At 35.7% G+C, this 124,572-nt stretch overlaps 7 protein-coding genes and 1 non-coding gene across 10 annotated transcripts; 4 read left to right on the plus strand and 4 right to left on the minus strand.

Moving 5' to 3' along the window:
* Positions 1 to 579: 579 nt before the first annotated feature.
* On the plus strand, positions 580 to 1,872 carry LOC115950733 (membrane protein PM19L). The gene is made up of 3 exons (XM_031067968.1): positions 580 to 823; positions 938 to 1,115; positions 1,339 to 1,872. The coding sequence occupies exons 1-3, from the start codon at positions 694 to 696 to the stop codon at positions 1,577 to 1,579; spliced, it is 549 nt and encodes a 182-aa protein (XP_030923828.1). The 5' UTR covers positions 580 to 693; the 3' UTR covers positions 1,580 to 1,872.
* Positions 1,873 to 7,027: 5,155 nt separating this feature from the next.
* Positions 7,028 to 9,788, minus strand: LOC115950679 (ribosomal RNA-processing protein 14-C). 2 transcript variants are annotated; one of them, XM_031067903.1, is made up of 2 exons: positions 9,619 to 9,788; positions 7,028 to 8,348 (listed from the first exon to the last, which is right to left on the minus strand). In XM_031067903.1, exon 2 carries the CDS (start codon positions 8,341 to 8,343, stop codon positions 7,303 to 7,305), a length of 1,041 nt encoding a protein of 346 aa, XP_030923763.1. In that variant the 5' UTR covers positions 8,344 to 8,348; positions 9,619 to 9,788; the 3' UTR covers positions 7,028 to 7,302. The 2 variants fall into 2 exon arrangements, with proteins under 2 accessions (XP_030923763.1, XP_030923764.1); XM_031067904.1 differs by having other exon boundaries at positions 9,538 to 9,625.
* A 22,503-nt stretch (positions 9,789 to 32,291) lies between these two features.
* LOC115949977 lies at positions 32,292 to 33,344 on the plus strand. Its single transcript, XM_031067234.1, has 2 exons — positions 32,292 to 32,612; positions 32,754 to 33,344. The coding sequence occupies exons 1-2, from the start codon at positions 32,292 to 32,294 to the stop codon at positions 33,342 to 33,344; spliced, it is 912 nt and encodes a 303-aa protein (XP_030923094.1).
* A 9,573-nt stretch (positions 33,345 to 42,917) lies between these two features.
* Positions 42,918 to 44,434, plus strand: LOC115950809 (transcription factor MYB24). Its single transcript, XM_031068060.1, has 3 exons — positions 42,918 to 43,149; positions 43,552 to 43,681; positions 43,774 to 44,434. Exons 1-3 carry the CDS (start codon positions 42,993 to 42,995, stop codon positions 44,315 to 44,317), a joined length of 831 nt encoding a protein of 276 aa, XP_030923920.1. The 5' UTR covers positions 42,918 to 42,992; the 3' UTR covers positions 44,318 to 44,434.
* Positions 44,435 to 61,823: 17,389 nt separating this feature from the next.
* LOC115995235 (probable folate-biopterin transporter 8, chloroplastic) lies at positions 61,824 to 64,934 on the minus strand. Its single transcript, XM_031119721.1, has 2 exons — positions 64,430 to 64,934; positions 61,824 to 63,532 (listed from the first exon to the last, which is right to left on the minus strand). The coding sequence occupies exons 1-2, from the start codon at positions 64,932 to 64,934 to the stop codon at positions 62,397 to 62,399; spliced, it is 1,641 nt and encodes a 546-aa protein (XP_030975581.1). The 3' UTR covers positions 61,824 to 62,396.
* A 12,709-nt stretch (positions 64,935 to 77,643) lies between these two features.
* On the minus strand, positions 77,644 to 79,435 carry LOC115950890 (myotubularin-related protein DDB_G0290005). 2 transcript variants are annotated; one of them, XM_031068168.1, is made up of 3 exons: positions 78,689 to 79,435; positions 78,424 to 78,579; positions 77,644 to 78,103 (listed from the first exon to the last, which is right to left on the minus strand). In XM_031068168.1, exons 1-3 carry the CDS (start codon positions 79,280 to 79,282, stop codon positions 77,960 to 77,962), a joined length of 894 nt encoding a protein of 297 aa, XP_030924028.1. In that variant the 5' UTR covers positions 79,283 to 79,435; the 3' UTR covers positions 77,644 to 77,959. The 2 variants fall into 2 exon arrangements, with proteins under 2 accessions (XP_030924028.1, XP_030924027.1); XM_031068167.1 differs by having other exon boundaries at positions 78,424 to 78,582.
* A 198-nt stretch (positions 79,436 to 79,633) lies between these two features.
* Positions 79,634 to 79,706, plus strand: TRNAK-CUU. The gene has a single exon. It is a non-coding gene; the product is annotated as a tRNA-Lys (tRNA).
* Positions 79,707 to 87,310: 7,604 nt separating this feature from the next.
* On the minus strand, positions 87,311 to 94,806 carry LOC115994734 (haloacid dehalogenase-like hydrolase domain-containing protein At2g33255). The gene is made up of 5 exons (XM_031118968.1): positions 94,301 to 94,806; positions 92,677 to 92,719; positions 89,710 to 89,770; positions 88,412 to 88,546; positions 87,311 to 88,006 (listed from the first exon to the last, which is right to left on the minus strand). The coding sequence occupies exons 1-5, from the start codon at positions 94,788 to 94,790 to the stop codon at positions 87,842 to 87,844; spliced, it is 894 nt and encodes a 297-aa protein (XP_030974828.1). The 5' UTR covers positions 94,791 to 94,806; the 3' UTR covers positions 87,311 to 87,841.
* Between the last annotated feature and the right edge of the window lie 29,766 nt (positions 94,807 to 124,572).

Genomic DNA, 124,572 nt, shown 5'->3' on the forward strand with positions numbered 1-124,572 from the left:
CTTCAATGAGAAATGATATTATATTTGAAACACTAACCGTTAGGCACTTCTTTAAATCTATCTTCACTTTTAACAATATCTTATTCGAAATATCATGCTTGATACGTGACGAAAGTGATATTATTGACATTATAATTCACTACCTTCATAAACCATAAAAGAAATTGTATTTAGATTCTTGGAGAACCAAAATTTTATTTTCCTATTTTTAAGCTGAACAGAACTCATGTGCAGCTTAATTATAATGAAATTCTCATCACAAGGAGATATATCAAAAAAATTGAGCACCGCTGATTCAGTGGGCCCACAGGGGTGAAGACAGTGTAAACCGTGTAACTCAGAAGAACGCTATAGATATCTCTGGATAATTCACCGCTAGCTGGATTAAACTTTCGGCAAAGAAGAGTTTGCAAAAGATCTATTGCCATCATGCCATGGATAAGATCAAACTTGACAAGTGTCCCAACACCTGTAACCAAAAGTACACATGCAAAACCTGATTGGCTTACACGTATCCGTACTAATAACCTTTGCTCTTCTATATATATATATATATATATATAGTCTATACATTCACTTGGAAGCAGGAAAATGTAAAGGAATTTGCGAGTGTGTTATTTCTTTTAAGCTAGAAGCGGTTTGTTTGGTCTTTTCTGGGTTTGTTTTTGAAAGAGAAATTAAGCTAAGAAAGATATGGCTCAAACGGTGGGAAGGAACATAGCAGCTCCATTGTTGTTTTTAAACTTGATCATGTACCTTATTGTGTTGGGTTTTGCTAGTTGGTGTCTTAACAGGTACATCAACGGCCAAACCAACCATCCTAGTAAGTTCATGCTCTTTCTCTCTCTCTCCTACACACAATTTTGGAGGCTCCTACTCTAACTTCTTTTAATTTGTGCTAATAATAAATATTTTTCTTGGGAAAAAAAATGTACAGGTTTTGGAGGTAATGGTGCAACAATGTTCTTCTTGACTTTCGCTATGATGGCTGCTGTTCTTGGCGTGGTATCTAAGTTCCTGGGTGGAAGCCATATCAGAGCTTGGAGGAATGACAGTCTAGCTGCAGCAGCATCATCATCAGTAGTGGCATGGGCCCTGACTGCACTAGCAGCTGGGTAATTTAATTTAAATTTTACATATATACTAGCTTGTATTCTTCAACAGTTCTTCTAGGCACACACATTATATATATGACACACTTGGCTAATTTGTGATTAGATAATCCAATAATCACTTAACATATGTACTAGTTGTGGCAAGTGTGTTTTGTGTCTTCAGACATTTTGATTCTTCAATTGTGCTACGTACACTCTGTCATATTGCTTTAACATTTTGCAGCTTGGCTTGCAAAGAGATACACATAGGAGGGTACAGAGGGTGGAGACTGAAGATGATAGAGGCATTCATAATCATTCTAGCATTCACCGAACTGGTGTACGTTTTGTTGCTTCATGCTGGGATCTTCAGTAGCAAGTATGGCCCTGGTTACCGAGACACAGATTATGCCATGGGGGCAACAACTGGTGTTGATCCCGTTCATAAGGGTGGTGCTCCTGTTGCTGGGTCCAGGGTGGTTTAATAAATCAAAATGTAACACTTCATTGTTTCTTTAAATTGCTGTTTTAATTTGGGTTTCTTTTTCTTTTTCTTTTTTTGGGGCTGGGGGGTCTGCTTGTGGTTCTGTAATAACCTTTATGTTGTCTCTTGTGTTAGTTTCCAGCATCATGTACGTACAGTTTGTACTTACTTTGGCCTATTTAACGTAAGCATTTTCCGTCGTTATGATAGGCATATTTCATCAGAGTTTGCAATCAGCTTGGTTTTCCTGATATCTGGTTATACTTGACTTATTTATCAAAAACAAAAACTCTTTGTTAATTTGCTACAATAAGATTTCATTTGTAAATCCCCCCACTAAGCTCTATTCATTATCACCCAAGATGAAACATCGGTCACAGGCTCACAACTAGTGTTGGCCTAGACAAAATGGAAAAAAAAAAGGGAAAAAAAAGGCATCCCTTCTAGATATGTGTAGCACACAATGAATTGATGATGGCAGATTTAACATCAATGAAATAACAACATACTATGGGGCCCCTTAAATAACATATTACTTAATAAAGTAATGTTTAAATAACTCTCTTTTTTTTAAGAATGTTTAAGTAACTTCTTTTTTTTTTTGTGTAATTATATTTACCTTGAGGTTTTGAAGAACTCTCTCCCTATCAAAATTTAACTATTTTAAGTTTTTTTTTTTTTTTTTTTTAGATTTTCTTTACCAAATTTTAACTCTAATTAGTAAAAACACAGAACTAATAAATTTAGAATAATAATATAATCTTTACCAAGATTTGTAATGACAAATATCTTTACAACCTTTTTTTTTTATAAAGAAAATAGCACTCTCCCTAATCAAAATTTAACTATTTTTAGTTTTTTTTTTTTTAGATTTACTTTACCAAATTTTAACTTTAATTAGTAAAAATAGAACTAATAAATTTAGAATAATGATATAAAGTTTACCAAAATTTGTAACCACAAATCTCTTCAACTTTTTGGAAAAAAAAGTTCACACTAAATATTTTAAAATACATTTTAATTTTTTGGAAAAAAGAGTTCACACTAAATATTTTAAAATGCATTTTAATTAAATTAATAGTTTATACACTTTAATTAAAAATTAAAATTTTTAATCAATCCATTTTTGAAAGGAGGGATAATTTTTGATACCTAGTTACCCACCTAATAATTTAACAGAGTTTGGTTAAACGAATGTCAAGGCGGGGTTTGGAACAGTGTTATTTTCTCAATCTGATTTGGAACAGAGTCATTTTCTCAATCTTTCTCAATCAAGAGGGATAGGGAGTATAATTATTTATTTATTTTTATATATTATTTTTATTAATGACCCATCCTAAAATTGCTACAATCCTAGTATCATACCACGGTTGAGTACCTCATCATTGCTTTTCTAGGATCCTAACAATTTTAAGACATGTCGTTAATAAATAAATAAATAAAAGTTGTAGTAGTCAAGCTCAATGTTGATGTACATGTTGTCGCAAATACCTTCACTCCTCTGATAATAGTAGCTCGAAATGCTAGGGGGTGATGAGGTAAAAGGATACTGTGTGATCCTCTACAAGCCAAAGTTGCAGCGTTCCACTGGGCCTTACAAAACGAAAAACTTCAGAGGGTTATCGTAGATAGAGATTCCAAATTATATGTTGATATTTTAAATTTAGGTTTAATATTTGTTGAAGTGGTCTATATGATGTTATATAGCAGAGGTCTGATCCAATGTGTACTTAGCTGGGTTAAGATAGATGCTAATTGTGTTGCTAAATTTGTTTGTTTTTGTTCGTTGGCTTTTTAGATCCTGTAACAAGCACTCTTGTTGTTTCTTGAGCAATTGATGAAGGATATTTTATTATTAAAAAAAGAATAAAAAATAGAAACCTAAAGTTAAGTATACGTGTCAATTTCAGTTGAAATATGTGATAGTCCCTCACGTCCATAATTCCCCGACTAAGAAAGGAATCATTTTATGCTCGGACTATATAGTACACGTAATAAGTTGTAACAATGGACAACAATGATACTCAAAGAATCTTAGTAAATACGAAAGCAACACCACCAGTAAATGGGCCACCATAAATGGCAAATGTCTAGAAAAGCCTACTACATATAGTTGCTAACGATTGATTTTTTTATCGGTTACAAAGTGAAATAAGTGAGACTGTGTACCTGATGTAAGCTAAATGAAAGTTAAAACATTTTTTTTTCTCATTCATTCTTGTCTTCTTCTTCTTTTCTTTTCTTTTTTTAACTCAGTTTGTTAAAATTAAAACTTTTTTAAAAAAATTTTCTGTCTCGTCTTTTTTCTTTTTCTTTTTCACTCGTTTTTTTAGTGTACTCTGGCTGTGGAAAGGTCAAATTTCAAGCATGCATACGGTTGCCAGCACCTTGTGCGCCATATATGATGAAATCATTTTCCAGTCTCCAGCTAGAGCATAGTTTCCACAATTTTCAAGCATATATGCATTAACCCTTTTTGATTCGAGGACTTGGTGTTGCCGCTTGCCAATGCCAACAGTCAACTTGTTGTGGCTCCATATATAGCTCTATATATGGTTGAGAAGGGTATCTCGTGTATATATATATATATATATATATATATATATATATGGAATGCCGAATATTGCTATGGTTGGCACAAGTTTGATTGTGGTTCAGAGATTATTTCCAAATTGACACTAAAGTCTATCATGAACCATAGCTTCTGAAGTTAAACAGCGTCAAGAGTACTAATACACCACTGACCACACCCAGTTTAATAAAAAGCACGCAACCCCTCAGAGAGATATACAATGGTATCTTAGAAGGCTAGGTAAAGATTCCGACTAACTCAGCCTAAATTAATGCATCCTAGACTAACAAGGAAATTAAGAAAGCATTCTCTCTATATGCGGTAATATTATTAAAACCAGGTCTGTCCATTGATCACAATTGCAACGTCAATGACAAAACAGTCGGCTAAAATTTTTTTTTTTTTGGGTTTTCCAGTGTTTCCTCAAAGTTTTCAACTATAGACTAATCACTGTTCACAACGGATGGGCTTATAACGGGATAAATCGCTGGCCATGGGAGTTTTTTCAAAGTGTTGTCCAAACTTGAACTAGAAAGCTCCTAGTCAAATCCAAGACAGCCACTTTGAGACTAAGTACCCAACCACTCGGCCAACCCCTCTGCGTTACAGTCAGCTAAAATGCGATACCATTTAGAAGGAATTTAATTGCTTGGCTAAGCATTAGAAAACCAGGGGTAAAAATATTTCCCCATTAACGTGATAACACCACCACTCTGCTAAGCTAGGAACTCAAAAATTTTGATACAGGCTTGACTGCAGAAACGGGCCAACATGGCATAAGTACATGAAATTAATACAGCATGTTGAAAAACTTCAACTAAGCTCCACATACCAAATGAGCAAATGGATAAAAAAGTTCCAGATAGCAAAAAGGGATGAAAACACTTTATCAAACTCTCAAGAAATACTAGCATACGTTTAAAACCAAATAAATGAGTAGGCAATGGCACACCTGATTAAACTATTAATTATACGGTGCAGTAAAATGACCCAATATTAACAAGATATGGTGATCACTATCTACAATTGGATATTACAAATGCCCACTAAAATACACTCCAACTAATCCATTTTTTTATTAAATACATAAAACAATCACTGCTAGCCCACAACATAAAAAATGTTAACACAGTAAAGTTAGTAGTAGATGTTTTTCGATGACTACTTTCTTAACATGTTAGAACAACTGAAGTGGTGAAATGCATTGTTGAGATATATTATGATTGGGATTTCTTCCACATTGGAGGTGCCATTTGTACTCAACCCTTTTGCTCGTCTCTTAATGATTCTGAGACAAGAAACTGGCAACAATAATAGTCTATCATGATGATGTGCAAAATTTCTCATGCACTGCGATGAAGTTAATCATAAACAAGGACCATTCGTTCAATGAAATCTCTCAGAAAACAACCACGTGCTTGACGAAAAACAAGCACATGATAACATGAGGGCTTGAAAACTACCAACGAGCCAACTCATATGATATTAGTAGCAGAAATGTATTGATGACGTCCTAGTTCAAATAATTAGCCAACTGAAACTAAAAAGAAAATTGTTTCTCAAAAAGGAAACTAAAAGAAAATTAACTTTAAACTTCTAGTAGGGAAATCTGTTTATCATGTGCTTGGAGATCTAAGATTCAGAGTTGTAGTAGAGAAAAGGGTAAGGGGCTGAAATTGACTAAAATTTGACATGGTTAGATTACAGCAACCTCACTTTGAGTTTTTACAAAATGACATTCTTTTCCACGTATTTCATGAAATGACACTCCCCTTGAAGTTATTATAAATGTAAATAGTTAAAATGACATTCTTTTCCACGTATTTCATGAAATGACACTCCCCTTGAAGTTATTATAAATGTAAATAGTTAAGTTTTACTAACATAATATTCCATTTAATTTTTTTTAATGATATAAGGAATGTGTGTCTCAGTTTTTAACCAAATCCCTACATGAGACACCTAGGAAACCTTATGAAAAATTCATAATAATTTATTGAAGCAAACAAGTTGCTAGAAATTATAGACATTAAGTGGTTTGATAAGTTATTTTATGACTTTTTGGTAAGTAAAGTACACGAATTTTAAGGTTTTGATAGGGTAGGGGAAGTGCTTGATTTGAGATCATAGCAAAATGAGGAAAAGAAAGAAACGTACGGTGTTCATGAGCTATATGAACAGCACCCATGAATAGTATCACGGAAAAAAAAAAAAAAAAAAAAAAAAAAAAAAAAAAAACCAAAGAAATAAAAATAAAGTAGAAAAGAAGAATCCCACCAGGACTGTGATGCCTTTTACAATCAAATACTCGGTTCTTATTGTTCAACACTCCTATTATTTGTGGACTCTAGATCTTAGTATTTCATAAATAGTAAACAAACTCTACTTCAATAGGACAACCCCCCCCCCCCCTCCCCCCCAAAAAAAAAAAAAAACACATAAAAGCTAATAAACTAGCTCAAGACTTATCTATTAATAAATAGCCCTTGAACCTAGGAAAAAAATCAAATAAAACATAAAATAAACAACACCAATAACCTAATTAACTACCATGATCGCATATTCTTAGGCTTTACTTTAATTTTAGACTTCCAAAGAAGATTTTTTTTCTCTCTAACTCAAGGAAAAGTTTTCCTTGAGTTAGAGAGAAAAAATCTTCCTGGAAAACACATGGTACAATCTTCAAATATATATAAGAATTACCAAAATTTCTTCTGGTATGGTAATGGCAACCCTAAATACTTTGAAAATGCATCGACATTCTCTTTGAAATTGGGTTGACATTCTTCCATGATTGTGCTAGAATTGTTAGCATGGTATATTAAAGCATCAAGATTAATTATATCCGTTAGCATAGTTATCAAATAACACATAAAAGATGACATTCAGACCATTAAATATCAGCATTCGGCAACAAACATTTGCAGATATCAACTGAAGGACAATTCTTCAACAATATTCATCTACTAAGTAGTTAAAAGAGAGTATAAGAAGGGAAGGGGAAGGCAAAAGGTGGATCTATATAACATAATCCCTAAATTGAAACTTTACTATAATTTAATATGATGTTTATGCCAACTGATCTTAAAGCAAAGATTAAAAAAAAAAAAAAAAAAAAAATGCAATGTAAGAGGCAAAGAAACTCAAAACTTTTAAGATGAACCTTCGTTAATAAAACCCTCCTTTCGACCTTCAAATCCTGGACGCAATAGCTTTTTCTCTCTCTTTGCAATTCGCCGCATTTTCTTCTCGTGAATCCTCTGTCCTATATTTTCTGATCTCTTTTTCTGTTTCTCTGCTTTCATCTTCTCTGTGGTCTGTGCCCTCTCCTTCCATTTCTCAGCATTCTTCTGATGCCTCTTCTTCTCCTTGTGTATGCTCCTTTTCAACAGGCTTGAATCATCATGAACCTTCATCCCAGCTGCTCTACTTGTTGCTGATTTCCACGAATGCTTCTTTGAGATAACCTCACCTTTCTCAGGATCTTTCATTGCTTCCTCCAATTTCTTTGCCCTTTCAAGCTCCTTAAACTTCGAAAGTTTCCTCTTCTTCTTTCCATGCTCCTCCTCATTTCCAAGTTTGACATGACTAAATGCGAGTTCCTTCGAAGCCTCTGCTACATCCTTCTCCACTTTATCTACAGAACTACTAGTTGGTTTCTTTTCTTCAGAAACAGACTCTCTTTTGCGTTTTTTCTGCTGATTTCCTTTTTTGAGATATTTTGCATACTTCTGTTTTCTTTTCGAATCTTCAACATGACGACCTGCTCGGGACTGTTCAATTTTTTGATGCAGCCGTTGCCGAAGCTCCTCTAAAGTCACCTTCCGATCATTACCTTCATGACCAGACAACATTGGTTTAATCTCTATTTCCTCCTCATCACTCTCACTTGATTTTTCTTTCTCCAAGCTTTTCTTTAGCAAATCAAGGGTTGTTGTGGAAGCCTTTTCTGGATCCATACGATCTCTTCGAGCTTTCTTAATGTTCTCCCTTGATTCCTTCTTTGCTGAAGCTTTTTCGGCCTTACTAAGGCCCTGAAACCATGGCTTCTCCTCATCATTGTTTGGTAGATAGAACCTTGCAGGGATTAACTCAACTAACTTGTCAAAGAACAGAGAATGCTGATGAATGATAGACTTCAATTCGGTGTCCACTTTTGAATCAGTGATAGGCTTTTGCTTTTTGTTCTTCATCTGTACTGTAATTGAAAATGAAGCAACAATGAATGAGGATGAAATGCCCAAAATCCAAATAAAGCATAACAGTACAACAATAGAAATCTCAAAACAGAAAACAAAAATCATAAAAACATAAACACCATAAACAAAGTTTTAAGAGCTAAGACCACAAAACCACATAACAATATTGCAATTTCATATCTTCCAACAATAATGTGGCTGTTATGCCCTGATCCTAAACAACTTAATTGAGCAAAAGAAAGCCTCACATATAATTCAGAGTTGCCAATACTGTAGGCTAAAAAAGTCAAGTAAAAATGTTGAGGAAAACATGCCACTAATTTGAACCAAAATATGGACTTAATCACTCAAAACAGTAGGGGCTGACCCAAAACACAGTTGATGTCTACCTCCAGTTTTGCATTTTCAAACAGATGATATCTACTTTCATCATAGATTTCAGGCATCAAGTCTCCACATGTTTTTATATTTCTTAAATACGTAAACAGAAACTCCTCCAATAAGAAAGAGTGGAGGACAAGGTTGCAAATTCATAATCCACTGTGTGTGTAAACTTAAAAAGGTCATACTCCAATGCACAAAACTCTCACTATTGCAGGGTCTCGGACTCAAACCCACACCTGAAAGTTAAAGGCTCTGGCGAATACAGTAATGCGAACATGATTCTGGCCAGAAAATACAGGGTCGTTCAAGGAGGCAGGTCGAAAGAGAAGGGGTTAAGGACAAATTTTCTAAAATATAATTAGAAAATATTATGGTTTTAAAAACTAATAAGGCCAAAGAACCGGAAACGGGAACGGTTACTGGTTTTATGGTCCAACTGTGTCATACCAATGATGTCATAAATAATAATAATATATAACATATTTTAAAGAATTTATGTAAGTTTTGAGCATTTTACATCTACTATTTACAAAATAAAAATACCAAAATGTAACAAAGAGTAGTAAACATTAACATATTAGCATTACAAAATAACCATTCCACTCAACAATATCAGACTGGCAGCAACCATATTCATCAACTATGTCTATCAGTATCAACACAGCTTGTTACAAACATTTCAATGAATATAAATAATAAATTATAATGCTCTAAGAACTCAGCTTGTGACAAATATTTTAATGTATAATTACTAATTAGTGAAATAATAATTGAAGAAGATAGAGGTTAGTGAATGAAACTTACCAGTGGACCGAAAGATTGAAACAAGAATTCAAGAACCTTCAGCAAACCAAACCGTAAGAGAGAGAGAGAGAGAGGGTTTACCTTTAATAAGCCGTGAGAGCAAAGAGTGAAAGAGGCCGAGATACAGTTAGAGAAGAAGAGAGGCTGAGACGGTGAGAAAGAGAGAGAATCGGAGAACAGAGAGAGAGAGAGAGAGAGAGAGAGAGAAGAGAGGAAGCGTCGAGTTTCAGAGTGAGAGGCGTGTGAGGGAAAGAAAGAAAGAGACACGATTTGGGTTTGTTAGGGTTAGCTTGCCAAAACGACCTAGTTTTAGGTTGGGCCAAAAGGTCCAAAACGCCGTGTAATTTTGTGTTGCATACTAAAAAGCTTTTGAGTGATGGGTAGTCAAATACTCAATTCTATTAAGAAATGGGCTTTCCACTCTTTCGAAGGTCCAGACTAACCCCTAGCATATGGATCATCCAATTGTGTTACTATTTTCTTTTTCTTTTTCTTTTTCTTTTAATATTATGCTGGTGAGGCCATGAAAGTACGATGGTATCTTAAACTTGAGGATTTAAAAATTTCTACTTAGCCAAATAAGCTTTTAAAAATATATAAAATAAAAGGCTAACTTAAATATATCCATAGAGCATAATTCTCTAGGAAGCGATGAACTCAACAAACTCTCTCTCTCTCTCTCTCTCTCTCTCCTTTTTTTAATTTTTGTTAGCCACATTCCAAACTATGTTTAAATTTTATTATAAGCTAGCTCATTACTTATTTGATGCACTGTTTGTGGATCCTACACTACTTTTTGTCTCAGTTTTATATCAAATTAGTTTAGTTTCAACTTTTTGGAAATAAAATAGTTTTTAAGTTTTTGTCTCATATTATGCAAATAAACTGTTGAAAATAAGCAATTTCCAAACCAAGTAGTAGAAAATTATTGATTGTTTGGCAATTTCTCTTTGAATATTGATCTATCACTCAATTCCAATGTGATTTTAACCTGTGAATGTACAAGTAAAGGGGAATTTCATGATATTTAAGATAAGACTACATCTACTTCAATGGGATGATAGTTTTTATAGTCAAAATCTTATCAAATTGGGTCAAATCTTGTCAAACATAATCAAAGTTAGTGTTTGGCTATAAGTTCTTGAAAATTATTATTCCAAAATTAGATCCAAGTAAACAAGTTTTGTTAAACCTTGGTCAACCCTCGAGTAACCTCGGTCAACTTTGACAAAATTTCGACAAAGTCAATTAAGGCTAAGGTTTGTTCGGGACTTCATGAAGTTCATCATTTTGATGCTCCATTGATGTAATTGGACTAAATCAATATGATTTCCCATGCTTTGGTGATTTTATTTTTTATTTTGAAAAAAATAGGAAAGCCAAGATATGGTATCAATTAACAATCATAATCCAACATCTTAAAGTACATTTTGTATGTGCGTGTGTGTCGGTATATATATATATAATTACATATATCTTTTAATTATATGTTTGTAGTTACCGTATTTTATCATCTCTCTATTTGTGCGAAAAAATCCTAATTTGAGCAAAAATGTTAAAAATCACAATTTTAATTTTAGGATTAAGGGAATCCTAAAATTAACATAGTTTGTCCTAATCGGATGTCGAAATATCCACTTTTACGAGTCAAAAATAACTAAAATACTATTGGTTTACCAAATTTTGACCAAGTTGACTAATAGTTAGAGTTTAGTGAGACGAGGCACTGGAATTCAAGAGTTTAATGCGTTTTGTGAGACGGGGCGCTGGAATTCTCTGAAGCTCTTGAAGATTTGTGAAGAAAAGAGGAAAATGAGTTCCCTCAAGGCTTTATATAGAGGGAGAAGATGAGTGGGAATGCTCCCGCTCAAAATACTAGGAAAAATGTTAGCCATTGAATTGGCGTTTCATCATTGGATGCGGGGGACATAAAGCCGCTGGAGTAATTAATAACGCCTCGTGGACTACAAAGTGTCAGTGACAATTATGAGGCATGTAAAACCGTATTCTCACACATGTAAATCAAAAAATCAATTGATCTTATCTCTTAAAAATCAAAACTCCACTTTTTCTCCTCAAATGGGAGGGAAAAACCGGAGTTTTGAGGAGCTATTGTAAGGACAAGGGCCCAAAATAGTATATTGGGCCTTGAGTCTTATCCGAAGATGTTGATAGGTCCGAGGAGGAGCAAGTAGTTGTTAAATGTTCCCAATTAAAATCTCAAAAATGGGGAACAAGTGAGAAGTTGTCAGAGGAGGAATTCCTCCTCGGATATGATGAATGTAGTTTATAATATGTACTCCATCTGTTAGCGTAATCCTTCAAGAAGCTCCAATGATAGAGACATATTTCATGAACATATGAGAAAGAAGGAAACTTAAAAATATCTAAGAGAAAGCTACCACCATCCCATTAAATGCACTACAGCTACTTTTCTGACCGCATTTATGTGGAGAATACCTCTGAATAGTACTACCTTGGCTATCACAACGCATAAAAAACCAGAGGGGGTATCTGATGGGACAAGTACTCAAGTAAGGGCTCGGATGATCAACAGGTGTAGGGTGAAGATGGTCCAAAGGAGGATATATAAGGGAAAAGAATCTTCATGGAGAAGGCATCGGAAAAAGAGAGAAAGAACATTGTAGCAATCTAAATTGTCTCTGTATCCAACTGTGATCAATACGTACAATTATGGCCTCCTTGGATTGAAAGTCTATTAACATCAATACCTTTTATTTGTGCTTAATTGTCATTTAATTCCATATTAGCCGTTGTTCAACTCATTAGGACCTAGTTCTTTGACCCATTCTCTACAAATTTATTGTATTGGGCTCATTGGGCCGAGATCCCATATACTTTGGGTTTGGGACACAAATCGGGACTCTACAGCTAGCATCGTAAATCCATGATTCCACGATAAAAGCTTGATCTAATAGAATCTTTCAGTCTGATTTTCAAAATGATTTTCCAAATAAAACTTGATTTTTTAATTAATTTATCTAAGTACATTTCAATGGGAAAACCTTTTCAAGCTTGGCAAAACTAATGGGGTTTTTCATTTTAAAAATATTACTTTCATAGGAAAGCTTTTCCCAAAACCCATGGCACTTTTTTATAAAAATTGTTCAGTCTTTTCCAAGAAAAACCATGAGATCATTTTTCATAAAAATTACTAGTTGAAAAGATATTGAAAGTAACCCAAATCCTTCCTAAAAAAAGGTGAGACTTTTCACAATAATTCATTTTCTTAGGAATTTCTCTACAAAATCTATTGAAATTTTTATTAAAAACCTTTTAAAGAAAACTTTCTTTAAATACTGCTGAGATTTTCATTAGAAAACCTTTCTTGGGAAATTCTTTTTTTAAACTCAAGAGGTTTTTATTAATAATAAACCTTTCCTGGGAAATTTCTTCAAAAAATTATGATATTATCATTACAAAACCTTTATTGGGAATTTCTATTAAAAATTCTATAAGATTTTTATTATTAAAAAAAAAAAAAAAAAACTTTCCTAAGAAATTTACATCAAAAACTCATGAAATTTTCACTAAACCTTTCCCATGAAATTGATCTCTTTCCAAAAACTCGCGATATAACCATTAATCAAAATTTTATTTCCCTAAAATAAGTTGTTTTTCCAAAAGGACTCCAAAAATTTCTCTCTCCAAAAATTCTCAAAGCAGTTTCCTTTTCCAAGAATCACAAAATCGCTTTTTCCAAAGAATGGTTTTCAAAAGTGATGGTAGGCTAATAACTTAAATGAATTAAGCCCATGGACCTTAAAATCAAGTTAACAAAATCCCCTTCCCCAGAACCTCTGTTTTTGGTGTTTCTTTTGCACGTGAATTTGCATGGTAAACAAGTTAAAAAACATTTATTTTGCTTTTAAAGGAGTGAAGTAAACCATATTTAATTTGACATGAAATTTACTTTCCTAGTAAGTACTATGCAATCACATGTCAATGCTTTCAAACATGATTCCGAAGTAAATCTTTTTAAGTTCAAATGTCATAGTTACCTTTTAAATGATAAAAATATTATTAATTCAAAACATTTCTCTACGGCTCTACCCACTAAAAATTAGGAATAATTCAAAAAATTAGGTTGTGGGGTGCTTACTCCTTAATACCTTTCTCATATGTAACCGAATTTTTGAGTCCATGTCTTTGGTTCAAGGTATTTGCCTACCCATTTAGCTTAGAAATCCTCAAGGAATCCCTTAGTTAATTAGTTAATAAAATGAATTATACATAGATAATCAATCACACCTTAAAAAACTAATGGTTGGGGATAAGGGTGTGCAACAAACCCGTCAACTCACCAAAACCGATCTGACCCAATCCAACCCACCAGGTTGGGTCAATTTTTAAGGGTTGGTGAGTTGGGTTGGGTCATGTTTTTATTTTTTTTTATAGTGGCTCGGGTTAGGTTTGAGTCATAAGATTTACAAATCAGTCTAACCCAACACGACCTACTTATATTTAATATATTTTAAAATTTTAAAATGTATTATATAATTTTGTTATTTACTTTTTTGTCCCTCTTCCCAAATAAAACCCAAACCCTAAGTTTTTCTCATATAATTTGTGTTTGTTTGGTGTTATGCTCATGTTTATTTGGTTATGAATTTGCTCTTATTTGTGGTGATATTTTTCTAATGCTCAATTTAATAATAATAATAATAATAATAATAATTAAAAAAAAAATGTCCAACCCATGGGTCCAACTCGATCCACGTGGGTTGGGTTGGGTAAGATTTTTTTTAACCCACCATAGTGGGTTGAGTTGAAAAAACTCCTTAACCTAATTCAACACGACTCATGCACACCTATAGTTGGGGTGACTTAGATGTGGCAAAACGGGCGGGTTGGGTCAGGTCAATCGGGTTGCGGGTTGGGTCGTGTTGGCTTTACTCGTATATTTCAATACACGTTTTTTTTTTTTTTCAATTACAAAAATATATCAATGACAACCTGTTTAGAGAGAATGAATAAAATCAATTAAGCAAATGAATTGCACTTAATGCCACTTGTTAATATCCTTCCAATTCTGATAGTTTTAAGCATGACAAAAATTATTTATAGTCATAAATTCATGATGAAAAAAGTCTTCAATGTTAATAGTTCACTGTCAAAATGCATATAATTACAAATTTACATCTTCAAAAAGAGATAGATCTTAAAACAAACAAAATAAGTAAGCCAGCAAAGTAGCAAGTTATCGGTCTTCTTAAATGCACATATTCTTGTTGCATTTAAAATAATAGTAAAGTTAGATTACTTAAAAAGATAAACTAAACAAAAAAAGATTTAAAAATAAACATAACATATTAAGAAGAATAAGTAAATATTTTATAAGAATTACATCTCAATCTCAATCTACTCAATATTGGTAGTAGATTTAGCACTGTAAATATTCATACTTGCAAATTGTATTTAAGCTGAATGAGTTTTTTTTTTTTTTTAATGGTGGTCTGACTCTTGACAACCTTGCCTTGTGTAACGTGTGTGGTCTAATGGGGTAACGTGTGAAGGCTGAGGCTTGGCTTTTTTTTCTTTTTTTTTTAATGGAAAGCAATGCACTGAAGCTAGGCTAGCCAGCTTTTGACTTTTGATGAATCAAACAGTTATTTTTTATAATATATAATATATTGATTATAAGTTTTGGTACTTTGTGCTTTCTGCACTTAGTATCAAGACAAGACGTAATTTAAATATTTTTTTAGATAATTTTTTTTTAATGGGTCAGGTTATGGGTTATTCGGGTCAGGTCAAGTTGACCTGCAAAAAAATCGGGTCGGGTCACAAGTCAACCCGTTTTTACTTCGGGTCAAAAAATCAGGTTCGGGTCAAGTATTTTTCGGGTCGGGTTAGAAAATTCTAACCTATATTGCCATGTCTAGGGTGACTCCTAAAAAATAGAAATATAAAATAAAAGACTGATTTACACACATCATCCTAGTGTCCCACGAGCACTTTGCACTCAAAATGTCGCCAAAAACTCCTAAAAAGGATTGGGAGTTGATCGCCAAAGCCCTGCTAGTAATGATTGTTTTGACAATGTTTTTTTTATGACATACTTCAAATTGTTATCGATTGCTCAAGCGAAAAAAAAATGCCTCTAAAGGAGAGGGTCAGATAGAAAAATGAAAATGTGGATTACTTCAAATCTACAGAACTAACTCTCAAAAAAAAAAAAAAAAAACTCTCATTTCTCCAACTTGATATGGATTTCGATGGAAAGTAGTTCCTAGAGTCCACGAAAATGAAAGTCAATATATTAGGTTTCTGCATATCTAATCTATTTTTAATTGATCAGGCTTTTTTTTTTTTAAGAAATGATCAGGCATATTAATTGTGAACACCATGCTTAAAGGTGGTGAAAACGATATTTGTTAGATTCCTAGACCCAAGACTTTCAGATTTGAAGCCAATATGTTAGTTAGTGCGTGGTTCCACCAAACAATTAAAAGAGAGAAAGGGTAAGTAATTTTTCCTAAAAGGTATAGTTAGTGAGGCACAATTGAGTTATTTTAAGACCACAATCAATTTCACATTCATTTTCAGAACTATTTTATATGATAAATTGTAACTAGCTGCTTACCTATCACTTTTACATGGACTCATAAGGTTTTTTTTTTTTTTTTTGGTCACAGCTATAGCCACATCAGATAGGTATGAAAATAGGTGTGAAAATTGATTGTGGTCCTAAAATTTGGCACAATTTGATAAACTTCAGCTGGGGTTGTATTTGAGTATTTCTCCATCAGTTCTCAGCACAAAAGAGTGAGAGAGAGAGGAAGAGAAAGAGAGATCCACCATCTGTTTAGCTGCTTCTGAGAGAGATCTATACATGCAATTGTTTTTATCAGTTGAGGTGTGGCATGTATATCCATGCCAATTTTTCTATCACCACAATTTTTTGCTGTAATTTGATAAAATGGTCCACTCTGAATGGTAAAAATTCATTTTCATATAAACCCGTTATTCATGATCGATTATATCAAAACTGTGACAAAAGTTGTGTGCCAAGTCTTTCACATTTCTATGCACATCTTATCAAATACTTTCCCCACTTGGTTCATTAAATTAACAAAAAAAGGACCGACAGACTGTCCAAACATTTTTAATGGTTTGAATGGATCAGAATCAAAGTGCTTTTTAATGAGTAAATTTTGACGACTTTATGGTTTATGATTTTATGTGTCTAGTAGAACCGATTAAAAAAATTAGACAGTCACCACTGAGAAGAAGGATGATGATCTTATAGGTGAGTAATAAGTTAATCTTAGAAATTAGATTATTCATTTTAGAATGAACCTAGCTAAGATTAGCCTTAGCCAAAATAGGAAATATGTCCCTTAGTGGGATTGAATGACGAAGTAACTATATAACCTCAGTGCAAACGTTATGCAGATGGGGATCAGAAGAGAAATGAAGCCGAAATAAGTACATTAGAGGGAAATATTGCACCTATTTTTCTAGCTATTTCATCAAGTGTCCAAGACTATTACCTAGGCATTGTTGGCGTGATGTAGGAGAGTGACTTTCTTGTAAGTATTGTAACAACGAAATGACAAGGATAAAAGCTATAAAACAAACACAATCAAATGCATAAATGTGTCTCTTATGAACTTAAAAGTCTGAAATTTGATATTAGAACAATTATACAAATTTACCCTCTTCCCAAAAAGAACACTTAATTAGTAAAAAAAAAAAAAAAGAACTTGTAAGAAACATGTAATGGTGGATTATGGTGAGCATATTATAGTAATTTATCTACCAAAAAAGAGGATGATTGCAATGTGTGCCTACCCAAATGTGTTGCAAGCGTGCTCAAGAGAGAGGATAAACTTGCGGGTTGACTGCTTGACCAGAATTGGAGCACAATCCTTATACTCTGAGTCAAAAAGTTTGCTCAGAATGGCATTGATATGGATAGCTGGTCAAAGAAAATTTAAGGAAGTACTAGCTTGAAATCGGCTCTCAAATTGGTGCAATGTTAAGTGAGAAATTAGGATGAAAGAACATTAAATTATGCTATCTTCCTGGAGCTCTAACACTTTTTACTTAATTTAATCATATTATACTCTGTTGAACTCATACGAGACATTAGTTGGATTGGTCGGTAGTGCTCAACAGCCTAAGCATTGAAGATCTTTTGGACGACAAGAAGTTTGGTTAGCACTCTGTTTCTAAAGTTTTTGATGTAGATAGTGTACATATGATAAATGATAATCATCATTTTGTTTTGAAATTGGGAAAAAAAATTAGACTCGTATTTATTTAATAGAAACTTCTACTACAAATTGTTACTTTATATTTCACTGTATTTTTACTAAAAATCTTATAACTCAATGATATTATCTAATTCTTCCATTAAAAGAAACTTGGCTTGGAATTCCCTTTTTTCACCTGCTGAAAGCTAAAATCACTAATTTGATTTTCATATTTTGTATTAAAAAAAAAAAGATTCAATATCATTCAAAAACAACTATGTTTTCGATAGATAGACAGTGAGGTGGAGGAAAGTGAGATTCTAACAAAAAAAAACATTGAGCGTCATAAAAGTAATCATTATTGTTAAGCTTGAATTCCATATCAAAACAATTATAAATAGGAAAGGATTTATTGCATACTTCTGTAAATAGTATCATATCATCTAGACCCATTTTTTGTTGTACGTCACAAGATATAATTTTAAAATTACTTCTTCAATAATTTGCAAACTTTAATTTTCACAGGATATAACAAGTTGACAAAATATATTTCCATATTGAAAAAAAAAAGCTAAGAACGGTATTAGCAGAAGATAGACCTAACAAAATTAGATCCGAACCCATAGGTCAATCCATACCTGATCAATTGAAATTCCAGGTCATCTCGTACCTAACTCAACCCTACTTGTTTTTTTTTTTTTTTTTTTTTTTTTTTTTTTTTTTTTTTTTTTACAAAATAGAACTTTGAAATAAATAGAATTACAATCAGTTTTTTGAAATCTCTTTAGTGACAAGCAATCTATTAAGCATTCCTATAACCACAATGGCTTTTGAATCAAATTTTAGTATTAGTCTATGACATTTAGTATATATAGTGATGATATACACTGTAACTAAAAAATAATAATGGCTTTTTTCCTTCGTTTATGGTGATAATACTATTAGTAAACTACGGATTGTGCAAACTTAAGAATTGATGTATTATTTAAATTTTATTATTGGGCATTCAGTATTTGTTCTCTAATTTGTATTGAAAGAAAGATAAAGACAATATGATCATATTTATTATGATTATTTTATTATTTTTTTGTATGTGAAAAAATACAAATCAACCCATAACTTGATTAACCCGACTTGTAAACCAATTGACTTAATCTGCTCGCAACCCATTTAGGATAACATGTTTTTGATCCAAACTTGATCCGACTCGCAATCCAATTAACACAACTTATGTGAATTTTGCAAAATTAGGAAACTTTGCTAATTAATGTACTTGTTTATTGCTTCCAGCTTCTACTTCTTCTTCTTCTTCTTCTTTTTTAAATGCTTTTCTAATCATAATTTATCAATCAATGATCTTAGGTGATGTTCTTCAAGGAAAAAAAGATTACATTTTACCACAATTACTGCTTGATAAGTTGATATGTCATGGACTGAGCTTTCAGTTAAGAAAAGCTTGCACTTATTTTCTTGTCCAAGAAAAATTAGAATATGGTTTAAAAGGGGAAGTCAAAAACAACAAATCAAAACCATACACACAGACACTCACACGAAGGGGTTTGAAGAAGGTGAAGGTCCAAGTCTGTATATAGGTGAAGTTGGCTAAAGTAAACTCTAGTAGCTAGGGTAGGTTGCACAAAGGAATAAAAACAACAAATGCACATTGTCATTTGTTATTGCATTTGCATATGGAGATTGGAGATTGAATTTGTGGATTTGTCATAATGCATGTTTGAATTTTGGATTTGGAAATTTTGAAGACCACCGTCAACGCTTAAACTCCATCAATATATCCTCATGGTGTAGCAAAGAATCTTTGTAACAAAAAAATTAGGTCCCGATTAGTAGGCACCATTAACAATGGTTTTCTGTGGTCTTTTTGAACATATTTGACAGGTACAGTCAAAGAGAATCAAGTTGACACAAATTTTGATTGGGTACAGGAATCATGCATACTTATTTCAATTCTGATCTTAATATCATCTTAAATTATATAATTAACTTTTAACCGGCCTTGATAGCTACGGTCAACAAGAAGAGAGAAATTGATCAGTCAAAGTCGAAAATTCAAAAAAGGTGGAGGTGTTTTCTGCATTACAACCATGAGATCACTAATCCAAATCCAGCTGAACTGAGAAAGCTGACCGACCCTTAAAAATATCTATCTGCCTTTGCTTTGCTGCATTCATTGCCGTTCAAATAATAATATTGCTTGCAAGGTCTGTCGTATAACATAACACCTCATCATGATCTAATACAGAACAGTAATGTTGCCTTTTGGTTGATTTTTAATTTTTTATTAATAGGAAAGCTATTACTTTTTGAGGTGATGCACGGGCGTTTATATTCGTCATCCTGGTATGTCCTTCGTTCTTTTGTGGGACCATACTTTTTTTTTTTTCGGTGGAACCATACTTTTAGATGGTTTCAAAAAAAATTGTTTTTTTTATCCTATGTGATTATTAAAATAACTTATCAAAATGTAGTGGAAGAATTTCAAGTACAGAAATTAAACATATCAATAAATATATATATATAAACAGTGAGTTTTACTTAGCTAAGTAATGGGGTTATTTGTGTTTGTACTGGGCTCGATTAGGTGTGCTCCCTAGTTCGAGTCCTGTTACTTGTACTTTGAAAAAAAAATTTTGGGTCAGTGTTTTACCCCTTCGTGGGCCCACCCGGCATGAATAGTAATTAGTCTCTAGTTAAAAGCCTTGAAAAAACACGGTGGAAAACCAAAAAAAAAAAAAAAAAATAGAGTTATTTGTGGTCAAAACAGACCTAAGGTTCTAGTTAGCTTAATTGGTGTTTTGACTTGATGATAAAGAGTATTTATCATGGAAAGAATATCATAAGTTAAAATTCTATCGTATCTATAAATATATATCACTTATATATAAAACATAATATATATATCATCTTCTCATATATAACGAAAAAAAATTACATCAAGCTATTCTTTTACATAACTCAATAAACTATTTAGAGTTTTTTTATTATATAAAAATAATGTGATATCATTCTTTTTGAACGAATTAAACCAATGACAGAGCCAGAATTTTAATTTAGACAGGCAAAATTAAAAACAAAACTAATTAAAAAAATATTAGTCAATATTAATAACAAAATAAATAAATAATTATAAACTAATATAAATGTCAAACAAAATCTAATATAATGTAAATTGTAATATTTTGTCAATCTAAAAGGGTTAAGAATATATAAAATGCGTTCACTTTCCTTGATTGCTCTCAAAAAATATAGAACTCAGCTTTTTTTTTTTCCTACTCTTATGAGTATTTAAATTTTGGATTTATAACAAAATTCCAAAGTTTGGAATCGTAAAAAGCCAGGAGACGGAAGAGAAAAAAAAAAAAGAGTGGTGGTTTTAGTGCCTTACAATAGCATTAAGTATAATTTATTATTGTTATGTGTAAATTATGGGACCCACTAATTAAAATGACATAAAACATGAAAAAATTTGCAATAATTCTAGAGTCACAAAAATTAATTACAAAAAATTTCTAATTGCTAAAGTGAGAGGAGCCAACATTGCTCCTCCTAGAGTATTGAACAATATTTCACTGGCTAGGCTTACAAGTCACACATGAACGAAAAATCTTTCTCCATCACTTAAAATGCAAGCTTTTTCATAAGCTTGTCTATATGTATGCTAATAAGTAAAGTTGAGAGAAACTCAAATTAGAATTCCAAATTACAGTTCCAATTTTACGCCATGTGTCCTAAATTATTTATTCTTAAAGTGTTTTATTTCTTAAGTTTAGAATCAAATGTGGGACCACATCATAAATATTCATCCAAGTGAATTATTAAGTACAAAAACCAACCTTCTCAACAAAAAAAAAAAGTACAAAAACCAAAAGAATTTAGAATAAATGAATTGTAAAAAATAAAAAATAAATAAATAAAAGTGCTTCACAATGATTTTTTTTTTTAAATGGAAAATTTACATTTTATACCTAATAATATCATTTACAAAATATTTTAAAGAGTTAACAAAATATAAAAATGACTATCAATAGTATTTAAATTATATATATATATATATTATATTATGTATTTTATTGTATATCTTTAAGTGTATGGGTATATGCATGGAGTTATAAGCTAGTTTCTATAATGACATCTTCCTTACATTTTGTGGGGATCGTTCGACTAATAGGCCCATAGGATTCAGAACGGGTTCAGGATTGTTGGGCCAGTGGCCCATCGGAGGCCATATACCCGTCCGAGGACACCATGGTCCTCGGCAGAACTCGTCCGAGGACGATCGCGTCCGAGAACGATCAGGACGTGGCCTCGTTGCGATCAGATCTCATAATTCAGTCATCTCAAAGGGTAGAGTAGCCGATTAAAGATGAAAGAGATAAGGCAAACAAATATCTGAAGCTACAGCTACCTCCGCATTAATGACCTCTCAATCAACTCTCTGGCCGCATTAATGTGGAGGTGATACCTGAGCAGTGGGAAAGCAGCCTTACAGCTGCCTATAGGAAGTTCCAGGAGGTGCCAGATGGGACAGAAAGAAATCCTCCGAACCCAACCTACACGTGTGCGGCGAGGATGGAGCGCAAAGGGAGATATATAAACTAAAGGAAGAACATGAAAAAAGGGGATGGGAGAGAAAAAAAAAGAGAAAGAAGAACAAGAGACGGAAAGTAGAGAGAAAAAAGGGAGAAGAGAAAGAAGGATTGGTATTAGTCACTAAGGGGGAATATCCGGAATATCAACTGAAAAACCTTGAACGTTCATGAAATTGAGTCTTGGGAGGTTAGATTATAGTTAGCCTAGTTCTTTACACCCACGCTCTAAAAATTATATTGTCTGGGCCCTTCACGTACGAACCGGATACTGTCTTGGTTCGGTACTAGATCGTGCTCTTACACATTTTATTACTCATAAAATGTTAAAAATTTATTTTATATTTCCTATGCATAAGAGGCGTTATATATTGTAGATTTTTTTTTTTAGATCATTTTAACCTGTAACGTCCGTTCCTACGTGGGATCAATATATTTTAAAATTTATTAAAGCATTCTAACATGACAAGTCCTTTAAATCTTCACCTTCAATTTATGACAAAATGCTAAAATTATGTCACCTCATCATTCCACTAACATATTCATAAAATAATACTTACAAAACTCAAACTTGATGACTTTAATTCCTTCTAATTGTAAAAGGAATGTGAGGATTTAAAGAGCTCTACAACTCTAAAAATTCTAAAAGATTTTGATCCAAATGAGGGAGGAAATGTTAATAATCTCTTTCTAGTTTCTACTAGTAATTTTACCAAAAAGGCACGAACGTCCTCAAGAGAGCAATGCGTAATCCACACCTCAATTTCTATCACTTACCTTTTTACAACTATTCAACATTAAATTAATCATTATTTTATATTACTATATGAGGAATAATTTCTTATATTCTCCAACATATATACATACAATTTTTTTAGAAGACAAGGATATACAACTAACTAATACATCATAACATAGATAAACTTTTGAAAAAACAAATGTGAAAAAAATAATTATACTATAGAATATGCATCATAAGCTATATATGAAACAAAGTTGGCTCGTTATAAACTTATGAAATATTATGATAAAAAAATCACTAATATAAATGAAAAAGGATTTTAATTTCAAAGCTCTCATGATATATTAAAAAAAAATCAACTCATCTTAATTGAATTTTAAAGTTTGATTAACTTGTTAATACTTAATACAAGATAACCTAAGGCTTCATTTGGAAGTTCATAAGAGAATGGAATGTAATGATCACAAAGGAATGGAAATGAATGAAATGTATTAAAGCAAGGGAAATGAATGGAAAAGAAATGAATGAAATGGAATTAAGTAACCTTAATTGGATGTTTGGGAATAACATAGAGAGAATGGAATAGAATCATTTTATGACAATATTACTATTAGACCCTTATTTTAAAATAAATGGTTGAATATATAGGGGTATTTTGGAAGTTTTAGTAAAAAATTCATTAAATCTAATTTCATTCTCTCCCATTACTCCTAATTTTGTGGGGAATGAAAATTTGAGATTTTAAGAAAATAAAGAGGAATGAATGTTCCCTCCTACCCATTCTATTCCCTCTCATTTAAACTCCCAAATAAGGGAATGAACTTTTCATTCCCTCCATCAAAACTCCCAAACAAGGGAAAGGAAGAATTTTCTAAAATTATTCTTTTCATTCATTTCCATTCATTTCTATTCCCTCCTCCAAAAAGAGGGCTAAGAGTTGCCCTTTTTGATAAATTGTGACAGTGTTAAAAAATTTATAAATTTGACATAAATTTTCCCTTTTTCACTTTATAGTTTAAAGTGTATGAAAGATTATATATATATATATATATATATATATATAAAGTTGGTTTTAAATTACACTTGATATAACTTTAAATAATGTTATATTACTCAGTATATTTTTTATTAGATATAATACTTGAATTGGCACCTCCCCATGCATAAAGTGCTTAAGGGTTTAGGGGGAAAGGGCTCAAGTTACGGGGTTAGCAGCATACTGTAATTATTTCTCAAAAAAAAAAAAACTTTGCAAAGTCACTTTTAATTATATTTTCTTCTTATACCTTCTATACTTGCAAAACTTCAAGATGATCAGAGTTCAATGACTATGCTCTATCAAATATTTATATTTCAAGATTTTATATTTTAAAACTATGCATAAATTATGAGTTTTTGAATCGAATAGTAAATAGTATCTAATTTTAACTAAATTTGACATTCATGTAAAAAACATAAAATATATGTATTCCAAAGATGGAATTTTCAAAATTTTCATCAAACAAAAGTCATTACATGGTATAATCTATATATATATATATATATATATATATACATACACATGAGTTGGGTTCAAGTTACACCTAGTGTAACTCTAAGTAATGTTACACCACCCAATAATTTGTTATTGAATTAATATTTTAAAAATCCAACCGTTGAATTTTATATTTTATATGTTCTTAACATGCATGCCAATTCTCGTATCAATCGGATGTTATTTATTATTTGATCCATAAACTCATATTTTATGCATTATTTTAAACTACAAAAATTTAAATTTTAACAATTGATTGATGACATGGATATTAATTTTTTATCACCTTAAAATTTTGCAAGCATAAAGAATATACAAAGATAATATAATCTAACGGTGGATTTGTTAATATTCGCATCCAATTAAAAAATATTGAGTGATGTAACATTACTTAGAGTTATACCAGGTGTAACTTGAACCCAACCTTGATCTTAATAAATCTAATAAGGAAAAAGATAAACAAATGAGCACAATGATGGAGATGAATCCAGTCAACAGGCTATTCTTTCTGATAAAGGTATTCCTGATACTTTCATTAATCCTCAACTTGCTTTTGTTAATAAATTACTTCCTTCAAAATGGTTTACAAAAGTTAAAATTGTTGTTTCTCCTGATTATCATTTCACTGTTATTGCTATGATTGATTCTGGTGCAGATATGAACTGTATCCAAGAAGGATTAATTCCTTCAAAATATTTTGAAAAATCTACTAAAAGATTGGTTTCTGCTAATGGTTCTCAAATGAAAATTAAGTATGAATTGAATAATGCTCATGTGTGTCATGATAATGTTTGTTTCAAGGTTCCTTCTGTTCTTGTCAAAAATATGACTGATAAAGTGATTCTTGGTCTGCCATTTATTAATGCTTTGTATCCCTTTCTTGTTGAACATGATGGAATTACTACTAATCCATTTGGACAGAAAGTAAAATTCAAATTTGCTTCAAAGTTTGAAATTGATATTGATAATCTATCTTATAAGAAAGATTCTCCCATGAATGAACTTATTCAAGAACAAAATGTTCGAACCATAAGTCAGAAGACTTAAACATAGCCTTGCTTTCCAGAATACGAGATTGTATGTCTGTTGGCAAGTTGGCAATAGCACTTTTCAACAAAGATTGGGTCTTAAGACTCAATCTTGCGTAATCAGTGCCCATAATAGTCTTTTTATCCATTGAATGAATGTCCTCTTTGCCAAAGAGTTGACTAGTATCGGGTTCATCTGTGATGTTTATGGGGTTAACAGGATGGATTCCAAAAGCCTCATTTTTTGGAACAATGTTAGTTTTTGAAGCAAAGTTATTTTCTAAAACAAGATCATTTTCTGAAATAGGGTTAACTAGGTGGCTCACATAAGCTTCATTTTTAGCAATGAGGTTAACAAGATGGATTTCAAGGTTTCTGAGAGTTTTTTGGAAAAGATCATGGTGGTTTCTAATAAAAGCAAATTGAAGGCTATCAAGGATGAATTTAATAGAATTTGGTAATTCTGAACAGGTTCCATTGTGGAATTGTAAATTTCTTGACAAAACTTCTTGTAAAGCAGTTAACATATCACCATTGGAATATGTCACTGTTGCCGGGACATCTCCTTGAAGGGATGTTGATCCACTGGGTTTTACCCCAGAAGATGCGCCTTCATGCATTTTAAAAGGTTGTCCCGCTGGGAACCCTTTGTTTTGAGAATAGTCCTGTGCAGGAGCTTTTCCCTTATTTCTCTTTTCCATAATAATCCACTTACTAGTGGTATAAATATGAATATTATTATTATCCCACTTATTAGTGGTATTTATCCACGCATCATTGTCTGATTCCTGTAAAGAATCATTGATAATGTTAGGATAATGGATAGTATTTAACATTTTGGTACTATGAAAATTACCTTTAAAATCATCAGTGAAATATTGGTGAGAACTCATCACTAGTTCTTGAATAAGTTCATTCATTCGAACATTTCAAGATACTTGTTACAACTGTTATTCCTGATCCTGCTAATTCAGATGATGTTAGTGATATTCTTCAACAAGCTGATTGGAAAGAACACTTTGGGAGTAGTTTCAGAGTGTATGAAAAGAAACACCCGTTTCCGGGCCTTCTAGTCAATTATGATGATGGTTCAGATGATGTTAAGAGGAGTCCTAACTGGCTCTCCCAAATGTTTGAGTATGGCTTTATTAGGCTCATTAGACTAACAGGCCATGACCAAACCAGCCAGTTCCCACAAATCATTCAGACTGCTATTAAAAAATTTGAAAGTCCTTTTGTTTCGATCAAATGCTGGAGCACTTTGCCTCAATGGGAAAGAGATAACTGGATGAATGTCCAGCCTTCAAAATATCTCATTCTCATTAATGGATACACGCACCAAGGGCAATGGTATGAAGGAGACTCTTATTTATCCTTCAAAAATCCTTGGGCTCTCGCAGACTGCTGGAGTGATTATTTTAACAATCAAATTCGTGACGTTGCTCAAAATTTATGGAAGAATTATCACTTTATGGGGAATTCAGATAGAATTTCTGTTTTTGGTCCTAGACCTTATGCTAATGCCATTTCTCATTTGCGGATAGCAGATCACTGTAATCCAAGAAGTTTTCTCACTCTAGGAAAAACTCCAGAGTTTGAGCCACTTCTATACTGTGGATTTTGTAACCAATATGTTCTCTATCATGAGCATGAATGTAATGATGATCCTCCATGGGAACCTTATGATGACTACCCATCGGATGCTACTTCCACTGATTGATGAGTTTATTCCTGAGGTTACTACTATTGCAAGACTGATGCTACTTTATTTGTCTGGTTTGCACAAAAGCCAAAATGTTTTATTGTCCTTCACAAATATGTTGCGGAAAATCCAGAACTGATTCATGATACTTCGGATTCTGCGGAAGATTTTGATTCCCCTATTTGTCTAGCCTGCACAACGGCCAAAACTATTACAATATTCAAAATGAGTCTGAAAAGCTACAAGGTAGAGATGAGAAGATGCCCTGACAAAGGCTTCATTTATGCCAACAAAAAATGTCACCTTTGTTGGTTTCTTTCTTATTGGTTTCTTTTGCCTCTAAAGGACACCAATAACGAGGCCTTGTCCCTACACTTATAGGCCTATTGCTGATCTCTACGGAGGATTCTCATAATCTTGTGGATTCCCCACAATCTTGGGTCAAAAAAGAAGAGAAATTCTATTTTACTATTCAGTCATTATTCACCTATCACTATTCATCTGTTACTATTCACTATCACTGTTCATCCGTTACTGTTCATGACACTGTTCACTCCGAATTTTGCCTATTTAAAGGGTGTTGTCCCTTATGTTTAAGGGGCTTTTCAAGTCAAGTTTGAGTTCTGATTTCTCTTCCCTTAGAACTAGCCTTCTTAGAGAGAGAACCCACCTTGTTTCTACTACTACTACTACCTTGTTCATCCTTGTTCACTACAAACTTTGTAATCCTACAAACCTTGTAACTAGGACTAGTTCAAGCTTTGTAATTGTTAACCTGTAACTGTTGAGATCTTGTATTCACTACTACTACTGTAAGTATTTATCCTACTTTCAATAATAAGTATTTTCAGTTCTATGTTCATTACTCTACTTGTTGCTACCGCCACCTTAGACGGATTACCGCCATACCGGACGGTTCTAAATTGCTTTCATTTACTTTAAACTATTGTTCTTATTTACTTTAAATTATTTTGATATATACTGCTTGGCTGGTTCTACCGCCTTATTATTGTTTCTTAATTTCAAGTTATTTACTTTCAAGTTAAGTACATTATTTTCATTACAATATTACTGTGCTTCCATCTCTTCTCTTCAGCAGTGTGTCCCCTTCCCCCTTTATGGTAGAATAGTATAGATCAAGGTATTAACACCATCAGGAATACCACGACCAATACTTTCATCAAAAATAGGTAGACCTTCATCATTCTTTTTAACAGCATGTATATATATTTATATATATATAAAACCGAAACTTCTGAAACTCTCACAATTTTCCACGTCAACACAATATTTAAAAAATTAAAATTAAAAACTCTATTTCACTCAAAAACAAAACCAGATAAAAGCCAAGCATTCTAGGTTTTCTCTAACGCAACCCACTACAACCTTCCCTCTCTCAAATGTTTTTTTTTTTTTTGCTCCTCTCTCTTCCTTTTCTCTGCTCATCTCAGCCAAACCCTACAATAAACTCATACAAATATGATTCTTATTGCCTGGATAAGTAGTGCTCAACAAGAAAGAGCTAAATTTTAACCTTTGGAGACAGAAAAATATTGAAGAGGTAAGTGTAAGGAAACTTATTTGGTTTTTAGTTTATTAATTAATAATTAATTGGTTTTTAAGTATTGTCCCTCCTCAAACCCTAGACTTAAGACTTCCCTTCTCTTCCTTGCTCCATGATAGTCCCTACATTCCAACCAACACTCCCAAATCAATGCTTCTTGATTGCCCATCAGACTTGACGGGAGGCCTAGGACAAGTATCATGGTGCTAAAGGTGGTGTTTTTACAATTCTAAATCTACAACTAACAAACCCTAATCTTGGTATGTCCTTTTCATCTAAGTTTTTCTAATACTTCTGTTTTTGCTTAATGGTTTTTCTCTAGTATTTCTTTTTTTGTTATTATTATTATTATTTTATATTTGTACCCGATACAATTTTACAATCTCATATCAGATGAATTCCCAAGTCCTAGACTAACATTGAAATCCCATGACAGATAAAACACTTAGATAATGTCGATGTTTGTCTTCTCTATGTGAGGTTACAATCTGGCCGTGATATAGGAACAAGGGTAATCATAAACCTATTGAAGTTAGGACAAATAGGTAGTATATCTCCAATCTTCTTTTACAAAATAGGATAATAATAGAGCATGAGATACATTGAAGAATTGAGAACAAATAGTATAAATTGATTGAACACATCTTCATACGAAGAGAACACTTGACAGCTTTCATTAATTTATTTTAGGTTTCAAAAAACATACATTTTGGTAGTCCCACAATGTTAAACATCATTTTTTATATTAATTTATTTATTAAATCGATTACTACTCTTCACAATAAAGAGTTTTAAATCAACTATTACTCAACGACATAGAGTTTCAAACTGACTATTACTTAGTATCATGGAAAGTTTTAAACTAACTATTACTCAACAACATGGAGAATTTTAAACCAAATTAAAGAAGTTTGACTATTTTGGTTGTCCCACAATTTTACTCATTATTTTTTTATTAATTTATTAATTATTATGTCAAAATGAGAGTTTTAAATTGACCACTACTCAGCAAACTGAAGAGTTTTAAATCAACTACTACTCAATAACATGCAGAGTTTTAAACCAAACTAACCTACTACTATATATACAACACTACACTAAAACCTTCTATGCGGTTTACTCTCTCTACCATTTCTATCCTTTTGTTTTTACAAGACGCTAGAGTTTTTAAAGATGGAGTAAATGCTAAAAAGAAGCTAAGAGGTAATGGATGTCACTAAAATATTTTGATTTTTTATTCTCATGTACATCTTTGTTTTTTTGGATGAATACTTTGTGTTATAAAATATTTTTTATATTACTTTATTTGCGTTTTTTCCCTAAAAGCCTCTGTGAAACTTAGAAATTTCTTTTTGTCAATATTGTTGTTTTATTTTGTTGTTCCATATTTTATAAAACTTTAAATATGATAGAAATATAAATAGTGCACATTTGTTTCATCTTTTTATATATACATACATACATGCACACACACACATACAATTTGGGTTTTCTTTTTTTTTTTCCAAAATATGTGTATCTTTATTTCATATAATAAATATTTCTTTTTATTCATTTTTAACTAATATATGTATAAACTATACTTTCATAAGATTTTATCCCGTGCATTGCACGGGTTAGCGGTATTGCTTAAAGTTAACCTTTTATTTTTAAAATCTGCTTAAGTTAACTTTATAAAGAGTGACGTAGGTTCACATTTTTTCCTACCAAAGGAGAGAAAGGTCCATTTCTTTATCCAGATAGAAAGCTCCATTCCTTTATATTAATGTTTTGTTTAGCATCATCCTTCCCCTCTTTCCAAAAAAGATGTACTTTTATATGATATTTTCAATGTTACCCAGGCCCTTTCGTTTTATAAAATCTATTATTCTTTCAGAACTACTGGGATTTGGTTAAAGGTGACATCACAACCACTGTTTTGAATTATTTAAATTCTGGTTCATTGCCCTCAACTCTTAACCATACCTTTGTTACTTTGATCCCTAAAATTAAAAACCCAGAAAAAGTCATAGAGTTCAGACCTATTAGCCTTTGCAATGTGCTTTATAAGATATTCTCAAAAGTCCTTGCTAATAGATTGAAAAGAGTTCTACCTCTTATTATCTCTGAACATCAAAGTGCATTCCTCAAGGGTAGATTGATCACAGATAACATCTTGGTTGCATTTGAAACCTTACATTATATGAAAAATCATAACTCAAGATCCACAGGGTTCATGGCCCTTAAGCTTGATATGAGTAAAGCCTATGACCGGGTGGAATGGTCTTTCCTGAAAGATGTTATGAGGCAGATGGGTTTCAATGAAAAATGGGTTGCTCTTATTATGACTTGTATCACTTCTGTCTCCTATTCCTTGTTAATAAATGGTGAACCACAGGGACACATTGTACCTACCAGGGGTATCCGTCAAGGTGACCCCCTTTCCCCATACCTATTTCTACTGTGTTCAGAGGGCCTTCACAGGCTCATCCAGACTGCTGCCAATAATGGGGAAATAAAAGGGGTATCCATTTGTAGAAATGGCCCGAGACTAACGCACTTACTTTTTGCAGATGATAGCCTACTATTCTGCAGGGCTACTAGAAGTGAGTGTCAAAAGGTCCTTGAAATCTTATCAACCTATGAAAACCTTTCTGGCCAAAAGTTAAATAAGGAGAAGACAGCGCTCTTTTTTAGCAAGTCCACACCTTCAGGAGTGCAATCCGAGATTATGGCAAAATTTGGAGTAACCGAATTGAAGCAATATGAAGCCTATTTGGGATTACCGGCTTTGGTAGGGAGAAATAAGAGAGCAAGTTTTGACCAGTTAAAACAAAGAGTGTGGAAGAGGCTACAAGGCTGGGAAGGGAAGTTGTTATCTCAAGCAGGAAGGGAGGTCCTTATTAAATCAGTTATTCAGGCCATACCCACGTATGCTATGAGTTGTTTCAAGTTGCCGATCACCTTGTGCCATGAGATTGAAACCCTTGTCCGAAAGTTTTGGTGGGGGCAAAGGGGTGAGCAGAAGAAAGTTCATTGGGTGAAATGGGAGGAGATGTGTAAGCACAAAGATCGGGGGGGAATGGGTTTCAAAGATCTTACCATGTTCAATGATGCAATGTTGGCAAAACTCTCTTGGAGATTGCTACATGATGATAAATCTCTTTTCTTTAGAGTTTTTAAGGCAAGATTTTTTCCTAATGGCACAATATTGGATGCTAAAGATTCTACCTCGGCCTCGTATGCTTGGAAGAGCATTCTAAGAGGAAGAGAGTTGATTTTGAAGGGGGCTCTATAGAGAGTGGGAGATGGGAAACAAATTAGAATTTGGGGAGATAATTGGCTGCCAACAAGAAATCAGCCAAAAGTCACTTCTCCAATGATATTTGGTCAACAGAATTCAGCTGTGGAAGTCCTGATTAATCAGTCCACCCGAAGATGGAGAGAAGAAGTTATTGATCACTGTTTTAATAAAACTGAGGCAGAAGTCATAAAGAACATTCCTCTGAGCTCCTATCCCCAACGGGATACTCTGGTATGGCCTTTCACACCTAATGGACAGTACACTGTGAACTCAGGCTACAGGTTCCTCTTTGAAGAGAATAGCACAAGCCAACCCACTCAACAATCCTCATTGCACACCTCTGGTTGCTGGAAGAAGTTGTGGAAGATGAATATCCCAAACAAGATCAAAAATTTTGTATGGCGCTCCTGTAGAGAAGCACTCCCAACCAAAGCAAACCTACACCGGAGAAAAATCACAGCTGATGCAATGTGTGATCGGTGCAAGGCGCAAACGGAGGACTGTTCACATGCTTTATTTTTTTGTTCTGATGTGCAGGTTGTTTGGGTAGCAGATCAACAGTGGCAGTGGCTGTCAGCAATGCAAGGGAAGACGGCAATGGAGATTTTTAGTCACGCATTGGAGGAAGACAAAGACCCTTCATTGCTAGCCTACACGGCATGGACGCTCTGGAACTGCAGAAATAAGGCTCGTGTAAACGAGACTCAATGCCCACTGAACCAGGTTATGCAACTCGCAAGGGAACGAAGGAGGGAGTTCCAAACAGCACAGCCAATTTTTCCGAAGCAGCTACACCGGAAACACACCAGATGGAAGCCACCTGACGTCGGAAGCTTCAAAGTCAACTATGATGGAGCATTTTTCGAAGATCAAGGCAGAGCTGGAATCGGAGTGGTCATACGTAATTCTGAAGGAGTAGTGTTGGCCTCCCTTTCGCAGCAAATTCCTCTGCCAAACACAGTTGCACAGGTGGAAGCTTTGGCAGCACGAAGAGCAGCTGAATTCGCCTTGGAGATTGGCATTAATCAAGTCGTTATTGAGGGAGACTCCGAAGTCATTTACAAGGATCTAGTCAATCCAGGACCTTCTCTTGCTCTACACGGACACCTGATTTTTGATGTACTGTAGTTAGCAAATGTTTTTTCGCATGTTAGTTTTTCTCACATTTGTCGAACAGGAAATAATGTAGCCCATGGTTTGGCTAGAAGGGCTATTTCGACACCCGATATAAATATCTGGATGGAGGAAGTACCACCAGATATTCTCTAGTTTGTTCAAGCTGATTTAACAGCTTTGATTTAATTTAATTTGAAGTCTTCTTTCTCAAAAAAAAAATATTTTGACGGAACTAAATTAAAGCTTCCAGTTCAGCAAAAATAAATAAATAAATAAATAAAGCTTCCATTAAGAGGAAAAAAAAAAAAAAGATGTTATATCTACAACATTTTTACAATATTTTTACAACAAATCACAGATGATTAGTTGTTATTGGTTCAAATTTGAAACTAACACTAAGATTACTTTTTTGCCCTAATAATAACAACCAGTAACAACTTGCCACTTAGGATTTATTATAAAAATATTGTAAACATATCATTTCTTAAAAAAAATGGTAACTTCAACAACCCCTAACTTTATAAAAATGACCATCACCATCCTCAAATAGTAATACTAGAGTAAGATTGGCTGAAGGAGCCTAGATTATTAAAGGCCGGTTTGGAAAGCTATAGGCAACTAAATCAATGAGTACTGATAATTGGCTTCTAAGATTGCGAAAGTATTGGCTTAAAAAGCCAAATTCTTTTACTATTCAGTTTATTTTTTGTACTATTCATGGATTTCATTCTATTTTTTGGTACTATTCATTTATTTTAGCTACTTTTTAACTTTATTTACAGTACTTTCAGTAAAAAAATTTCAATTTCAACTAAATAAGTTGTTCTCAAACGGACTTTAAATCTTCAATTTTCAATTTCCTTTTTCTTTCCTTTTTCCTTTTGTTTTTGTTTAAGTATAACATTTCAACTATGATTTATGGTAACCTTGGTTATTATCTTAGGTAAAAAAATTAACCTCAATTAGAGAGAAATTATGAGAGAGTGATCTAACATAAGTTTAAATTCTAAATATAAGTATAAGTGTTTGTGGGGTGTAGGGGGTAAGGGTTAAAATTCAAGTCTCCAAAAGAGAGTTTTACACACATATACACTTAAATTAGGGTAGAGTAGAATTTTTATTTTGTATATAAAAAAAAAGTATTTTAATTGTTACAATGATAAATTCTTCATTAAAACTCTAAAATTCATAACAATTTTACCCAAAATAAAGGAAAAAGGAAATCTCTCTTTTCGACTTATTTTTCTTAATTAGATTGTCTATAAAACCAGTTGAAATGAGTTGTGCCCATGTGCAAGCCCCAAGCTACCCTAAGTTCTTTAAAAATATATATATATTGTAAGGACACGATTTTGTGACGAACCTAAACAGTATTGAGTTCTCACGTAAAAGGCCCAGACAATATGATTTGTGGAGCGTGGGTGTAAGAACTAGGTTAACTGTGGTATCTCCTCCAAAGATTTACTCTCAAGCACGTCCAAGGTTTAAAGTTGGTATATCGAATGTTTTCCTTTCGTGATTAGTGCAATTCTCTCTTTCTTCTCTTACTTTCTTCTTTCTTTCTTTTTATGTCTGTTCTTCTCTCCTCTTTTTTTCTCCAATCCCCTTCTTCATGTTCTTCTTTTAGTTTATATACCCCCCTTTGCGCTCCATCCTTGCCACACACGTGTAGGTTGTGTCCGGAGGATTTCTTTCTGTCCCATCTGGCACCTCCTGGAACTTCCTATGAGCAGCTGTAAGGCTGCTTCCCTACTGTTCAGGTATCACCTCCACATTAATGCGGCCAGAGAGTTGGTTGAGAGGTCATTAATGCGGAGGCAGCTGTAGTTTCAGATATTTGTTTGCCTTATCTCTTTCATCTTTAGTCGGCTACTCTATCCTTTGCGATGACCTAATTCTGAGATCTAATCGCAGTGAGACCACGTCCTGATCGTCCTCGGACGCGATCGTCCTCGGACGCGTACTGCCGAGGAGCATGGTGTCCTCGGACGGGTATACGGCCTCGGATGGGCCACGGGCCCAACAATTCTGAACCAATTCTGAACCCTATGGGCCCATTAATCGATCGATCCCCACATATATATATATATATATATATTTATAATTAATAGATTTTAATTGATTTTATTAATATTCCAAACTTGAAATTTCATAATTCCAAACTCAAAAGTTTTTATTGAAAATAATTTTTAAATCTCCTAATGCTGTTAAGAAAAAAAATTATTAACTTGATAAACTATAGCAACATCTCCTAACCAATGTGCTGAATTTTATATGTTGTTTTGTTAAATAAATGATATATATATACACACACAATGCTATATCCTTTTTAAGGACATATGCAACCAGTTAATCCTTTGATTAGAAATAAAATCTCAGATAAAAAAAAACATTGATACTTTTGAATTAATTTTCAATAAAAATATCATACAACATCTTTGAAAAATTAAGGTATAGATAAAAATATTTAAAAATTTTTGAGTATATGATCATATTTTTAACAGTTCTATGTTAATTTTTTTTTTCATTTTAATTTTATGTATTCAAATTTTTATTTGAAATATCTTATATTTGGATTAATCTTTTAATTTCATATATTAATGACTATTTATTGGTTATTTTTATTTATTTTATTTTTCTTATATGAAATATAAATTTTTAGTCAACTTAAATTATGTAGGCCATTTAGGCAATTGTCTAAGGTCATTAATGCAAAAAGGCTCATAATTTGGTGTTAATATAACACCATTCTTTGATAAAAATATATTCAATCATATATATACACACACATAATTAGTCATATTAATGCCTCTAATACATTATGTTATATTATTCTAGTGTTTAAAATTTATTTATTTTTAATCATATTAGAATTTTATATTGTAGATAGTTCTTTTAATTGTATTAATTTTTGAATTATGAATATGACTATAAACTTTGAATCTAAATATGAAAAAATTTAACCAAAAAGAAAAGGAATATAAAAATTAATTAAATCTTAAAAGAAATTTATTGATAAATTTGTTAGTAGTAAATAAAATAACAAAGAAATTTAAGTGAAAAAATATATATGTTTGTATTTACTTTTAAAACTAAGGTCTTAAAAGAAGTTTTGCAAATAAAATAAAATAATTTAATTGACAAACTAAATTATATAAAAATATTATTTTCAATCTTTAGATGAATCAATCATTACAAAATTTTAGAGATATTACCTATCCCAAGATTAAAATATATAATTGGAAAAGACATTTTTTAGATTGGAGGAATATATTATGGTGATTCTTTATTTTTCTACGGTGAATATCCAGAGCAAATGATTGTATACGTGTAAGTTTGGTTATATGAATTTGTGCGCGCCAACAGTGAGGTTTATGGGCCAATCCACCACTTGGGCTCACAATCTATTTATAATGTGGGCTTTGGATTTCCTACTGTTGGCAGTTCATGATTTGGAGACCCAACAACTCAACCTAATCTTACATACCTCTCTCCTTTCTCTCGTGTTGCTTTCCTTATATCTTCAGCTCTCTGTTTCCTCTCTCCCTTTCCACCCCCCCGCTCAAGATGAGGGGAGGGGTTATGATTACTCTAGGTTATTAGTGGGCAAGAGGGTCCAATTCCATTGCTTCTAAGTGGGTGTTTAGTTGGGAGTGGTAGTAGTGGCTTTGGAACTAGTTCCCACCTCAAGAGGGATTTCGGCAGCGATATTCCCCAGGACAATACCGGGCAGCTCAGATATAGTATCCCCGAGCAATCACGTTCTCGCCCGAGACGTAGTTGACCAGGCAAGCCCCGGATTATTAATCATGATGTGTACGGATCAAGATTACATGTCCAATGGGCCTTGGGTCAAGCATAGTGGCATGAGGCTCAAGCTTATGGGTTATACTGTAAGGTTGAAGTTCAAGGCTCAAGTGGGCCTGGGGACCCTATGCCGTACAAAATTATTTAATTATCATATGATTTGTTTAAATAAATTAGTAAATCATGTGATTAAATATTTATGGATAGACTATAGTATCATTAGGGCAATTTGGTACCTTCCTAAGTACTTAGTGCTTGGGATGGGTCGAAGGAAATTACTTTGAAATTAAAAGTGACATATTTTATTAAATTTGAGAGAGTTTGAGAAACAAGAATACAAATAAAAAATAAAGATTTTTTTTTTTTTTTTGGAGAGGAATTTAAAGATTTAAATGCTATAATGAAAACATTTTTACAAGAAAAGATAAAAATAAAAAAAAATAAAAAAGAAGCCAAGCAGCAATTATTGGGGGCCCATTTGGTAAGAAATTTCTAGTAACATTATTTAAGTATTATGAAAATACATGTGTTGTTTAAATAACGAAAACTATTACTCAAACAACATTACCAAATAGGACTTGGATGCCAGCACTTTTTTATTTTTTTGGGGGTGGGGGGAAGTATATGCGCACTTTGGTCTGTTGGAATTCCTGTTACGGTCTGCTCTTAAATTCACTCACTTAAAGCTTATCCTATTTTATTATGAAAAAAATTATAATAGCCAGGAAAAAAGGCCAAAAGGGTTTATGTCCTTAAATTTATGCAAAATCCAGGTTTGTTTGTTTGTTTATTTATTTAATTCAGCTTCAGCTTTTCTGCCTCTTACAACTCCAAGACAAAAAAAAGGAAAATTAATATGTTCCCACCAATCACACCAAAAGTTCTTCGATCGAAGTTTTAAGCCTAATCTACAATAGCAGATGGATTTTTTCTTTTTTTTAGCCTGCCGACGAACAAATGGCTCATTAATTAGATTAAATTTGCAATCAAATGAATCTTAGTATGATCAAGTATCAAGAATTAAAAGTAGAGCCAGCCAACTTTCCCAGATACAATATCTATGATTCTTGCTGTAAGGAACTTAGGATCAAATTCTCACCATTTTCCTTCAAAAACAGATCTTGTATGTAGATCTAATCCTTAAATTAAAGATCTTGCAATCATACTAATTGTAGCATAATTTCTATTTTCATCCCTTATAAACAACTAAAGGTAGAATCTCAACAATTGGTTCTACGCCCTAGTGACATTCTGACTCAACATAAATATCTAGGAAAAATTATTGTTTTCCAAGTGAGCTGACTCGGTTGAGTTAAAACTGAGTCCATAATTCTCAACTCAAATCATAGCAATCCACATGATTCAGTTTATGGACGTGGCTTGGGTATAATGTCTTGTGCGCTGAACTTAATACGATGCGGCTACGATGCGGCCACGTGTCCATCAGTTATGACATATTCCTATTGTATCGGGTTTAATGCACATGATGATGCACTTATCCAAGCTTTATCCCGAGTTTATACTACGAGTTTTAAAGTATGATTGAACAAAGAATGTTTCTAGAAATTGGTGGCATTCCACAGCATCACTTGCCCATGAATATAAAACGAAAAGAGAAATGAGTTATTTAATGCTCCTTATAACCCCACAAAGGCCACAACATCCCACAAACTCTATCCTAATCTATTTTGATAACACTATAAAACAAATTAAACAAAAGTATAGAATAAGGAACATGAAATCTTCTACCTTTTGTACCTTTAAGCACACATGCTTAGCTGTTAGACAAGCTTTTTCTAGTACACAAGTATTTTATGGTTTCACTTTTTTGGTTATCCGTACTAACACGGATTAGCGGTGTCTAGCAGCACTAATTAATTCTAGAAACTTTCAAAATGATACAATGACTATCGGAGTACAGATCTTCCGTGCAATGAGGTTTAATTTGATAACTACAAAAATATTAAGGACGTTACACGCACATTTGCAAGAAGATAAGGGCAAATGAATGGTCCAAAGTGGTCTCTTCTTCATTTTTATTTGGCAAACATGATCAAACCACTTAAAAGTATTTAAATTTCTAAGAGATTTCTCTATTTCAAGGGGGTCTTGTTCAGTCGATTCACTTATTCACTAATATACAGTGGCGGAGTTAGGAATTTATTTTTGGGGGGGGGGCCATATATAAATTTTTGTGTGTGTGTGAAATGTAAAATAGTAATATACAACACTTCATAACTCAATTTTTTCCCTTTTATTTGTTGAGATAATTTTTAAAATACTTATGTGTTCATTTTAAAGATGATGAATGTTTAATTATTGTAATTTGTTGACATATGTATTTATGGATTGTATTTTATTTAAATGAAAATTAAGTTTATTTTTAGACTTTCTTAAATACATATATGTATATTATCAGGTATGAGGAGCTAAAATGATAAGGTTATTTAAAAATTTACAAAATTTTAAGAATATTTTAAAAAAAATTATTATTTTCAAAAATTTTGGGGGGGCCCAGGCCCCCCTTGGTCATCAAGTGGCTCCGCCACTACTAATATAACCAGCTTAATTTAATGTAAAATAAAACGAAACAAAAATTAATTAAAGTTTTAGTGCTAATTAATGAGCTAATTATATCTTTTAGGAGATCTCCTCCTTCAAAATCAATTCAAAATTTTTTTTTTTTTTTTTTTTTGGAGATCAATTTTGTTGGTGATCAATTTTTATTTTAAACTACTTCAATATTTAGTTTTCAACCTTATCTGCTCTTATTTTCAATTTAACCTTTTATATTCCTTCTCCAATTATAGATAATCTTATTTTATATAATCTAGTGATATTTCTTCACTTTTTTCTTTTTTCTTTTTAAGCAGAGTATTTGGGATTCAACTAATCATGAATATGGGGATATGGGGTTTGGGGGTTAAGAAAAGGGGAAGTGTAATCTTCAAATGAAACTTTTTTGCTCAACAGAAAAACATAGTATCAAATGAAACTTGAAAACATGCATACTAGGACTTCCTTTTGTAAAAAGGAATATAATTTTAGAAAAAGAAAAAGCATTCAATTATTGAAAATACTTTTAGTTGATATCTATAATGTCTTTTTTTTTTTTTTTTTTTAGAGGAATTAGTTAGTTAAGTTAGCATTGAAATAAACGAAAATAATGTCTTGTAGTTGTTAATCCAAAAATAAACGAAAAGCGTGTGAAGCATTGTCCTAGCTCTTACCTAGCTTGGGAAATATAGAAACATTTTAATAATATTATAGTTTTTGGTTCAGTGAGTCAAAACTAAAAAGAAAAGGGTTTTTTCTTCTTCTTTTTTCTTCAAAAGAGAAGAGGATGTTCAAATCAATAATGGCAACTTTAAAAAATAAATAAAACACTATTTATGTCTTTTTCACTAGTAAATATTACTCTCTTTTTTTCCCTTACAGTAAGTAGAGGATAAGTAAAAGAGAGGGATTGGAATTTAGGTTTGCTTATTTATTTATTTATTTATTTATTGTTGTCTTGTTTTGGTTTTTTGTTTTTTGTTTTAATAGTTAGATAGTGGGGAGAAGGAGGTGGAGTTCAACCACATACATAAGGCTCTACAAAAAAATGTCAGGGGCTATTACTTGAACATACTTAATATTTTTATAATAATTTATCAAAAGAAAATTTTTAAAAAAAATGTTTAACTTTTTTGCTTAATCTTAACACATTCTTATTAAGTTTGATGGACACTTATGTACCAATTTTTTTTTTTTTTTTTTTTTCTAATAGACACTTTTTTTATTCATCTTCTGGTTTATCAAATACTTTATTTGCATTATGTTTCTAATTTTTTCTATACCATTATATATAACATAATATATAGTATTTTAGAGAAATTACACTTTACCATTCTAAACTATACTCCTTATTATACTTTGCACTATAAACTTTATAAATAGATTTTTTGCTCCCTAAACTATAACATTTGTTGCACTTTGTACCTAGACATCAAGTTTGCTGTTAACTTAGATGGAAATTCAAAATTTAAGGTACAAAGTGTAATTGAGAATATAATATTTAGGGTAATAAAGTATAATTTCTTCTTTATTTTTAAGGAATTGAAAAGATGGGCAATTGAGTCTTTTTACATGGTGCCATGTTTTTCAATCCAAGTTAACAGCAAACTTGACGTTGGGATGCAAAGTGTAACAAGATGTCATAAGTTTAGGGTGCAAAACATGCATTAGAAAAGTTTAAAGTACAAAGTATGCACTCAAAAAGTTAAAGGGAGCAAAGTGTTATTAGGATGATAGTTTTGACTTTTAGGTGATAAAGTGTAATTTTTACCATACTTTAACTTGACTCCCTTAAAACAAATAAATTCTCTGCTCTTTGATTTGTCATGACATAATTAAATGTGCAGCCCATAAACCATATGTCTTTTTATTTTATATTAACAAAATATCCCCCATGAACTCATCAACCACCAACTCACAATTTTTTTGAGTTAGATTTTATTTTGATCTCCAAATGCTGTGGCCCCTAATTAATTCGATCCCAAGCTTAAATAAAACAAGAATTTCCCAATTACGTAGTACTCCACTGTCACCATTAAAATAAAGAAAATATAAGTAGCTCCCCAGGCTCAAGCCTGTCCTAGTCCAATCCATTACCATTACTATTATAAACTAGTTTCTTCTGTCACAGCATGAGCATGTCCTGGCCAGTGGCCACTCAAGCTCCATAGCAACGAAATTTGATACATCCTTTGTCTGCAGAAACACTTTTTTTTTCCAGATATAGGACCCGCCAGAACCACCACGTGTCCTCTAGGTGACGTGCCAAGATCATCAATACCCTTAATATTTTAATACCGCAATACTCAAAATGGTATCCAACAAGTTCCATTTTATAAAGATTTACTGGAGATTGCATGTATCAATCTCCTTAAGAAGTAAGCTAATCCAACAGCTGCTGTAAGCCTATTGGTGTTCCAGTAATTTTCAAGTTTTAAAATTCCACCACCCACCTATATTTTATGTTTAATTTCCTAGATTATGCTTTATAGCTAATAATTTTTAAATTGTATAAATGCATAAGGCCTCCCATCAAAAAAAAAAAAAAAAAGCATAAGGCCTATTACACGTGTCCTATGGCCATCCGATTCCTATTTCTCTTTTGTCTCACTTTAACATCAACACATATAATCTATCTAATTGATTTGGATCCTTATTAGAGGATGTCACCCAATCCCTGAGCAGATCTTTGGATTCCTTAAATGACCTCCTATGTAACAAAATTATTGAAATTATTGTCATCAATGTCCCAAGTTCTTACTGCTTGATGTAAACATTATGGTTGCTTGATTGGCATGATAAATTTGGATTAGTAATAAATCATGGGGTTTCAATTACTCATGAACAATACTAGGGATTTGTGAATAGAACATTCTTTCTTTATTAAAGTGGTATGTTGTGACTAGAGTAATACAATCACTTAACATATATCCATTATTGACACAATTTTTATTATGTACTAATCACACTAGACTATCTTAATAGTTATGAGAAATATTATAATTCCACCCCCTACACCCCTCCCCCTCCTGAAAAAACAAAAAGTGGATAAGGGTATTTGGTCATTTTATAGGTGATGACGCCTTACTCTTTAAGATCACCAGTACCTTAACACAGTGGCTGAAAGGATTTGGATGATTTGAAAACGACTTCAAATTGACTGATGGAATGAAGCAGGGGCCTCGGGGCATATATAAATATGCCACAAGCACTAACCCCATGTGCCACAGAATTTGGAAGACATAGCATTAAGTTAAGCATCATACAAACAAAGCATTTGCTCTCTTCAAACATTACATGAACTGGGAGGTCATGGCAGGCCAATTGGGATGGGGTATGATGGAAGATGAGGGCTGGAGGAAGGGACCTTGGACCTCTGAGGAAGATAGATTGCTTATTGAGTATGTCAGGTTGCATGGTGAAGGAAGATGGAACTCTGTAGCTAGGCTTGCAGGTAACAACTCTGCTCTGTTAAACATCTTATTAAGCAACTTATTAATATTTCCCCATAATTCTGTCACTTTTGCATTTCTACCTAGCTACTACATATTATACGGGCTTGGAAAAAAGTGACAGGGTCTCAGCTTCATACCCCTGTCAATGATGTCAATTTTTTCTTTTTTAATTAAGTTCATGTGGTTAAACAAATATTAGACCCCTAAGTTGTAGCAACTTAAACTGTGAAAGGACTATTCTTTTCTACTATCACAGTGGATGCTGTTGTAAAGTTTCATTTCTGTTTGGTTTTTTGGTTTTTTCTTGTTATCTACTTACTGCTGTTGTAATCCCAATATCTAGGCCTATTTTCCTCTATTTTGGATTGATTGACAATATCTCTCTGTTTTTGCCTATGCAGGGTTGAAAAGGAATGGGAAGAGCTGTAGATTGAGGTGGGTGAATTATTTAAGGCCAGACCTCAAGAGGGGGCAGATAACACCTCATGAAGAGAGCATAATTCTAGAGCTACATGCTAGATGGGGGAACAGGTAAATTCTTACGCTAAGCTTTATGATCTTCAAATTTCTCAGCTTAATAACTTTTTTTTCTCATAGTTTGATTACTGAATCATGAAATTCAGGTGGTCAACAATTGCACGAAGCTTGCCAGGAAGAACTGACAATGAGATCAAGAACTACTGGAGGACTCACTTCAAGAAAAAGGCTAAAGTCACTTCCGAAGCCTCTGAAAAGGCGAAAAATCGCATTCTGAGGAGGCAACAATTTCATCATCATCAGCAGCAACAACAACAGCAGCAGCAGCACCAACAACTACAGCAGCAGCAGCATCAACAACAACAACAACAACAACAACAGCAACAATTTCAACTTAATCAAGTGGACTTGAAAAGGATCATGGCCTTTCTTGATGAAAATGACAATCGGGCCACGTGTGTACCTCAAGTGAGGCAAGAAATGATCACCATGTATCCCAACACCAATGAGGAGCAAGGATACTTTTATTCCTTGCTTAACACTAACAGCAGTGTGTCTGTGCCTGAGGCCGCAAACGAGGACATAATATGGGATGGATTGTGGAACTTGGATGATGTGCATGGCAATTTCAACGCAGCCAGTGTGACAAGCAGAGCTACTCTGCACAATCTAGTGGCTCCTTTTTGTTAAATTTTAACTTTGTTTCAATTTTGTTAGCAAACTAGTCTGCACAATCTAGTTTCCATCAAGATATGAAGGCTCTCAAGTCTCAACTAGGTTGTTCCAGTCGATGTACTTGTCCTGTACTCTTGGTTGCTAATAATGCAATCCAGGTAACATATTATCTATTTTGTCAATAAAGTGGTCCAATTTTTACACTTAAAAATGACGTGTGTATATTTAAATTGATTAAGGGTTTTTTTTTTTTTTAATTAGTTGTCTGATATTAGATGTGATTCTAAGAAAGTTCAAATGTCATGAATCAGCTAGTAGTACCGTGTTGAATTTGATCATGAACACTCTATGTTGATTTTCATATAAGTACAAGAAAAATTATTATTTTCTCAACTAGGTTGTTCCAGTCGATGTACTTGTCCTGTACTCTGGGTTGTTAATGTTGCAATCCAGGTAACCTATTATCTATTTTGTCAATAAAGTGGTCCAATTTTTACACTTAAAAATGACGTGTGTATATTTAAATTGATTAAGGGTTTTTTTTTAATTAGTTGTCTGATATTAGATGTGATTCTAAGAAAGTTCAAATGTCATGAATCAGCTAGTAGTACCGTGTTGAATTTGATCATGAACACTGTATGTTGATTTTCACATAAGTACAAGAAAAACTATTATTTTGCTTCTTTTTCTTTTTTCTTTTTTTTAAAAAGTTTATTTGCCAAAATAAAAAAATTAATTTTCTTAAGATTCAAAATTCATTGCTATTTTGCCTTTTTTTTGGGTCTGCTCTGCACGTACTCTTCCGGAATTACATGGAGGAAAAACATGAGTTAAAAGGGAGGAAATGTACAATATAAAGCACCAAAGGAACCAAGTAATCAGTGCAACTTTAGAATGAAAGTCATTGTTTAATCAAAGGATGTCATTAGAACATAAAAAACCATTTACGCATATGATTACTGCATCCTTTACACTAATATATAGCTCTCATTGGAACATAAAGAAAACATTTTAGAATAGACTTACTTCATAATTCTACATTCGTACAACTCATGTTTAACTTTTCATGATCCCTGTCGTTATATTCTTTATGCAGGCATGAGTACCATATAGACAAAAGCTATCTTATTTTATTAATTAATTGAATTGTTAATCTATGTTAAGATAAGAACTAGATTCTCTGCATTGGGCATATTTCATATTATCATTTGTGACTGCCTGATTTTTTTTTTTTAAAGAAAATTTTAATGTTATTTTTTGAGTCTTATTTTTTTCTTTTAGAATATTTTTTTTAATTAAGTTTCTCGTGCTCAAAACTTATTAACATAAATATCTGCGATTCAACATCCTAAGAGTATCTATACTAATGTAATTCTAAATTTCAAAAAAAAAAAAAAAGTTTCTAAATTATATTGAATCCTACTCATGCATATGCAACAAATGAGGGGCTATTTTATGTTATGCCTATTTGGGGAAATATTGCAGTGTTGATGGGTGAAACTAGAAAGCTTTCCAAAAAATAGGATGCTCTCCTTTTGAAATAGAAATATTTTATAGTTTAGATTAAATATAATAAACTTAATGGTCCAAATCATTTAGAATTTAAAAATAGCACCATGGGTGGGGAAAATGGGCCTTTGCCCTTATTTTGAAAAAAAATCTAGCATAATATCCCATTTTTGAAACTATTAAGCACTGTGATCCTGTTTTGAAACTTAATTTTTAAAAAATCGAGTTACAGGTAGAACTTGACATTACCAATGTCAAGTTCTATACATATTTTGCTACTTAATTTTTAAAAAAAATTTAAGTGAAAAAACTCGACTTTTTTTTTTTTTTTTGCTAAAGTCGAGTTTCAATTAAAAATTTACATATAACTCGATTTTGAGAATATCGAGTTTTATACAGAACTCAATTTTGTTAAAATCAAGTTTCAAAAACAGAAACATGGTGCTTAATAGTTTCAAAACCGAGACATTGTACTAGATTTTAAAAAAGAATAAGGGCAAAATCCCATTTTTCCCGCCATGGGTAGCAAACTTTTTCAATTTTGTTAAAATCAAGTTTCAGAAACAAAAACATGGTGCTTAATAGTTTCAAAATCGAGACATCGTACTAGATTTTAAAAAAGAATAAGGGCAAAATCCCATTTTCCCCGCCATGGGTAGCAAACTTCGTCAATTTTGTTAAAATCAAGTTTCAAAAATAGAAACATAGTGCTTAATAGTTTCAAAACCGAAACATTGTACTAGATTTTAAAAAAGAATAAAGGCAAAATCTCATTCTTCCCGCAATGGGTAGCAAACTTTGGACTTTTAGTTTAGTGATGTCATAGTGGGTCTTCGGCCCATTTTGTGTGGTGAAGTCTTGTTAAATGCAAGCCTTAAAATTCTTTCAAAACCGGGAGTGTTGGGTAAGGTCCAACTGTGTGGTGTAAAAATAATTCTTAGGAGCTCTTTTATATTTTATTCTTTTTCTTTTGCTGACTAGGCCGGTGTATTCCAATGAGGTTAAGCCATGTGGCATGTGAAAAGAAAATTCTCATCAACAAAGACAAAACCCATGCAGGCTTTAATTTTTCTCTTTCAACTCAGATTCACACGACTCTCAAAAAAAAAAAAAAAAAAAAAAAAAAAAAAAAACTCAGATTCACCCCAAAAGGGGAACACTTTCAACCGGGTAATCGTAATACACTGAAGCATTTTTGTCCAAGTTCATCTTATCTTATGTTACTAATTCCAATTTATTCTACGGTTTCAACTTGATTTTATTTATATTTTCCTCTCAATTAGTTTTTGACCACGAAAAAGGAAATTAGAGTCATTTCACGATAAAACATCAATTTATTCTTATGCTCTGTGAAATATTTGTTCATATGCTATTTTGTTTATATTGATTTTTGTGGTAATTGAGAAGGTGTACGAGTTTCAAAAATAATGGAGAGTTATTGTACGGCATATAAGTTATAACTCCAATCTTTAATTCTATAAACTCCTACCAATACAATAATAAGTATAATATTTATGAAAATAAATATGGTGATAATGCTCATTACTTGAGTTATTTTTATGAGTCTATATATACCTAATTGCACCATTCCTCAAAATACACATCTATATGTATAACAATATATATGTATGTAAGAAATGATTTACAATTATTCATATTTTGAGAATGGTTGGACAAAAAATGGTGTTCTTGTGGTATAGCTTTTTCCTATGAATTAGTGCAAATTCGTGGAGCTTACAACATATGTGACTAAGCTATTGTATCTTGGGAGCGTTGTGCTAGTGACTCTGTTACACCAGTTGAGATGTATTTTTGATATTCTTCCACAGTGATGCGAAACACCTTAAAAAGAGTGAATGTTGCGCTTCAACCGAGCTATGTACCACGGTGATATCTTCCTTATTATTCTTATTACTAAAAGTTTATTTGCACATTATATATGATTATTGATTTGAGTGATTAAAATATTAAGTGAAAGTTTATATAATTTGTTGTGAGCTTATTATATGATTGTAAATTATAAATTATTTTATTGTTTTTAAACCACGAAACCAACAGTTGGCCATGACTACAATTAAGAGTCAAGAGAATAACTTAAAGCTATTTGTTAAGAAAGGTGTGAAATAAGTGTCGGTCTGGAAATTGTTTATTTTTGATAACTTATTTGCATAGCATTTCTCAAAAAATATAGTTTTTGATGATTTTTACATTAAATGTGTTACAAAAAGTTAGTTTATTTCAAAAAAGCTAAAAGTTAAATTATTTGAAAAAAGCTGAAACAAAAAAAAAAAATAAATAAATAACAAAAAACAAAAAAATTCAACAATTCCCGAACACAAACTGAAGTGAAACGATTGGACTATATGCTAATATATAGTTTTTATTTTAGAAGTCGCAAACTGAAGCAAAAAGACAGCCCAAGGAATTGAAGCATATCTTTTGTTATTTCACTGCTTCAAGTGATTTGTTACCACCACAACACCATCACCTCTTTTGTGAAGATGTTTGGGATTACATTGGACTATATATATGCTTTATAGCTCCTATTTTAAGAATTCGAATCTATTTTTAAAATCACTAATATAGAAAAAAGCACATAAACGTGCTACCATAATTTTGATCAATGGTTTTTTTTTTTTTTTTTTGGATAGGTAAATTTTATTCCAAAAAACCAAGATATACAACAAGGCTCAAAACACGAATCGGGGGTTCCTTCGTAGTTCCTAGTACCACAAACACTCACTATACCTAGCATTATAAATTGATAAAAAAAAAGCACCCAACCTGAAACTAAACTCTCACATCCTGAGAGTGCAAGGAACAAGCTTTGACAAATTAAGAAAGTATTGGGATTCTTGACTCCCCCCAGCACAGCACACACTAACAATAAGAAAAGAAACGCCTCACATCTTTAGATGCTAAGGACATCAAAGCTTAACCTATATTACAAAATTCAGCAAAATAATAAAACTTTAGAAATGATTTTTCTATGAAGGTTAAGATTCCTTATTAGCGTTCACATCCTCCTTCACAAATTGGAGCTTCCCTCTTCCTCTGCCTCATGAAATTGAATCACATATTACAACTTTCTCTCTTGATTGCTTTAATTTCTAAAAATTCTCACAGGCTTTCCTCTTAATTAACTTCTTTGTTGATTCTCTTCCTGAAAACCAAAAAAAAAAAAACAACAACAACAACAGTTTTGGAAAATAATTTTTGTAAGTTCTATTACTAAATATAAACATTTGTAAGTTCTTTTCTGCTCTCTGAAAATATTTTTTTGGAAGACTGTTTTCATAATACACAACTAGGCAAATCCAAAGTCTCTTTTAAGATTGAGGGTTTATCTTCCTTTAACTCTACAGCATGTTTGCTGTTGGAAGTTTTATGCTAACATGTTGTCTAACAAACCTATTAGCCGTTTTGCATTCCTTTGGCAAATTGGTTCGCCCATTAGTGAGCACAACCCGTTAGCCAAACTGGCCTCATTAAGGCACGTTTAATGGCTGTTACAAAGGGAAAAAGGCAAACATTTATCTCTCTCTCTCTGTTTTTGAGCCATGGAAATAGTGTGCCTTGCTTTAGGAGCAAGCACCACCCTGAGCAATAACATAGAAATGTAGTTGCAATGTGAAACAACCACAAATTGATCCTAGAGGTATGTAACAATTTCTTTCATTGGTATCAAAGCCATAGGCCATTTATCATTATTTCCAAGCCAATAGAAGGCGTTAGGAGGCATGAACCCATTTTTTAAAAAGTTTTATCATTAATGGAGTTTATGTCCTTCGCTTTTGTTCGTGCACCATGACTTTCTAGCAACACCACCACCACCAGTAGACTCTCTTTGATCTTTCATGTCCATAGACAGTGGCGGCGCGACCTTATGGCCAGGTTGGTGACCACCCTGACCTAAAAGAAAAAATATATATATTTATATTTATTTACCTTAAAAAAAAATTTTGAGACCACCCTGAATTTTTTTATACCAATAAATTAAATTTTGGTCCATAATTTGAGCAACTTAATAATATATTGGGGTCTTTCAAGCAAAAAGGAAAAACTCAAAAAAGAAATTGAACTAAAATATTTTAAAAAAATATATCATAATAAAACTACTACAGGCTGGGCAGTGGCTTGATTCCTTCGACTAAGTACACTGCCCAATACAACACAATTTTCAATCTTTTATTATTTTTTATTACAGTATTATTTTTCCTCACCAAACATATATTACTTACTTCTCATTTTTAATTATTTTTTCTTGTTTATTCTTAACCACACACATTTTCTGTTTTCTTGATTTTGACACTTCATACTTTTAAATTTTATCACATCTTCATCTATACTTTTACATCTATGTTTTGCCTTCTTCCTTGTTCGTAACTTCTGTGTCTTCTACCAATATCTTTGTGGCAGTGCCTCTTCTCAAGTTTTGAATCTCAAATTTCTCAATACGGATTTTTTTTAGCTATACAGGTACCTTTGTTCATTTCTTTTCTTTTCATTTTTTTTTTTTTTCATTTTGAGGTTTTTTGGTTTACAGAATGCATATTTGTTTTGGTTTTAAGAACAATTTTTTTTTTTTTTTTTAAGCATAAACTTCATGCCGGCCAAATCTTGAATTTCGGCCAGTATTTATAGAAACACCCCGAAACACCAGAAATAGACCGAAAGGACCTAAAATTTTTTCTGAAGTGAAATAAGATGGTTACTGTTCTGGTTTGTTTACCAGCATGGTTTTTTCTGGCTGTTACAGCCGGAACGGAATGGAATTAATAACATTGAATCAAACCTAATTACCTAAAGGCTAAAAAGAAATAAGATTGTGTAATTTATACTTCTTAAGGAACACCCTAAACAAAATTCCTAGAGCCGCCACTACCATAGGAACAAACATGTAATTTGGATAAATGTGGAACGAGATCAATTTATTTTTATAGGAGTTACATGTTTGGAACATGACTTTTGTGGACTTGAATATCTCTTTAAATACTTGACCTTTTTTTTCAATGATTCTTGAGTCTAAAATTGTAGGACCTGAAGGGATTTGGGAATCCCATCCGTGTAACTCCCTGGAGTTACTCCTAAGCGTTGCCTTGGGCTGTAACTCCGCTCCTCTTAAACATAGAAATTAATGAGTTTATGACAATCTAAACCCCACTGTCGATACCCCAAAAATACATAACAAATTTAGCAATCTCACAAAGTGTTATAGAGTGTTGGTGAGACTCGTAGGCTATGGGTATAGTTTGCATCCCTTTAGAATTGTGTAACACCATCGGTAAACTGATTTGATCGTGTTTTACTCACGCCAAAATGAAGAACTAGTTTGAGTTGCTGGTTTGCATGGAGTCTAGCCCTAGATAACGTAGAACAACCTCGAAACTCCTATGAGACCATCGATTTAAGCCAAAAGAGGTATGCTGAAAAAAAAATATATATATATTCCACTACTTGATCTTTGTTTATAACATTTGCATTAGAGCAATATTAGATTGTTTTCGTGTCTTATGCACCTGAACTCTCTATTAGTAATGATGTGCAAAATGCAAAACATGATCTAGAGTTAAGTTACACATGGGTCTTCAATGGCATCTCACACAAATGAGCACCAAATTAGGGCCAGCTCTTACCTTAGGCAAGTTAGGTTACTACCTAAGACCCCCAAATTAAGGTAGGTCCCCAAATTTTAACCAATTATGTTAGTTATCCGATTCCCAAAAAAAATTATAATCAAAATTAACTTAAGAAAAATATAATTTCGTCATAATTTTTTAGTATTTAGTTTTTAATAGTATTGTACCTTTTAGTTGTATTGTATAAAAATGGTAGATTATTCTCCAAATGCATGTATAGCTTATAGAATTTTATTGAAAATATTTGTTACAGTTGCTTCTGCAAAAATAATTTTTTTCATAATTATATTGATAAAATAATATCTAAGATCAACAATACCTACAGGAAGAATTTTTTCAATAATTAAATTATGAAAGTTACTTAGTGTGAGTATGGTTGAGTTGTATTGTCTCTCATACATAATTTTGAATGAATAGATTAAAATCAAGTTTAATAATGCACACTAGTGGCACAAGTGATGATTAGGAAGTTTAGCAAAATCTCAAACTTGTAAGATGTGCTAATAATCTAAGTTATTTTAGATTGAACGTGGAATTTTTTTATTGAATGCATGTGTAATATCTCATTGTTAAAAATTTTGTAATGAAATAGTCTCAAAAGGTATTGTTGTTGACCTTAACAAGGGAGAAAAAGTGGATGGAGATAATTACGATATTTGGCATCACAAAATCCATTGCGTGTTAAATGAGCAAGAATTCTTGGAAACTTTAACTCATTCGTTGAGTCTACTTGAGTAAGGAAATACTGAGCAACATCGACGTATCCTTGTTGGCTATGAAAGTTGGGGCAAGAAAGATTGGTGTGTGCACATCACTATGTTGAGTAGCATGCACAACTATCTTATTGGTGAATTTGAGGAGTATCCAATTGCTCAAAATATGTAGAATGCACTTAAGCTGAGATATGGAGGAACATCAACCACTAGGCTACATGGGTTAACTATGAAGTTTGACTCTTATAAGATGCGCACTAACCATACAATAAAGCAACAACTTAGGGAAATGTCCTCCATGATTTAAGAGCTTGAACAACTAACAAAAATCTAACTGATAAATAATAGATCCAGACAATGATTTGTTAACTACCAAGTTCCTGGGAGATAATGAGCCAAAACATGCACATAGCATAATGAGAACATCAAAACCTTTAATGATGTGGTGTGTAATTTGGAACTTGAAGCTGAGCACCTAAAGGCAAGCAAGCCGAATATTTATGTGCACATGATTGATATCAGCTCTAATAAGATATCTAAGCCTAAATGCAAGTATCCTAATTAGGCTCCCGAACATATAGGACCTTTTGGACCACCGCCTGAAAGGGCTAAAGATTGTCAAGTGCTACATTAGAGGGATGCACTCAAAGAAGGAAAATTCTAAGTTAGCTTGCAATAACTATGGAAAAAAAAATGACACTTTACTTGTGAATGCACTGAGCTAAAGATTGTAACTTCTCTTTACCATGCAAAATTACTTTAGGTGTTTCCTTTTTTGGCTCAATGCATCCACGAGCAAAGTGTCATTTTTTTCACAATTATATCAAGTCAACTTAGACTTGTCTTTCTTTGTGCACCCCCCCTCTAATGTTGAGCTTGAAAATCTTAACCTTTTTAGGTGGTGGTCTAGAAGGTCCCACCTATTCAAGAGCATAATTAGGGTACTTGCATTTAGGCCTAGATACGTTATGCGAGCTGGTACCAGTCATATGCATAGAACTATTTGGTTTAGCTGCCTCCAAGCACTTAGAGTCAAGATCCAAATGACATGCTACATCATCGAAAATTATTATGTTCTCGTCATGTTTTGGCTCATTGTCTCCTAGGAACTAGGTAACAAACGAATCATTGCCTGGATCTATTGTTAGCTGCTTTGACCTCTCGAATCACGAAGGACATTGCGCAAAGATGCTACTTTATCATATGGTCAGAGCTCATCTTATAGGAGTCAAACTTCATAGCTAACCTACGCAACCTAATGGTTGATGTCCGTCCATATCTCAGCTCAGGTGCTTTTCACATGTCATAAGTAATTGAAAACCCCTCAAATTCACCAATAAGATCATTGTGCATGCTGCTCAACATAGTGAAGCACGGACACCGATCTTTCTTGCAACAACTTTCATAGCCAACAAGGACACTTTGGTGTTGCTCAATGTTTCCTTGCTCAACTAGACTCAACGAATGAGTCAAAGTCTCCAAAACTTCTTGCTTATTTAACACACAATGGTTTTTGTGATGCCAAATATTGTAATTATCACCATTCAGTTTTTCTCCCCTGTTAAGGTCAACAACAATACCTTTTGAGGTTATTTCATTACAAAAAATTTAACAATGGGATATTACACGCATTTAAAAAATATTCCACATTCAATCTAAATGAAGCTTAGATAATTAGCAAAGGTTGCGAGATCGAGAATTCACTAATATTTCTAACCATCTCTTGCACCACTAGTGTTCAATATTAAGCTTGATTTTAATCTATTCGTGCAAAATTATTTGTGGAAAACAATACAATTTACCCATACTCCCATTCTTCCATACTTCTTCCTTTTTTCTTTTTTCTTTTTGATAGGAAGATACAGGGTTATCAAGGGTACAAAATAGTTGGATCTTCCATACTTCTTAATTCTAAGCATATCTACAAGGAATATGCTTTTAAAATAATTTACCATTGTGTAAATTTCAACAATTAATTATTAAGCTAACTATGCTTCCAAAAATTAAACTCATGAGAACAATACCTATAGTCATGTTATTATTCACCAAGAAATAATTCTTGTTTTGTTGCGTATTTATCATTGTGTATATAAATTTCACTAAGAAATAATAATAGAATTATTAATTTAGAGTTTAAATTGATTCATATAATTAAAACATGCCTCGATATCTCTTGGTATTCATAAAAACATTTTTCATGCATTTTAGAACAACTAGGCTTTATATATATATATATATATATATATATGAAAAGAAATCACATAATATATTATGGCCTCATTTCCACTAATTAAAATGCACAAAATTCATTTTCATCAAATAAAATCTTCTCATACCTTCACATCTTCACCTAATAGGTAATTCCTGATCAAAAAGAAAATAAATTTCTTTCCTAACTCACGAGGTAAACACGTTGTAGTGGGCCTTTTTGGTTAAAATGGGTTGGGCTGCCTCCTGCAGTATGGGGCTTGAGTGTTCTGGGTATGGGAGTTGAGACCGGTTCAATTGGAACTTAACTTGGTCCGGCTTATGCACAAACTATGCCTCGTCCGCCAGGAAAGCGCTTACGGCGGGCAGAACTGTTTCAAGTGAGTTGCGGCAGGCATATATGATAATAATAATAAAATCAAATACTTTGAGATATTTATTAAGGTGAACAGATAAACCTCATTTAAGAAAAAGATAACTACAGTTTTAACAACAATCTTTTTATAAGAAAAGTGAGAGGGAACAAATGGGTGGTATGTGAACTTGCTGAGAGAGTAAATAAATTAGATTAAGTCTGATCCGCAGGACCGAAACCAGAAAGGGAAGAACACCTCTTCTCAAAGTGAATAATCTCAGGGAGATCCTGCCATAAAAATTAATCACTTTGAGGGAAGTGGACCTAAATGGTTGGCACTTAAGAACACTTTCTGTTTCCGGCAGAGGGCGGGATTTTGAGAGGGAGAGAGGGAATGAACCTATTAGTGCATGCCTGCCGTTCTCACTCTCTATCTTTTTCTCTCCTTCCTTTCTAATATTCCCTTTTTTCTTAATCCTTCTTTTCTATTTCCTAGTTTTCAAGCTTTTAAGTACCGTAGTGCTTACTGTTGTTGTTATGTTGTTTCCGTCTCCTTTCCTATACACGGAAAGGGCCTTTTTATAGTGCCTGTCGTGACTGGATTTTACTATTTTAGCCCTTAACTACCTTTATTTGGTCTGGGTGTACCTGTCGACCACCACTGGTCCAACTGTGAGCCACTCCCCATCGCCAGATAAAAGAAGGCTATTTTGTTTGTTTGTCTGTCGTAGCACCCTTTCCTGTTATGGTGTGGGTACCCTCTCTCTCCCTATCCCTATCCCTCATGGTATGCACCTAGTGGTTCTAACTCAGCTTTACCCGTTTGGGTGGTGTGTCATCCCAGCAGGACACTTCCCCCAAAAGAGCCCTAGCAAGAATCCCAAAATAGATTTTCCTCTCTCCCCACCACCAAACCATACCCCCTTACCTCTAACTCATGACCTCACCGTGTCTTGTATTGGTTGGGTATAGGCTGGTAGAGTCTAAGCCTTGCGCATGCCTCTCTTATATGTATATCCAAAATCTGTCTATCGTGGTTAGTCTGCACAATCTGTCATCCGTTCTTGACCATTTTCTAGTTTCCTTTTCCTTTATGGCTTGCCCTATTTGGGGCTGGGCCTTACTTGATGGTGGGCTTTGCTTTTTCCTCAGCCCACCCTTCTTCTTGCTACTATCTCCTTCCATATCATTCTATCAATCCTGTTGCGGAGTTTGTTTTGTTTCAATCTGTCGTTTATTCTTCCCCTAATGGCCCAGCAAGACCATTGGTTCTTGTGTTACACTACTAGTGGGCTCGTGTCCCATTTGTTTTCCCTTGGGCGTCCTAGGCTCATTTGCTTTCCTTGGGCGTCCTCGGCCCTTTTCCTAACTTCGCATTACCATGGGTTTTTACTGGATTCTTTGGACTTCCCCGGCCCAATTACGTTATTCCTCATCCTTGGGGTTCATGGGCTTGCCATCAACCCCTTACTTTCTTTGTTTTCATTACTTTGGGTCTGCCACGGCCCATTCTCACTTTTCCACATCATATACTGCCCATGGTTTGCTTGTTCTCTCTTTCCGGCCTCCTTTAAGTTCATTTACTTCTTCAAGACCCATTTGTTTATCTCATGGGCCTGTGATCCATTATTCTTGCCGCTTGAGCTTAATGGGTTTTCCATCCATTTGCCAACTCCTTTCTGTCCGTCTTGTTGGGCTTCTCCCTTCTACTTAGGCTTCCAAAATGGCCATCAACACATGTCACTAAACTATTTTATTTAAATAACCACCATATGCGCACACAATTTGACAATTTTACCCTCACTCATCAAAGAAAAAATTGCTTCACCACAGGATCGTTCTTCATCATTTAGTTGTTGCCGGCAAAATTTGCTAAATAGTACCATTTTTGAAAGAAAAAAAAATTGGTAAATAGCATGTGACTGAAATAATTAGTTAATTAGAATGTTTTTGAAACTCGAATTTGGGCTAGAACTCGAATTTGACAAATTCGAGTTCCAAGTAGTATGCACCAATACTGATTAGAACTTGAGTTTGTCAAACTCGAGTTTTAACCCAATCTCGAGTTTGACAAAATTGAATTTCAAAAACAGTCTACTTAACTAACTAACTTTGTCTATATGTTATTTTCCTAAATTATTTCTAAAAACATGCTATTCGGCAAATTTTGCTGGTTTTGCCCCTAAAAACATTGCTTTTATTTTTATTTTATTTTGCATCACGTGCGTGCTTTGCAAGCGCTCGTTCTGTGTTTCCAACAGCAACAACCACCGCCTGTTTTTTCTTTTCTCCTTTTTTACGGCGAGTGGTTTATGTGAAGGACGGACCTCCTTTGAGCCACTCACGTTCCACACTCTCTTCCAGCGAGAGTGGCCTTTGCTAGACCAAGTTGTCTTCAACCTCCAGCCCTCCAACTTTTTAGAAAAAAAACCTCAGTTTCTCAACCAAACTTTGCTTCCCAATAACTTGTTCATTTTGAATCCATTTTTAATTGCCATATATCAATTTAAAGCTTATGAATAGTAGGTTACAACCATATAAAAGTTTAAAAAAAAACAAACAAACAAACAATGAAGGTTTGATATTTCAAATGGCTCATGGCTGCTAAGGTTTCAGTTAGCTTGAACCACTTTCCTTATATCTCACAAACCATTCAATAGATTAACACGAAATTTTACCATAACCATACACCATATGAAAGCTATCACATATATAAATTTCATAGCATTTGGTGCTCATTTGTGTGAGATAATATTGAAGACTTGTGTGCTGTGTGTAATTTAACTCTAAAACATGTTTTGCATATATTGATGAAGTCAATTTCGTCCAGATGGAGTATGAGTCGTATGACCAAAAGAATCTGGCGTCCTGCACAAGAGCAAGGAGTTGTGTTTCTCTCGGAAAGATCACCGGCGTAGTGCCAGCAAATGAGCCTCCAACGATAAAGTCAAACACTGGGGAAGAGAATGATAATGAATTAGTGGAGCTATGAAAGATGTGTTCGTACCTTTGCTTGAGGTCTGATGTGGACCGTGGTTTATATAGGACTTCGTTTTTCTAGCCGTTGGAGGCTTTCAATGGAGGTTTAAATGCCTTCCTGTAACGCCTCTGGTATTTTAATTGGGTGATCTGAAGATCTCTCCAACGGTTATGTTATTGTGTTCGTCTGTGTGTAACGGCTCATGCACTAAATGCTCTTTTATGGTGCTTTGGTCGTCCAATGCCTTCTCTGAACAACGGGGGTTTTCTTGGTTCATCACATACTATCACTAACAGAGAGTTAAGGAGGCATTAGATTATTTGGACACATGAAAACAACTCTGATAACAATGTTATAAACAGAGATCAAGCAGCTCATTTTTTTTTTTTTTTTGATTTTTCGGCATACCTCTTTTGGCTTAAACTAATAGAAATCACAGAAGTTTCGACGTTGTTCTACATTGTCCAGAACTAGCCTTCATGTATACTGGCAACTCAATAGACGAATGCATGATATACCCACAGCCTAAGAGCCTCACTAACACTCTGTAAACACACTAAGAAAATGCTGAAATTGGATTGTTTTTGTGGGGGAATCACTGGTGGGATTTATATAGTCATAAACCCATTAATTTCTATAATTTAATTGGAGTGGAGCAACAGCCTAAGGCATTACTCCATTGAGGTAATGTTTGGATAGAGCGATGCGTTTGCTGCGTTCCGTTTCTGTGTTTACTCCTCTCTTTTTTTTTCTTTTTTTTTCACGCGTTTTCCCGCTCACAAGCGGCTACTGTTTATGTACTGTACATAAACAGTAGCCGCAACATTTGAACAGTTTTCTGTGAACAGTGCATCTGTATACTGTTCACGGACCCACAAATTTCATTTTTTTATCAATTTTTCATTAAAAATAGGTTCCACGGTACTATTTATACATTTAAAAATTATTTTACTACAGTATTTTCAATTTTCAATTTTCAGCTTTAACAAAATAAATACTATTCAAACAGACCCTGAGTAACACTTGGAAGTTAAACTCGGGTGTTACACGGAGGGGCATGCCCACTTTTGGTGCCCCTCTATTTCCCTTTCAGTTTCTAACAAAATCAACGTTTGACTTGATTTAAATACTTGATAATTGTATTCTACTGAAGACACTTTGGAGTTAATCAATGTACATCATGGCAGATATATTTATTTTTAATGATTATAATATCTGAATATTTCTAATCAGAATAAGACTAACTGAATCTGCTATCTCTTCCCTTTGTGTTTTACAATACGGATACGTGGGTTTGTAACATTAACCATATATTGCAAAATACCATATATAACCATATAGCTCAACTATCACATTTTAGTGTTAGTGTTTGTAACAAAGATATTTAAGATTCAAATTTTACTTTACTTGTAACAATCAAATTAAAAAAAAAAAAGTTTTAAAAAAATAAATAAATAACTTGCAATCTTTACCATACTATCCAAGATCAATGTCTAAATTTACATATTATTGGGCAACCACAACAACAACAACCAAGTTTTAATCTTATACATTTTTAGAATCGGTTGAGAATCCTCAACATACTAGTTAGGGTTGGCCACATGTATTCTTTTATACCATGTACTCCTTTGGAATTCATACTCTGTATTACTTTCTTAAATGACATGTCTTTTTTTACTACTATTAATGTTATTAATTTTCGGTCTTCTTCTACCTTCTTTTTTATTCTCACTGGGGCATAGTTGCTCTCCTTTAAACATGTCAAATCATCTCAAGTGACTCCCCCTCATCTTTTTGTCAATAAAGACAAAAGGTCTCCCCTACAAAATTTTATCATTTTGAATTACATCTTTTCTTGTATTTACATTTATCTATCTTAATATTCTCATTTCAATTTCTCTATAACTCAAGTAACTCTCCCTCATCTAATTTTTTCTTATTTCTCCTTATCAGACCACCAAGTCTCCTTAGTCGGTCTCTCATATCCTTCAGAATTTAGCCACTCTTTTAATACAATTAGCCATTACATTCCACATTTTATCAATATCTTTGCTTAAATCCCACTTGCCTTCATTGATTATTTTATCTTTAAACATGTTTATTCCTTTTCATCCCTTGAATTCTCTAGTTTCTTTGTCTAATATCTCTTATTTTCCATCTTTCTAATACAAATATTTAGTACCAGTGTACCATTAACCTATTTTGAGTGGTTACCCTCTCTATTGGTGACTATCTCATTTGTTTATGAGGGCATTTCCAATGTGCACATGAAGCTACAAAAATTCTATGATCAATACCCCAAACTGAGATCGAAATGTCTAAATTAGACACTAAATTGAAATGTGAGGTAGACATGCCGACTTTTTTTTTTTTTTTGAGAATAGACATGCCGACTTAATATCAGATTAAGATGTTTGCGTTAAAATTATGTAGTTTGGAATACACTTAGTAAAGTTTCATAATTTAAAATGATTGCTGCAATAAACTCAATTTTTTTTATAACAAGTTGGCAAACAAGTAGCCAATCTCTGCTATTTGAATTAAGATCTTTATATATGTTGCTTTCAATACAGTCACCGTGACAAAATGGTGGAGACATTGTTTCATTGTGGTCAGCATGTGCTAGGGCAAATAAGTGCTAGAGCAAGCTAAACAACGAAAACTCTTCATCAGCACGATCAAAGACAGCACTAGATAATTAATAGGATAGTTGTCAGTGTCATGAGAGGACATTTTAACTTGATTTTATTTATTTACTTTTTCCTTCAATTGCTTGACAATGTAATCTGTTTGTCTGCTATCATAGTTTTCAGGACTCGTATTAAAGTTTCTAGTTTCTACTATTTTGGTACACCGATCTAAGCATGCAACTCTAGCTCTTTATATCAGCTTGGCAGTGACAAACTTGGTACAATTTACCATCTTTGCGCTAGTAAAGGGGGTGGATGAGCGGATCAGATAATGGGTAAGGCACTTAATTGTTAGTACAATTTTTTGTTAGTTTATCTAGTTACAATGGGCCTGTTTGGTTTGAGAAAAAAATGGTGTATTTTGTATTCATTTTCAGTTTTTTATGGGACTCACCATTAAAAAATTTGTTTGACTTTATACTTTTATTCAGTTTTCATTTTTACTTTTTAGTATTCAAAAAAAAAAAAAAAAAAAAAAGGATTTGAATGCAAAAATTGAATACAACTTGGGCCCATTTGGTAAAGAAGTTTGAGTAATGTTGTTTGTAGTTTTTTGAAATACGTATGGGTGAAGAAGTATGTGGAAATGTGTGTAATGTTGTTTGAAAACTGAAAACAATAGTTTAAACTTGTTTACCAAATAGGCCAGTGTTTTCATTTTTTGAAAATGAATATAGTGGCATTTTCGTAAAAAAATCAAATCTATAAACCTGATTATGACTAACTTGTCACATCAAAGAACTCTCTCTCTCTCTCTCTCTCTATTTGTTGGTGGTTGTCACACAAAAAAAAAAAAAAAATGATGATGAAGGGAAGATCTGAATATGAAAAATAAGTACAGAAAATAGAAAATAAAAAATAAATACAACTTCAATACAAACCAAACAGCCCTATGTTTTTCTACGTGGGAAAAACTACCACAATGAAAGAAGATGCTACAGAATTGCGCCAACGTCATCTATAGCATCAAAATTGATGCTTCAAAATGTCATTTCCTCGCTAGCTATGGTTAGCTTATGGCATGTGAAATGAATAGTGGAGAACTTGAACATTTTTGGTTCAGCAGATAAATGTTTCATGGCACAATTTTGGACTGGAAGCTCACCAATATGTTCAGTTTCTCATAAAAGTGTCATCCATAATGTTACGAATTCCATTTCCATTCTTATTATGGCTTTCATTCTCTACTTTGGTTTTACCCTCATTTTTATCCATAAAAACCACCAGTGTCATGTGTACAAAGAGCATTTTGGATATTCATCCATGCACAACCTCACTAAATAGTTCGATTAATATGGCATGTGAGCACATTCATCTGTGTGCATGTATGCATCAAGGGGAACGCATTCAAAATGGAATTAAAGAGAATCCCCACCTTTTCCTGATGCACATCTTCCACATGAGAAACATTCTATTGTCAACTCCCAGGAAGGGTCATAGTTCGTCTTACACAAATGACGAAATTTTTGCCAGTGCCTCGTTTCATTAATAGCAATATATATATAAAAACAAAAAAAAAAAACAAAAAAAAACAAAATTTCAGAAGTTTCTACAAGACTATAACAGAGACCTAGACCAAAACAGATTTTAGAGCATAGATGATCAAAACCGGTCAGATCCTCAAGAAGCTTTTTTATACTGGCATGGAAAAGAGATGACTTCTTGTGTCCTTGAAAAGAGTACTAAATGAGAAACTTGTCAGGTTGGTGCTCAGATGTCAGAACTGATCGATCATATATACAATTCTGAAACAATGATTCTCATACTACAAAATGATTGCATTCTTCCTGGGTCCAAAACCATTCAACATGGCAAAAAACCCCTATCCCTGTGGCAGAAACAAGATTAGTCAATGACAAATGGAGCCTTGTCTATTTCATTGGTTCAAGAGAATCTACATGACAAATGGAACTTGAACAATCCTATGATTCCTCTCTTCTGTATTTTGTTCTCTAAAGAGAATGTGACTATATATCTAGCTTCTTGACCTCTGTCTCAGATTATCTCCCACGCCGGTAATCATAAACTGAACTAAAAGTCACTCTTCCAACCCTTCTATTTCTTCGAGTTCTTTTACTCGTGCCTTTTTTCCTTTCCTTCTCAGCAACCACTTGTGTCAGGGGTAAGTGATGAATCCATGCTAAAGGAACTAAAGCTGCAAGGAACTGTACCAGAATTCCCTCAGGCAGTCTTGAATAATCACCGGACGTAATTCTGAAAAGTGAAGCTAATCCAACACCGAAAAATCCACTTATTATTGATGATAAACACAGGGCTGATCCTAAGAAAGAAGTGAGAGATCCTTCACAACCACGAGGACATAAACTTGCTAATAGCACTGAAAAAGGGAGGAGCTTGAATTGTGCAAGAGTTTCTGCTAAACCCGAAAAGCATAGAGCAAATATCTCATTGGGAATTCCAAATTTAAGATTGATCTGTTTTACTAGAACAAAGTCAAGAAGAAGGGAAGAAGCATACAGAATCTGCACCCCACCAATCAGTTTCCTCATGGAAACCTTTTTCCAAAATCTATCATAAAGTACAGTTGTCGATAGAAGCACCAACTGGCTAATCACCCGAGACAACCCAATGATGGAAGGATCTAGATTTAGACACTGTGTTTGATAGCAAAACATAGAGCCCGAAAGAATCGGGACAATGGCAATAGAAGCTACAATCCAAGTAAGGGGGCAGGAGATGCTCTCCTCACTAATAGCTGATACAAGATCAGAGAACTTCTTTCTAATACTTTCAGGGATTGATTTGTTTGCAAGAAAATGAATTGATGGTTGTGGTAAACCGAGAGATTCCTCTCTTGTTGTCATTGATATTGCAAGCTGAATTGAAAGGAGAAATGCAAACACAAGAAACATTGTTCTAGGTGGTGCTTTCAGTAAGAAAAATCCTCCAATTAAATTGCCAAGAATTCCACCAGCTGCTAAAGCCATGAATACATATGACTGAAGGCCATTTATTTTGTGTCTTTGGCCATACTCTGCAACAAGAGCATCTTTTGCGACTTCTGTAATGGATGCTCCAAAATTACTGAGAAGAACACAAGCCACAAGGGTTGGAAGAGACTCACCGGCAAATGGGATTAGTGCCAGTGGCCCCCAAGACAGAACCTGCAAAAGAACTGAAAATTTGCATTCTATCAGTGTCTTTTAGCTGATTGACAATTAACTGGCTCTAATGGAACCATGACTTTTACATAATCTTTATGTGCAATTTGAGGCTTAGCCTTAGTTTGACAGAAAGATATATTTACCCATTAGAATACCTGTCAACCTTTTCTAAGTTCAAAGTTCTAACGACAAGGGTCAATTTTCAATTCTAGTAGAATTTTCAGATTGATTCACAATAATTATTATCATCTAACAAGAACATAGCATTCAAAGTCTAGCATACATAAGAAACTCAGAAATTGAGACAAGTAATATGATTTTTGCTTCTATTGTCTCATCCAAATTTATTTTTCCAGTTTCTCGACTGATACATTATATATACCATTACGGACATTTTTACAAGGTTCCACTTGAAATAGCCTTTTTAAGGTTAAACTAGCCTTTTACAACTGAAATGTATACAGTCAACTCCACCCGAACAAATTTTTAATCATAAGTATTCTGAAATTTTGGCACTCAATTTTACTTTCGATTCTCTGTTGAAAGAACTTTTGAACAAAGAAGCAGACAAAACGAATCAAGGGAAAAATTGAATTGGAAGAAAGATCAAGAAAGCAAAACCAAACAAAGAAAAGAATAAAAGAGCTATATAATAAAAACCAGAATCTTGAAGCTAGAAGAACTTGTCAAAACAACAAATGAAGTGTTTTGCATCATTAACATGAATAAACAATAAGAAGACACCTCAAAATTAAAACAGTCAATGAGATAACAAATTCAGGAATAGAATACAAAAATTAAAATTGAAAGAAGAAGAGCAAATGAACATGAAAGTTCTTAGAAATACAGGTCTAAATAGAACTGAAAATGAACATGATGGAGACAAAGCAAAACAGATTCTAACTAACCTCCAATGGAAACATAAGGTATTCTATGAGCACCACCAATATAGAAAGCATCAGATAATAATCCATAAAGAGGCTTAGCCACCATGGGGAAGTTACCAGCATTCTGAACCAGCTGCAATGTTGAAGGGTGCAAGTTAAGACTGTGTGCCATGTGAACGTTGACAGCCAGCCATGGGAAACACCTAAAACCCTGCACCCAATACCCAAACCCGCATAAAAACAACATATGTTGGCTACCCACTTGGGAAAAACCTCTACTCTCCTCATATCCACTCTGTTTCTGGCTTTTCTTGTAATAGACTTGACTTGGGCTCACTGTGATTGGGTTTCTCAAACGGGTACTGGGTTTAGTGAATATGTCAATGGTGTTTTTGGGGCCTTGATGGTGGAAACAAAAGATGGACTTGGAGTTTGAGAGAAAAGACTTTGGTGGTAGGGGCTCATTGAATTTTGGAACTTTGACTGTTGTAAATGGGTTTTGAGAAGAAATTGATGGGTAACTCATGGTTTTGTTGGTATTGGGATTTAGACTGAAATTAAGACCTTAAAACCTGTAATCAAGAAAATAAACTTCTGGAACTCAGGTACTATCTGTTTCCCAGAATGTTTATGCAAAATAGAGAGTTTGACCTTGAGAAGAACGAGAAAACAAAGACTTTTATGTATTGGAGACACAGAGTATAATGTAAGATGGAAAACCCACTTTTGTGAATTGCTCAAAAGAGAAGAAAGAATATGATATTATGGGTAAGAGAGGAGAGTGAGATCTAGAAGAGTGTGGGTTTTGTAAATTGAAATTGAATAAGCTTAAAAAAAAATATGGGTTCCAGGCTGATGATACCTTGTTTTTCCTAGGTTGTTTGTTGTTTTACCCATAGTGGGATCTGAATGGGCCCACCAAGATCACACGCGCCTTCACGCGCACCCTGTTTCCGAGTAGAGTGTTCGATTGAGGTAAGGGGAGGAGTCACATGTGGATTTCTATTTTTCGATAAAAAAATTTCAGACCCTGATCATCAAGAAAACGATGTTTTGTTGTTTACTTTACTATGCATGGAAATGGAAGAGTCTATTTGGCTCTCTCAACGGTTCTCCTTGAACTTGTAGTAAAAGATATAGTTTAATTTAAAATTTTTTAAGTGCATAAGCAATCATAGACTCCTTTTTACTACTAATATCATGTGGTTGATTGTTGTTTTAGTGTTATCTCTGTTTGTTATGAGAATTCAAAAAGTTAATTATGATTTTCTATGCATGAAAATGGAAGAGTCTATTCGGTTCTCTCAACGGTTCCCCTTGAATTTGCAGCAAAAGATACAGTTTAATTTAAAATTTTCTAAGAGCATAAGCAATCATAGACTCCTTTTTTACCACTAATATCATGTGGTTGATTGTTGTTTTAGTGTTATTTCTGTACATTAAGAGAATTCAAAAAGTTAATTATGACTTCTGTGGGTCCGGGAGGTCTGCAATCCGGCCCAGACTCTATCTGGGCCCAGGGCCCATGCCGAGGAGGTATTTTGCCGAGGATTAATAATCGATGGCCGGGGTGTCAAGGGGAACGGCTGAGAAACTACCCCGTCCTCGGCGTTCCAAAGTTTCAATGAGAAGACCAACATCTTAGTGGAGGCAATCCCCAAACAGCCCCCTCAAGGGGATGTGAGTGGAGGGGGGGCCCATAAGGAAGCAGGGTGTAGGATTGGATCAGGGAAATTGCGTTCCCCTTCCCCGCATTAAATGCATCTGCCAGCGCCTAGATCCGATTAATGGGAAAGGACGTTTGGACGGTGTAAATTTCGATCTTCGCAACTAGTAGAAAGTAAGAGGGGACGGTTGATGGGATGGATACAGAGATAAGCACCTGCCTGACCAACAAGTGGAGGGACAGGATCAACCAAGACAGACTATATAATAAAAAGGTAGGTGCACCAAGGAAGAGGCTGGGAAAAATGGCCAAAAACCAGAGCCTCTCAGCCCACCTCCAAGAGAAAGATTCCAGGGGTGAAGAAAGCTTAACCACGCATGACCACCACGAAAAACCCACCACCTGGTGACTAAGGCCTAGTCTTTCAAACCCACGCTCTCCAAATGATATTGTTTGGGTCTTTTTACGTGCGAACCCAACACCGCTACGGTTTGTTACGAATCGTGTCCTTACAACTTCATAAAATATCAAAAATATTTATAATTTAATTAAATAATCCTTATTCTTAAAAAATAAAAAATGGGACCACCACACTGGTCACTCCACAAATATAAATACTTGTAGAGTGTGGGGAGCAAGAGCCGGGGTTCAAGTCTCCAGGAGAGAACTTCACACACATATATACTTAGATTAGGTTAGAGTAGAATTCTATCTTGTATCAAAAACTAAATAAATAAAATAAAATAATGGGGTTAAAATTGTTATTCAACAAAATTCAAAAACAAAAAAAAAAACTATCATGAAAATTTTTTCCTAAAACTTAGCATAGTCTTAATTTAAATATTCTCTCCGTCCCACTTTGTTTGTCATGTTTGAAAAGTCAAATTTTTTAAGAGAACATCATTTATTGTTTTGTCTATCTTTTAAAAATGTATAAGTTTTCAAAATTACCCTTAAATAAATTTATCAAAAAATTGAATTATTAATAAAATAGGGGTATAATAGGAACATTAGTAAATTAATGACTTTTATTTTTAGAAACAGGACAATATTTTGGGACATCCCAAAATGGAATAGAGGACAAACAAAGTGGGACGGAGGGAGTATATCTCACGCACGTTTAATACATTTTTTCCTATAGCACACACTAAACTTAGCAATTTACTTCATTTCAAATAGTTTCTTAAAAAGTCCTTCATGTATAAACCCACTAACAATAGACAAATTCAAATTGAAAAATTATATTAAACTCAAAATAAAATAAAAAGTCTCATCGCACGTGTGGAACGTGTGTGATGAGGCTAGTAATTTTTAAAAGTGATATATAAATAATCATTTGTATTTTGAGGTAAGATAACGTGGAATAATATTTAAAAATGAGATAAAGATAGTTTCCTACTCCTAAGTTTTAGACTGAATGGAGAAGATCAAGAAAAAAAAAAAAAAAAAAAAAAAAAAAAAAAAAAAAAAAAAAAAAAAAAAAACCTAAAACTTAGGAACTATAAATTACTCTTTTAACCAGTTTGTATTTTTTTAATTTAAAATTATCTAACTAAAGATAGGGGTATTTTAGAGAATTTAAAATTTGTGTGATGGTATTTTAGTACTCAAAATGTTGAAACTCAAATAGAGAATCCTTCCTATTATTAATAGTGTGTGTGTGTGTGTGTGTATTGCATAGGGTAAAACTAGATCCCAAGCCCAACCCAATTAGAATGGGCTAAGAAGGGAACCCAATACAACTAATTTGTAAAGATAGGAGTGGATGCCAACACTTTGATTCCTTTGAACTATGGCTTAATGATTAAAGAAGCGGGATTAACAACAAAGATAACATTTGACAAAATTTTAATTAAGAAGAAAAAGATTCTTATTAAAGTTGCTCCTCGAACTAGCCGAGGATCACTTGTTCTAGGAAAACTTAGTTCTTAGTGTTACACTAGTTTTTTTTTTTCTCTCTCTCTCTCTCTCTCTCTAAACTTTTCTGATCCCTTCTTAAGTGGGATATTCCCTCCTTTTATAGCCATTGAATTGCATCTCAACCTTCCACTTGGAGGGTTACTGATCTTTCTTCAAATACTTGTCCTATCACTGCCTTGCTGATGGTGGTAGAGTAGGATATAGGCTATGAAGACACTGTTTAGAGGTTATTTTGTCATGAATGCGGCAGAATGAATTGTTGGAAGGTATTTAATGCAGATGTGACATATATTTTATCTTGAAGTTTCCTCTCTCTTTTGTTTGTGCATCATCATGGTCCTCCTTGGTTTTTCAACCTTAGCTCTTATGGCCTTCCTCCTATCTCCCAAGAAGCATTGTTCCTTAGCCTCCTCAAGTGGACCGTAATCCTAAGTTTTCCTAGTCCGCCAAATGCTTAGGTTGTCTTGATTTGGTTGGGCCTAGTTTGTTAGATAGCTAGGCCTTAATTACTCTTCAGGTTGATCTGGTCAGGGGTTCCTTCTCTTAGAACTCTCTACCCGCCTACCCCACACACACACACATGTATATAAGTTGGGTTTAGAAGTTGTAGTTACGCCAAGTGACTTCATCAAATTATAGTAAATTTAATCACATGTTAAATTAATTTTTTTATTAATTTTAGAATTTTTTTTTTTTTTTTGGGTTTTGGTTATTCTACATATTTAGTTTGTGAGTGTTTAGATATTTTTTCTAGACTATTACTAAGAAAATTTTGGTTTTGACTTTCTGAAAATTTTAATAAAGAACAATGATACACTAAAAATATAGTGTACGAAAAGGTATTCAACAATCTTCCAAAGGTAAAAACTACTTCTAACATTTTTTAATCATTAATATTATTGTTTACAATACTGCAAATTACTTACAAAACTCAAGTACTTATATTGTAGATCCATTAGATACAAAATTCTTGATGCATGTAACTACAAATGTCATTATAGCACAATTGGTATATTAGAAAATAATTTTTTTATCGAGGTATTATTGCTTTATATTTGATGGTTCAATTTAAATTTCAACAAATTTAAATTCCATTCAAACTAAAATTCTATTATAAAAAATTTCTAAACTTAAATCTCACACAACAACCCATGTTTTCTTTCTAAAAAAGAAGAAGAACAACCCATGTTTTGACTAAGGATAAAACTTTATCATCTAAATTTTAGAAATTTAATTATACTCCAACTAAAAATCTATTATCAACATTTTAAAAACAGTTAATTAGTAAATTAATTCTATATTATTTGTTAGGATATATTTCCTCAAATTAAGGGATAATATTTAATAACGGTTTAATTTAGATAAAACTTTATCATTTTAATTTCAACAAATTTAAATTTCATTCAAAAATAAAGTCTATTATAAAAATTTTCTAAACTTAAATCCCACACAACCCTCAATTTTTTTTAATGTTTTTCTTCAAGTTGCATCTTATTAAATTAATATTTTATTAGGATATTAATCAACAAGGCTCTTGACTAAGGGATTCTATTCAAACTAAAAGTCTATTATTAAGATTTTTTTAACTTAAATTCCTCACAACCCACATTTTTTTTTTGTTTTTGTTTTTTTTCCTCAAGTTGTATCTTATTAAATTAATATTTTATAAAAAAAATATTAAACTACAAGCCTCTTGACTAAGGAATAAGATTTAACAATAATTCAATTTAGATAAAATGTTATCATCTAAATTTTAGAAATTTAAATTCTACTCCAACTAAAAATTTATTATCAAAATTTTCAGAACTTATATATATTCAGTCATGGTTTTTCAATACAATCCATCTTAACTAATAAGTCACTCCTATAATTAAATCCCACACAATACACTCACTCTGTTTTTTTGTTTTTTTCCACTTTTTTTCCACTTATGTTTTAATTTAATAAATTCATCTTACTTATTGTTCTTTGCTTCTGAATTTGCATGCAGAATATTATGACAAAGAGAATTTACTATAAAAAAAGAAAAATAGTGGACCCCCATTTAAGTTCTTGGTTCTCTTATGTAAGTTTTTTTTTTTTTTTTTTTTTTTTAATTCTCAAATTTTGAACTCTTTTATTTATATTTTGATTTTTGGGGTTTGGTTATTGTATTTATTTTGTGAATTTGTTGATTTGTTTTAATTAGACTATCACTAGGAAAAAATCGGTATTGATGAACTATTTTGTTTATTATTGTTTGTGTTAGTTATGGCATAAATTAAACATAGCCCAAATAGGAACAATCAAGCTCATACCACATCTCATATCAAGAAATTAACACAAAGCACAAAGATAATTTTTAAATATAAAAATAGATAAACACTAATAAAGTCTAAACTCTAAAAAATTAAAACTTAAAGTAATTTTTTATTAAAATTATTTACTTATTTTATAATTTTTTATTATTATTTATTTAATAATTTAGCTTTAATTATGTCTAAAAAAATTAGCTTACATATGAATCTTCATGAATTATACTAGTTGTAGGGACTCGTTTTGGGGCCCAGGCCCAACAGGAAGGTGGTTCTGGCCCAAGGAGCCCTAAACAATGTATTTGTAGAGAGCAGGTTACAGAACTAGGCCCTAACGAAGTGAATGTTAGTTAATTCTGGGCCATACAACAATTGAACACAGAAATATCCCCTTCAAGTCCACTGGATATTCGGTCCGAGGAGACGTATGGGTGCACCTCTGTTCTTGATCAAAAGTTACGGTCTTTCTCTCTTTCTTCTGCTCTTCCTCCCTCTTTTTTCTCCGGTCCCTTCTTCATGGGGATTCCCTTCTCTTATATAGCCTCCTTGAAGTCATCAGAACCTTACACTTGTTGATCATCTGGACCTTCACTTGAGTGCCCGTCCCATCGGACATATTCCCTACCTTTCTGTGAGTTGTAGTGGCCTAGGTAACACTGTTCACCTGTCCTCTCCACATTAATGTAGCCAGAAAAGTAGCTTCCCTGCATTTAATGCGGTAGCTGTAATCTCTCCCTTGACATCCTATACTCTCTTCCATCTCCCAGGCTTGTGAGGCTCATCCCTACTACCAATACTCGTTGGAGTGGTTCTTTATTACTGGTAGGATGCATGTTTGAGCCATATTTGGCACGTCCGAGGAGACATTCCTCCTTGGACCGCCTTTTAAATAAGTTTGGGCCCATAAGAGTTGGGCCGGAAGCCCTTTTGGCGCCACACTTTCTCCTCGGACGTGGCTGGACTCAGTATGGGGCTCAAGGCCCATTGTTTGATTTGGGAACTTTATCCCTACAATAGCCCCTCAAAATTCCGGTTCTTTTCCCCTTATCCAAGGAGAAAAGGCGGGATTTTGACATTTATGGGGTCATTGATTGTGAATTCTTGTTTCACCTGTGTGGAGGTACGCCCCCACGTGCCTCATTATTGCTGATGGCGCTTCGTAACCCACGAGGTGCTAATTATTGCGCTTGGCGGCTTTATGTCCTTCCAATCCAACGGTGGGGCGCTAGATCAACGGTTGATGTTTTTTCCATTTCTCTGGGCGGGAGTAAGCCCGTTCAGTTTCTCCCCGGTATATAAGATTTCCAAGGGAACTTACTCCTATTTTTTGAAAAAGCACTCAAGCGTCCCAGAGCACTCCAACACCTTCTTTTGCAAAGCGTTCAAAACTCCACAGACATTCCCTTGAAGATTCCCGGCGAGTTCTTCACAACCTCGAGAAACTTAGGATTTTCGCTCCCGTAAGTGCTCATTTCCCTTCCGTTGCCTTTCCCGGCTTTCTTCCCTAAGTAAACCTTCTTCACATCGCCTAGGGTTAATGGGATAGGTAAGCTTGAGAAACTGGTAAACTCACCGGCCGGTAAGGAAGGCTTCAGGGCCAAATACCTTATCCCATCGGGAGTAGGTCTAGAATATTGCTCCTTGGAAGAGGTCCTAATCAAGAGAACGATGGGGCAGGTCGCCATTCTGATGATAGCCTTCATAGAGGGAGGAATGACGATCCTTATGGGGAGGATAACCAGGGATTATCTACGGGGTCATAGGCTGGCCCCCCACCAGTGTGCCGCGAACATGTTCCGAATCTTGGGGTGCGTAGACGCTCTGAACGAACAGATGAACATCGGCCTCTCATGGCATGACGTAGTTCATCTATACGAATGTCATAGCCTCAACGAGTCGTATTACCTGAAATCCAAGTCCGACGAGGTGAGGCTGATATCCTGCCTTCCCAAGTCCAATAAAGGCTTGAAGGATGACCTTTTGATCATCTCCGGAGCATGGCACGACGGTATTCACTGTCCCATTAGGGCAAGAATGCCAAGTGGGGTACTATAGGGTCAGACTCCTCGGAGAGGGTCTTAGCCTCGAGTTTTCTTTTCCTTATTTCAGTTTTATCTTTGATTATTTGCCTCCTCGGACTAACGTAGCCCCTCCTTTGGGATTTGCAGATAAAGAACAAACGACTCATCGGCTAAGTTTGGTGAACGTCCAGGCTTTGAACTTCCTCCTAAGGTCCAAGATTTTTGTGAGTGAGGACGGGCAATTGCGTGCCGCCCCTTTAATCTTGGACTACGAGCCCCTTTCGCGCGCTCTAGTGGACGCTGGTCAAGCCATCAAGGCTGGAAGTCCCTGGTTAGCATGCATCAACGTCTCTAAACCAGGTTTCCTCGCTCGGAGAAACTTACCTCCCGTCCAACTGCCTGCTCAGCGTGTTCTTCCCGTGCCAATTGTTCCAGGAGGAGCTGATTCTTCGCATTCGTCCTTTGAGGATCAGATAGACCAATTCCACTTCGCTGAAGAGGGAGAGGTATCAACCAGGCTTGTAGAGCTCTCGGACTCCGACTCAGACGTAGACCGTGCCTCGGCAGCTCCCAACCTTAGTTTGGTGATTGCACAAGTTGATACTAGCTAAGAGATCGAGGAAGAAGGCATGGATCTGAATCCAAGGTCTGGTCTCAGGGGCCTCCTGTCCAACAAAAATAAAGGGTAGTCTTCCAGGGATGCCCCAAAGGAACAGGTTACATCTAAGCCCCCACCTCCTCTTCCTCCCACAACTGATCCAGCACTACAGCCACTTCCCAATTTGAGGTGGAAGAGGCCCGTGGAAGAGTTGGAGGAGGGCGAGGTCGGCCCTGAAAAGGCTAAGCACCAGAAAAAGGGCAAAGAGCCCAAGGAGAAAAGAACTAGGTCCGTTGACAGCCGAGACGAGGCGGCTATAAGGAGGGAGCAGCGGACCTGGTCCCCACGCCTAGAGTTGGATGGCGCCCCGATTTCATGGGACGCAACTCTATGGGAGTCCCAACGAGGACAGGCGTCCTATCTGGATGAGGCCCTGCAGCAGGCCCTTCTCTTGCCTTGCAATATGGAGGGACTTCGAGTTACTCGGAAATCGGACCTTTTCATGTCGCTGAAGAGAGACATGGCTATGGTAAATAAAGACTTCCATTATTCAGTTTCTTTATTTCATATCTGTCTATTCCATATATTCGTTATTTCCTTTTAGTTAAACCTTCATTATTCCGACGCAGGTCACTCAACAAATTTTTGTTGTTGAGGAGTGGGCCAAGAAGGCTCGCGAAGATCTGAACACTGAGGTTCAGTCACGCCTCGCTACTGAGAAGGCTACCGGCGTCCTTAGGCTAGAAATGGATTGCCTCGGCAAAAAAATAAAGAAGGCGCTGAAGGCCCGTGACAACGCCGAGGTCGGACTTAGTACCACTACCAAGCAGGCTGAGGATCTGCGCCAACAGCTTCATCTGTCCGAGATAAACCTCGCGGCTAAGAAGCAGATGGTCTCAGACCTCAAGGCTGAGCTATCAAAGGCCAAAGAGGCGGCTCGCGTGGCCAGGGAGGCGGCCGAGGCTGCGGTGGTAACTTCATATGAACGTGGAGTAACGGATATCGAGGCTAGGCTGACCGAGGAGGTAGCTACAGTCTGTAGGGATTACATTACGATGTCTTGGGGGGTGGCCTTGGACCGGGCGTCAGTTCCAGCGGACTCCGATCTTAGGAAAGTTGAGAATATCTTCTTTCCAGAAGATATTCATGAGATTCCTCCTGAGGAGTCCCTCCCTGCGAAGGTCACAACCTTGGATTCCCATATGCCTGAAGTTGAGGAGGTGCAACCGGTTGCAAAGGACAAGTCGCCCAAGGACACTCTCACAATTAGGGACGTTGTCGTGCAAGCCAAGGAGGCTGTTCCCGAGCCCAATGTAGGAGATGATCAACCTGAGCCATCAGCCCCTGCAAAGAGTTCTACTCAGGACCAAGCCTAGGATATTAGTGTAGGACTTTATTTGTAACTGCTTTCTCTATCTTTTACATTTTGTTCTGCTAAAGTTTGTAAAAGAACGCCTTTTGGAATTCAATGAATGATGTCATTTTCCTTTGAATTTTGTTGCACTGCTCCCTTTTCTGCTTTCGTTATGAATGAATTTCTGTTATGCTACTAACTGTTGAGAACCAAACGTTATTCGAGATTTAAACAATGTGGTAAAGCATGAATGAATATGTAAGAAAAATGATAGTCAATAATTAGATAAGACTGCGTCGAGGTTAAGAAAAATGATAGTCAATAATTAGATAAGACTGCGTCGAGGTTAATTTCCCCCAAGCCTGTGGTCCGAGGGACCAGGCTGGACTTAGATTCTGTTTAACAAGTGGAGAAAATTGCACAGCTGTTAATAGCCCTCAAGCCTGTGGTTCGAGGAGCCAAGCAGGGTTTTCGTTCTATTTGACACTTAGTTGAAATTGTATAGCAGTTAATTTTCCCCAATCCTGTGGTCCGAGGAGCCAGGCAAGACTTGGGTTCTGTTTAACACTTAGTTGAAATTGCATAGCAATTAATTTCCCCCAATCCTGTGATCCGAGAAGTCAGGCAAGACTTAGGTTCTGTTTAACCCTTAGTTGAAATTGTATAACAGTTAATTTCCCCCAATCATGTGGTTCGAGGAGCCAGGCAGGATTTAGGTTCTGTTTAACCCTTAGTTGAAATTGTATAGCAATTAATTTCCCCCAATCATGTGGTCTGAGGAGCCAGACAGGACTTGGGTTCTGTTTAACACTTAGTTGAAATTGCATAGCAGTTAATTTCCCCCAATCCTGTGGTCCGAGGAGCCAGGCAGGACTTAGGTTCTGTTTAACCCTTAGTTGAAATTGTATAGCAGTTAATTTCCCCTAATCCTGTGGTTCGAGGAGTCATGCAGGACTTGGGTTCTGTTTGACCCTTAGTTGAAATTGTATAGCCGTTAATTTCCCCCAATCATGTGGTCCGAGGAGCCAGACAGGACTTGAGTTCTATTTAACCCTTAGACGAAGAGATTGCACAGTAGTGTGGCGCCAAGAAATACAACTTTCATTAATAGTAGTACCTTTTCAGGTTATTTACATTCCAAGGGCGTGGCACTACACGTTCATCCAAGTCTTCCAAAAAGTAGGCCCCTATGCTGGCTATGGAGGTGATACGATATGGGCCTTCCCAATTTGGTCCGAGTTTTCCTCACGCAGGATTTCTTGCAGTACCCAGGACCTTCCTCAATACCAGATCCCCGGGTGCTAGGGGCCTTAGCTTCACCTTGGCATCGTAACCTTGCTTGAGCCTTTGCTGATAGTAGACAAGTTGGACCATTGCACTCTCCCTTCTTTCCTCGATGAGGTCCAAGCTCTTTTCCAGAAGTCTGTTGTTAGCACTAGGGCAGAACATGCTGGTCCTCTGTGTTGGGAAGTTTATCTCCAGAGGAATAACAGCCTCAGCCCCATAGGTCATCGAAAAGGGGGTTTCCCCTGTGGACCTGCAAGGCGTGGTGCGGTATGTCCACAAGACATGGGGCAACTCTTCTACCCATCTTCCCTTTGCGTCGTCTAACCTCTTTTTCAACCCATTCACTATGGTTTTGTTGATAGCTTCAGCCTGTCTGTTACCCTGCGGGTAAGCCGGTGTGGAATATCTATTGGTAAATTCCCAACTCGCTACAATATCTTCTGAAAGTTTTGCTATCAAATTGGAAACTGTTGTCCGAGATCAGGACATGAGGGATTTCGAATCCAGTGATGATGTTTTTCCAAACAAATTTCTTGGCATCAACGTCTCTAATGTTGGCCAGCGGCTCAGCTTCGACCCATTTTGTGAAATAATCTGTGCCGACAAGAAGAAATCTTTTGTTTCCCGCTGCCTTAGGGAATGGCCCTAGGATGTCTAGGCCCCATTGTGCGAATGGCCAAGGGCTGGACAGCGGATTAAGAGTTCCACCTAGCCGATGTATATTTGGGGCGAACCTTTGGCACTGGTCGCACTTCTTTACAAATTCTTGCGCCTCTTTCTACATGCTCGGCCACCAATAACCTTGCATTATGGCCCTATGGGATAGGGAACTACCCCCCATATAACTTCCACAAATCACTTTGTGTAATTCCTCCAAGATAAGTTCAGTAGCATCTGGGTGCACGCACAACAAGTATGGTCCTGAGAATGAGCACTTGTACAATTTGGAGTCCTCGGACAGCCAGAATCGGTGGCTGTGGTGGTGGATTGGTGACTATGATGGTGGTTTGATTTTTTATTTTGTTTGTGGGTTTGGTTGTGTCTGGTGGTGGTAGTTGTGGTTGTGGGTGTGGTTGTGGCTGTGGCTGATAGTAGAGGTGGTTGTGGGTGGTGCTAGGTTGTTTTTTTGAGTAGTGGGATATATTATTTTATTGTAGGTGATATATTATTTTATTGTGATATTTATATTATTTTATTGCATTGATAGCTAAAATAGATCCACTGCTACAGCATGTGTGTAGGTATAATAGATAAAGTAACTTTTGGTGGAGCTAAAAAGCTAAATTTTTAGCTCCACTGCTGTGGATGCTCTTAGATACAATAGACGTGTGTGGATGAGAGAAAACAAGAGAAAACAAATTAAAAATAGGAAGTGAAATATGGTGGGTGAGGAAAAATATAATAATAAAAAAAGCTGTAAATAGAGTTGGGAGCCAAATTATGAAGCCACTATCCAGGCTTACTTCAAATTTTCCTTTGCATTAAAAAAATTAATTAATATTTTAATTAAAATATTAATATTTTAAATGAATTAATTAGATTAATTTTAAAATAACAAATTTTATAAATGTATGAAAATATAACTTTTATGTTTTTTTTTTAATATAAAAAGTAATAGGATATGAAATTATATATATATATATATATTATTTTTTTGAACCCCGAAACACCCTGAAACGATACATCGAAATTAGCCAGTACCGAAATATTCCGTTCCACTAGACAAACCGAAACGGGGTCCGAAACGGTATCATAACAATGGTTTATTATATTGCACTCCTCGTTTTCTACACTAAATTAACTAATTTGGCATAAAAATTTAAAATTTTAGATTAGATGGAATACGTGGCGCAAAATTAAACTCTAATTGAAATTCAATTTTTACACTAAATTAACTCACTTGGCACAAAATTCTAAAATTTAGATTAGATGAGACACATGGCGGAAAATTAGACTTTAATTGAATTCTAATTTAAAATTTAATTAGATTTTCTCTTTACTTTACCTATTATTATATATATAGATGATCACAAAAATGAAAAATCTAATACTATTCATCAAAACATAAAATTAATTGCAAAACGAAAGTAGCATATAAGGGAATTGCATTCATTTACATCTAAAATTGGCACATCTTCTAAAAAGGTAAAATTACAAGTACTCTAACTGGTGTGGGTTCCATCTAAAAAAATCATAGGAAAGGAATTGAAACCCAAGAATAATAGGTACATATATGAAGAGGTAATTACTCCCAAAAAATCTCACACAGAAAATTAAAAAGCATAAGGATCTTGTGCAGTGTGACTGATGTGGGTATCATCTAAACTCTAAAGAATTCAAGAGGCAAAAAAAAAAAAAAATTGAAAAGCAAGTATGATTAGTAACTCTATCAGTACAGGGTATTGGCTTTTCTACATGAGCTTGTAGTAACAGTTCCTTCCAGAGAGAAGAATCTGATAGCCTTTGCCACATGGACACTTGAAATGGACAGTTAGGCCCTCCTCCCCAACCCTTTCCACGAACACAGATTCTTCTAAGTCTTGCGCAGAATTATTCTGAAACAAAAATGAATTTGCATAGATTATTACCCACTACAGAATTCACATAAAAATCAAATAGAAAAGGAAATAAAAACGAATGCATACTCTGCCTGGTGTCTGAGAATATGTGTACCATATATATAGATAGAAGAAATTAATTGGTACCAAGAACGAGAACCATTTTTCTAGCTGAATGACCCTAATATAATGGCCCGTGAGTTATCATTTCTAGAAACAAAATGACAATTAATTAAGAACCAAAGATTATATTCTCCAATTTCTTGGGAGCCAAACAGAAAACAGTGAATTAAAGCTTGAGAAGCTAAAGACCAAACCTTTGTTACGGCATGAACATTAGTATCTTCTTGCTCTTCATCTTGTTCTTGTTCTTGTTGTTCTTCTTCTTCTTCTTCTGCATCTTCTTGTTCACGCATGACTTCTTCACACCACTTGCTCATCTCTCTCATACAGTCCTTCATCCTTCTCAGCCTCTTCTATAGGCCAAAACCATTACAGTCAATGAAATATATTCACAATCCACGAAAAGATTACAATTTTTCACATTAAATTCAAGAACCTAAAATAAGAAAAAGTATAAACCTTGGAATTGGAGTTGGAGTTGGGAGTGTCTTCCTTAGTCAAATCCACACTTACATCCCCAGAACTCGAGGACCTTGAATAGGTCTTCGCCGGAGACGGAGTCGGGTCAGAAATCGTCCGGCGCAGAGTCGGCGGAAGAGGCGGTAACCCGGGATTCGAAGACGGAGTAACCGGAATGACGTTGACAGTACCCGTCGACCTCGGATGCTGCTCCGGAGACAGGGAATTGTTCGGGTTGGGTGCTTGAAAACCCGACCCAGATGGGAAAGGATCCGGGTCAGAAACGGTGCGGCGGAGAATCGGGTCTTGGAAGAGCTTCTTGGGCTTAGGCTCAGAGTCTGAGGAGAAGGTGTTGGGTGGGTCTTGGAAAGAAGAAGACGACGAGGGGGAACGTCGTTTCATAGGGTTGGAGGCGGAGCAGAGGCAGCCGCAAGTGGTGCAAGGTTGGTGTTGGTGTTGGTGGTGGTGGTGGTTGTGGCAGTTGAAGCCGTTGAGGTGGAGCATGGCAAAGCGGTTATCAAAGGGAGGCTGATCATCCACTGATAAGTCTTGGGAGACTGCCTCTGCCTCTTCTGGCTTATTTTCTTTACTCATTTTCTTCTTCTCTCGATTTCTTCTTCTTTCTTTCTTTTTCTCTCTTTTTCTTGCTTGTTTTTTATATGTAGGATTCTGTGGCTTTTTGGAGGGAATGTGAATTTTGAATCAGGATTTTCCTTTTATATAGAGGTTAGGATGTACGGATGGGGTGTTGTTGGATGAAGAAAGAAACAACCAAGAGGTTTAAGCCACGTATTTTGTAACAGGGGCATTTCAGTCATTCTATAATAAAAAAAAATAATGAAACGGGAATATCCTGTGAGTGAGTCGTACCGGTAGAAACAGACGCACTCTAGCTAGTTACTGTAAAGTGATTAAATATTATATACGATCATCTCTGACAACAAAGCCCGTCTAGCTCAGTTGGTAGAGCGCAAGGCTCTTAACCTTGTGGTCGTGGGTTCGAGCCCCACGGTGGGCGTTCTTTATTTTTTTTTTTTAACTATACAAATTTAAAAAAAAAAAAAAATCTATAAACCGGTTAAAAAAATACACATGAAAACTATGAAATACTGAAGACAAGTGTTTTCTACTAAACAAAAATGCTATTAATTTCTGGTTTTTGTCTCTAAATACTATTTTCTATTGGTCAAGCAATAGCTCAGGCATAAACGTTACCTACACAACCAATCAACCATTAACGTTCTCTTCATAATTTTTTTTTTTTTTTTAAAGAAAAAACCATTAACGTTCTCCACCTTGTTCCTTATTCAAGTAGAGGCCTTTGGCTTCTAGATAAAACACTACGCTATGTATAAGACGAGCTGCCTGAAGACCCAATTTGAACTCATAAAACTCTCATTTGGAAATATTTCGCTTTCCAAACTCGAGCTAACAGGGAATCAACAGATTTTCCCAACCATCCGCAAAACCCAGCTTCACGGTAGATACTCACACACATTGCATGAATAGATTTACGTTTACCCAAGCATCCGCAAAACCCAACTTCAACATGATTGCCTTAAAAAAAAAAAACCCTCTCAACTCTATCATGAACCTTACTCATATGTCATATCCACTTTTTTTTTTTGGTCAACAAATGATAGCATAAAACTAAAAAAGAGCAGAAGTATCAAGGCAAAGCCTATTAAACTACATCCCATTGAGGTCATCCTCATAAACAGAAAGTAAATCCATAGGTGGATTGTCAAAAATAGCAAAATCTAAATTATGACTTGATCCCATTTTGGCTAGCTTGTCGGCACAATGATTCGCTTTACGGTAGCAATGCCTAAACCGGACCTGAATAAGACTTGATATCAATTGCCTGCAATCATCTAAGATAGGAGACACTATGTTATTTACATAATTAGGATTGGCCAAAACATCAATTATAGCTTTAGCATCTAACTCAATCTCAACACAATCAAAACTACAACTGCTGCATATGAGGAGTCCGTCCCTGAGACCCTAAAGCTCAGTAACAAAGCTATTAGTGATCCCTATTTTTCTGGTAAATCCCTTGATCCAGTGGCCATGCTCATCTCTTAAAATTCCTCCACAACCAGCTATTCCCAGATTTTCAATGGCAGACCCATCAGTGTTCATTTTAATCCACCCCACTCGTGGGTTTTCCCATCTAACTTTCCTTAGGATTAATCGGTTTACACTTTTGGGCGAGGAAGCATAGTGAAAAAACTCCACTGCTTGTTTTTTTTTTATTTCCGTTGCTAGTGCTGGGTTTTGACTTCTCCCTTTAAAAACCACATTGTTTCAGCTTTTCCATATAAGCCAAATAGCAAAGAGGAAGACAGAACTCCAAGGAGGATTTCGAGAACTGAGACAATCAATTTCTTTCCCATTAGATTCCAGCCACTCATGGAGGTCCCTGGTCCAAAAAAGAGGGTATGTCCATAAAATCCCCAGCTGAATCCAAACAGGTTTAATCTTTTCGCAATCCAGGAGGGCATGCAGGATTGATTCGGTCTCCCTATTACATAATGAACAGTTTGTATCTTCCAACAGTCCCCTTTTCCCAAGACATTCCCGAACACCAATACTATTGTGAGCACAAATCCAAACAAAAGTTTGAATTCTTGGCAAAATATCCAACTTCCAAATCCAGTTGGCCAAAAAAGTTGTCATCAATTCATCTCCCATAGCCATCTTGTAAGCACTCTTGAAGTCAAAATTTCCTTGGGGAGAAGCTAACCATGCAAGTCTATCCTCTCCTGTTGATGCCAAAGCAATCGGGGTGGCTTGAATCATGAGTTTAATATTTCGGGGAACATAAAATTCTAGACAATTCCAATCCCATCCATTATCTTTGATGACGTCTAGAATCTTCAAGTTAGGCTGTGTTTGGTTGCTGGAAATCGTTTTCCGGAAAATACATATTTTCCGGAAATGCTAATTTCCGGAAAAGGAAAATGTTTCCATGTGTTTGGTTGCATTTCAAAAAATTTTCCGGAAAATATTTTCTGGTGTTTGGAAAAGAAGAAGGAAAACACAAATCCAGAAAAAATCATCAACGATCTCGCGATCAACGGCGACGGCGACGGCGCAAGATCGCGATCAACGGCGACGGCGCGATCTCGCGATCGACGCTTCGCGAGATCGCGCCGTCGATCGCGATCAACGGCGCGGGCAAGATCGCGATCTCGCGACGGCGCGCGATCGCGCCGTCGATCGCGATCTCGGTCGAAGGCGAGATCGCGATCAACTGCACGATCTCGCGACGGCGCGATCTTCGCGGCGCTCTGGGTGTGAGGTTCGATCGCCGTTTGGGGTGCGTTTGAATCGACTTCAAACGCTCGTTCGCCGGATCGTTCGCCGGATCAGAGCACTGGGTGTGAGGTAGATTGTTTTTTTTTTGTTCTTTCTTTCAAGCTCGCGTGTTGTGTTTTCTGTTTTTTCTCTCCCTCTCTCTGCGTTTTGCAAGCCACGGAAATCAATTGAAGTGAAAATGAAGGCAGATTTTCATTTCCGTGGTCAAGGCTTCAAATTTCGGTCAACAGGAAATTCATTTCCGGAAAATAATATTTTCCGTCACAGCCAAACGCTCCATTTTCCGGAAATTGATTTCCGGAATTCATTTGAAGTCGAAACAAACGCACCCTTAGATGCTTCTCATGAAAGGGGACCAATCATCATATGCCGCATCACTCCATGATTTACCCAATGATCATACTAGAAACTAAGTTTGCTATTTCTCCCCACTGTCCATTTAATACCTCTGTTAAAGACTTCCATACCTTTCTTCATTGCAAACCACGTTTGGGAGCATGGGAGCTTGTTTTGGTTACTCAAACACAGCCTATGGTTTGGGCAATACTTTGATTTTAAAACACACGCCCAAAGAGATTCCTTTTCTACATGATATCTCCAGTTTAGCTTCGCTAGAAGGGCAATGTTTCTGCCCCTTGCTACTTGTAATCCCAATCCTCCTTCCAGATTGGGTTTGGCTACCTTCTGCCAATCGATCCAATGGACCTTCCTTGCTAACTCCGTAGTGCCCTAAAGAAAGTTTCTATTGACACGATCCATTCCCTTGAGAATTCTCCCAGGGAGGAAGGAGCATTGCATAATATACGATGGAATGGTTGATGATGATGCCTGAATAAGGACAGCCCTACTTACTAGGGATAGCAAGTTAACCTGCAAGCTTTTGCTTTACTCTGTGCAATATAAAGTTGAAGTCTTGTGTGGAAGAACCAGGTTGTTTAATAGGGATGCCAAGGTATCTCCCTAACCCTGGGGTGGAAGCAAACCCAAGAATACCACTTAGAGACTCCCTTGTATCTCTATCCACATTCAGTGAAAAATACATTATGGATTTAGTTTCACCTATCATTTGGCCCGAGATATCACAAAAATCATCAAGAACCTCTCTAATGGTGGAGCAATTCAAATGGTTAGCCCTTGCAAAAAGGACTAGTTCATCAGTAAACATTAAGTGGGAGAACACCGGACCACTTTGAGAAGCTTTAACTTGATTCCATAGCTTATTGCTGCACTTTTCTTCTATGAGTTAGCCAAGGAAGTCAATGCAGAGTATAAAAAGGTAAGAGCATAAGGGATCCCCTTGTCTAATTCCCCTTGACGGAAGATTTGGCTTTAATGGTGCACCATTTAAAAGAATTGAGGTGGACACCAAAGAAACACAACTCATAATAAGGTCTATGAGGTCCCCAAGAAGGTTTATCCTCAAAAGCATATTCCTGATGAATCTCCACTCCAGCTTACCATAAGAGTTCTCCAAATCGATCTTGATATCCATATAACCCACCTTGCCTTTCTTTCTACTAATGGAATGAATAAGCTCCTGCACAATGACGACATTATCAATGCCTTTCCGTCTCAACACAAAAGTGGTTTGGAGAGGGGTATGAGTTTTCCTAGATACGGTCTGAGTCTTGCTACTATGATTTTTATAACCACCTTATAAATTGTGTTGCACAAACTAATCGAGCAGTAATTCCCAGTAGTCTCATGACTTTGTATTTTCAGAATAAAAGCAATGTGAGTCTGATTGAGATACTCAGGGGTTTTCCCTTCCATGAAAATTCTTTTGACTTCTCTTACTACTGAGTCATCTATAGTTGGCCAAAACCTTTTGGAAAAAACCTGCATGCAACCCATCCAAACCCGGAGCTTTAAAGGCTTTTAGCAACTAGAGTGTTGTTCTAATCTCATCCACTGTCACCTGCCCTCCAACACTCTCTTTTTCTTCTTCATTAAGTCGGTCATGCCATTGAGAGAGAGAAGGCATGGCTTTTGACAAAGATGTCAGCAAAGAAGTATAAATGTCCCTAAACCCATTGCTGATAAGCTCAAATATATCTTCTTCCTCTTGGATCCATTCACCAACAAAGTTTGTAATTGCCAAAATCTAATTCCTCTTCCTCCTAACCAAAGTTGACACATGAAAAATATTGTATTCCGATTTCCTATATCATCCAGTTTACCCAAGACTTAAGTGCCCAAAGATCCTCTTCTTGTCCCATGATCACATCAAGCTCACGGAGAAGCTCATTTTCAAGGTTGAGGAGATAAGCCAAAGGTCTAATGGCATTTGCACGTTGAATCCCATTCAGCCAAGCCAAGCATTTGCTACTACCCCAGTAAAGGTCTGATCAGAAAGCCAAAATTTTTGGAATTTAAACAGCTTGACTCGAAACGATTGGGCTTTAGGCTGCATCTTAAGAAGAACCGAGTAGTGGTCCAAGTGGCACCTAGTGAGATGAGTTACTCTCACTTCTGGATAAAGCAAACACTAGCTTAAATTGACAAAAAATCTGTCAATTCTTTCTTAAATTAACCCCTGAACATCTCTTCGGTTAGTCCATGTGAATCACTCCATCAAAAGAGAGTCTCTCTATAATTTCCCTAGCCCTATCTCCTCCAATTCTAGTCTCCATAATTATCAAATTCCCCGAATCATGGTTGCTCACCAATTCCCTAACATGCTTTTGAAAGGAGGGCTTTAAAGCACCCCTACAATTCCATATAATAATATTCATGACTAATGAATGATATGGGGTAGGGCACTCATCATATAGAGGTAGTGACTTCACCTCCTCCCTCAAGTTTCATTCTATCTTTCTCATCATCTCCATCATCTGTCCTCTCCCCGAGATCAGAGTCAGGTTGTTCCCATTTTCATTTCCTACACCATCACATGGAGATTGAACTCCCTCATGGGTTTGAACACTTGGATCAACTTCGTTATGGGTTTGTTCCCCATGATGAAGGATGCAATTGGTCAATCTTCTAGCATACGCCTCTCCAATAGTTCCTCACTTGGATTTACTTCGCATAGGAGGGGAGTTGATGATATCAGAGGCAACTTCTCCCACCTCGTTCTTCGTTTTTCCATCGAAGATGGAGTGTCAGTGAGAAAGTGCCACCAAGGATTGGGAGCTTCTTGCCATGCTAGGTCCGCCAATGGCATCAAACCTTCTCTGGCACTCACTGTTATCAGTGGAAATATGAACTTCCATGCCTTCTGGAATTTGTCATTGAACCATCCCATTACGTGGGTTGGATTTGCCTAGATTTCGGCTATTACCACTTCCCGTATCTCCACCTCCATTCCCTCTAAATTGATAGCCCACCTCGGCCAAGGAGAGGTTGAGAGTTGAAACTTATGAGGAGTTCTCTGTTCTGACTTGTCATCTCTATGGGTGAAAGGATATTGAGCTTTTGGTGATGAGAGTAGGGCAGCAGCATCAGATGTAGCCTTGAAAGAAGCTTTGTTTGCCCTATTACGCCCAATTACACTTTTGCCCTTAATGAATGGGTTGTCACTGAGCTTCAAAGAGCCTTATTTGGTACCCGAATCTATATGAGCTTTTGCTTTTGGGCTTGGGCAAGCTAGACTCAAGTCCAACAAAAGACTTCCCTTAGTGATGTTTTGCACTACTTCTAATAGCTGAAGACTCGTTAGTGATCTGGTAGGGGATAATTTCCTTCCCCTCTCTTAGGGATCCACTATTAGAAGCTGCCTTGCCCACGTCAACATCTGATCTTGTGTCATTTACAGCTACCTCATGTACCTTCAGGTTATGGCCTTGTGTCTTGCCAGGATCAATTCCATTACCTTTGCGGGTTTTTGTCCCATGCTTTCTCCGTGCAACCACTATCCACAAACCGTAACTGTCCTCTTATACTCCCAATGTGGTCTGTTCTTTCTGCTCATAATTCCCAACTTCATGGCTAATGCATGAGTGTACGACCTACTCTCCCTTTGGCCTATCTTCCTCCTCCCTCTCTATATTTTCACCTCGGATAGTGTAAAGACAGTTTTCCCGCCGGTGACCAATACGTCCACAAGAGAAACAAAGCTTATGGATTCCCTCATAACTCACAAGTTGTTCAAACCTACCAATCTTAACTGCTGTGATGAGTGGCTTATCGATGTCTATCTAAACACATAGACATGCGAACTTGCCTCTCGCCTCAGTTGCCGTATGGGTATTCATTCTCAAGACATTGCCAATGGTCTTACCTATTTGATGCAAAGCTTCAACATAATAGTATTTGATGGGAAGTTCGTAGAGTCTAACCTAGATAGCAACTAATGACACATTTGCAGATGATGGTTTGAAGTTAGGCTCCCACGGCCTAATGGATAAGTAGTGCTCCCCCACAAACCATGGCCCTTTCCTTAACACAATTTCAAAGTCTTCTTTCTAGGAGAAACAAATGAGAAAAAAGTCGTGGCCTAAGTCTACACAGTCTAGATGTCCCATCAGTTTCCACATAGAGTGGATTCTTGAGTGTAGGAAGTTGAAACCAATTGTTCTGCCATAAACTTTGACAATAAGAGCATTCAACCAAGAGTTCCGAATGTGCTACTTAAACTCCTTGGTGAACTTCACTGCTGTAAGACCTTGCTTGAGGGGTTCCACCTCGTCATCCGATTCCGCATCATCCTCCATGAAGTCTGTGAAGTTAAAAGCTTGGGTATAAGCTCCAGGGATTTCTCCCACCAGCTTGTCCTTAAAAGACAATGGTGGCTTTCAAAAAGTGAATGCTTGGCTTGGTTCAAGAGAGCCCGAGCCCTGGCCCTCCATGAAACCAGCATGCCCAACATCCTTGACTTTCTTGGTACTCCTAGTAAGCTCTGCTTCCTCCTCCCTTGACACACCAGAAGTTGAGTGCGAAGACATTCAACTGATGTGAAAAAGAACTCGTACATTAGTGAAAACTAAAACTATACAGAGAGAATTTTCTCTCTCCTCGATCTTGACTCAATTCCTTTTGGATGTGCCCCCATATCCACTTTCAAAGCCAAACCACACTTCCTCCCTTGCTATGTTGTGGACAAACTATATAGCAACTCAAATGCAATCAAAGCATCTGTCAACAAACGACCTACTAGCAAACTACCCTTAACAGGCGCCTGCAAAAACCGCAACTTTTTTTGTGCTTATCTTATATATATATAAAAGGATTCAAACCTGATTCTTCAAATAAAGGAGAGCAGACTATATCACTGATTCACTGAAATACAATGCACTTGGCTTTTATGCGTATCTTACTGTTAAGGCATAATCTACAAATTCTGAAGGTGCATCTGGCTAGAAGGAAAATAGGATGGATTGCTGTTTTCATTCAACATTACAACGTGTATCTAATCCAGCAAAAGATAAATGCTTGAAACGAATCCTTACAAATAATTGTATCTACATTTGCAACAATCTTGCATACAAATAATTGGAAAGGTTAAACATCTTATACCGTTCAGAACCACACCAAGACCAAGACCAAGACCAAGACCAAGACAGGCATATTTCAATATCTCTGAAAGTGGTTCGTAGGCTCATAGCCCCTGCAAGTAACAATTGGGCATTGTCCACCAGAATACATTAGTTGGAATCTCTAACTCAGGTTCTGATTGAAGAATGGGCCATTCATAATCTTTTGCTTGGTACTGTTTTTTGTTGATATCCTCTTTTTTCATAGTTCGTGGATATCTTTTTTGAAATCTTTCTTAGAACGAAGAACAAACCATCCTAAAAGTATTTTTTTTCCTACATTCATCCCTTCATAGAGCACAATTAAAGCTTCTCCTTTTAAATGTGGAAGTTTTTGTGGTCTGCAGGTTGAAGATCATGGTGCTAGGTCGAAATGTTCTTCCAATAGCGAGTAAACTTCAGTAAGGGAAGAGACCTTGAAATCTGGCTTTAGATCCACGTTGGCATATTCAGGGGAGTCATACCTCCCTGTTTGATCAAGCAGGCATGTAAAAGCTCCTGCTCGCTTCCCACAAGCCACCTGTAAAAATCAGATTATAGAAACCAATTCTTATCCATTTGGGACACTGAATAATTATCCATAGGAAGAGCAAGCAAAATTTCGCAACAGCTCATGCCCCAAATTGCAAAGATCTTAATCTTTTTGCATTTAGATATCTGACAATGGCCCTTGGCATTGAGTATACTTCTTCAAATAAAATCATAATCATAATATATTTATACAAATACATTACTGTATTTGCGAAAGGAAAGAAGATTCTCACTGACAAGCAGGGAAGGGGGGGCCACATTCTAGATGAAAGCAAGGGAACATGAAAGGCACTTCACAAAGCATTAACAAGATAATAAAAAAAAAATCAAAGAGAGAGAGGAAATTTTTTTTGATAGGAAAGAGAGAGATGAAAGAAAGAAAGAAAGAACTCACATCATCTTTAAGGCTATCACCAATCATCATTACTTCATTTGGTAGAACTTCCCAATCTGAACAGATATGAAGTAGTGGTGCAGGGTCTGGTTTATATGGACGGAATTCCCTGCTTAGTGCTGGACAAAATGTCATCTGCCATAATATAAAATTACAAAGGATATCAAACTGCAGCACTCATAGAGTATATCTACTTAGGAGGAGCCGTCAAAAAGACAGTCCTTTTCAACAAATGCACACCAGAGGGAAGGGAGAGAGAGTTTTATGGGCAAATAAAATTGAACACAGTTATCACATCGACACTTGGCAATAAAAATAAACTAACCAGCATCATATAAAAAAGAAAAGAAAAGAAAATTCCAGATTGTGCATGGGCAAACCTGCACAAAGGGAAACTTCAAGAGCAGCATGCATGAAGTAGGCTAAGTTTGAAGCCAGGACACAAATATGCAGAATAAGAATCAGCATATAGAAATTACAACACTCATGCAGCAAGAAAGAAATATGCTCATATTTGAACACAACACATTAACTTTTTACATGTCTTGCCCAGCTCTTTTGTGAGTGATAAAAATAAAAATGTTTTGGTACAACTTTTGGTATTTTGCACATGTTTGTTTCCACTGGAGGGGCAAACATGTTTTTGGGGTGAGGGCCAGCCACTTTTCATGTATGAGGGTTTTAGGACCCCAGGTAAAAAGAAATAATGGGACACGTTTATTTGAGAAATTTTGACTTCCACATATGAGCCAGTGCAATGTTTTGCCAAATTTCTTTTGTAGTATAATTTTAACTTATGCCAGATGCTTCTAACAAACAGATCCTTTATATGGTTTTGGTATCTTGATGCTCAAAACTTCAGAATGCTCAACTAAATGTAAACGAGCTTCTTTTTCACCAGATTGACATCTAATAGATGAGGGGGTAAAAGGAGGTTTTCAAACTCAGGGAAGACTAGAACACATAATATATAAAAACTTTAACCCTTTATTTGAATGAGATTAGTGTTTAACATGGGAGTAGCGAAGTACTTTGTTGGGAAATATTTTCTTTAGTGTAGAGTGGTCAGCCTTACCGTAAAGATGGTTAACTAGACAGCACACTGCTAAGAACGCACGACCTATACCTTTTTCTTTTCTTTTTCTTTTTTCTTCAATAGCCCTTTCCAATACACTTCATGGAGTCATTTGTAATGGGACGTTGAGAAAAAGAAGACAATATAGTCAATCATAGATGAGTTATTTCATGTTCAACAACCTTTATACAAAACTTTAGATTGCACGATAGGATAAACTTACCCCAAACCGTTGATGAAACAAATCAACAGCTCCCTTAACATTGCGTGTGATTAATCCCCTTCTGAAAATTAATACAAACAAATAATCAACAAAATTCTCATGGTAGATTGTATAATTACAACATAGTAGTTGTTGCCAAAGATCATTATCACAAGAATATATATATATTTGCATTCAAAAATTTTGCAACATTGACAAGTAATAACTTTCCTTAAAAAATAAAAATAAATAAATAAAAAGAGAGAGAGAGAGAGAGGATAATTGTAATAGATCCTCAAAAAAAAAAAAAAAAAAGTTCATCCAAGCAATAAAGTACAAGAAAGAGTCATGATGCATGTGTCTAAGCACTTGAATCCAATCGTATGGAGATTTTAATAGATTATATTTTAAAAGTTCCTGGTAAGTTCTACATTATTGAAGGTACGATCATTCGTTTCTTGCCATGTCCGCATAACGCATAAAGGAACAGCCCCCCAAGCCTCAACCATTTAATGACGACCAAATCTTTCTTGAAAAGTAATGATATTTTATTGAGGAAAAGGACTACTTCAGGATAACATATTATGGACATAAAGCAGCCTAAAGAATAGAATTATAGTGATGGCACAAAGTCTGCAATGGAATTGCTATTAGCGAAACCTAACACACAAGACCAATTGAACAACAATTAGTTGAACAATGATTTCAATTGAATCAACAAAATTTCTGCATTTTCAAAAGTGAGGCAATTTTTTTCCCTCCACAATGTGCACATCAAATATAAGCGACCTAGATTCCAAATATTCAATAAATGTTTACCAAACCAAATCCTCCAACCATATAAGAGATCAATTACCTTTGTGGTAACACCCATTGAATCCCAAAAGCTCTCAAAACAAAACTCCACCAATCATAGGCATCATCATAAATAATCAATAAATGGTCCATTGTCTCTTACTGCATCAACACATACAAGATACAACTCCACCCAACTAAAGTAAATCCTCTCTTACATAATAATCTTCCCCCAAGCTGTTGTCCACGCAAAGAAAGAAACCCATCTTTGAAGCCTTAATACACCAAATACTCTTCCAAGGAAAAGAGACTTCACCGGTACCTCGTATGGCAGCATAATATGAACAAACATTAAATCTGCCATTCCCATTCAATCTCCATCTCATTCTATCACGACCTTCTCTCCTCAGGATATTTGAGTAAAGGAGATCTAGGAATGAATTTACCAACTCCAATTCCCAATAATTATAATCTCAATGAAATCGAACATTCCAGCTCTGTGCATATGTATCTCTTGAGCAGGGGCATACATTATGGAAACAACATCTTTAAAGAATGATTCCCATGCCATTTTCCAAACCAAAACTGTACTCAGCTACCATTCCCCAAATCAAAGCACACAATTTAGGAATATGTCCCATCCCGTTCTAATACTTATCCATAAACTGCAATTATGAGTCCCTCTAACTGGTTCCAATGTCCATCCACCCCATTCCTCTCCATGCTTCGTAGCTATTTCCGTCTCCACAAATGTGTCCTTCCCATGAAGCCAAAACCATTTTTCCAATGAAGCTTGATAAAAAATTCCTAATTTCCTTACTCCCAATCCTTCATTGGCAATAGGAGAGCAAACTTTACTCCACCTCACCAAATGATATTTGAACTCAACACCCAAGCTGCCAAACAAAAATTTTCTATGTAGCCTCTCCAACATGTTTGTTTGCCACACATGGGAATCGTACACAGAGATAATACATTTGTAACCTTAAAAGCATACTATTTAATAGCATTATCTTCCCCCCTTGTTGACAAATATAATTTCTTCCAACCAGATGATTTGTGCTCATCTTCTCTAAATTGGATTCCACATTCGCCTTAAAGGATGCCCCCAATCGCATTCCAAGATAGCTCAAATGTGTTTGGTTCGCATATTTGCTTAAAGGTATGACAAAAAGTGGCTCTAAGCAAATAAGATGGCTTATCTGAGGGAAAAAAACTAGCTTATTTGCTTAAAGCCACTTTTTGTTTCCCCTTTAAACAAATAAACTTAGCCAAAGCTACCCAACACACACTCACAACATCTTACAACATAGGATACATGGTAACTCTACCATGTTACCAATATCTCCTAATGGAAACCATTTCACTCTTTCTCATGTTACATTTTAAACTTTTAACAACTTCAAAGCAAGTCAACATCATTCTAATATAAAGAACTTGTTCAGAATTTGCATCACAGAATAAAATCACATCAACAACAAATAAAAGATGAAATATATAGAACCCTTCTCTTGTATCATTCCCAACCCTAAAACCATGGATGTAGCCGCCCTCAGTTCTTTTCAACATCTGACTCGACACCTCCATAACCATTAACCAATATAAAAAGTAGTGGTGATAGCAAGTCACCTTGCCTTAGCCCCCTTGAGCCAATCTTCCTTTCCGTGAAGCCAATACATCTATCATCTTTTGGGGCATCACTCATTGCACTTCAAAATAGGGTTAATACTAAGGACCACAACCCATGAGCCATCTCACAATGTAAGAGAAAATATTTTTTCACCACGCCTCAAAGCAAAACACGCTAAATCCACTAACCTTATCACTCTCATACACATTGAAAAATACTCCACATAAGTGTGTGTAGAAGTCAACTAAGAAAATCAAAGAAAATGAATATAGGAATAGCTCCACAAGGGAGCACAATAGGTTAGGGATCATGGAAAAGTTTAAATTGGATGAGAGTGGTTTTGCCTCTTCCATTTTTTTGATTTGTTAGGTTTATACAAATAAAAACCATCAGTGCCTAATTCTAATCTCCTTTATCAATTAATCAACAAACCCAAATCCAAAACCCCCCAATCAAAGTTTAAAAAGGAAAAGTAACAAACTTAGGCCAGCTTTAAACCTATATGCAGACACAAGATAATTATAAATGACTAAAAAGAATACGAAAGAGTGACACGCCTCAACCTTATTTTCTTCTCATTGAGCAACCCACAAAGTTCTGCTGCACCTGCACTAGAATTAACCAAAATTATTATAACTGTGTCAAGTATAAGTTAAAAATTCTATGACGTGCAACTAATCTAGGTGAAGTTCTACTAAAAAAAGTATAAGTTAAAAATAATAAAAATCATATATTAAATCCTATAAAACTAAAAGGAGATCCATTTGGCAAAAGTAATGCAATAAATGAATCTAAAATTTGAACTTCCACACAGGTACTTTTTTTTTTATAGATAATCCGCGTATGTATTTTAAATCAATGAAAAACCCTATAATTTACCTACTACTCTTGGAAAAGGCTGCTCTCTTTCTTTCTTTTTTTGATAAATAACGAAAAATTGTATTAGAAAGAGAATACCCTAGTACACCGGAGGTGTACTAAGAGAGCAGTACAATCAAGTCAAAATACAATGATCAAACAAATATAAAAGAAAAAAACAAGGCGTCGAAAGAAAAGCAGCACTCCAATCCAACAAAGTATGAATGAAAAGGTTACTCTTTATTTGAATTTAATCCAGTTTAGTAGCTTTAACATTTCCCCAAATCTGACGGTGTCCACATCTTTAACTGATGAGGCCGTCTATACATAGTTAGACCCTAGACATAAAATATTAAAGGTAAATTACAAATTACACCCCTAAAGTTTGGGAGTGATTGAATTTTACACCCTGAAGTTTTAAAATTTGGATTTTACCCCTTGACGTTTGGAGATGTTTGGATTTTATACTCTAACATCTCAAAATTTGGATTTTAGCTCCTATATTTTAGAAGTGTTTGGATTTTACTTTCTAAAGTTTAAGGATGTTTGGATTTTACACCCTAAAGTTTTATAATTTTGGGAAGTAAAATCCAAACACTTACAAACTTTAGGGGGTAAAATCTAAATTCTGAAACGTTAGGTGTAAAATCCAAATACCCCAAACTTCAAAAGGTAAAATCTAAATTCTGAAACTTCAGGATGTAAAATCCAATCACACCCAAACCTTAGGGGTGCAATTTGCAATTTACCCAAATATTAACTATATCCATTTCAAGGGATTTATAAAAGGAAAAAGTTTGGCTCCAAATTTGTTTGGAGCTATTATTTGTATTACTTAAACAAGTCATATAACACATTAAAAAAGTTATGCGACTAAAACTACACACTGTTGGTCTCTTCAATCGCCAGGTTGGAGTCAAACAATTTCCTTTATAAAATAAAGAGTTTACTTCCAAACTGGTTTAGAGGAACATTCCTCCAACCCTTGGCAGTTCAATGACCATCCACGTATACACTTTTAGCCATATGCCATTTTTAAGAGTAATAACTAATAATAGTCACACTCTCCTTGTTACACACTCAATTGCTCACCTCACATGTACAGACCGTGCAATAGCGTGTGTGTAATTAATAGATTTTCTACATTTTTAACAACTCGTATAACTTGTTTAAATAATAAACGTGCATAATTTTATGAATCTCCGCATGATGCGTTATAGTACGTTCTCCAAATCAGTTTCTAGAAAAAAGAAAACTTTGTCTTTTACAAAAACCGAACTGAGTGAGAGTCTACAATACAAAAATTGTTAGATAAACGAAGTGGCTAACCGGGCATGATTTGGAGGCGATCGAGGCCGCGGCGCTCGTAATCGGCGATGGTCTCGTAGGCCATCTGTTGCTTCTCGGGGCTCCAGCTCTCAATGTGGTGCAGGATGTCGATTCCGGACGGGCTCTCCGCCTTGATTCGGCGGTACTCATTGTCGCCAAGGACGGCCTTGTACATGGCAACGAAATCGATGACGGGGACCGTTAGGGTTCCGTCCATGTCAAAAACGACGCCCTTAAGGCGAGCCCTCTTGTGAGTGGGAGTGGTGGTGATGAGAGTTGCCATTTGGGGAAGTGGGAATTTGGAGTGCAAGAAAGAGAAGAGGGGTTTGGATTTGGATAAGGGCATTGGGTATTTAAAGGGTTTGGAGTTTTTGTGAGAGTGAGGATGAGGACAAATGGAGGATGGGAGAGTGATGATGGAGAATGTGGTGATGAAGGACATTTGGCTTGAGAGTAAAGGTAGTTGAGAGTGGAACCATGAATCATGCATGTTTGTTGGACTTTGGTGGGAAATCTTTGGGATCATATGGTAACGTGATTTGTATTTTTTTGGAATGCTTATGGATAAAAAAGTGTATAAAAATGCATATAATATTATTTAAAAATTGAAAATATGTTGTTAAATTATCCTACCAAATGGGCCTATATCACCGATGGACTAATGTTGCACAAATCACCTTTTCTTTGTTTTCTGTTTTTTTTTTTTTTAATAGACTTTTCTTTGTTTTTTAATAAACACAAAACTCATAGATCATCATAACTTATCATAATAATACATTATTATTATTATTATTAAAAAAAAATTATGAGCCTTACTTATAAGAATAGAGTAAAAATGAATTATGTACTCTTATTCACACATTTCATCTTACGAGCACACAAAAAAGGAATTCATTTACTTATCATAGATTATATATAATAGTAGAAGCATTTTCCTGCAATTAAAGAGGCGTTGCCACGTTAGAAAAAAGACCACTTAAAAAACAACCACGTATACAATTTATTCTTTAAAATACCGTACGATGTGTTGGGAGAGACTCTTTTTCATCAAATGTTTATATAAAAACACAAACCCGCTTATCGAAAGTTTAAGAGGCTATTTGGATGACTTGTTTCCGTAACTCAATTCTCAATTTCCATAACTCATAACTTAAAAATGATGGGACCCATAGCTCAATATCCATTTGGTGCACGGTAACTCTGTTTCCATAACTCTGTTTCCATCACTTAATTCTCAGATTTTTGAGTTATGAGTTATGGAAACTGAAAACACATTTTAGCTGTTTTCAGTTTCCATAACTCATAACTTAATGGCATTTCCGTAAATAACATTACATGAAGGGACACACTGTCAGTCAAAGCTGCAACTTTTGACCATTTTTTTTTCTTCACTGGGTTCGGTGCGTGCGTTCATGTTCTTTTTTTTTTTTTCTTTTTCCTTTCACACTAGTGGCTTCTTCACGTTCTTCACTGGGTTCAGTTCTTTGTCTTTTTTTTTTCTTTTTTTCATGGGTTCTTTTTTTGCCTGGGTTTTTCTGGGTTCAATTCTTTCTCTCCTTTTTTTTTTTTCTTTCACTGGGTTCTTTTTTTGACTGGGTTAGTTCTCTCTCTCTCTCTTTTTTTTTTTTTTTTGGGTTCGGTGAGTTTGGGTACTAAAAAAGAAAAAAAACTGCACCGAGTGACAGTTATGGGACCCACAAATAATGTGAAAAATATTGAGTGATAGTGCCAAACGGGTATGAAAAATTAAGTGATGAGTGATGGAAATTGTGTGACGGAAATTAAGTGATGAAAAAATTCATCCAAACAGCCTCTTAGACTCACCTTCACTTCCATCTCTTCACTGCAACTCTATATACACACAGATTAGAACAACGTGTTCCAAACCAACAAACAAAATCTTCCTCTCATCAAACATTTTTATAAAAACAAAAAACCACTTATCAAAAAAGAAAAAAAAACACAAACCCAAAATCCCTAACGCCGTATTCCCAATCAAAAGTTCAAACTCACTCTAACTTTTGTTTCTTCTCTGCAACTCCATATAAACATAGGTCAAAATAACGGGTTCAATTCTCCTCTCTTGAATTCTCTCTGTTTCGTGTCTTATTGCTTGCGTGTTCCATTCCAAACCAACAAATGGAGGAAAAAAGAAAATCCAAAAGGAAGCACAAAAAAAATAAAATTGCAAAAACTTAAAAACTTTGTTCATTCTCTACAACAACAAACGATTCAGATGCTATCCCATTCCTTCTATGCAATAACAGACAATTCAGAAGGTAGACATGCTTTTTTTTCCCCCTTTTTTTTTCTATTCAATTACTATTTCAAATTGTATAAAACTATTCGTAGATCCTTCTCTGACAATTCACATCTGTTTCTCTTCTATTTTCTCCCAATTTGGGTGATTTACCAGAGGACTGCATGGCTCTGATTCTGGGAATTGAAGTTGCCCTCGAATTATGAAGTTCTTCTTCGGAAAGTGTTCAATGATTGTACTAAGGTATTGCTCTCTCTATCTCTGTGTGTGTGTTTGTTTTCTGTTTGGGTGCTGAGAAAGTGTGTAAAAATTAAAAGTTTCAAGTTTTTAGATATGATTTTTGATTGGTTGTGATGGGGTTTTTGTTTATTAGGTTTCGAGAAAATGAGGGAAAGAAAATAAATTTTAATTCAAAAATCTTAGATTTTATTTTAATTAATTGAGAGGGGAATAAAATTATTTGGTTTTGTTGTGATAAAGTTTTGGTACCTCCCTGATATGGTTCTCTGGCTTATTTCCTGTTTGGATTATTCATATTATATGATTTTCTTGATATGGATCTGTTTCTAATGGATTTGTTGAAAAATTGGCTTTATGTAGAGAGTTTGGCTGCATAAAAGAACATGTGTTGTTTGTTTGTCCATTGCTTCAAAAGGGTTAGCGATCATCGGGATAGATGATTGAAGATATTGGAATCATATCCCAACTGAAGAATCTAGGTGAGATTCGTTCAATTTTTTAACGTTTTTATGTATTGAATTTTCAATGGAAACGAGAGAAAAATTGTATTTTTCTTGTCATGTATGTTTTAGATGGACAATCGAAAATTCCAGCCGACTGTGGAATTCCCTTGCTGGAATTTGTCCAAGTGGGTTTTCTTTTTTGGTTATCTTTTCTATCAATTATGATTGAAATTTTAAAATTTATTGTGTGATGCTATCATAATTGCAAGTGGTTTCATAAATCATAATAACTTTATTAGCAAGTTTTCTTAAATGATAAATACGGGTCATTTGAAGGATGTGGCCATTCCGAAGGATATCCAATACCATTGAGTTTGTTTGGAAGATCTTAATGTTTAAGGCAGTTCTTATTGGTAATAAAATGACCATCATATTATTGAACTTGAAGTTATGCTGTCTTTGAGTTAGATTAACACATTTGATCCTTTAAAACTAATTGCTATGAGAAGAATCATGACAAGCCTGAAAATTCTCCCTCCAAACTTTCCATTTTTTCCTTTTCTTTGTGCTGATCCAAAAGTAGGCATTTGTAGTCTTTCAATTGCTATTAGAAGTGTGAGGAAAATTATTAAAATATAACAAGATGCTAACTTTTGTTTTTTGCTTGACTTTGTGATTCATTAGATTGATTAGAAAAGCTTTTGTTGGTTTTTGAAATGGTGCTTCAGTTTCTCAATAGTTCTTGGTGGAACATATGCTTGGATAGGTAACCATATACTTTAGCATGGTTGGTTAAAAAGGCCGGTTTAACCTCTCCATATCATCAGAATATGATAAGAAATTTTAACTGGTTGGATAAAAGCCTAGAAGTGAGATATAAGGAAAAATCTATTGGTTTTTTATGGTAATAAAGGTACTGACAAAGAAAATTTCATGGATTTGTAGGATACTTCCACATACCCTTGGTGCAGCAAGGTTGCTAGAGGCATCATTAATATTGGGAATCCTATCTTCCATATGTTAGAGAAGGGACAAAAGAGCAAAATAAGATGGGTGTCTTAGGCTTGCCTAACAGCCATTGCATGGCTTGGATGTGAAATAACAAAGTGCCCAAATAGTATAACATATTCTGCATGTGAGATCTTACTAAATGAAACTGAGCAATTTTTGCATCTTGGATCAGAGCTTGAAGGCAGGCTTCTAGCATGTCTTTGCATCTATAACTATGCTTCTATGCCTTTTACATAAACATCTCTATGTAATAACCATTTTCAAGTATCACAAAGCACAAAAGATTTAAGATTCATCTCTACTATATATGCAAATGATCATTGACATGAATGAATTCTCAATCAGCAATTAGGACAATTCATGAAATTTTATGTTGGGTTTATGCAAAAAAACTACACCATTTTTCTTCATAGCACTTTCTTTGAGAATTATAGAGAGAATTATTTTACACATTACGTGAGAAGTGCATTTTGCTTATCACCAAAGGAACAACCCTATAATTCTGTTAGATTCTGTATAGCATATACATCATATGCTATGGAAGCCAAAAATGGAATAATTTTATCCCCAATATCCAAATACCCTGAATGAGAAAATTATGTTGAAATATTGTCTTGAACTAAGCTTTTAACTTATTAGATGTTGGATTCTCTCCAATAATCGGCTTCAAGGACACATGCCCCTTAATAGACAAAAGTTGACTCTTCTCAAGAATTTTGTATTTACAATGATATATTTTCCCCCACATGTTAATGCAAATCAATCATCCTTGACTTATAAGACCTTTGGCTACTATCTGAGAAGAGCTACCAAATTAAATTAAAAGGTCAAGAAAACTTAATTTTCCCTTTGTATCTATTATTTATTTTGTAAATCTTGAAGCATATGGGAATTCTAAGTGTTTTTGTTCTCTCAACCAGCAAATAGCTTGAGAAACTTTTTGAAAACAGACAAATTCAGGACTAGGCGAGTGCAGGTGCTATTGGTGACCTTCAAAGTCTATTAACCAGTATAAGAAGTGTTGGCTCTAATAGGATTGATCCCAAAATTCTTTGTCAAGTCAGGTACCATGCAAATATGACATCAAACTACTAGGATGAACTTTTCACTTTACATTATATTTACATTTGAATTTTAAAGGTACTTCTATAGTCTATGCAAGGTAAGGAAAGGACTACATACTTTTTCTTAGTATCATGCATCTTGGAAATGTTTATTTTGTTAGTGAAAAAAAGGGCTTAGATGAGTAGTTGGGTAGTTTCAAGGTAAAGTTTGATATGACATATCAAATCTTATGTCATTATGGAATCATTAGTCTTTCATCGTTGCATAAACCAAAGATTTTGGCATCCACTATCATGCACATTAAATTAAGCAAGTTTTATTTAGATTGGGAGATGATGAGATATTCTTGAGGTTGGTTTTTATTTTTATAATTAAAATTGTCCTATCAAAATTAGTGCTAAATTTGATGTCTACATATCTTTGATTTTTTTTTTTTTTTCCTGTTAAACTTAGGTTCATGGGTTCAATTTTTTTAGCTGAAGATGTATTAAGACGAAGGATGTGAAATGGACAACAATCTTGCTTCTCCACCAATTTGCTTCCAAGGAAGGATGACCATTCTCTTTAGCTGGATTGTTCAATTGCTAGAAATATTTTTCTCTCCATCATGGTGGATGTTACAGCTTTAGTTGTTTAGAATAGACTTAAAAGAAAATCTATTTGTAAGACAACACATATTTTTATGGATAGCATACTGAGTGTTATATACATTTTAAATTTGAAATTCATACCAAGTGTTATTTTTTTAAAATTTATAAATTCAATTGCATTAGCTACATACTTATTTAATTAAATTTATTTAAGTAAGACTTTTGAAACAAAATGATTCTCCAAATATTTACCTAAAATTATTTTAATATGTTTTCTTTCTCGGATTCTAATTATTTTTATGTACAAAAATTTATTTGTGGACTCTTACAAAATTTTCATTATTTTTATTTTTATTTTTATTTTGTTGAAAATAATTGTACTGTTTTTTTTCTTTCCAAGAACCCAAAAATACATGTATTTATGTAATTCCCGTGCATTTGCACTGGTTTAAAAGCTAGTTTATTCTAATGGAAGAAGTAACCCAAATTATTAAAAAAAAAAAATTTTGATATGAATCTTATTATGAATACAAAAAAAATATATTGAATTTTTCATTCTCATAATAATATATATATATATATATATATATTTTTTTTTTTTTAAGTCTTACCAGGAAAACTTTGTTGAATTTTTCACTCTTATTCACGTAAAAGTGAATAACTCATGTATATGCATGGTATAATTAAAGACTATATGGACGCAATTTGAGTCCTTAGCCTAAAAAATAAATAAACTTAGGCCCAAAAAGCCCAACACAATGAATTTGTAGAGAGTGGGTTGGAAAACTGGGCTTTAATGAATTAGACAACAAGTAAAATGGATTCTATAGGGACTGGGTTTGAGCACTATTCCTAAGAGATAAGTGAATCCAAGCCCAGTAAGCCTAATATAATAAATTTGTAGAGAGTGGATAGAAGAACTGAGATTTAATGAGTGTAACAACAGTTGAAGATGATATAAAGAATGAATAAGTAAAACAAATATAGACTTGAGCAAGCAATTCAATCCTCGACACTAGTCCGAGGAGCTTCAACTTATTGCTTCTTGAGTGACAATGGCAATGGTTACAAAGTTAGTTCAGATTGCTACAGTGTTTTCTCTAGTAAAATCTTCGATCCCTTTTCTTAAAGCTCCTTCTTCCTTATATACAACTTTCCTTCTTCATCTTCACCATACACATGCAGGTCTGCTGTTGTTGGTCTTTGTCACATCAACCTCCTCCCAAAGCTCTTAGGTAGTAGTTGTGAGTCTGAAAAGCCACTGCTCAAGTATCATTTCCACATTAACGTGGCCAGAGTGTTAGTTGCGGAGCATTTAATGTGGAGGCAACAGCTTTTCCTGGAATTGCTCTATCGCCATGCTCCAGTGTGCTTACTTGCTGTACTTATCTTTTTCTTTGGAGTGCTTTGGAAGATTGTCTTTGTCGGTAAATCACTTTTCTTCTACCTCGGCTTTGGCTAGCTAAGGGTAGAGTTGTCCTCGGCACGGTTTCCTGGGTTGCCATGATCACCACTGTCTTCTTCATATGCGATTATAGGCCTTGGCATGGGCCTCAGGCCCAGTACAAAAGGTGGATGTATATCACTGGACTCTATGACTCCACAAATTCAGATGACAAAAAAATGAAGATAAATTGGTTTATTCTAAATAAAATCATCCTCGGCACAGTCCGAGGAGATCAACTCTTATATATTTCTCTCAAGTTTGATCACAAGTTCAATTCTTGATTGCTACAATGTCTTTTTTCTCAATTTCTCGATACCTTTCTCTTAAGGCCTTCCTCCTAATTTATATTATTTCTCCCCTTTCATCTCTGCCCTCTACGTGGATAGTAGATTGCTTGAGTTGATTTTTGTCCCATCAACACCCTCCTGAAGTCTTTGGAGGTAGTTGTAAGGCTGAAAAACATTGTTCAAATATCACTTCTTCATTAATGCGGCTAAAGAGTTAGCTATAAAGCATTCAATGTGGTGGTAGCAACTTTCCCTTAGATATTTCCTGCTTCCATCCCTCCTATACGTTCATAATGCACATCCTTATCAATAGAACTTCATGCAATATCACCCTGGATGATAGGACACACATTTTGATATTTGCTTCGTTTGGCTGAGGGGATAGTCCTCCTCAACCCACCTCCCCCAGCCTTTACAATCATAGTTTGCTCATGAAGTTCAAAGTCTTACGTCTTCCTTACTATTGATCTATCCTCAAACCACTGAGTCTCCTCGGACAAGGCCCAAGGCCCAAGGCCCAATATATATTTGGGTCTGCGTCCCTACAAAGACAATCACAATTATACACATATATAAGTTCAAATTATAAGATTCTAATTGGATTTGGACTCTTCGATTTTTGCACCCAATAATTTACTTTCTACAAAAATTAAAAAATAAAATGAAATAGGATATGTAGAGCAAAATTAAACTTCAATTTATAATCTAATTATATTGGGAATTTTCAAATTTTGCACCCAATAATTCACTTGGTTCAAAAATTTTATTAAAAATTATATGAGATAAGTGGCACAAGAACTGAACTCCAATTTAAAATCTAATTAGATTCTCTCAATTTTAGCTTTATATATATAATTAACCTTACAAGCCCATGCAAAGACAATTCATTTAAAATTTTCTATGCTACATACTTACTTTTTTGCTTAAACTCATTCTTCTAATGGAAGAAGAAGTAAGCCAGACTATTAAAGATAAATAAAAAATTCATGAGTCTTGCAATGTTGCTACGAATACAAATACAAATACCAAAAAAAAAAAAAAAAAAAAAAACAAATCTTATTCACATATTTACCTTACGAGCACATGCAACGGCAATTCATTCGGGGAAAAATCAAAATTTTGAATGAATTTTTTATGGAAGAAGAAGTAACCTAATAGATTAAAAAAATTATAATACGAGGGATTCATTAAAAAGAAATAAGTTTTTTTTTTTTTTGAGACAAACGAGAGAAATAAATAAATAAGTATTGAAAGTAACTAATTGTTAAACACCAAAAGTTAAAGATTATTTTTTTTCCAATTTCATGATTCATTCTCATTGCTCAATTAAGGATGGTTATAAAATATATATTTACTAGTCACTAACCCGTGCGATGCACAGGAAAGCTATTGGATATGAGATTTTAAAAACTTTTCATTAAACTTCCCACCACAAAGATATTAAACTTCCCAATGGTAGAGTTCAAAGAAGGCGACTTGTTACACAAAATTCTTCTCATTATAATCAAAATCCTAAAGTGAATATTCAATCCAAAAATATGTAACCAATGTTATATATTGAAGTGTTGTACTAGGCAGAGAATAGAAAAAACATATTCTTATGACCACGCCCATATAGCTTCGAAGTTCTAACTATTATGCTAAGTAACCAAACAATATTAGTAATCGAAAAAGTATCATAATCTAGCATACTAATTTAAAAGTTACAATTTCAAACACAACCTCACTATGAAAATTCCACCGACATTCAAATATCACTTAGTTTAAGTAAAACTATAAAAGTAATAAAACTAACATTTGGAATAGAGGGTTAACGCGTATCTCTTGAATATTTTATATCATACAAGGTTCTTAGCTATCTCTGCTAATTCCAATTGAATTAGATTTCTATTCTATTTGGTAACTTCTATCTCTACTAATTTTAATTGAATTTAGGTTTCTATTCTATGTGGTAACTTATGTCTCCTAATTCTAATTGAATTAGCTTCTTCTCCTAATTCTAATTGAACTTCTCTCCTAATTGAATTAGGTTTCCATGTAATTAGCATGCTTATAAAATATTTTTGCATTTTTTTTAATCTTATCCTTTCTACTTAAGAATATAAAAAATAAAAATGACTTTATGAAATAAAGTCACCAGCTTCTTAGTTCATCAATAGAAATTTTTTTTGAAAGGTTTGGATTGAAAGTTGCTTCTGTAACTTTGAATCTAAACCCTTGAATAAAAAGAATTGAAAAAAAAAAGTCAAAATGTCAAAATTGTTGTGAGAGAATTTCACTCTACAATAACCTAGTGGTATATTGCAAGGAATCTCCATTCATGAACGGGTGATGTTTAAGGATGTAAAAACCAATTAACTAAATTGTTTGATGAATATATACATTACAATCTATAATATAAGCCAAGAAATAGCAAACGAAAAGGAAACATAGAATATGAATGCATCTTTAAAGATTTTGCATAAGTACCAAGAAATATATTCACACAGATTATTAAAGGAAAAACAAACACAAACATAGACCATACACAAACTACTATTAAAGAAAGAATACAGAAACTAAAGAGGGAAAACTATGAAGAGAAATTTTCGTACCTTGAGAAAGAAGTGTTTGTAACAAAAGAATAGTTTGCGGCAACACACGTAGGTTTATACATATATAGGAGAGTATCGGCACCTCCTTCACTGTGAAGGAGTTTGCATTGCATACAAACATGATTTAGAGACTTCCACGCCACTCCAATAAAATCCAATTCCTAATGGGACTCTTAATTCATGGCAACCGGCTAAGTGGCATTAATCTTATTATACGTATCTATATATGATCTTCTAATATCTATCATATAAAATCATAATTTTTGTTTTTTTTTTAATAATGCTGACGTGGAAAAAGAATCTGAAATAAAAAGAATATAAAATAAAAAGAAAAAGAAAATAATGATGACGTGGAAAATTGTGGGAGATTCAGAGGCTTCGGTTTTATTTATATATATATATATATATATGATGATGCCGGAAATAATACCACCAGTGAGTCACACGTTCCTCGTACGATCGCAAATGGCACCTACACAACGAAAAGGAATAACCTAGCAGAGAATACCGGTGTGGTACCAGCCAAACACCCTCCGAAAGTCAAGTTAGAACTATTCTCACTGCTCTAGAGTGCTAGAGAGGGTAAATTATGCGTCCCTTGGTTTGTGAGGGTGCTTGGGTTTTTATAGTAGTAGAGGGTTGTCCTCTTTTCCTTGGAGTAGAAGTCTTTTCCTTATAGGAGTCTTCTTGGGTGTATTTTACGGGATTCTTTCCATATAGGAGTCCTTAGGTTTCATGAAACGTGGGGAGCAAGTTACTTACATACGTAAACGCGCAGATCAATCATTCCATAGACTGACGCCGTCAGTTTAAGTTTACCCCGTCAGTTTATATTTACCCCGTCAGCTTCAGGATGTCTAGCTTCATATGTGGAGTTCTTTTTCTTCATATCCCCATCAGCCTTGAAGGAATGCCTACGGAAAAAACACCTCGTCACCCTTGCCAAGCGTATGCCGTCACTCTTGTCGACCTAATTTTATCCTCATCACTTGCCCCCTACTCCATACCTCCATCAGACTCTATACTGACGGGTTGTGGAGTTTGTTTTCTAAAGAGGCAGGGATATCGTTCGCGTGGATCTGTGCATTTAATGCCTTGGACAGGTGGCTCGTTCCTATTGGCTCTGCTTTTGACGAGACGTCGCTTCGTCTTCCGCGCCATTTTTTCCATATATAAACAGCACTTCCCCTCATTTTTCACTATTTCATCCTTGCTAATCCTGTGGAGAGAAAGATCGTCGCCCTCCTTTCGTCAGCTTCACTTCCGTCGGCTTATCCGTCGCTGTCTTTTAGAGTCATCCAGAAGGCCTCCATACCGGTAAGTTTTCATCTCCACTTCTTTCTTCTTTCTCTCTCTTTTTTATTTCTGCCTCATTAGTGAGAACGTCAGTCTAGGTACTTAGATTGGATCCGTCACTTGTAGGTAGTCAGATGTCAAGTGACGCGTCTTGTGAGGAGTCGTCAGCCCGCGAAGGAGCGGGCTACGACGAGACCTATGGTTCTGGAGATGAGTCAGACTTTTCCCTTTCGTCAGAGAGAGAGACGTCGGCACAATCTCCTGACGTTGATGAGAGTTTGGCTGAGGGAGATAAGGAAGAGGAGAGAGGGGATGGAATGGATGTTGACGGAGAGGAGAGCGACGGGGATGAGGGATCCTGTGAAGGAACCTCGGAGGGTCCCGGAGATAACCGTCCCTTCATTCTTCCTGAGGATTGGGCCGTCAACAAATTTTCGCCTAGGATGAGTGGTAAAGTTTTCAGGGAGTTACGTGTTCGTTATCAAATCCCAGAGCATATCCCAATCCGTCTCCCTAGAGAGGACGAGAGGTGTTACTCTGGGAGGACAGCTGACGTTGGCATGTATGATGCCATGTTTGCTGCGGGACTCAGGTTACCATTGACGGCCCTACACCGTCAACTAGCAGACTTCCTAGGCATATCCGTCACCCAAATTGCCCCTAACGCCTGGAGGACATTCATAGGAGCTGAAATCCTATGGGGCAACCTTAGTGGAGGACACCGTCAGCTTACGCTAGACGAATTCTTTTATTGCTATAGGCCCCATCATATCGCCTCGTCCAAGGGGACATATCATTTCAACGCCAGGGAGAAAGGGTTACGGCTTGTATCAGACATGCCGGATTCAAATAGGAACTGGAAGAGTAGGTACTTTTTTGTTGAAGGGACGGATTGGGTTTGCCGTCAGGAAGAGTGGGCGACGATGCCTCGCGGCTATTTTGACAACACTTGGGCCTTTGTCAAGGACTCAGGTTGACCCCGTCAACTATGTTCTTTCCGTTTATTTTATGAGGTGACGTCATTAACACTTTGTTTCTTTCAGCTTATACCTGTCCGCACGTAACTGACGAGCAAGATGAGTTCATCCAACGGATTCTGGAAATCCCTTTGGAAGATCGTAAGTGCAGGGATTTGATCACCCTCGACACCCTTCATTTATATTGTGGGGGTCCCGAACCGTCAGCGGCTGCCCGAAGGTTGGAGCAATTTGCACGCTGACGTGAGTAAACTTTTATTTATCCCGTCAGTTTTATTCCTCCGTTACTTGCCCCAACGGTGTTCTTTGTGTTGTAGAAATGGACTCTGCGAAGCAAAGGATAAGGGCTGCCGCAGCCCGTCAGAAAGAGGAAAGAAAAAATAAGGAGGTAGCAGGGGAGGCCTCGTCAACTCCAAAGGTCGTTGCTAAGGTGATGAAGAGGAAGCCTGACGGTGGTGACATCCGTCCCACAAAGAAGGTTGCCGTCACTCCTAGGGACGAACGACTGAAGGAGAAGTCCCCTCCTAAGCCTAGCCATGGCGCGGGCAAGGGGGTGATGACCTCTACCGGTCCCGTCAGCGAGGGCCCCTGCCGTCTCCTAACTCACAAAGATTATGTCGTCGGGGAGGTTGGGTCCCTGATAAAATCGACGGACATTGAACCTTGTGACTAGGTGGGGACGGAGGACCTAGGGGCGTCAGCCCTCTTCGACCTCACCAGGGTATGTTTACTACAAATTTGTTTGGGGAAGCTTTGCTTTGCTTTGGTATATTTTTCAACTGACGGATATGTTTTCTTAGGCCTTGGTGCGCGTCAAGGCCCTTCAAGACCGTTGTGCAGCGAAGAAGGGGGTCGTCACTCGAGTTCGCAAGCATAATACGAACCTGTTGAACCAGCAAGCTCAGTACAAGGAAGCCGTCCGTATCCTCAACAAGGAGCTGCAGGAAGTTAAGGAGAAGTTGACGGAGGTCAGCCGTCAGAATGATAAACTCCAGGAAGAGGTGACGGATCTAGGTGAAAAGCTGCAAACGGCGGGGGCTGACTCGATCAGGGATTTCAAAGTGTCGCAGTCCTTCTTTGACTCGTGTGGTGAATATTATGGTACCGGGTTCGAAGACTGCCTTCAGCAGGTCGCGTCGGCCTACCCGGAGTTGGATTTTTCCGGGATCACCATGGATGACGGAGACGACAGCCTCCATCAGCCTACTCCGAGGCATGACGACAGTGTGGTCCTAGCTCAGCCTGCTGCCAATCCTGTTGCCTCTGATTCTCCTGCCGTGATTGTGGATGTTGAAGGCCATCAAACTGACGGCAATGATGCTGACGTTCCTGCCCCTTAGCTTTTATTTCGTATTTTGGCCATGTATAAAATAGTTGTATTGGAGAACAGTTGTAATTTTAAACAATGTTTAAGCGCTCTCTTTGTTTTCTTCGGTCTTTTGTTTATGTACAGTTGTGTATGTGTTTAATTTCCGTAGCTTTTATATCTCTTTGTTGATGGTGGCCCTAGACGAAATTTTGGTAAATATTCTCGTCTGCTTGGACCACGTCAGCTCTTTGAACTGTTGGAAACCCCCGTCGGCGTGACATCGTGCCAAGGCTCCAAGCTCCGTCGGCTTGGTGACCATCGGTTTACAGCTCTTGTTGGTTGGTTACACTGTTTTAAGGTCGTCAATCTCTTAAATCCGTCAGCTTGATGACTCATTATTGTATGTCTTGGTTTGAGGGCTACGTCCATATGATGATTGCTTCATCTATTGGCCGTTAGCTTTTTAGCTTTAGCATTTCCCTGCCGTCATTTTCACGGCCTTAGCCTTGATGTTTTTGACATCTTTTTTTGGTCCGTCAGTTTTTTAGGCCTTGATGTATTTAACATCTTCGTTAGTCCGTCAGTTATTTACGACCTCGTCCATATAATGATTGTTTCATCTATTGGACCGTCAGTTTTTCAGCTTTTTCGGACCGTCGTTTTTTAGCCTTGATGTCCTTGACATCCCTTTTTGGCCCGTCAGTTTTTTAAGCCTTGATGTATTTAACATCTTCGTTAGTCCTTCAGTTTTTTAGGACCTCGTCCATATGATGATTGCTTCATCTTTTGGACCGTCAGTTTTTTAACTTTTCCGAACCGTCATTTTTACAGCCTTAGCCTTGATGTCTTTGACATCTTTTTTGGCCCGTCAGTTTTTTAAGCCATGATGTATTTAACATCTTTGTTGGTCCGTATGTTACGGACTTAGTGATTTCGGCCGTGAACTTAGTGGAACGTAGAAAAAATACACTTCAGCAATTTCTGAATAAAACTCCTCTTATTGCCATGCATTTAAATAAAAGTAATTAAAACCAAATCCTGCCCCTTGGGCTAAAAAGAAGAATTGTTGCAAAAGATTAAAGTAAATGATAGTTCTGAGGAGTGAGACTAAAGTTTTGCTGGAATGTAAAATAAAATAAGAAAAAGTTGAACTTCATGCTGCCGCTCCTACTGGTAGTACTTTCGTAGGTGCTCGGCGTTCCATGGGTGCGGCAGTTTCTTTCCTTCCAACGTCTCTAGATGGTATGTGCCTTTCCTTTGCCACGACGTGACTCTGTAGGGTCCTTCCCAATTGGGGCCGAGTTTCCCTTGGGTAGGGTCCCTAGCAGCGCCCATAACCTTTCTAAGAACAAGGTCTCCAACCTGGAAGTCCCTGTGTCGGACCCGAGAGTTGTAATGTTTAACCATACGGTCTTGGTACCGAGCGAGCCTTTGTTCCGCTATTGCTCTGATCTCGTCTATTAGGTCCAGCTATAGTCGCATAGCCTCGTCGTTTTTGTTCTCATCGTGGTTGTGTACCCTGTAGCTTGTGAGCCCAACTTCTGACGGAATGACCGCTTCGCCTCCATACATCAGTCGAAATGGTGTTTCCCCTGTGGGCGTCCTTGCTGTCGTCCTGTATGCCCATAATATGCTTGGCAATTCATCGGGCCATATACCCTTTGCCCCTTCGAGCTGAGTCTTGATAATCTTGAGCAAGGATAGGTTCGTTACTTCGACTTGGCCATTAGCCTGAGGGTGGGCGGGGGAGGAATAGTGGTTCTTTATTCCTAGTTGTGAGCAGAAATCTCGAAAGGGGTTGTTGTCGAATTGTCGTCCGTTGTCCGAGACAAAGACTCTAGGAATGCCAAACCTGCATATGATGCATCTCCAAACAAAGCTTCGTACATTCTTCTCCGTGATTGTGGCCAAAGCTTCAGCTTCCACCCATTTTGTGAAATAGTCGATGCCTACCACCAGGAATTTTAGCTGTCGTGCTGCTGTAGGGAAGGGTCCCATAATATCTAAACCCCACTGTGCGAACGGCCATAGGGCCGTCATCGGGGTCAGCTCTTCAGTTGGTTGTCTAATAATATTGCTGAACCTTTGGCACTTGTCGCAGGCCCTGACATAGGCTTCGGCGTCCTTCTGCATGGTGGGCCAATAGTACCCTGCTCGCACAAGCTTGTGTACCAACGATCTGGACCCTGAGTGGTTTCTGCAGATTCCTTCATGCACCTCTCTCATGACGTAGTCTGCCTCTTCCATACCCAAGCATCTCAAATATGGTTGGGAGAAACCTCTTTTGTAAAGGACGTCTTTTATCAGGACGAACCTCGCTGCTTGGACCTTAAGTTTCCTTGCGGCTTCCTTTTCGTCTGGTAAGACCCCCTCTTTCAGGTATGAAACTAACGGCGTCCTCCAGCTTCTGTCGAAGCATATTTCTTGCATGTTGCTGAGATCTATTAGCGGAGAAAGCTGCACGAAGGAGAGTACATTACCAAGGATGACCATTTGTTCTGCTGAATCGGCCTTCGCGAGGCGGTCGGCTCGCTCGTTTTCTTCTCTGGGAATTTGGACGACTTTGGCTTCTAGGTCATCCACTCTCGCCTTTACTTCATCAAGGTACTTCTTCATCTTTTCGCCCTTACACTCGTAGTCTCCATTTATTTGGTTAGTGACGACCTGTGAATCGCAGTAGATGACTACCCTTACGGCTCCTGCTGCTTTGGCGAGGTCGAACCCTACTATCAGAGCCTCATACTCTGATTCATTGTTGGTGGTAGGGAAGTCGAGACGGACCATACATTCAATGGTGTCTCCTTCGGGCGATAATAGCACAATGCCGGCCCCTGCGGCTTGTCTGTTGGATGACCCGTCCGTATATATACTCCATTGAGGGGACTCTGCTACCCCCTTATCTTCACCATGAGTGAACTTAGCTATAAAGTCGGCGACGATCTGTCCTTTGATGGCAGTCCGTGGGCGGTACTGAATATCAAATTCGCTCAGTTCTATAGCCCATAATGCCAATTGTCCCGCGGCCTCGGGACTGTTCATTGCTCGCCTTAAGGGCTTGTCAGTCAAGACGTTCACTGTATGGGCTTGGAAGTACGGTTTGAGCTTGCGGGCTGCCGTAATTAATGCAAAGGCAAGTTTTTCCATGGGCGGGTATCTTTCTTCGGCACCATGAAGCGCTCGGCTTGCGTAGTATACGGGCTTTTGCACTTTCTCTTCTTCTCTGATCAAGGTCGCGCTAACGGCTGCGGGGGAGATGGCTAGATAGAGAAAAAGCTTTTCTCCTGGCTGCGACGGGCTTAGTAATGGTGGGGAGGAGAGGTAAGCCTTCAATTCTTCGAATGCTTGCTGGCATTCGTCAGTCCACTCGAAGGATTTCTTCAATGTTCGGAAGAAGGGCAAACACTTGTCCGTTGCCCTTGATACGAACCTGTTTAGTGCCGCTATCTTTCCGTTGAGGCTCTGCACCTCCTTCACATTTCTTGGTGGTGCCATATCCAAGATGGCCCGGATCTTGTCCGGGTTTGCTTTGATTTCCCTCTGAGACACCATGAATCCTAAGAATTTTCCTGCCGTTACTCCAAAGGCACATTTTCCTGGATTGAGCTTCATGTTGTGGGAGCGAAGTGTGTCGAATGTTTCTTTAAAATCTCCTAGATGATCTTCCTCCCTTCGGCTCTTTACCAACATGTCGTCCACATAGACTTGGACATTCCTCCCAATCTGCTGCTCGAACATTTTGTTCATGAGTCTCTGGTACGTTGCGCCTGTGTTCTTCAGGCCGAAGGGCATCACCTTGTAACAGAAGAGGCCTTGGCTGGTTACGAACGACGTTTTCTCTTGATCGGCTTCATGCATTCGGATTTGGTTGTACCCCAAGAAAGCGTCCATGAAGCTCAACAACTGGTGTCGAGCCGTAGAGTCTACTAGGACATCGACCCTCGAGAGGGGGTAGCTATCCTTGGGGCAGGCCTTGTTGAGGTCGGTGAAGTCCACGCACATCCGCCATTTCCCGCTCGCCTTTTTGACCATCACTACATTTGCTAACCAGTCGGGATAGTATACTTCTCTAATAAAACTTGCTTCCCGTAGCTTTCTGGCTTCTTCTGCTATGTCTCGGTCTCGCTCGGGGGCAAACACTCTCTTCTTTTGTCTGATAGGTGGAAAGGCGGGCGATACGTTCAACCTGTACACCATGACTGAAGGATCTATTCCCGGCATATCTTCATGACCCCACGCGAATACGTCTCGATTGCGTCTAAGGAAGGTTATGAGCTCCTGACGGATCATGGTGTTAGCGAGCATTCCAATTTTGGTCGTTCGGCTAGGATCGGAACTGTCAAGGGGTATCTCTTCTAACTTTTCAACCGGCTCTGTTACCGTCCGGCGCTCTTCTATGCTTAAAGCCTGAACCTGATCCTCCATTTCCATCATGGCTATGTAGCATTCGCGTGCGGCCATCTGACTCCCGCGCAGTTCCCCTACTCCGTAGTCAGTCGGGAACTTTATCATTAGGTGGTAGGTGGAAGTTACTGCCTTCCATGAGTTGAGCGTGGGTCGCCCGAGGATAGCATTGTAGGCTGATGAGCAATCGACTACCAAGAATGTCACGTCCCTGGCTATCTGTTGAGGGTAATTGCCTACAATGACGGATAATGTGACCGCACCCAATGGGAATACCCGGCTCCCGCCGAAGCCAACAAGCGGGGCATTTGTTGGGATCAATCGCTCCCTGTCGATCCTCATCTGCTGGAGCGCCGTGTAGTATAAAATATCTGCTGAACTGCCATTGTCGACCAGCACCCGGTGCATGTTGTAGTCTCCCACATGCAGGCTGACGACGAGTGCATTGTCATGAGGATGGTGAAGGCATCGTGCGTCTTCTTCTGAGAATCCGATTACGGGACCTTATCTCCGTGCTATCTTCGGCACGACTCCCGTCAGCTGAACATTTTGTACCATCCGAAGATAGGTCTTGCAGACTTTCTTGGATGACCCGGCAGCAGCCGTTCCTCCTACGATCATCCTTATATCCCCGATCGGAGGCCTCGGTCGCTCATTGTCCCGTCGGGGGTGTTGGTCTTGTGCGAGGGGATCCGCTTTCTCCTTGCTAACGAATCTCTGCAGCTTTCCTTATCTGATAAGGGCCTCAATCTGCTGCTTGAGGTCATAGCAATCAGCCGTGTCGTGGCCATGGTTGCGGTGGAAACGGCAATACTTATCCCGGGAACGTTTGTTGGGGTCACTTTTCAGTTTTCCCGGGAACGTCAGAGCCTCTTCGTCCTTGATTTGCATAAGGACTTGATCTACCGGGGCTGTTAGCGGAGTGAAGCTCGTGAACCTTCCCCCTAGGGGTCTAGGGCGCCTTTCTTCCCTTCAGTCTCCTGTTCTTGTCTTCTTTCGGCCTTGGTCCTGCCGATTGTCCTCCTGCCTTTCTCTTTTCCTGGGCTTCTCTTCCTGAGCTAACAGCGCATCTTCAGCGTTCATATACTTTGTGGGGCGTACTTCCGACATGGTCTTTGGGTCGTTTTTGTATAGGGAAAACAAAAACTTGCCCTTCTTCAAGCCATTCGTGAATGCCGCAACAAGTATCTTATCGTCGGCTTCGTCGATCGAGAGTGCCTCTTTGTTGAAGCGGGAGATGTAGGCCCTTAAAGTTTCATCTTCTCGCTGTTTCATACTCATCAAGCACGCCGTAGACTTCTTGTATCGATGGCCTCCAATGAAGTGTGCGGTAAACTGAGCGCTGAGCTCTTTGAAGGTGCTGATGGAGTTTGGTGTCAGTCGGCTGAACCAAATTCTCGTTGCCCCCTTCAGTGTTGTAGGGAAGGCCCTACACATGATGGCGTCCGCTACTCCTTGAAGGTGCATTAGGGTCTTGAAGGTCTCCAGGTGGTCCAGTGGGTCCTTGACTCCGTCATAACTGTCTATCTGTGGCATGCGGAACTTACTTGGTAAAGGGTAGGAGTTGACGGTGGCGGTGAATGGCGAGTCAGTTCGGTTGACAAGGTCGTCCAGGTCGCTTGATACTCGTTCCTTGAGAGCATTCATCATAACCTCCATTTGTTCCTTCATGGCCTGCATCTCCGCGATAACAAGTGGCGGAGTGGTTTCTGCGAGGGAGGGGATGCTTGTGTTCTGTCGTTCTGATTTGCTCAGGGTGTTGCTGGCCTGGGGTCCTTCCTGATTTCTTCTGTCGGCGTTGGTTCCTTCTTGATCTGCTCCTTGGTTGTTGGGAGCTGCATTTTTCTGTTTCAGTTGCTCTTCTAGGTCGTGGTTTTGTTTGGTGAGGCGCTCTACGGCAGCGGCGAGTGTCCTCACCTGTCTTTCAAGCGCAGTCGTAGGAGCTTCTTCTTCTTGAACATCATTGGTGGTCGCCATTGAGCGAGTGAGTACCATGTAACTCTTTTGTCTAGGAAGCGAGAATGTGCTACGTTTCCCACAGACGGCGCCAACTGATGATGCCGGAAATAATACCACCAGTGAGTCACACGTTCCTCGTACGATCGCAAATGACACCTACATAACGAAAAGGAATAACCTAGCAGAGAGTACCAGTGTGGTACTGGCCAAACACCCTCCGAAGGTCAAGTTAGAACTATTCTCACTGCTCTAGAGTGCTAGAGAGGGTAAATTATGCGTCCCTTGGTTTGTGAGGGTGCTTGGGTTTTTATAGTAGTAGAGGGTTGTCCTCTTTTCCTTGGAGTAGAAGTCTTTTCCTTATAGGAGTCTTCTTGGGCGTATTTTACGGGATTCTTTCCATATAGGAGTCCTTAGGTTTCATGAAACGTGGGGAGCAAGTTATTTACTTACATACGTAAACGCGCAGATCAATCATTCCATAGATTGACGCCGTCAGTTTAAGTTTACCTCGTCAGTTTATATTTACCCCGTCAGCTTCAGGATGTCCAGCTTCATATGCGGAGTTCTTTTTCTTCATATCCCCGTCAGCCTTGAAGGAATGCCGACGGCAAAAACACCTCGTCACCCTTGCCAAGCGTATGCCGTCACTCTTGTCGACCTAATTTTATCCTCATCAATATATATTGATGAGAAATGTTTATCTTCGAAATAGTTTAGAAAGAAATCCTCAAACTCATCCTATATCTTTTTTATTTGATGTGAATTTTGAAAATATAATAATTGGATTGCATGTTTTTATTATATTCTCCATACTTGCAAAATTTCAAGAATATCAAAGATCAATATCTATATTATCAAACAAATGTTTAAATTTCAAGTTTCCATGGTCTAAAATTATGAATTAAAAATAAATTTATTGATCAAATAGTAAATAACATTCGATTTAAACAAAATTTGACAGGAATTTTAAGTATACAAAAAACGTGCAATCTAACGATTAGATTTTCAAAATTCACATCCAATAAAAAAATATAGGAAGAGTTTGAAGAGAAACCTTGTCCTTTTTCTAAATAAATAATCACAAGTAGGCACCTATGAAAATAAATAAATAAATAAAGGGCAAGGATTTGTTGCATACAAGGTTGCAGCACTTGTTGCATATTAGTATAAATGTCAAAAAAAAAATAGAGTGACACTTGTCCAAGGGTCATGTGTGTTGCACAAGACCAATTTTGAAGAGAAACTTCTATTAACCTAACATTAATGCTTCTTACCCCCCTCTCTCTCTCACACACATGGCAAAATCAAATTAAAATACAAACCTCTCTCTCTCTCTCTCTCAAAAACCCAACCCATTACCCACCATTAAACCCATCAAAAATATCACCACCACCACATGCTCAAGCTGTTGATCCTACCTAGCCATATCTTTGTTAACCCCACCCATCCACCTTGTATTCCTGTCGTTCCACCTCTTCACCTCTTTCCCTCTCCATCTTATAAAAAAACTCATCTCCTTCCTTCATCTCAAAACACTTCCTTTCAGTCCATCTCTTCCCTCTAGTAAATCAAATACGCATAGAAATCAAGCACCTTTTGAGAATAACCATAGGGAGTTCGTCTGTGGTGGGCATGGATCTCAATTAACAATTAAGAAGACTCATCCCTTCAATCTTTTCTATGGCGATTCTAGGTTTGGGCACATATTAATAATCGTAACCATACCTCACTGGCAGTTATCTTCTTTCCATGTGTTAAATTGAACTTATCAAGTGTACCTTTCATATCGAGTGATGGTGGGTGTCTTAATGAATTTTTTTATAGATATGTAGGGGCAATTTCTAGCAACCTATTTTGTGTAGCTTGTCTCTCATCTATCCTAGTAGTTACTCAATGTTGCTAGCAGGGGCGTAGCCAGGAATTTTTACATAGGGGGGCCAATTTGAAGTATGGATATAAAAAATATAATTCATAAATCTATTGAATACGAAATTTCAATTTTGATATATTTTAAACATTAATGAACATACAAAAACTGTCTAGTTCACTATAGACATGTACAAAAATATCAACACAACAAAAAAAAAAAAACATTTCACGTCAAAATCATGCCTAACGACGATTTTTCATGGAATAAAATTCATTCATAATCATTTCCATGGTGAAATTCCCAGCAATTTCCTTTCTATATAAACTATCATATTATCTGCCAAAAGTTCATCCTCCATTCTATTACGAAGTCTTGTTTTTAATAGTTTCATAGTTGAAAAAGCTCATTTTGTAGTTTCTATAGAAACTGGAAGAGTCAACACAAGATGAATCAATCTATCAATTAAATGATAGAATTTAGACTTCTCTGAAATTTCTAATCCCCTACATAGCTTAGATATTGTACCCATATTTTGAAAATCTAGATGCTTTGTCACATCAAGCTCATAATGTTGCAATTGACGCTTCAAAAGACAAATTTTCTGCTTAGTGAAATCTTGAAGATAATAATTTTCAATCAAATTGCAAGTATCACCAATTTTGAATGATCTAAAAGCATCCTTAGAATTTAATGTTGAACTAAGAGTGAGAAAATTTGCTGTTAGCTCACAAAATCTATTATTCAATTCTTGCAATTGAAAATCTATTACAATTGTAAATATGTCAATTCTTAAATGATGTTCTATTGTTATCAAAGCTTCATCTTGATTACGGTATCTACCTCGGGCTTTAGTGTAACGAGCATTTAAATCAAGGATATCAATTTCATTCTGTCCACAAAATGATGTAACACCAGCAAGTAAAGGCTCCCACCCATCATCTCTTAACTTTTGAATAAGTGATTTTGTAGTTGAAACTAAATGCATGACATTTAAAAGATCCTGAGAATGTTGTTGCAAAGCTTGACAAAGAATATTAGTAATTCCCATAATCTCTTTCATCATATGCAAAGTTAAAACAAATTCAAATGATGATAATACCTGATAAGCTCCCTCGACATCACCACATTTATAATTAGCCCCTTCCTTAGAGATAGTATTGATAATTTTGCAAGTTGCATCAAACATTTTTATCTAACTACAAATAGATTGAAAATGAGATCCCCAACGTGTATCTCCAGCCCATTACAAAGTACCAATTTAGTTTGCTCCTCTTTTAGTCTCAATTTCATTAAAAGCAATCATATTCTCTATTTTTTTCCCTTGATCATATTGCAATTCATCATTACGCTTACTAGAACCAACGACAATATTGATAATATTAGTCAAATGATCAAAGAATTGATGAACAAGTTTTACTTATCTAGATGTTGTAACTAAAGCCAATTGTAACCTATGAGCCATGCAATGTACATAATAAGTATATGGACATTCTTTAAGAAATAGAGCTTATAATCCATTCCATTCACCATGCATATTATTAGCTCCATCATACCCTTGACTTCGAATATTTTCAATGTGGAGGTTGTAACGAGAAAGGACTCCACATATCTCCTTCTTTAAGGTCAATGCAGTAGTATCTCTAACATGCACAACATGAAAGAAACACTTTTAATGAAACCATTTTTATCAATAAACCTCAAAATAATGGTCATTTGCTCTCTCTTCGACTCATCTCAAGCTTCATCAACGAGAATGCAAAATTTTGCATCCCTAATTTCTTCACGAATTCCATTTCACACTTTATTAGCAAGAATATGCAAAATCTCCTTTTGAATTGTGAGTGACATATATTTAGCATTTCGTGGAGCATTTTCCAAGACAACACTAGCTACTTTGTCATTGAAAGTTGATGTGAATTTTATCAATTCAATAAAATTACCTCTATTTTTTGAATCAAGGCATTCATCATGACTTCTAAAAGCATAAGCTTGGAATGCTAGCCATCGAGCACACTCTATTAAGGTTTTGAGCCGAAACTGATTATTCTTTATTTCTTTTGATGTTTGTTTCTCAATTAGCTTGTCAATATGTCATGAATAATTCTTTAGATCCTCGCAACATTTCACAACAATTTTATGTGGGGAGTTTGGATCTTTCCCTACATGATGAGTTAAAGGACAATTCATTACATCATTCACCTTTTTCCAATTATTAAAACCTATTGAAATGAATGCATCTGATCCAATACGACCTATTGGTTTCTTACCAAAAAAGTAGCAAGGTAGACAATATATCGCATCCATTGAAGGTGAGTATTCCAACCAATCACTATGTGATTCAAACCATGAAACTTGAAATCAACAATGATGAGTATCATTGTTGTATGGATAGTTTATATTTTTAGGTTGATATGGATTTTTTTTGAGATAAGCTCATCGGATTTCATCTTATTTGTTGATAGGAAATTCACATATTTGTTTATATGATCCTAGATCACGATCTATCTCTTTAAATTGAATTCTTGAACATTTGGAGAGGTGTTCATCAGGCATTGAAATATCAATATTTGTTTCTACAGCCATAGGTGTCCTAAATTCTGAATTGCTAATATATTTTTTCTTAAAGAATGCATCAATTGCTTTCATTTGCTCATAAATCTTTTAGCTTTAAGAATATGATTCAAAAATTAACTTGGAATGAACTTAAAAAATAAAATTTTAATTAGAAATTTTTACTTAATTATATGGATGTTATTCATACTCAAGAAAAAACAAAATTTCCACTATAATTTAAACAGTCAACCCATCATCATTTCTATTATTAAAATTTTCCTGTATTTTAATTTTTTTTAATACGACTTTAATTAATAATAACCCCTCAAACAAAAATAAAAATTAAACACACAAGTACACAACATAAACCAAACAATTTAACAACACCCATAGCCACGTAGTTACTAACTAATAAAAAATAAGTAATAAATCAAAACAATTTTACCTTAGAAACTTTAACTTCACAAAGTGGAAAGATGGGTGTGGGCCGTGTGGCAATGCCTACAACTGTAGATCTTCCCTTCAAGACTCATCACAAACAACCTCCCCATGCCTTCAATCATATATTTCTCTAAAAAATCTATGAAAAATTAAAGAGCAAGTGAATATTTAGGTGTAGATGGTTGAGAAAATTAAAAAAAAAAAAAATTTAAAAAGAGATGAAGGTATGGTGCTGAAGAAAGAGAAGAAAACTCACCAGTCACCAAGTTCCAAATCTTGAAATCTGACAATGAATTATGCTGAGTGATTTGTTTTAGAAAGCAAGAAGAAAGAAAAAAAAAGGTTAGATTTTTTTTTTTTTTTTGTGGGGGGGGGGGGGGGGGGGGGGGGGGGGGAGATTATGAGGATTGAGGAGGGTTGACTACTGAGGGTTTTGATGAGATGAGTTTTGGGGGCTGGAAGCGATACCAGTGGCAGTGTACCACAGAAGAGAAAAAAAAAAAAAAGAATAAGAAAGAAAGGGCTTTCATAGGTTTTTTGAGATTGAGAATGGGCTGATATATTGAAATTTTGTTGTGAAGTGTTTGGACTTTTAGGTATTTAAATGTAAGGTGAGCCAGGTTTTGTTTTATTGGAGTACAAAAAAGGCCTAAAACTAAAGCAACTTGGGAGAATGGAAGAGATATGGGGGGCCTAATTAAATTTTCTATGTACACTAGTGGATTTTTTGGGCCAGGACCCTCCCCCCCCCCCCCTCAAGAGCTACGTGGCTTCGCTCCTGGTTGCTAGCATGTGTAAAACTCTCATTTTTGCAAAAGAGATTTTTTTTTTTTTTTTTTAAGTTGATTGTGGATTTTGTTGGTGGAAGCTTGTATAAAGGACCATATGTGGGTTGTCAGCCTCAATAAGAGGTGGGTCTGTTTGTTGTGGATGCCAAGTGTTTGTCATTGTGTTACGACTAGATTTTGTTTAGGTTGATAAACTAGTAATGTAACAAAGTTACTATGGCCCTTGCATAGGTTGCACAAGCAAAGAGGGTCCTCAAGTATTGTTAAATAGATGCCCTCCTTTACTTTTCTCCAATGTACAAATGAATTCATTTTATTAATAAAACTTTATGTTGTTCTATACTCAAAATATTATAGCACACTAACTTTTAGCACAATAAATCATCTCTCATGTAGCATAGAATTTATCTTGAATAGGAGTTGTTATAAGGAACCATGAAGGGCTGTTGATGGTTGCAAATTTGCAATGAGTCGAAAGTTTAATCAGCTCCTAACTGTGGAAAAAGTGGAGGCAAAAGTAGCCTTTATGGCTAAATCTGCTCTGAAGATCGAGCTTTTTTATGTCATTCTTGAAGGATATTCACACACGACTTGCAATGCGACAATTTTAATGGAGCTAGTTACTATCAATTGCTGCAAGATACAAAGGAATTATTGAGCAATCTTCGGTCTACTCTAATCTCACACATGAGAAGGCAAGGCAATTGTGTGGCTCATCAATTAGCTCACTATGCAATGAAAATAACTCATAAACTTGATTTTTTGAGAGCTAGTTTAATGAAAGACATATACCTCTTTGTACTAGATAAGTTTGATTAATGAAATATTTTTTTCTCTGCTAAAATAAAAAATATATAAACCAACAAAACGGTATAAAAAATATATATTTGTTACATTAAGTTATAAAGCAACAAAACAATATAATAATTGTACAACATTCTGGAGGAAATTTGGTCTCCTCAATTCAAATGTGATCATCATTACAATTTACAATCGCATACATATTCTCTACATATTCTGTCAAACATATTATTACTCTATTGCTTGATTTCTTAACACTTGAAATAGGTCAACTCCCTTAATTTTGAGTATCTCTTTTTCACTTCATAAGTAAAATGCCTGTACATTGAAAGATCTTCTTCTTCCTTCATAAAATTGAGAATATGACTTCTCTCTCCCTTTAAACTGATATACATTACCAATAAGTCTTTTACAATCTATTCGCCTTGAATTACTTTAATAGCCCTTAATTCTTGTCTTTGGAATTCCTTTCACCTTTGCAGTGTGCTCCAACTACCTAAACCTTGGTAATCTTGAAATATGATCCCAATAATTTTCATAGTTGGTTCCTTCTTCCATATTGCAAAAAGTTTCTTATAGAAATGTTGTCTATCAAAACAAAATTGATTGACGGTTTTTGTCCCCTTATTATAGACCACACTCTAATTCATTAGTCTAGATTACACCAATCTCCTTGCACATGTTACAAAACATATTGATCTGCCAATAAAAAAATTCTCATGATTAATTAATCACATCAATAGAAAAAAAAAAAAATATATATATATATATATATCATAATTATTCTGTGGTCTCTAATACTAAAAATACAAATATGTATAGATAACCTGATCAAATATTACAAAAAGTTATATATCAACATCATTATGTTTTCACCATTTTTGTGCAAAAGTCACTAAGCACTAAAATAGAACATGACATAATTGAAAATTTTCAATATTTCTGTAAGTCAATCTAAAATCCAACTGGAGCACAATTGTTAGAGACAACCACTGCTCCTAATACAATTATAAATAATAAATCTAGCTCTTGCCTTCAAATTTATTGTTGCTAACAACAGCAAATAAGAAATCCAAGTATACAAAGCTTTTAGATTTCTTAATCAAAATATTTTCAAAAGACAATATTAAATATTTTCCATCTAATAGGGCATAGAGAATGGGTTACCAGCATGTTGTTTCTAACATACCATCCTTCTAAAGTTTACATATCATTTATGCTAAACAACCAATCCGTGAAATGGGATGATGGACAGATAAATGTTCTCAGCATTTGTTAGCAACTCGTTCACCTTGTGACTTGTCCCGCATTTCCTTGCTTTATAAATCATTTCCTTACACTGAAGCCAATTCAGTGAGCATATTATTTGTAAAATTCATATGCACTATCATCACAATCAAATTTCATGCCAATTGTTGGTGCTTCAATTTCCTTATCATGTATACTCATAATGTTTGGGCTTCCATGAGTAGGTTCTACTTGAGCCTCTTTCTGAATCCAAAAACCAATAAAAAGCAAAAGTTTTAAGAATATTCAAAATGAAAAACAATGTTCAATAATTTTAATAAACCCAGAAAAAAAAACTACAATTGTTTATAGTTCTAAACACTAGTCATGATGAACAACAACAACATACATAACTCAAATACCTAAAGTTTTTACTCAACAGAAACTATGCATAACTTAACTCCCTAAAAATTAGTAGTAAATAAAATCATGCCAACAATAAGACTTCATAGACTTCTTCTCTAGCAACTTCCTCTTCGCCATAAAGCTCAAACCCGACTTCCTCTCCACTTGGGTTTATGATTTTTGGTGTGTATTACTGTATTTGTGATTTGTGGTAGTTGTGGGTTGGATTGGTGGTTATGATGTGGGTTTGGTGAGTTTGTGATTTGGTTTTGGGTGGTGGGGGTTTCGATTTGTAGAGGTTGTGGGTGTCGATAATGGTGGCTATGGCTGCGCTGTGGTGGTTTATGGTTAGGTTTGTGGGTGGTGGGTTTATTGTGGTTGTTGGTAGTGTTTGAGTTTTGGGCATGGTGGCTATTGGTATTGTGGTGGCTATTGGGTTTTGTTATACTAGTGGTGGTGGTGGCTGGTAGTGCGTAGGATTGTTGGGTTGAAAAAAGAGAGGTAGAAAGGAAGAGATAATAGAGGAAGAATAAGAAAGGACAAGACTTAGATTTCCTCTTAAGATTCAACTATATGACTATTTAACTAAAAAATACACTTCCATCTCATAAGAAAAAATCCACATAGCAAAATCTTAAAAATGGAACCTAAGGAATGGCACTTAAGTACTGTGCCTAAGTCTTGCCCAATAAAAAAATATATTAAAAAGGAATAAATAATAATAAAGAAAGAATATTTAAATGAAGTAGCAAAAAAAATTAAAAAAAATAGAAGCTTGGACTAAAGTGTTAAAATAGATAAAGTAGGTTTTTGAATTGCTAAAAGCTAAATTTTAAAGAACCTTGATGTGAATGCTCTAAGAGCATTCTCATCAATGATTCTAAAAAATATAGTTTTAATATCTCAAAACATTACTTTATCTATTTTAACATCTCATTTTATAATTCTCCCAACATCAAAAATTCTATTTTTTTCCACTTCATTTAAATATCATTTTTTTTTATTCATCATCTATTTATTTATTTTTATTCATCTCCACCACAAATCCACCACCCACACCACAACCACCACAAACTCACCACCCACACCACAACCACCACCCATTCCCACCGCCCACACCATAACCACCACAAACCCTCTACCCACAAACCCACCATCCATACCACAACCACCAAAAACCCACTACTCACCACAAACTCCACCACCCACAAACTGAACCACCATGAGAGCCACCAAAAACCACTGTTGCCACCCACTCTCACAACCCACAAAACTCACCGCATATCCTTAAGCAAGAAAAGAGAGAAGAAAAAATGTTCTTGGTGGTGAGGAGAGAGAGATGAGACATAAATGGAGATGAGAGGTGAGAGAGAGAGAGATGCAGATGTTTCAATGGTAACGGGAATACGCCTGACGGTGAAAGCATACAAAGATAGTGACGCTTTCATCACTTAGATTTAGGGCGATAGGGCGCACCACAGATACGATAAGAAGCACCCCTCAATCGATAGGTCAAAGACAGAGACATAATACCAGTTGCATCTCTAATCTTTGAAAAATCGGGGTCTTTTCCACATAATAGCGTCAACCAAAGACCAGAGCATCTTAGCAGACATCGGAGAGAAATCCCTAGTAACTTCGTCGCTCCAAAAGTGGAGAAGAAAAGAAAGAGAAGTGGCTGATGAAAAACCCACATGAAAGACAAAATAAAATAATATTATTTACTGTAGCTAAGTGCTAAAAAATTTTAAGCTTAGCAGCTTTGATGTTGAGGGCTTTTTAGTGGTTTTGGTGCTAAAATAGGGATTTAGCATTTTTCACATCTTTGATGTGAATGCTCTAAGTTGCTAAAAGTTTTTGGAACCTTTGATGTGGAGCATATTTTAGTGTTTTAAGTTATAAAATAGCATTATAGTAATTTTCACATCTTTAATGTGAATGCTCATCCACAGCAGTGGAGCCAAATTTTTAGTTTTTTAACACCACAAAAAGTCACTTTATTCTTATAAAAAAAAAGTCACTTTATTTATTTTACCTTCTTACATCCAACATCAGTGGTTTTATTTTAGCTTTTAATACAATAAAATAATATAAATACTACAATAAAATTATACTTTATTTAACCACCAAAATACAACCACAATCAAAAGTAGTGTGAACGCATGATGGACATTGGGAGAGACATGGAGAGGTAGTGAGGAGAGAGACAAAAGTAGTGCAAAATATTTTTTTAATTTTAATTTTTTTTACCTTATAGTTATAGTGCACAGCTACTCAGCTACAGTGCACAACCAAAAGTAGCTGTGCA

This window comes from Quercus lobata, chromosome 6, assembly GCF_001633185.2.
Source record: "Quercus lobata isolate SW786 chromosome 6, ValleyOak3.0 Primary Assembly, whole genome shotgun sequence".
Lineage (NCBI taxonomy): Eukaryota > Viridiplantae > Streptophyta > Magnoliopsida > Fagales > Fagaceae > Quercus > Quercus lobata.

Excerpts from the sequence above, each read along its gene's own strand:
- LOC115950679 (XM_031067903.1), bottom strand. The coding sequence starts at position 8,343 with ATGAAGAACAAAAAGCAAAAGCCTATCACTGATTCAAAAGTGGACACC.
- LOC115950733 (XM_031067968.1), top strand. The coding sequence starts at position 694 with ATGGCTCAAACGGTGGGAAGGAACATAGCAGCTCCATTGTTGTTTTTA. Across the intron at positions 824-937 it reads CGGCCAAACCAACCATCCTA|GTTTTGGAGGTAATGGTGCA; the intron begins GTAAGTTCATGC and ends AAAAATGTACAG. Across the intron at positions 1,116-1,338 it reads CTGACTGCACTAGCAGCTGG|CTTGGCTTGCAAAGAGATAC; the intron begins GTAATTTAATTT and ends AACATTTTGCAG.
- LOC115994734 (XM_031118968.1), bottom strand. The coding sequence starts at position 94,790 with ATGCATGATTCATGGTTCCACTCTCAACTACCTTTACTCTCAAGCCAA. Across the intron at positions 92,720-94,300 it reads TCGCCTCCAAATCATGCCCG|GTGCAGCAGAACTTTGTGGG; the intron begins GTTAGCCACTTC and ends ATTCTAGTGCAG. Across the intron at positions 89,771-92,676 it reads CTCAATGAGAAGAAAATAAG|AAGGGGATTAATCACACGCA; the intron begins GTTGAGGCGTGT and ends ATTAATTTTCAG.
- LOC115995235 (XM_031119721.1), bottom strand. The coding sequence starts at position 64,934 with ATGAGTTACCCATCAATTTCTTCTCAAAACCCATTTACAACAGTCAAA. Across the intron at positions 63,533-64,429 it reads ACCTTATGTTTCCATTGGAG|TTCTTTTGCAGGTTCTGTCT; the intron begins GTTAGTTAGAAT and ends GCAAATTTTCAG.
- LOC115950809 (XM_031068060.1), top strand. The coding sequence starts at position 42,993 with ATGAACTGGGAGGTCATGGCAGGCCAATTGGGATGGGGTATGATGGAA. Across the intron at positions 43,150-43,551 it reads CTCTGTAGCTAGGCTTGCAG|GGTTGAAAAGGAATGGGAAG; the intron begins GTAACAACTCTG and ends TTGCCTATGCAG. Across the intron at positions 43,682-43,773 it reads CATGCTAGATGGGGGAACAG|GTGGTCAACAATTGCACGAA; the intron begins GTAAATTCTTAC and ends CATGAAATTCAG.
- LOC115950890 (XM_031068167.1), bottom strand. The coding sequence starts at position 79,282 with ATGAGTAAAGAAAATAAGCCAGAAGAGGCAGAGGCAGTCTCCCAAGAC. Across the intron at positions 78,583-78,688 it reads ACTCCAACTCCAATTCCAAG|AAGAGGCTGAGAAGGATGAA; the intron begins GTTTATACTTTT and ends TTTGGCCTATAG. Across the intron at positions 78,104-78,423 it reads ATGTTCATGCCGTAACAAAG|AATAATTCTGCGCAAGACTT; the intron begins GTTTGGTCTTTA and ends TTTTTGTTTCAG.
- LOC115949977 (XM_031067234.1), top strand. The coding sequence starts at position 32,292 with ATGATATTTGGTCAACAGAATTCAGCTGTGGAAGTCCTGATTAATCAG. Across the intron at positions 32,613-32,753 it reads CAAACAAGATCAAAAATTTT|GTTGTTTGGGTAGCAGATCA; the intron begins GTATGGCGCTCC and ends TCTGATGTGCAG.